Source organism: Fundulus heteroclitus, chromosome 16 (assembly GCF_011125445.2).
Source record: "Fundulus heteroclitus isolate FHET01 chromosome 16, MU-UCD_Fhet_4.1, whole genome shotgun sequence".
In the NCBI taxonomy this organism is placed as follows: Eukaryota; Metazoa; Chordata; class Actinopteri; order Cyprinodontiformes; family Fundulidae; genus Fundulus; species Fundulus heteroclitus.
In genome coordinates, this window is record NC_046376.1 from 3,554,388 (window position 1) to 3,673,318 (window position 118,931).

The window sequence follows — 118,931 nt, forward strand, 5'->3', positions numbered from 1 at the left end:
GGTTTTCTTCTGGCGTCAGAATCATCAGAGAGGAGAATAATCAACCAATCAGAGGAGGATCTGGAGAAACATAAAACCCTTGATTAGATGTTCAGAAAATAATGAGCTCTCTGGATTTTTAAATTACCCGAATAATATGATCAACACTGATAAAACTGACTTGTGGCGCTGTTGAGGATTCACATGAAACAAACTGAGCAGGAAAAACCTAGTCAGGTTGCAGGTTCCTAACATTTTGAAGCTCCGGGGCCTTTTGCTTTGTTTAATTCTGCATTTTTTGTGAGGCTATTTTAAGCGGCCTGCATGAAGCAGGTTAAAGTATGCATTAGTTATGTTTGTGCTTCGCTACATGTGCAGGACGTACTGTAGGCCGCAGAAATGTCTAATCAAGCTGAACTGACCAGCTGACAACACTGTGAGACCCTTTTTAAACATTAAATAACTCAACAGATATTGCTCCAACTTTTCTTCTTAAACTGCTTCTAAATTTCATTCAGGTGAAAAACATGTCTGCCAGGCATAATCAAATCACAAAGGCATCAGGTGTTGAACATCGCTTTCAACCCAATTTAGTCTGCAACCGTCTAATTATTGCTTTTAATTGAATTTCTGTGCAATCATGTCAACAGCATAATATTTTTTTCCAGGATATTATGTTTTTATTAATTCATCCACAGGGGATGAAATTACACTGTTGCGTTGGGGGACTAAACAAAAACAATAAGACACATTTCTAATAAAACCTATTCCACGCCGCGTGAGACCATCCATCATCAAAACAGCAGAAATTAAACGTGACAACTGAAAATTAGGAAGCTTTGAGAGAAACGTGGTCCCGGTTCTGGATTCATAAATAATTTGGTACTCAATTTATTTCTGATTATCTGGGGTGTGGGGGCAGCAGAGTGAGCGCGGTTATAAATTCAGACCTGCTGAGCTGACACCAATCCACACAGTAATTACACCAAACAAGACACGAATCAAACGCAGCTCACCCCATCATGTGAGTAAAGAGGCCTTACTGACAACGCATAAAGTGAGTTCACCAAGCGTGGAGATCTGCTCGCATTCATCCAGAATCACACATGAGAAGGCTTTTGGTTTCATTAGACTGAAATGGTATATTGATTTAAGAGGAGCACCGGTTTCTTCTATGCAAAGCACTCTGCTGCACTTCTAAACCATTAGTTGGAAATCCTCTCAGAGCGAAAAGGCCTCTTTATTGGTATTTAAACCTTACATCTACTTTTTATTTTCAAATACCGCTTTTGAAAATAAAAATAGTAATTTTAGTTTTTGTTCTTCATGGCATTATTCTCTGTATTGCCGGTTGTCCACCTTATGTTTATCTTTCAGCATTGTTCACCGTCTTTGAAAAGTCATTGCTACCAAATGCTTTTCCTCCATCATGTTGAACTCTTTCCCTGGGAAACAACTTCCTCATTTGTTGCTGAACTTAGAAACTGATTATTTTCTGTGGTTTTCTGCTCATACATGATTTGGACTGACTGACTTGACCAACCAGTGCTCCAAATATCAGTTTTCCAGCTCCGCATTTCAAATCCCACGCAGATAAAGTGTCTGTCAGGAGTCAGCCGTGGTTTTCATGAAGGTTCCCTATTCAAGCATTTCTTGTCGCCTAAGAGAAGCATAATCAGACAGTGACATGCAGTAATGATTTGTTTGTTTTTACATATTTGGCACTGCTTCCTGACAGCAGCAGTTATAAACATTTAAACTGACAAATTAAGAAGGAATATATCCAGTGCTACAGCTTGCTGTTTGCAGATATGCACAGCTTCCACCTTAAGACTTTAGATTCCTATCAGTATTATAAGTTTAATGGTTCCTTATTTTTACATAAGGTCAGCTTGATGCAGCTGGACCTGCTGCCACTGCTCAGCAAGCTCTGCACGGGTGGCAACTCAACTCTGTACTGTCAGAAGGAGACGGTCCTGCACCTCGCTGGGCTGACCTGATGTCCTGAGTTCTTCTCACCTACAGCTTAAGCTCTCTGCTTGAAGCACCTCATGATCCAGAAAACTCAGATTCAGGCTGCAGCAATCTCAGCCGCAGCTCCATGCATGTGATCTGATTGTACTGAAAAGTAATGGTGGCTGCATGCTTTTCTTTAAGGTAATGACTGCTAATACACATAGACAATCATCTTTTACAGCAGTCCTTCTGATAATTATATTGATTGAATGATTTTCGCTGGACTCTTTCACAGCTTCATCTGTTTTGATTATGTGATGATACAGAAATGAGGTCTTCTGGTGAGCTTTATGGAAAAATAATCATTATTATCATTATATATATATATTTGAGGGTTGTTTCTCACCCCGCTTTTCTAGGTTAACGTGGGAATTTTAAGCTATTTTCAGCCTTTTACCTCAGTCAAACTTTATCACAGAGTGTAACCACATTAAAAATAAACCATTTTAAACTTTCCCTGTTCCTTCTTTCTGCCAAACCTGTCTGTGCCTCTGTGTCAGTTCGCTTGACTTCTCGCCGTCCGCATGGAAACGGTTAAAGCAAAGTGAAGCTGGTTTTCTGAGCAGCGAGCAGGCAGGGCAGTGAGGAAACGGCTCCCACTCCTTAATGCGTGCCTCAGGCTGTAGGAAGCTCAGTGCTGTGGTGGCTGCAGCATGTGGATACCTGCGCCACACAGGCGTGGCTCGTCCCGGGTCAGCTTTTCTCCTGCACAGCCTAGAAAGTTCATAAACAGCCTGAGTGCAGTCGGCTGCTTAAGGTCAGATGTTGGAACAGGGCAGGGATGTACTTAGCTTTGATTCTGCCTATATATGTGGAGGTTCTCAGATCTCCAGTCAGCTCCTCCCAATCTCAAGGCACTTTCCAAAGTCAGACTCCATCAGATCCTCCAGGTTGGTCAGAAAGTTTCCTCTCTAAGGAAACCCAGCAGGTTGCATCAAGTCTCTCCAAGCAGCATTCACTCCTCCTGAAAGAGCGTAGAGCCACAGTGGACAGTCGTCTGCATTGTTGATGGCTTTGCAGCAATCCCTCATACTGAGCATGCATGAAGCGACAGTGGAGAGGAAAACTCCCCTTTAACAGGGAGGAGAACCTCCAGCAGAACCAGAACCAGGCTCAGTGTGAACGCTCATCTGCCTCGACCCACTGGGGCTTAGAGAAGACAGAGCAGAGACACAGAAAGCACAGAAGCTCACATTGACCCAGGAGTACTTTCTATGTTAGAGAAAGGTAATATTATCATCTTATTTAGAAATAAAAATTTTATTTGTGTAGCAAAACCCAAAAATCTGATTAGAAAATCATGAAAAATTGTGCAAATTACCTCAGTCATTCAACAAATTATGACATAATGTTCATATTTGTAGTCTCAGATGGTCAAACTGTACTTTTACTATTGTTGTCTTTAAACACTTTGGACACAAAACTGTTGAATGTGACAGAAACTGCATAGATTTTCTTTAGCCAAACAAACCCTAATCTAGTTTGGTGAACTAGTTTCACTGCGTTTACATAAGATTTGTTTAATTTCATTTCAAGAAACCAAAAATAAATTAAATCCACAATAATCCATTAGCATTAACAGTTTTAGATCACAGTTTTGAGCATACAGTGTCTTCTAGTGCTTGGCGTTGACCTTTTTATGGGATGCTGACATAAATACATTTCCGCTGTGATTCTTGCTGGAGGCAGTTTTTGTTGAGTCTGGTTAGAGTCGTTGGGCTCGTCAAGCAGATGAGCTGTGATTCACATTCCTCTCAGATCCACAGATGAAAAGTGATGCAAGCAGATCAGTGGATTGTTAGGCCGAAATGTGCCAAAGCAAGCCCCTATTTCCCCGACACACTATTATCACTTCTGTAATGCTTTCACAAATAAGCCGCCGTCTGCTGTGAAGGATTTCTCCCCCGCCCTGAAAGCAACAAAGCGGGCTCTGACTGTCAAAGAAATGACCATGACAACAGGGACGATGAACCCATCTGTTGCTATAACAGTGCATTCGTGTTGCTGTGTTCTTGTGGCCATAAAGGAGGAAGCTTCCCTCCACATTTGCACTCTTTTTATTTCCTCTGCAGTGGAAAGAGGAAAAACAGAATGAGTCCTTATTTTGGCTAATGAATCAAAATTAGCCTCTTTTAGCCTTAAGGAGTGAGGCGGTTTTTGCACTTTGGAAATTTTAAAGGAGCTATAAGTAAGATATTTACTGTAAAATCAATTCTCATTTGTCACCTGGGGTGGAAGTAACCTTTCCCTATAAACAATCGGTTCTCTCCATCATCAATGTCTTAGACCATGTACCTGACCATGCACAGGAAGTTAGATTTCACAAGAAAGGAGATAGCTCATAAACACATGTTCACATATATTCACTATTGGACTCACTGTGGTCCGCTTCTCTCACCGGCTTCCATGTCTGCAGGCTGCTGCTCTTTTGCAAACATAAAATACCAAATGCTGCGCTCTGTTTTGGGAACCCTGGGAACTCTCATATGATTGGCTGAGGAACCAGGAAGTAGTAGAAAAACTCGACTATTTTTTGTTATTAATTAAATTTGTATTTTTTGTGTATAATCTAGTTAAGGTTATTCATTTTACTTTATTGCTTGATATTTGTTTTGAGATTATGTGTTGGTTATTTAGTTTTCTTTGCTTCTGGTTAGTTATGAGCAGTTTGGGTGGATTAAGGTTATTAATAGGCTGTCAACGGTAGGACCAGCATGCATCTGAAGAGATGCATGAGAAGCAGGGAGAAAAATGTTTGTGAATTTCTGTTTGCTTGCTTGCAAAAGAGAAATAAACCACAAACTAAACGACTTTACCTGGGAAATGGATTTATTTTTGCCTGTGTAAATTACTCGACCAAGGTGCATCTGTGGCCCTTGTGGATTTTTGGAGATGTCAAAGCAGGGCCACAACAAAGATATTATTGATGGAGAGGACTGATTGTGTATAGGGAATGTTACTTTCATCCCAGGTGACAAATGAAAATTAAATTTCCTAAATTACCTATTGCTCCTTTAAGTTGTCTGATAGAAAGGTGAAGATGGAGAGGGATTTTTTTTTAGCATTACAATGAGTCCAATGGTGAATATGTAGTAACATATGTTTATGAGCTATCTCTTTTCTTGTGAAATCTAACTTCCTGTGCATTTGTCCTGAAGAAATTATCTCAAGACCGGTACCGGGTACCATTACCGTCTGTCCGAAACAGAAAATCTGAGACTACAAGTCACACAGGCTACCCACATTGAACAGTATCAGACTGAAAAACATTGCCTGGTTCAGTGAGGATGATGGTTCAGACTGGTGGTGGTGGTGTTATGATATGGGGAGATATATTTTGTAGCACACCTCAGTCCCCTTCAGACCAGTTGTGCAACATTTGTATTATATTGTTGCCAACCACAATGACTACAGCGTACCCATCAACTGATCTACTCCAGCAGAATATTAGCCTCGTGAGACCATCCTGATCTCGCGAGCTTTCAAGGTTTCACTCGCAGATCCGTCTGGCTACTCTCCGTTAAAGAAAATTTGGAGCCGTTCACCAAACGAACGTCCAATCAGCGTTGGCTTTGAGGCGGGTTGAGGTGTGACACAACGAGAAGCGCGACAGTTCAGTCTAAAGAACATGGCGGCTTCAGCCGATGAAACTAGCGTTAGCGTGGCTATCGAGCAAGTTTTATCGGAATTACAGAGTATTTCTTCACTGAAAGAAGAGCAAAACACTGCTCTGGAGGCTTTTCTCAGAGGAAAAGATGTTTTTGCTCTTCTCCCGACTGGTTTCGGCAAGAGCTTGTGGTTGTGTTTTTGTCGTCTCTGTTAGTACGTCATATGCTTCATTGATCTGATTGGTTTATTTGGCCCGTCTATCACCAACATAGGCCAATCAGCTAACCAGTATTTTCGCCCCTTCCCAAAATTACTTCAACGGAAGGTTTCCAGATGGATATGCGGAGCAAATCTATCTGGCGGAGTCAAGTTAGCAGAATAATGCACCATGTCACAAAGCTTAAAATAATCTTAAACTAATTTCTGCAACAGGACAAATTACTTCGCTGTTCCCCGGTGGCCTCCACAGCCAACAGAGAGGGGAGGGATCTGCTGAAATGGAGAAGTTGCATTATGGACGTTCATCAAAAGATCTGCAGCAACTGTGTCTCCAACACCTTGTTGAATCGCTAGAGCAGGATGAAGGCCATTATGAAGGATAAAGAGGGTTCTACCCAGTTCTAGCAAGGTCTATCTGATGAATTAGCCAGGGAGTAGTAAACATATCACTGCTAAGTAAATGTGAAATTTGGAAAAAAGCAACAACAGGTTCCGCTGAGAAAGAAATTTTTATTTTCCATCCAGTTATTCAGTCCTGAATGAGCCTTGCAGACAGCGGTGTCTTGGTATTGCTGTCTGTTCCTCATATACCTTCACAGCCCCTCCGGGAACGACCTCCTGCAGCATCAGAAAGGTCAAAAACCCTGCCCACATCTTCCCAGCATGCCTCATTGTTGCTAATGACATGGCTTTTATTGGCCGACACATGGCTCACACTAGAAAACCATTTTTTAAACAGCGGCTTCATTTAGTTTCTTTCCTAACCGCAGCGGCACACTCATTGTCACCTTCTGCTCATTACTACATGAGACGCTGCTGTGGTTAAAATGGATTGTCTAAAAGTGACAGTAGGTCGGAGGTAAATGGAAAAACATATAGTAAGCTAAAATAGCTGCCACCGCATGCTTATTCATTATTAGCTAAGATTCCCCTGACATAGGTTATATAAAGCGTCATACGCAACATTTGCTATCCATCCTTTTTGGAAATAATTGTGCAAACAGATGAGTCAGACATGAGGGATGACATGAGGGTGAAAGCAAAATAAAAAGGTTCCTCTTAATGAGATCCCTGCATAGCGCCCTTTAGTTGTTTAATGGGCTTCAAGGCTGCCCCAATCCCTGGATTGCTTTACAGCCTTTCTGCAAATTAGTAACAAAGCCGGAGAAGATATGAAAGCTACTTCCCAGTAAAGGGAAAATAGTGGAGTTAAAGTGGTCATAACAGACAAAAAAATGTGTATGAAGTGTCTGAAAGCATTGGAATGAGAATTTAAAAAGAAGAGATGAATTTGCTGAAGGTCGTTTGTTGAATCTATGTCTGCATTCAGTCTTTAGAAAGACTCATGCAGAACTGGTCTCTCAGAAAATGCTAAATGCCTGGTTTCCTGTGCTTAGATACACATTCTCACGTCCCCTGATGTTGGCCTAAAACGTGCAGAAGTATGCGTCCGTGTAACGGTGGGCGGTGTAACCTATGGTTCATGGCTGGATCTACTTTAGCTTCTCACGGCTGCTATTATTGAGCATTTTTTATGGCGGAACCTTACGTATACAAGCGCACTCACACACATACAGGTGTTTGGATCCAGGTGATACAGATACACAGATAAACTCTATATTTAGCTTTGGATGCCACTAAATACATCTAGCATTAAATAATATTGTGTTTATTTTTCATTTAGAGAGGCGGGGTACACCTGGAGATAGGTACCAAGCACCCCGTGACCCTGCATGGAAAAGCAGGCAAAGAAAATGGATGGATGGGATTTAACGGCATGGGGCCAGCTTTTATGCACGGTCCACACATGTTGACTATCGCTCAGCTCAGAGATTCCTACAAGCCTACAGTTAACCTCATCTATCCATTCCAGAGCTTTCATTTGTGTTTGATCTAATGTTTGCAAAGCAAAGAAAGCTGGAACAAGATGGAAAATGAAGAAAAGACTCGATGTGCTCCAAATAGGTTTTTAACTCATGTCTCTAAATGGAATAAAGATCAATTCATTCAGCTTTTTTCCAGGTAGAAAACAATAAGACAAGAAAAACACAACCTGTGCAAAGCAAATTTATTATAACAGCATTGAATTACATCTGTTTTCCCCAGAGAAGAATATGAATAAACAAAATAGAACATAGAGCAGATCTTTCTGGATTTTGACAGAAGTCAGAGGAAAAGGACCCCTACTGTGCATTAAATGCACTCGGTTTGAAATATGGTATTTTTGTTTTTGCTACAACCGCCCAGCCTTTCAAATGTTCATGCCTGTTGTGCAGAATGTGATGTGCTCAGATTTGTATATACTAGCCGTAACACAGCTGAAGGTTAACGTTAAAGATCGTAATGTGCAAGAGATGCATCACGTTATTTTTCTAACTTTTATAGGTCCAAGCTGTTTTCAAACTTTCAAACATGTTTAATTGATGATGTGCAGGATAAAACCTTCTGTCTTCTCAGTAAGAACTCAAGCTGCGTCAAAACATGACAATATTACAAAAATAAACTCAGCGAGACTACTAACTATATAAGGACACACATTTCAGTAGAATTGGATTTCTGTATTTAAACTAATTTGGTCTCATGTAATATTCTTATTTTTTAACAGATTCCTGTTTTTATTAGCTGTAAGCAATAATTAATAAGATTAACAGAAATCACAGAGTGTGTATAAAGAATATATGGGAGATGAACCTGTATTTGCATCATATGATTGAAAGCTGAGACGTTGCGTTCATCTTCCAGATCTGCACAGAATAACTTGACTGTGTTACCGTCTTGGTGGAGTAGTTGATGATAAGAGAGGCGAGGCTCAAATCTCCAGAGGCGGAAAGCGTTCAGCGGTCGTCTACAGCGAGCGAGGCTCGGACATCACAAGCTGCCAAAACAACCCAGGAGAACTCTATTTGTAGATATTAGTGATTTAAGAAACTCACAGCAGAAGTTTTATATTCTGAGCACAGACCCGGTTCTTCACAGTAACACAGTCCTGGTTTATAAAAGAAGCAATGGGGTTCAGGCTTTCTCTTCACATTGTTTTTTGTCTTTGACAGCGAAATAAATGTGATATGTGGAAATACTGACAAGCAAGACACTAAACTCCAGGTTTCCTTGATTTATTGATTGCTGTTTGAATATTACTTCAAATAAACTACAGCACTGATCTGACTTTATTTATGTATATTAATTATCCATCCATCCTGTCATGGTCACAGGTGGGTTTGTGCCGATCTCCACAATCACTGGGCGAGAGTCATGGTACGTCAGAGTTAATGTTAAGACAGTTGTGGAGGTACAAAATGTTCTTAGTACATTTTTAGATGCCGTAAACTACAGTTTTGCTCGCGTCCTCACTAAGACTAAGAACGTAGAGAACATGGACCCGGTTCTGAAGTCCTCACTAAGACTAAGAACGTAGAGAACATGGACCCGGTTCTCAAGTCCTTCCACTAAGACTAAGAACGTAGAGAACATGGACCCGGTTCTGAAGTCCTTCCACTAAGACTAAGAACGTAGAGAACATGGACCCGGTTCTGAAGTCCTTCCACTAAGACTAAGAACGTAGAGAACATGGACCCGGTTCTGAAGTCCTTCCACTAAGACTAAGAACGTAGAGAACATGGACCCGGTTCTGAAGTCCTCACTAAGACTAAGAACGTAGAGAACATGGACCCGGTTCTGAAGTCCTTCCACTAAGACTAAGAACGTAGAGAACATGGACCCGGTTCTCAAGTCCTTCCACTAAGACTAAGAACGTAGAGAACATGGACCCGGTTCTGAAGTCCTTCCACTAAGACTAAGAACGTAGAGAACATGGACCCGGTTCTGAAGTCCTTCCACTAAGACTAAGAACGTAGAGAACATGGACCCGGTTCTGAAGTCCTCACTAAGACTAAGAACGTAGAGAACATGGACCCGGTTCTGAAGTCCTTCCACTAAGACTAAGAACGTAGAGAACATGGACCCGGTTCTGAAGTCCTTCCACTAAGACTAAGAACGTAGAGAACATGGACCCGGTTCTGAAGTCCTTCCACTAAGACTAAGAACGTAGAGAACATGGACCCGGTTCTGAAGTCCTTACACTAAGACTAAGAAAGTAGAGAACATGGACCCGGTTCTGAAGTCCTCACTAAGACTAAGAACGTAGAGAACATGGACCCGGTTCTGAAGTCCTTACTAAGACTAAGAACGTAGAGAACATGGACCCGGTTCTGAAGTCCTCACTAAGACTAAGAACGTAGAGAACATGGACCCGGTTCTGAAGTCCTTACTAAGACTAAGAACGTAGAGAACATGGACCCGGTTCTGAAGTCCTCACTAAGACTAAGAACGTAGAGAACATGGACCCGGTTCTGAAGTCCTTCCACTAAGACTAAGAACGTAGAGAACATGGACCCGGTTCTGATGTCCTCACTAAGAATAAGAACGTAGAGAACATGGACCCGGTTCTGAAGTCCTCACTAAGACTAAGAACGTAGAGAACATGGACCCGGTTCTGAAGTCCTCACTAAGACTAAGAACGTAGAGAACATGGACCCGGTTCTGAAGTCCTCACTAAGAATAAGAACGTAGAGAACATGGACCAGGTTCCGAAGTCCTCACTAAGACTAAGAACGTAGAGAACATGGACCCGGTTCTGAAGTCCTCACTAAGACTAAGAACGTAGAGAACATGGACCCGGTTCTGAAGTCCTTCCACTAAGACTAAGAACGTAGAGAACATGGACCAGGTTCTGAAGTCCTCACTAAGACTAAGAACGTAGAGAACATGAACCCGGTTCTGAAGTCCTCACTAAGACTAAGAAGGTAGAGAACATGGACCCGGTTCTGAAGTTCTCACTAAGACTAAGAAGGTAGAGAACATGGACCCGGTTCTGAAGTCCTTCCACTAAGACTAAGAACGTAGAGAACATGGACCCGGTTCTGAAGTCCTTCCACTAAGACTAAGAACGTAGAGAACATGGACCCGGTTCTGAAGTCCTCACTAAGACTAAGAACGTAGAGAACATGGACCTGGTTCTGAAGTCCTTCCACTAAGACTAAGAACGTAGAGAACATGGACCCGGTTCTGAAGTCCTTCCACTAAGACTAAGAACGTAGAGAACATGGACCCGGTTCTGAAGTCCTCACTAAGACTAAGAACGTAGAGAACATGGACCCGGTTCTGAAGTCCTTCCACTAAGACTAAGAACGTAGAGAACATGGACCCGGTTCTGAAGTCCTCACTAAGACTAAGAACGTAGAGAACATGGACCCGGTTCTGAAGTCCTCACTAAGACTAAGAACGTAGAGAACATGGACCTGGTTCTGAAGTCCTTCCACTAAGACTAAGAACGTAGAGAACATGGACCCGGTTCTGAAGTCCTTCCACTAAGACTAAGAACGTAGAGAACATGGACCCGGTTCTGAAGTCCTCACTAAGAATAAGAACGTAGAGAACATGGACCCGGTTCTGAAGTCCTCACTAAGACTAAGAACGTAGAGAACATGGACCCGGTTCTGAAGTCCTCACTAAGACTAAGAACGTAGAGAACATGGACCCGGTTCTGAAGTCCTCACTAAGAATAAGAACGTAGAGAACATGGACCAGGTTCTGAAGTCCTCACTAAGACTAAGAACGTAGAGAACATGGACCCGGTTCTGAAGTCCTCACTAAGACTAAGAACGTAGAGAACATGGACCCGGTTCTGAAGTCCTTCCACTAAGACTAAGAACGTAGAGAACATGGACCCGGTTCTGAAGTCCTTCCACTAAGACTAAGAACGTAGAGAACATGGACCCGGTTCTAAAGTCCTTCCACTAAGACTAAGAACGTAGAGAACATGGACCCGGTTCTGAAGTCCTTCCACTAAGACTAAGAACGTAGAGAACATGGACCCGGTTCTGAAGTCCTCACTAAGACTAAGAACGTAAAGAACATGGACCCGGTTCTGAAGTCCTCACTAAGACTAAGAACGTAGAGAACATGGACCCGGTTCTGAAGTCCTCACTAAGACTAAGAACGTAGAGAACATGGACCCAGTTCTGAAGTCCTTCCACTAAGACTAAGAACGTAGAGAACATGGACCCGGTTCTGAAGTCCTTCCACTAAGACTAAGAACGTAGAGAACATGGACCCGGTTCTGAAGTTCTCACTAAGACTAAGAACGTAGAGAACATGGACCCGGTTCTGAAGTCCTTCCACTAAGACTAAGAACGTAGAGAACATGGACCCGGTTCTGAAGTCCTTCCACTAAGACTAAGAACGTAGAGAACATGGACCCGGTTCTGAAGTCCTCACTAAGACTAAGAACGTAGAGAACATGGACCCGGTTCTGAAGTCCTCACTAAGACTAAGAACGTAGAGAACATGGACCCGGTTCTGAAGTCCTTCCACTAAGACTAAGAACGTAGAGAACATGGACCCGGTTCTGATGTCCTCACTAAGAATAAGAACGTAGAGAACATGGACCCGGTTCTGAAGTCCTCACTAAGACTAAGAACGTAGAGAACATGGACCCGGTTCTGAAGTCCTCACTAAGACTAAGAACGTAGAGAACATGGACCCGGTTCTGAAGTCCTCACTAAGAATAAGAACGTAGAGAACATGGACCAGGTTCCGAAGTCCTCACTAAGACTAAGAACGTAGAGAACATGGACCCGGTTCTGAAGTCCTCACTAAGACTAAGAACGTAGAGAACATGGACCCGGTTCTGAAGTCCTTCCACTAAGACTAAGAACGTAGAGAACATGGACCAGGTTCTGAAGTCCTCACTAAGACTAAGAACGTAGAGAACATGAACCCGGTTCTGAAGTCCTCACTAAGACTAAGAAGGTAGAGAACATGGACCCGGTTCTGAAGTTCTCACTAAGACTAAGAAGGTAGAGAACATGGACCCGGTTCTGAAGTCCTTCCACTAAGACTAAGAACGTAGAGAACATGGACCCGGTTCTGAAGTCCTTCCACTAAGACTAAGAACGTAGAGAACATGGACCCGGTTCTGAAGTCCTCACTAAGACTAAGAACGTAGAGAACATGGACCTGGTTCTGAAGTCCTTCCACTAAGACTAAGAACGTAGAGAACATGGACCCGGTTCTGAAGTCCTTCCACTAAGACTAAGAACGTAGAGAACATGGACCCGGTTCTGAAGTCCTCACTAAGACTAAGAACGTAGAGAACATGGACCCGGTTCTGAAGTCCTTCCACTAAGACTAAGAACGTAGAGAACATGGACCCGGTTCTGAAGTCCTCACTAAGACTAAGAACGTAGAGAACATGGACCCGGTTCTGAAGTCCTTCCACTAAGACTAAGAACGTAGAGAACATGGACCTGGTTCTGAAGTCCTTCCACTAAGACTAAGAACGTAGAGAACATGGACCCGGTTCTGAAGTCCTTCCACTAAGACTAAGAACGTAGAGAACATGGACCCGGTTCTGAAGTCCTCACTAAGAATAAGAACGTAGAGAACATGGACCCGGTTCTGAAGTCCTCACTAAGACTAAGAACGTAGAGAACATGGACCCGGTTCTGAAGTCCTCACTAAGACTAAGAACGTAGAGAACATGGACCCGGTTCTGAAGTCCTCACTAAGAATAAGAACGTAGAGAACATGGACCAGGTTCTGAAGTCCTCACTAAGACTAAGAACGTAGAGAACATGGCCCCGGTTCTGAAGTCCTCACTAAGACTAAGAACGTAGAGAACATGGACCCGGTTCTGAAGTCCTTCCACTAAGACTAAGAACGTAGAGAACATGGACCCGGTTCTGAAGTCCTTCCACTAAGACTAAGAACGTAGAGAACATGGACCCGGTTCTAAAGTCCTTCCACTAAGACTAAGAACGTAGAGAACATGGACCCGGTTCTGAAGTCCTTCCACTAAGACTAAGAACGTAGAGAACATGGACCCGGTTCTGAAGTCCTCACTAAGACTAAGAACGTAAAGAACATGGACCCGGTTCTGAAGTCCTCACTAAGACTAAGAACGTAGAGAACATGGACCCGGTTCTGAAGTCCTCACTAAGACTAAGAACGTAGAGAACATGGACCCAGTTCTGAAGTCCTTCCACTAAGACTAAGAACGTAGAGAACATGGACCCGGTTCTGAAGTCCTTCCACTAAGACTAAGAACGTAGAGAACATGGACCCGGTTCTGAAGTTCTCACTAAGACTAAGAACGTAGAGAACATGGACCCGGTTCTGAAGTCCTTCCACTAAGACTAAGAACGTAGAGAACATGGACCCGGTTCTGAAGTCCTTCCACTAAGACTAAGAACGTAGAGAACATGGACCCGGTTCTGAAGTCCTCACTAAGACTAAGAACGTAGAGAACATGGACCCGGTTCTGAAGTCCTCACTAAGACTAAGAACGTAGAGAACATGGACCCGGTTCTGAAGTCCTTCCATGGCTCCCTGGATCTCAGAGAATAGACTTTAAAATCCTTCTGTTAGTCTATAAATCACTGAATTAGCTCCTAAATCCATCACAGACTTGTTATCAGGGCATCAACCCTCCAGACCACTCAGGTCTTCTGGCTCCAGCCTGCTCTGCAGAACCAGAACCAGAACCAGACATGGAGAAGCAGCATTTAGTTCCTATGCTCCACTGATCTGGATCAAACTTCCAGAAAACTGGAAAAGTGCTGAAAGCCTGAGTTCCTTTAAATCAAGATTAAAAACACATTTGTTTAGGATTACCTTTAAATGTTCTAGTTAACTGAAACACCACTAGTGTGTTTTTATGTTCTATTTTCTATCTACATTTTATTCCTAGTTGCTTTTATTCTGTTTTATTTTTGCTATATTTTAATCATGTAAAGCACGTTGCATCTTTGTACTGAATTGTGATATAAATAAATTTGCCTTGCCATAATGTCCTGCCAATATCCTCTGTGAGCATTTTTCTGTTTGTATGAGAGAATATGCCCGCTGTAAAGAAAACATTTATATTGTGTCAAGCTAAAACAAGCTCATGTGATAAAAACCAAATTGTCTGTGGGGAGAACGCGGGACAATTCCTGGAAAGGTCCGACCAGCGTTATGGTGCGTTCACACCAAACGCGATTTCTGCAAAATGTCCGGCTGCACCGCGCGGTTTTGGTGGCCGTGCATTTCACATGCACACACGGTGACCGCTTCATCACATGAGAGGAGCTTCTACCTGCTTCTCTGTTCAACTCAACAGGACGGACCAGGATTTTACCAAGTCAGTCACGGTGCTGTTTAATGGGAAAAGCCCAACAACGGCCCAGTGGGTCCACCAGATCCTCCTCCCAGTTCAGGGAGTAAAGGAGCTACAGCTGGCGTACAAGAGGAGGAAGGATGATGAATGATTTAACAATCCTTTTAACAGCTAAATAAATTTTTTTTTTCAAAGCCACCCACAAACCTCTAAAGAGCGGTCCTGACTTCATCCCATTTCAACATTTATTTTTCAGTCTCCCATTTTGATTGGACAAAACTTTGGCTCCTCTGCGCTCCTTCAACTACGTCACAACAACAACCAGTCCCTGATTGGTTGCTGCGACGCAATTTGACAGAAAAGTTTGGATTTTTCTTAACCACACGGCTCCTGATTGAATAGGGACAATATGTAAATCCCCCTCTCCAGCCGCCTCGTTGGTATTTGGTGTGAATGCACCATTAAGCCCCCAGAGGTTTTAGAAGTAATTTCTGCCTGAAAATACAAACAAGACTAAAACAAGAATAGCTTCACAGCTAATAGTAAACTTTTGGTATTTGTGTAAAGGTAAGACATGAAAGAACATTTTTCAAGTGGAACCCCTAATGCAGCTTCACCTATACCTGAGTTCAACAAAATATCCATTATTATTTGCCTCAGAAATTCATATTTCTAAACAAATAGTGCAAAATTTATGAAAGTGTTTGTGGAAATCCAGGATCAGATTTTATGAATCCACATTTTGTCAATAGCTGTAGCAAAGTAAGACTCAGTTGAAGTAGATTTGCTCCACAAATGTTTTAGTGCCAGGCAGAGCTGTGATTTTGGCACAAAGTTTCCGAATATACCCCAAATTGTACTAAATATGTTTTTTGAACCTCGTAAAAGGGAATCTGGTCAAATAAAAGTGCTGGTTTCTATTGTAGGACTCATTTTACACATGGCATAGGTTTTGCTGAAGACATTTATTTGTGCAAAATGTACCATTGCTCAAATTATAAAATCAGCAAAATGAAGAGAAAATGATCTGAATTGCATTCTTTTGTCTCCAACTAGAGGAATGTCACTGATAAATTAACTTATCAATGAAAAACAATGTAAACAAATGTGAAAAATGTATTATCAATAAAAAATATCTAAGTGATAACTGTTGAAAACCCAAAACAGTAGCAAAGCAGCCTTGCATCCTCTGAGACATTTGTTTTACAAAACAGCATTTACAACCATAAATAAGTTAGACATTGATGAAATAGCAGACATGTAATGTAAAGTTTATGGAATTAATTGTGTCCCGTAATAAATAAGTAAACCAGAAGTAGGCTGTGTAGTTTACTGTGTACATTTAGTTTGGGGCAAACGAGCACAGCCTTCATAATTCTGCTGCTGCAGCTACAGACAGATCCTACTTTGTCGTGATGAGGTGCTACACAGATAATCTGTTACCTGGTTGGAAAGGTAAGACTCTTTGGTTTCTGACAACACAGTCCTGTCATGATTCAAGGATGTTTGTGTTAATTAGTTAATTTTTCACCTGCATTGAGCATTTTTTCAGTTGATTCCCTGTTGTATCTAAGTTCTGGGTTTTTGTTCCTCCTGGGTTGCGTCGTCTCGGCTATTTTCCTCTGTATCCGGCTGTTTTCGATCCCCGTGCTACGTTGTTTATTTCTTGAGTTGGCTCCATTAAATATTATATTATTACACCCTTTCATAGATTAATGGGTTACAGCAGTTCCTGCTTTAAGGTCCTTGCTGATGTCTCTCCACCCTGACATTGCATTGACACGCACCTGTAAAATGTAAAAGCTTCTGCTTTTGTAGCGCTCGTTACACTTACTGGTGATTTCTTAATCAACTGCATCAGTTTTCAGCACCTGGATCATTTGTTCCAGCCTAAGGGGGATGATTAATTTTTTCATACTCAGCATTTCTAATTTGGCTTCATCTGTGTTTAATAAATACAGAGAGAGGGGAATTATCTGTTTTTATTTTCTGCAGATAAGGATAAATCTAAGTAGTTATGGGCCCTTGTAAAGAATTGATATGTTTATTTATGTTGTTCTGATACATTAAATGCTAGATGTCAACACGGTGTACATTATTTAACACACTAAGGCAGACAGTTGCCATTTCTAAAATAAAAATCTTCTATTTCTTTTAAAGGGCAACAAAGAGTAATTAGCTACATTTACATGGACAAAAGTGATGGGAATAAATCGGAATAAAAAGCATCATGTAAACAAGCCAATTGGAATATGATGGTTGGATTAAGATCAATCAGAATTAAATTGTAATCAAATGAGAGGGCTGGTTTATGCTGATTAATAAACGCTTGTCTGGATCAAGTTATTCTGAATGTGGTAAACTGACCGCATGTGAGCCCGATGTAAACGTGACGTATTTCCACGTTGGTGAGTGACGGAAATACATCAGGAAGCAAAACTGTTGGAGCTCCTGATAAAAAATAAAACAGCTCAAAATTGTTGCTTTATTCAGTAACATTTCAGCCGTAATTAGAACATCCTGGGCGCTCAGGATACAAACAAACTTGTATAAAACTGGTTATACAAAGGTAAAAGCCAGGTGCATAAACACGCACATTATGACCGGATTAATTGATTGTGTGCCCATATAAACGATCTAATCTGATTATTTAATCCGAATACATTTTTATCTGATCGTGAAATTTTGTGCCGGTAAACATAGCTAGTATGTTGCTGTGTGATTCACTTTACCTTGACATTTGTGTAGTTCTTCTCACAACACATAACAACACAACACATGTTTTGTTTTGTTTTGTTTTTTTTTGTTAGCGTTCGAGAGAGATTAAAAAAATAAAAGGATGATTCAAAAGTTTGTGTGAACTAGTTGTCCTTCATGAGTCACACATAACAAATAATGAAGTAAAAAGGTACAACATAATACCAACCTTGGCATTTCTATTGACAATTTAAACACAGGTATCTGGTTGTATCGTGCTTGCAGAGACCGAGATGAAAATACAAAAAATGTGAACTATTTTCACTGTATGGTATAAAAAAATGGAAATTTTCTCGTAACAACAATGAACCAGGTAATTTACTTCAGAGAAACCTGAACAGAGAAGCTCATAATACTTTCTGTAAGGACAAGTTCTTTTAAAAACCTTGGACTGGTTTCACTGTAAAAACTGAACTATAAGTAAGTAAAATTTGCTGGAAATGAGTGTATTTGTCCTTCATTTGAGAGGCAAATAAGATTATCTGCCCATGAAATCAGTATTGACCCCTAAAAAAAGATAATTAGATAACCTGCTCTTGAAATAAGATGATGGAGACGAGTTGTTCCTGTTTTAAGTGCAAAAATTTGCAGATCATCTTATTTATTTGCTCAAATCAAAGGAAATACACTCATTTCATGAAAATTTTAGTTATTTTTTGTTCCGTTTTTGCAGCGTTTCAGTTCTCAGTGCTTCACTGAGGCAACTAAATGTCTATAATGAGCATTTAGTGGCTTTTCTGTTTTTACAAAACTTTTTCATTCAGTGGTTTGTCTTTTTTTGTTTTATGCCATGTGGCTTCGAGGAAATTAAACATATCAGCGCTCTTTTCATGCTTCTTAGGTGTTCAGTGATGCCAGCTCTGCCTTATGAAGCAAAGAGTGGAGATGCTCTGTCTGTGGAACGGCCTCACTCAGCGGCCAGAGAACAGCCTGACCCAGAAGATTATTATTATTTTGGAATTGTGTACATGGTTTGCACTTGTATAGCGCTTTAAAAAGTTCAGAGGACTTTGAAGTGCTTTACGCTAAATTCAGTCAATCACACGCGGACAGTGGTTAACTACAATTTGCAGCCACAGCTGCCCTGGGGCAGACTGACAGAGGTGGTGGTGCCGTATATCGGTGTCACCGGGACCACCGCCAACAGACAAATGGGCGAAGTGTCTTGCCCAAGGGCACAACAACAGAAACAGTCAGAGCGGGGGTCGAACCGGCAACTCGGTTACAGTACAAACTTCCTCGCTCCTGCACCACTATCTCCCCAATATGTGTGAATAACACTACCCTGGGCTAAAGAAACTGCCACATTATTAGCTATTTCTGATTTGAAACCACATTTATATAATTGTTATGGATAATCTAAATTTATTGGAACAAAGATTTTTAATGATTTTTTAAAAAAACAATGGAAGCAGGACGTTTTTAGGAAAGTCAAGCTTAGACAATATATTCAACTTAAGGAGGTGAATCAGACTGAACCATACGTATAATTAAATTTATCTGGCAGTGGAAGTGGGACGGTATAAATGTCTCCCTGAAGAGGAGAGAGTTTGTTCTTTACCGTCCTTTGTACTCTGATTAAAGGTTTTCTTTATTTGAATGTATAAATAGAGGTAATGCAGATGTGTTTTGGTTATCTGAAGACAAAATCTTAAGATTTTTGCATTTGTTGCTTTTATCTGTAAGGCCTGGGGGAAAAAAAGACATCGAATGGTATATCCTGTTTGCGTAGTGAAAAAAACACAATGGTATTTATGTTAATCTGGTATTTACGTTAATCTGGTATTTACGTTAATCTGGTATTTACGTTAATTTGGTATTTCCGTTGAGTTTGTGGTACGTATGCGGCCATCTTGTCCTGTTTTGTTTTGTACATGGAGTATCTTGTATGTCTGTGATGTCTGGGCACCAGTGCAGGAGATAAAGTCACTCAGTCAATCTTCTCACATTTGTTAGAAGAACAGTTCCTTTGTGAAACTGAAAGGATTGTTTTTCTTTTGTCCCAGTTTGTGTTGGATGTCTTTGAATTCAATTCAATTCAATTAAATTTTATTTATATAGCGCCAAATCATGAAACATGTCATCTCAAGGCACTTTACAAAGTCAAGTTCAATTATATTATATAGATTGGTCAAAAACTTCATCTTTCCTTTGCATATTTAATAATCTTTGAGTTGAAACTGGTGGATTTGCAAACTTCTCCCATCTCACTGGGCTGAAAAACTTAATTTTATTTATTTGTTAGTTGGATCTTTCTCTTACAGAAAATATATTTTCTGAGTTAGGATTTTAAAAGTCAACTCCCGATTGGCACTCACCACAAAAAGTACATTTAATTGGGAATTGGAACTGGACAAAAAAAAAAGAAAAGTATATTTTTTTACGTGGCTGTAGTCGGTATATCCAACATTACATCCACCTAGTCTGTGTACCGCTGAACTCTACGGCTGCAGATGCAGATCACACAGGTGCTCCAGGTAAAGTGGTATAAATGCACAGAAAATGCGTTTCCACTATGGGTCGTGTTAAAGATCCCAAAATCAAAGCTCCTTCCTGTGTGTGAGTGTTTTCAGGTGTGGCAGCTGCCCATGCTGAGTGCTTATCACTTGGCTCTGCTAAATGAAAAAGTAGAGCCGTTTGCCATGTTCCTTTTATCGACTCTGACAGCAGCCAGCTGCCACTCTGATTAGATAAGTGCTCTCCTTTCAGGCTGTCACCTTCTACCGCGCTGCGTCTTAATTTCCGTTAATTTCCGCCTTCATCATAATTTCTCTTTGGGCGAGCCCTCTGTTCGTCTGGCAGCTCCAAGGGGCTTCCAAATGTCAAGCTGAAGTTTCACAAAGTAACCTGAGATCAAGGGAACAGCGGTGAGGCAGGATCTGTTAATTACATCTTGGCGTGCGCTATTGATTTTACTCTTTATACGCTCTGAAGGCATTTTCTTTCCATCTTCAAATGCTCTCTTTGGTCAATATTTAGAAACGTGAGTTCCTGATCTCCAACAAGAAGCAGGCGAGCTTCTGGACGCACCGGTGACAGAAAAAACAACCTCTCTCTTAACGTCAGGAGCTGATTGAGGACTTCAGAAAGCAGAAGACGGCGCACACATCTCCATCGAGGCGCCATGTTGGAGAGGTTCAGAGGGTCGTGGTGTCAGTACCTCAGCGAGGTCCATGAACCTCCAGGATCTTTTCACCAGACGTTGTCTGAGGGAAACCAGGTGAATTATAAAGCATCTAAGCCACCGTCTGTTCTCTGAGCTGCTGGTCAGGAGGTCTGGGAGCGTCATGTCCAGATCTGAGACATCTTCTTTCCTCGGCAATCAGGCTGCAGAGCAACGACAGGCAAACTACTCTAAGTTAGAACAGGCTTTCTGCATTCTACGCCTTCAATCTTCCACAAACACGCATCATTAATATCTTGTGTAATACCCTGAAAATTTATGTACTTCTTCTCACAACACATAACGACACAACGCATGTTTTGTTTTGTTTTTTTTAGCGTTCAAGAGAGATTAAAAAAATAATGATTCAATGATTCAAAAAAGATGATTCAAAAGTTTGTGTGAACTAGTTGTCCTTCATGAGTCACACATAAAAAATAATGAAGTAATAAGGTACAACATAATACCAACCTTGGCATTTCTATTGACAATTTAACACAAGTATCTGGTTGTATCGTGCTTGCAGAGACCAAAGATACAAAAAAATTTGAACTATTTTCAATGTATGGTGTAAAAAAAAATTGAGATTTTCTGTTAAGAACAATGAACCAGGTAAATTACATCACAGAGAAACGTGAACAGAGAAGCTCATAATAGTTTCTGTAAGGACCGACAAGTTCTTTTAAAAACCTTGGACTGGTTTCACTGCAAAAACGAAAATAAAAGTAAATAAAATGTTCTTGAAATGAGTGCATTTGTCCTTCATGAGTCACAGATAACAAATAATGAAGTAATAAGGTACAACATAATACCAACCTTGGCATTTCTATTCACAATTTAAACACAGGTATCTGGTTGTATCGTGCTTGCAGAGACCGAACATTCAAAAAAATTTTAACTATTTTCACTGTATGGTGTAAAAAATTGAGATTTTCTCTCAAGAACAATGAACCAGGTAATTTACTTCACAGAGAAACGTGAACAGAGAAGCTCATAATAGTTTCTGTAAGGACCGACAAGTTCTTTTAAAAGCCTTGGACTGGTTTCACTGCAAAAACGAAAATAAAAGTAAATAAAATGTTCTTGAAATGAGTGTATTTGTCCTTCATTTGAGAACAAATAAGTGAAAAATCACCGTACATGTTTAAAACCTGTAATATCATGTATATTAATATTCTGTAGAATGCCAGTATTTTTATGCCGCTACATCCTTTTTTTTAATCTTGTGCTCTTTCCAATTTTCTATATATGTTCATAAATAGTCTCTAATGGCACTGGTTTACTTGTGTTTCTTTTTTTTTATACAGATGTAAAAAACAAACTGTGAGGGATTTGGACCTAAGCTGCTCACTCACCTTTCATGCTCGTGTTTAAGTGACGTTATAATAAAGTGATTTGGTTCAATTATTGGCAGATCAAGCAAATATCCCTGAACTTGTCAAATAAACGCAAACCTTGTTGTAGTAGTCTGGAAATTCCCGTCTGCTAGAAAATGTTTTTTTTATTTTGTTTAAATTTATTTTTACTTCATACAGCCTTATAACCTTGGGGAGTGATGTTGATATTGTGCTGTGTGCTGATATTTCTCAGAACGTGTTTATTTTGCTTTAGTTTTTTTTCTGAGAAATAAGAGAAACTGAAACAGAAGCAACAAGAACTACTAAAGTATTTGAAGAGCTTACACGAAAGAAAAATAATTTTCGGTTGTGAACTAAAACAATTTCTGCTTGATAAAAATCAGAACCAGAACTTCGTTTCTCTTCTTGATCTAAGTAAAATAAAAGGAATGTGCAGGAAAACGCTGAGCCTGGTGTTGGGAATGCTGCAGCCTTTCTGCTTGTGGAATGAAGCGTTCCGGTAAACTCGCTCCAAAAGGGAAATGCTTCCTTTGACATCAATTGATGGAAAACATGAAATTGCTTTTAAATGTATGTATTTTCAACAATTTTCTGCATGAGTCTCATCATGCCAAACCGCCTGCAGTTATCAGAGATATTTGGTTTGATTTTATTATTATTATTATTATTTTGGATTCCCATAATATGTTTTTTCCCCAGCCATCTAAATTATTTCTGAGTCTATGTGTATGCTGGGCACCAAACCAATGGAGGGACAGTTTTGACTGGTTCCTTTATGCTTTACCATGTTTATGAGATGCATTCTACTTCATCCTTTCTGAACATATTCATGCTCTCATACACAGCGGCCGGAGGCATGCACACATGATCAGGATGGAGCTTTTAACAAATAAGCAGAAGAAAACAAAGTTGCAGAACTGCAGAGGACACAGTGGGCAAACTAACAAGCAACTAATCGACGATGCATCAGGTGGATTTTTAAAATACTGCAATTAAGCCAGCAGTATAAGTACAAATAAAAGTGATTAGTGGAACAATGAACAGGTGAGTGACTAACTGCATGAGTGACAGCAGGGGGAGCATGAGCCGAAGTACTGAGGAAGACCATGATGATCCACAAACTATTTATACGAAATTACCAGAAGATGTCCATGTTTAAAATGAAGCAATACGCCAAACAAACATAACCTAAACAGAAGTAATATTTTAAAAAGCCCTGCTCAGTATAACAACACAGAACCGGAGCATTTCATATTATGACACATTATATTTGTCAGTTTGTATCCAGCATATGAAGATTAATTCCCAACATCCACCTTGTCCTTTCCAGTTGGTCTGTAGAGATCATCCGCCGCGTGCGCTTTCAGATCCTTCTGCTGAGAACGCAGAACCAAATGGCTTCTAATGTGCAACAATGATTTCTGAACCTCTTCTGTGCTTTATTTGTTTGTTTATTTGCATTTAAAGCACCTTCAGTGCTTTAAATGCAAATAAAAGTTGTTCAACACCATCATCGACAGAGTATTATGTGGCTGAACAATGAAGTTCTCATATCAAGCATCTCTGGAAGATTGTGGTGCTCCTGCTGCTCCACAGCTGCCACAGTTTTGTATTATATCACTTATTTATAGTCATAACTCTGGTTACAGGTTTGTGTCTATGCTGTGAAATGGATCAGGGGTATATTATTAGTGGGGTGTTTTATCCATCTTTCCATGTTGGGACCTTAGCCTTTATTGTGTCAGTCAGACAGAAAGGAAGACCTGAAATGGGATCAGTACTCACATTTATCTTCTCAACGTAGAATTGTTGAATTTTTATTAGTTTTGGGACAATCCAAAGGTTTTTTAGAGCAGGAACGTACGCATGTCTTGCCTGGAGAGCAAAGGTGCGGCCATGATGCCAGACAAACAGTTTCAATTATCCTCATCCCAGGTGCATTTTCATAAAACTGTATTGTATAGTTTAGTGAGTGTCATGGTTTAAAGTGTGACCCTTTATTCACACAGACTCCATCAGCCAGGAGTTTTCTGCTCCGTCACAAAATAAAAGCCCTTCTGACGGAGAACCCTCCTCCGTTAGAAATATGGATTGAGTCTGTTTTTCAATAAGCAAAACATGTCAAACACCGGAAGTGTAAGGCTGATTTGGGATATTTCAAAATAAAGGGGGGCAGGGCTGTCTGGATGCATGAACAGATCCCACACACATCCACTTTGGATCTCTGCACGGCACATTTTGCAGTGAATGGCAGAGCGTACACAGCATATAGTCAGTTTAAAGCCTCATTCACTCCTTCATCCGTGGAATTACATCACAATTAAAGGCCATTCTAGTCGATGGGACTTTTCCCAGCAGCTCCATGTTGCTACGGCATGACAGAACCCTCCTCCGTTGTCCGTCAGAAATACAGAGTCTTTTTGTGACAGATGATGGAGTGAAATGCGTAAATTTCTAAAAAACAGATTAGCCAGACAGGAGGACAGACATGTGAAGTGGAGCTGGTGTTATTTCAAAATAAAGGAGGGAGGGGGGCAGTCTGCTTGCAAGAAGGGCTCCAGTTTGGATTGCAGCGCGGCACGTTTTGCATTGAAAGGATGGAGCGCATAGGGAACGTAGTCAGCGTGAAGCCGACTTCAGCGAGCGTGCAGAACCTCCACCTGGGGACATGGTCTGTGCAGAGTAACATCTGGATGCAATCATCCAATCCACCTCCAAGGTTATGATTCTGGCCTATCCGCCGTTTGCACCCTGACACACCCCACCCCCACCCCCACCCTGGCTCCATTGTCATCAGTGTCATGCACCTCACCTGCTTCTCTGCAATCAAGTTCATTCTCCACACCTGTTAGCTGCTTACAAACCGACCACAGACAGCTTCACATCATCACAAACCTTTTCCTTTAGCTGGTCGGCATGTCTCTCATGCATTCATGCACCGTGTCTTCCTACAGACTAAAGACCAATCAGTGAAGACATCAGCGAAGCTATTCAAACTGCTTGTCCTGAGCCGTTTTCCTCCAGGAAAGAAGAAATTCTGATCATGACACATGGGAATTAATTACTGCAATTGTATTATAATCTACAATCAAATATAGTTTGATGAATTGATATATGGGCAATATTTCCACAACTTTTTATAGAAATTGTGTCCAGATTGGCACAACTAACCCAACCTACCACATCTCCACCACCCCTGGATCTGCAGCCCTCCCGCTTCACCAGCAGCAATCATAACTCACTTCAGGTTTCTCGCCAATTCCAGACGAATCTCTAAACCTGCTCAAACATTATTCTAATCGTCTCCAAAGATTTTTTTTTCTTGTGCCAAGCGCAATGTTTGCTTTTTACTGAGCTTTTGGTGTGTTCATGCTTTTGGGTACCAGAGCATTTCTTCCACCATGACATTTTTAACTCCTCAGAGAAATAATCAATCTTTCTGCTTCCTTTACTTTACAGTGTTTTGGGAACGCGTAATATAATTAAACCGCTCCGCTCCCGCTGATAGAGATGTTTCAATCAGTAAAATAGACGAAGCCTGGGCTGAACCACAACACTTGCCACCACTTTGATTGGGATAAAACATGCAAAGCAGATTGCCTAGCGCCACTAAGGTCAGAGAATGGTAATTCCACTTTTGCATTGCTAATCAAGTCAGCGCAACAGGAGCATAAATGGAGAAGGTGTCCCTTTGACACTTTGTTCAGTATGACTGACAGTTAGGACGAGAGGTCTGTTTGAAAAGGGAACACATTTAATAATGTTTGCATCCAGTGCAGAGCGGTTTAAAATGAACAGAGGTAACGCACAAACCGGGCTGCAAACACATTCATTACGGCCTGGAAAACAAGAAAATATGTCTACCACCTTCAAAATGTGTTCAGGGTTTTTTATTATGTGGCAAAAACACTTACCACTCGACATTTATTTAATAAAAGCATCTTAGGTCTCAAGGATAAGAGTCCTTGAGACCTAAGATCTCTTCTACACTAGTGTCCTATTAAAGAGCCAAATAAATCTAGACCCATTAAAATATTAGATTATTAATGAAAATTTAGATTATTTTAACACATGTTGAGACTTTTGCTTTGTTTTTTTCCCAATTTAAGTGTTTATTGTACAGCACTTTGTCGCAGCTGCTGTCGTTTTAAAGTGCTTTATAAATAAAGTAGTAGTAATAGTATTTTGGTAACTCAGTCCACTAAGTGAAACACATTATATAAACAGCAATTTAAACACTTTGATTTTGTTAATCATGGTGATTTCCTGCTTACAGATAATGAAAGCACAACATTTAAGATTAGAATGTTACATCAGATCAATAGAAAGACATTTTGATACAGAAATGTGGGCTTTATGAAAAGTGTGTTTATTACCTTCTTAAAAATGTACTTTTAATGTGACAAATAAGCCTCATCAGAAGGCATATTTGCATATTTAGGGTTTAGTATTGCACAAATATTCATAAATAGAGAGCAAATTTTGTAATGAATCCCCCCAGGTAGACCTAACAGGACTGAGACGGTACAACCAGGTATTAAATACATAAACAGGTTCTAAATCTTTAGACCAGGTGGTGATTCAGCTCAGATTAAAGCTTATTTATTCATCTTTTTTACCTGTTAAATTACACCATACCTTTTAACCATGAGGGACTCTTGAATTGTGTCGTAAATCAACTGATTAAACCTGGTGTCTAAAATACCAACATCTGCATTTCCTGTAGACGTAATTCTACGTCTGCCTCTTACCCGACTTTCAGATCCATGAAATAAACTACGGAGCAAATGGGCCTGTTTTCATCACACAGCAATCTAGATTTGTTTCACTGGACCTGCAGAGAATTTATAGTTGAGCATCCTTACAAACAGTGTTCTTGTTTCATTCATGATTTATTCATAAAGCCCAGCATGATTGGCATCACTGGAAGACACGTCTCACATAGAGAGCAAGGGCTGAGAGGGAGCTAGTGCAATCCAAAAAAAAAAGGTTTAAAAATAAATCAACTGGACTTCTGGACTTCTATTGTGAAGCTGAAGACGTTTCTCTTCCCATCCAGGAAGATTTCTCAATTCAAAATGTCTGCAGTAGTGAGAAGTTCCAGCTTTATAGACCTAAAGGCCTCGTTAGAGCTTAGATTCACCTGGAGATTCACTTGGAGCTGATCGCCCCAACAATGGAGAGTCGTTAGGCTCCTCGTTAGGCTCCTTGTTAGGCTCCTCGTTAGGCTCCTCGTTAGGCTCCTCGTTAGCCTGGCTCCCAGGAGGAATGCTGTGCTCACATGCATGGAGGGGTGAAACTTGGCAGGAATCAAACCTGTCGCTGTGTTGTAAGTTTCTGAGAGTTGGAACCTAAGGCCTCCTCCTCTGTTTAAGGTTGTTTTTTCCTCTCTTAACATAGATGGCTTCCTTAATACCCCTTTCAAACCATCTGTCTTTTTTGTCCTTCTTCTCAAAAGAGTGTCCTTTGTCCTTAAGGTGTAGGTGGACAGCAGAGTCTTGGAGGAGGTAGCTCTCCTGTGTTGAGCCATGCGTCTGTGGGAAGTTGTTTGGTTTCTCCACCATAAAGATCAGAACATTCCTCACTGCACTGAACTGCATAAACCACTCCGCTCATCTTAGGTTTGGGGGTTTTGTCCTTGGGATGGACCAGCCTCTGTCTGAGGGTCCTGTTTGGTTTGAAATGTACTGGGATTTTGTGTTTGGAGAGTTTTTCAGAGACTCCAGCAACATATGGGATGACGATGTTTCTGTACTTGCTCTTCTCTACGTTCTGTTCTGCGACGTCTCTTTTGGGTTTCCTTACTGATTTGACAAAAGCCCAGTTATGCTATCCACAGGTTTGGAGGGCATCTGTGATGTTTTTCTGTTCCTTGTTTTTCCCTCCTGTCCTGTTGGGGACATGTTCTGCCCGGTGGTGTCAGGTTCTGATGACAGAAAGTTTGGGTTCCAGTGGACGGTGAATAAAAAGCAGATATTGGTCTGTGGGAGCAGGTTTCCTGTAGACTTCAATGTTGAGGCCTCCATCTATTTCCAAGGCAAGGCATATTTCAGTACAAAGGCAACGCAAAGTGCTTTACAAGAATAAAATATAGGAAAATAAAAACGGAATATAAGCAAGTTGGAATAAAATTTAGAAAAATTTAAACAAAATGAAACATGGGAAAATGGAAACTAGAAGCAAATTTTAAAAACAGTTGGACTACAAACTTTCCAAGGAAACTGGAAAACATTAACAATTAATGCTCTCATCTTCCTTCCTTTTTTGGTCAGATTTTATAAAGTAGCCTATCAATGGCAAAATTATCCAAGGCACAATAATAGATTTATATATCTGTGTCAAATGTATTCATATAACACAGTTAAAGCAACAAGAGTTCACCAAAGTGCTTCACAGTTAAACCAACGCTCACAAAATATCAAATAGAATAAAACTGTAATTTATATATAAATATATGTGTATTTATTCATCCTTAGATGAATAAAACACAGATGAATAAAGATTTCTGAAAAGAATATCAAGCATCTCAAATCAAAGGTCAGGCAAAACAGATGAGTTTACTAGACATTTAATTGAGTCGCACAGCGAATGCTCGAAGATCTCTGCGTTTTAACTTTGATCTCGGGGCGCTGGTTCAGCGCTCTCAAAGGGGTGTAGATGTTTAGGAGGTCATATGGATACAATGGGGCTGGAGTCTAGACAGTTTAAACTTTCAAAGTGAGCAGCAACATTTTAAAATCAATGCGATGATGGATAGGGAGCCAATGAAGAGATTTAAGAACAGCAATTATGTCTTCATGATTCTTTGTACTGGGTAAAAGCTGAAAAGACAATCTGCAGACGTAGCATGACTGATTGAGGCTGACATACTGACATATAAATATTTGTAACAGTCCAGGCGAAAGGTAAAAGCATGAATAACCTTCTTGAGATTCTTAAAAGAGAGATAAGGCTTTGCCTCAGCAATGACCTGATAGCAGTACTTAGTCCAGCTAAGAGAACTGTCTAGAAAACACCCAAGTATTACTGCAATTATAATGCCTTGCAGTAGTTATGCAGTCAAACGTTTGCAGATGAAGGCTAGACTCATCATACCTGTCATGTTTTGAAGTAGAGCAGGAGGGAGCAGACAGAGGACAGGCTGTAATTAACCACCGAGCCAGAAAACCCAAAACAAAACAGGCTATAAAGGAGAAACGTAACACAACTCAAACAGCATGGGCCCAAAGGAGAAAACCAGTAAAAACTGGAAATTAATCAGCATGACAGGTGGAAAATGTAGAAAACAGAAGGATCTGAGGAAAGGCAGTAGGGGGTTGTGAAGCGAATAGTTTAACATAATGAAAATAAGAACCCAATGTACGCGTGAGCTGGCATTAGTTTCTGAGTGACCGTCAGATTCACATCCTCTGTGAGCGCTCCGTTCACGTTCGACGGATGGAGCGACTACCCTGTTATTTTAATTAAGGAGAACGGTTCTCTGTGACCACTGATGTAGAGATAGAGATTGTTAACCACAAATTAAATATATGTATTTTTTATATTCACCATGAAATTAACTGTTTTATTTAAATATCGGATGCAAACCATTCTTTTCACACCATATAAGGAAGCGCATTTGTCTTTTCAACATTTCATTTTTTGTATGTATGTTCCTAACAGAGCACTTCGCTCTCAGACTGCAGGTCTGCTGGTGGTTCCTAGAGTCTCTAAAAGTAGAATGGGAGGCAGATCCTTTAGCTATCAGGCTCCTCTCCTGTGGAACCAACTCCCACTTTTGGTCCGTGAGGCAGACACCCCGTCTACTTTTAAGACTAATCTTAAAACTTTCCTTTGTGACAAAGCTTCTAGTCAGAGTGGCTCATGTTACCCTGAGCTACCTCTATAGTTATGCTGCTATAGGCTTAGGCTGCTGGAGGACATCAGGGTCTATTTCTCTCACTCTGCTGAGTTCTCCTACTGCTCTCCAATCTGCATTGTTTGTTGTTATTTCAGCTTTTAACTTTTTGTTCTCTGTCATTTTTCTCTTCATAGAAGGTACAGCTGGTCTGGCGTTCTGTTAGCTGTGACATCATCAGGGGAGGCAGATCATCCTCTATTACCATCTAACATAGAAAGTACTCCTGGGTCAATGTGAGCTTCTGTGCTTTCTGTGTCTCTGCTCTGTCTTCTCTAAGCCCCAGTGGGTGGAGGCAGATGAGCGTTCACACTGAGCCTGGTTGTGGTTCTGCTGGAGGTTCTCCTCCCTGTTAAAGGGGAGTTTTCCTCTCCACTGTCGCTTCATGCATGCTCAGTATGAGGGATTGCTGCAAAGCCATCAACAATGCAGACGACTGTCCACTGTGGCTCTACGCTCTTTCAGGAGGAGTGAATGCTGCTTGGAGAGACTTGATGCAACCTGCTGGGTTTCCTTAGAGAGGAAACTTTCTCACCAACCTGGAGGATCTGATGGAGTCTGACTTTGGAAAGAGACTTGAGATGACATGTTGTGAATTGGAGCTACATAATCGCTTTTTGCTGCCTTTACAATTGTAAGCATTTTTGGGTGTTTAACAACCCCATTTGCACATCTAGGGGACGTATATTTAGCAAATTCTCTGCAACTGCAGCAGATTCAGATTGGAATGGGTACGTTTGAACAGAGATTTTAAATTCTTGCCACAGAATCTCTCGATTAAGGTCTAACTTGGCTTCATGGCCTTCTTCCAAATGAGGATCTTTAAGCTTATGATTCCACTTGCAGGGATATGTGCAATAAAGTTGGACAACCGATGCTACTTACCGGCCTTGACTTTATTGGGCGAAAGAGAGGAGGATAAGACGGTGAAAGGAAAGAAAATCTCCTGAAACTGCTGTCAGAAAATTACAAAACCATGTTATAGTATTTTAAACACTTTTTATTGTATACAAAGCTTTTGAGAATGTGCGTTAACCTTGACATTGATGCTGGGGTGACATATTTAAACGGTTCACTTCTTCAGAATTCACCAAGTCACTTTTTAAAGTGGATAATTCAGCATTCAGTAATTAACGGGCGTTGAATTGTCCCTTCTACAAATCAGCGTCATGCGTCTTCTGTCAATGCAGGACATGAATAATTATTCTACAATGAGCTCATCAGGCCAGTACTGCACTAAATATATTATTTTTGTCATCTTTCCACACATGTTGACCCTAAAGTCGTTTCATTGTCTTAAATGTGAGCTCTTTCGAGGCTTGTTAGACTAAGTCATCACACTGCCATTGGTGATGGAGGTTATTGTGTGTCTAAAGAAGTCTAATTAACTATTTTGTTCTGCTAACCTTGATTACAGTGTAGTTACATTCACTAAGTCATTATAATGGAATTTTATATAAAAAACTGTATTACCCCTTCGCTAAGACAGTATTCAATAAACCCTTTAGCTCATGAAAGAAATTAATACAGGTAGGTTTATTTCTGATACAGATATAGGACAAAATTAGAATTCATTTAGGGAGATATACAGAGTATTAGTATACAGGGTATAAAAAAAGGAAATATATTTTCTCACTATCTGACATTAAGTAACACTATTTTTTTACTGTTTTAAGGTCAAATTGTCCCTTATCCGGGTCGTGGACACTGTCTTTTATCAGAGCTCTGAGTTATCAGGGGAACAGGATTCCCTCTGTTATAGAAAAGAAACAAGAACAGAAGCACATCAGGAAATCACTTCACGTCTGTGGTTATCTGAACTGGACATTTGTCAAATAAAAATAGCAGAAAAAAACAACAACATTGCTTCTAACACAGAGGAGAAAACAGAGAGACGCAAAAACATTGTCGTTCCACAACGTTCGCAAGTGGAAGTAAATCCAGGGTGTGTTTGCTGGAACGTCAGAACAAAAGAAAAATAGGTATTTGGTTGCTGACTATTAATTATAACGTGCATGGCAGCCACATTTATCATGCTCAAGGATCACAGCCTGTTAGAAAGCATTATATATACAACACATTCTGGGGTCTAAAAATGGTTTAGCTTGTATCATGTGATGCAAATCAGTTGTGTGATGAGGGGAATGCTGGTTTTGTATGTGTGCGTATGTGTGTTGGGTGGTGGTATTTTAAAAAAAATTTATTTAAATTTTTTTTTTTGGATGGTGGTATTGAAAGTATTGCCTGATGGGGCTGACTCTGCGGAGTCCGCTTTCCTCCAGTTCTAGAAAAAAAAAAACTTCCACAGCGGAGAGCATCCCCTGGAGAAAAGTCGCTTTAATTCATCGAGTTATAGTAAGGTGTGGCGTTATATTGTAGGTAATGTAACGACTTTCCCAAAATCAAAAAAGTAATAAGTTAGATTACTGCGTTACTGAAAAAAAAACACATTTACTAACAGTGTTATTTTCTAACGTCTTTACTCCCAACAATGTTCTTTGGTAAAATTACTTTTTAGCCAGAAAATGTTAAACAGATGTGTGGGCAGAACAGCATGTAGTGAGTATTTTTGCTATAGGGATCATCTATGCAGGAACTATGGGTGAGTTCAGTGAAAGCAAACAAGAGGATAAAGTTCCTCTATTAAAAGAAGTTAGTTTCTGCCAGACAGATGAAGCAGGGAGTCAGCAGCCAGACCACTGGGGTGGCTGAGGCCGTAGCTTATGAGCATTATGTTTCTCATGTAAGAATACCTAATTACCTAATTAGCTGTAGTAGCATATTTTCCCCTGTTTCAGTCAAAGGAAAGAGTTAAATTTCAATGATATTTGAACATTTTAGCTTCCCTTGATTAGTTCGAGCTTAAAGTGGGTTTTTGGGGTCTAACAACAAATGGTTGTGAGAAAAGTAGAAATATACAGTGACACAGGCCTTATCCTTTTAAAGATGACTGCTTTAGTGAAGTGTTTACTGCATGAGTAATTATGACGGCTCGTTAGCCTGAAATTTATTTGGAGAAATAGGAGAGCAGACAGTCTTGGTCATCAGAGTTATAACGTTGGACAGAACTTGAACAGAAAATGTTTTGTCTGACCTCCAAGCTGCCAGAATGTTTATGTTTAATTCATAAATCTTGTAACGAGCAGACATTTTGTTATACACAAACCAAGGTCGCCACAGAGCATTTTTAGGTCTGTGCGTACGGGTGCCGGTTTGTTAAGTCCCCATTTCTCCCAACTTCCCTTTTTTCCTTTATGACTCCAATTTGAGCTAAATTAAGCTCGTTATGTTTAGTGGACATCGTGAAACTGCATTTCTGCCCGGGTTCTGAGTTCAGTACATGATGTTTTAAATTACTCTTGGTTTTGGACATTGAAATGAATATAATAAGCCTGACTATATTGAACAGATAAAGCTGTGAATATGATAATGAACGCTGTTAAAAATCACGAGAGGAACTTAGATTTTCTAAAGGAAAATTTAACCAGGCTAAAAAAATTGCTGTAATTTTCTCCCTAGACCACCTACTTAGAAACAGATTTTAACTGCAGTTTGTAAAATATCTCCCACTATGACCTGTTATTAAGAGGCTATATTATTAAGATAAAAAAACTTAGGCTTTACATAAAAGACATCACGATGAAATGCTTTCATTCTCACTCCATTCATTTTAAAAATAACATTTCTGCAAAAAAAATAGGTGCTGTTAGAATTAAAGTATGCAGTTCTGTTTTATATATATTTACTCCTTCTTGACTAATTTATTTCATGTGAGCGCTGACCAACATGAGAGCGCGATGGAACGCATCGGAGCAAAGGTCCTCTGCTCTCACCGCACACCACCCACATTCTGCTGCTGGAAATAGATCCGCGTTCCTCATCTAAAGCGTCTTCTAATCTTAACATTATCGTTATGGATGTAAGGTTACTATGATAACAGGGAGTGGAGAAGTTCTGTGATGTTACCTGAACCTTTACCTGTGGTTGGATGGCCGAAGCCCAAAGACAAATCAAGGCGGTGCGGTTGTTTGTGAGAGCGGAGTGAAACTCTAAATGGCACAAATTGGAGTAGATGGCAGCTCAATAATTACCAATATGAAGGAAGATTTTTGCCTTTCCAATGAATTAATGTGCACGAGCACCTGCAATCCAGGAATAAACGCTTGCCTCTCCTAACTTGTCGAGGCTGTCGGCTGCTGAAGTCTAATTTGGAGGCAATTATGTGCGTTTCAGCTGAAGTAAGGCTCATAGAGACGGGACACGCTTCGGGATCCACTCGACTGTCTCAACCTCTCTATAAAACTCTTACAGGAGGAAAGCTGGTTCACACTGACATAATAGTCGCTTCTGCAGCTGCTTGCCACGGGCAGATGAACTGATGAGTGTCTTTCTGGAAATGTTCACATGTGTATGATCCCATGATAATCATCTGTGCATCTCTTCTTGGTTTCTGCCTCTATGTAATCATGCACCTTAATTGGTGCTTCTGTTTGTTCTCCCTTTGCTTGTTTTTTTTTTTTTAAACACTTCCGGCTCCATTCCAGTGATTTTGTGCCTTCCTTGTCAAATTTGCATTTGTTTGTTGCCTGTTTTTGCGACTGAAGAGCTCTGTGAGATGATTTTGGGTTTGTTTGTGAACATTTACTGCTACTGTGCATATTGATAAGGTGCTTTAGTGTCCGTCCACCCATTGTTTATACCTGCGGGTCACCTGCGGGGGCTGGTGCCTATCTTCTGTCTCCAGCAGTCCTCAGACAGGTCGCCAGTCTTCCACGGGTCTCCATAGACACACAGAGGACAAACAACCACTCACATCTTAGAAGACACCAATTAAACAGGCACGTTTGTAGAATGTGAGGGGAAGAGTATGCAGGCATGCTCAGGGACAACATGCAAACTCCCATCAGCATAAGCCGCCCTTATTTCGGGTCATGTTGTCATTTTTTATGCAGCGAGGGTCAATTTGCATGAGTTTTAAGCCCAGTTTGGGTCGACCTCGAGTTATCCTATCTTTTGTATTTATGTTATTTTTCAAAAGATTGCATGAGACATTTTGTTATTTTTACAAAATACGTTTAATTTCTATGAATGCATTATTCACTGCAACGCATATGGAGTAAGATACAGAGAAGAAATTATTTTAAGCATGATCTTGAGCATATATTTACAACAATCATATTTTGGTAGAACGTACAGAAGTCAGTGCACAGGTAGGTGGGGGCTGCACTGTATTTCAGACAGCTTGGTGACTTTTAATTAAAATAATTATTATTAACCAGAGAATCCACTAAACGTCATGGATCCTGGTTGTGCATCAGTCTTTAAGTGATTTCAGTTTATTTATTTTTTCAAAATTGCACATTTATCTTGTCAACAACAATGAAAAACAATTCTTTTAGTTATGAAAAAGAAAGTCAACAGTAATGCATAACTGAGTATCACAATACAGTGTTTTTTCTATAATAACAGTAATTTTCCTTTTTTGTATTAAGATAAACAGAAACTTATTTTGTCCATTTTATCCTTCTGATTTCTGTATTTATTTATTAAAATGTTCTAAATTCAGTCAGAAAAGTGGAACGCTCATTCAGCCTCAATTCGTTAAGGATTAAATTAAATGGTGAATTGTTTACAAATGAAGGTTGATTTGTGCAAAGGAACCCGAGCAATTTATAAAACTCAATGTGTTGTTCTTGGATTTGTTGCTTTTTTTTTTTTAACTAGTGGAGGCAGCTGGCAAAATTAAAATTCTTTCTGTCAAGACAACTTGAAACGTGGCTCCGTGCTTTTATATCATCCCACCTGGGTTATTATAACAGACTCTATGCTGGAGTGAATCGGTCTTATCTTTCTCGTCTACAGCCGGTTCTAAACGCTGCTGCGCGTCTTTTAACACGTCCTCCAAAAACAGAGCATATTACCTTTATTCTGGCCTCACTGCATCGGCTCCCAGCACACTTTAGAATTCATTTTTAAATTCATGTTTATTGTTTTAAAGTGTTTGAATGACCTCTCATAGCTCATAGCTCATAGCTTCCGTACCTCTCTGAGCTTCTTCATCTCCACTCGTCCTCTCGGTCCCTCAGACCTTTTCTGTTGGTCCTTAATTATGGAATAACGGCCCCTGCACATAAGAGAGGCTCCTTCACTGCCCACCTTTAAAACTCTCCTTAAAATCCACTATTATTCTTTGGCCTTTACCACTAGTGAGACTTAGTTTTCATTTTAAATTGGTGTTATTGTTTCTTTTAAGTGTTTTTCATGCATTATAATTTTTTTAATGAATGTGTTTTAGCTTGTAGTAATGTACAGCACTTTGTTTCAGCTGTTGGCTGTTTTTAAGCACTTTATCTTTGTTATTGTTAAAGCTGGTGGGTCCAGGTGGTTACATGAGTGTGAATTCATCTTTATAAATAAACTTGCCTTAAATTTTTTAGGCAAGGCAAGGCAAGGCAAATTTATTTATATAGCACATTTCAGTACAGAGACAATGCAAAGTGCTTTACATGATTAAAATACAGGAAAAAAACAGAATAAAAGCAAGTAGGAATAAAATGTAGAAACAAAATAGAACATGGAAAAATAGAAACTAAAAGCAAACATTAGAAACAGTTGGACTACAAAGTTGAACTAATATTGTTTCAGTAAACCAATTAACTAGAACAGTCAAAGTTAATCCTGAATAAATGGGGTTTTAATCTTGATTTAAAGGAACTCAGGCTTTCAGCGCTCCAGTTTTCTGGAAGTTTGTTCCAGATCAGTGGAGCAACAAGTAAAATATAAATATATCTAAGAACTATATGTCTAACCCCCACTTACTCATTAAAGTCTGAAAGTAAAGAAAATCATTGCACGATGAAATAATGAAAACAATCAAGTTACAATAATCTAGCGTCAGAATGAAAAGATCAAGGAAGTGAACTGGCACTGAAGCTGCAAGTGAAAAATTTAATTTATTTACTGTTTTGTTCCGGTTAATAAAAACTGACGCTGAAAAGGATTATGCTGAAATATTTCAATAACAACATTCCTACATTTTGGACCCCAGTCGGTCGAGGTAGATGACCGTTCATACTGAGCCCGGTTCTGCTGGAGGTTTACCTTCCCGTTAATGGGGAGTTTTTCTTTCCACTGTTGCTCCATGCTTGCTTAGTATGAGGGATTGCAGCAAAGCCATGTACAATGGAGATGACTCTTCCTGTGGCTCTACGGTTCCCCAGGAGTGAATGCTGCTTGTCGGGACTTTGATGCAATCAACTGGTTTCCTTATATAGGACATTTTTGACCAATCTGTATAATCTGACCCAATCTGTATAATATGATTGAATTTGACTTTGTAAAGTGCCTTGAGATGACATGTTTCATGAATTGGCGCCATATAAATAAAATTGAATTGAATTGAATTGGACTTTTCTATTCAGTCTGACTGCTGCTGTGTGCAAATCCTTTGTTGTTGGTTCTTTGTGATCCAGAACATCTCAGAAAACCTTATTTTAGTTCGTTTTATTTTATTATTCCTTCACGGCACTTTCTGACTTCTCTCCGTCTCTCACAGCTGAGGGGAACTTTCCAGTTTGACGTATTTTTTACTCTGACGTTCAGAACTCGCCCAGTTGACCTGCCGGACCCCCAGGCGTGGGTCTAAAAAGGTAATAAGCTCAGTAATTCATCCCTTATTTTAACAAGCCCGTGTCATCGCTAGCTTGGCTCCTAAATGTGGGACCGTGGGAAGAAATCGTCCCTCATTACGGACAAAGAACACAAAGACAGACACCATTACTGCCGAATCAAAGCGCCGCGGACAGAACAGCTCGCAGCTGGAGCGATTACCGCAGCTTCTAACGAGGAACTGGCAGCTCAGAGGAATGAGGCCTAATCTGATGAAGGTCAACCCTCAACAATCCATCTCAAACAAAAAAACACTGACAGGCACATTTGTGCCAGTTGGCTTGAATATGTCTGGATTTAAATACTGGGTTTTTACTGCTTTATGCTTGAAATTAATATCTGAAACCCTGTTTTTGAACTATTTTAGGTGATTTCCTTTTTATTTTATTTTTTGCAGGACTGGACTATGACCTGTTGTCTTTTTGCTGGGGGCTTTTCTTCTCATTGTAACTGGTTATTTTAGTTTTTCTTACTCTTTGTCAGCTTAAAGCAGCCTGTCCTAGTTTCTATCTTCACCATTCTGACCACATAAAGGAAGTCTGCGAGCTCAGAGAGATGCAAACCTATAATTGCCAGCTGCAGTATCAAATGAAGAGCTGTAGACGCAATCATTGATGTACAGTATTTATTTATTAATGTTTTCTCTCTAGGCTGTGGATATGTTTTGCACCATTCTCCAGTTTGAAACATTTAAACAATAAGATCCAGTGAACTATCTCAGGTTCATCAGATTCACTGCAGTCGACTGTTGTGAACCGGAGATCTGGTTTTATTTTCTATTTCCCCCCCCTAATCAGATTAGCCTTTTATTTAAAAAAAAAAATAAGATAAAGAAATGCAGCTTAATAAATCACAATTCACAATAAATGTATACAATATTGTGCATTGTATGTTTATTTGGCAAAAACGATAGTTTACCAAAGTGTAATGTATAAATACATTAAAAAACAAGTAAAACTATTGAATTCCTTATTTACTAAACTCTGATGCTCTATTGGAAAGAACATGGAAATGTATAAAACAAATTTAAATGTCTCTTTGGTCTTATCAGTGTCCACATTAATGGCTAAACTGTTTCCTAGTCTTGATGCAGCTGCTGGAAAGACCCGATCACCTTTATATTTCAGTCTGGATCTCTGAGGATCTCTGAGGACCTGCCTGGTTGACCCAGGTGCTCCTACAGTGTTGTGAACATTGAGAAGATCTGTAAAATAAGACAAGGCCAGACCATTTCTACAGCTAGTCTGCAGGACTTAAATTATGTGATGCTGTTAAGGCAGTGGTGGTTCTACATGAACTCCATCCTTCTGCCACCCCAGCCTCTGGTACGGTGTGTTATATGGGAAAACATACGGTTAAACATGGCTGAAAGAAAAGCTTCACTCACCAAAGATAATAAAGAAAAAGTTGAGTCACTGTGCAAAAAATAGAGTCAGGAAGTTTAAAGTAGCTCTGACCTTTAGCGTAGCATGCCCATCTTTATTTATAAAGCGATTAAAAACAGCTGAAACAAAGTGCTGTACATTGCTACAACCCGACTCATTATTTAACATCAGTTTAAGGTTTCTTTATCATTAGTCCAAAAGTCCCAACAACCCTCATTTACAGAAGGGGGATACTTTGCAAAAAGTGTTTAGTTTTAATTTTTAAAGTTAAAATAAAGAGGGTTCAAAGTCATTTCCAAAACAAAATTACAGAAGAAAATCAAAGTTTTATGGTGGAACTGAAACAAAACACTCAGCAGAATAGGGGAGCCTGGTCATCCAAACCTACTGAAAGCATAAATAGTTTGTTAGTCTGCTCCGCTGTTGAAATATCAGAAACACATCAGGATGTTTCCGCCTGAATCCTAAATTAGATTAGAGGTTTAGTCAGAGGTGATGTCAGAGGAGGTGTTGATGAGAAAGTCATAAATGAGGCACACATTGTTAGAGACTGACTGTGTGTCATGTGTTGATGGGTAAAAGGTTCTCATGACCTTATTAAAAACTCTGAATCAGGGAGAATACAACAAAACTTCTGTCTCACTTTGACTAAGGAGGGTGAAACCTTCACATCCGGATCCCAGCCACATGAAACATTGTTTTTAAAGGTCTTCTTCTGTTTAAAAATTAGAATAGATCTCCATTTTATCTTTTTTTTTTTTTTTTTACAAATGCCTTACCCATGGATACATCTTTTAGATCAAATCTGGATGGGAAATTGTAGTAGGCCATTGGATTTCAAAGAGAAATTAAGAAAATAAAGAACAGAAGTAAAAGTAATTGACATTTACAAGTGTTTAAAAACACCACTTTTCAGGCTATAGCGAATCACATTAAGAGCCATTATTTGCAAACGTTCATCGCACATTTCCCAAAAAAAGCATCTTGATATGCCTCAAGACGTTTGGGAAAATACTCCATTGACTGTTGGGGCCAAAGTGTAATTGCGCTGAGGATTGGTCTCTACATCTCGTCTAAAAACCAACAGACTTCATACCAACAGAGCACAAATTCTGGCCTTTAGCAGAAAATCCTAAAGCAGAATCTCCGGCATGTAAACTTAAACTTAACCACACATGGGTTATGCAGCAGGACAAAGATCCGAAGCAAAGCAGCAACTCCACCACTGAACGGCTTCAGGGAAAAAATAAAAACAACACAAAGACTTTAGAGTAATCTAAATCCCATCGTGATGCCGTGTTATGACATAAAACAGGGTGTTCAATGCTGGAAGACCATCCAATTTGTCAAAATTAAAATAAATCCACAGATTGTGGGCCAAAGTTCCTCCACAGCGATGTAAAAGACTCAATAGTTTATATAAGTATTTAAAACAGGTCACTCTTAAAATGACAATCTGTTTCATATAAATGAAAGTAAAATAATGCGATTAGTTATTAGGTTTCAGGGATTATCACCTTTAACACAGGTCAAGGGTGGTTTGGATATATATATATATATATATATATATATATATATATATATATATATATATATATATATATATATATATAGTTTTAATCTGCGGAAGTAAATACATAATGGAACAGAATAAATGAACAGGAAAGCAGTAATTAAAGGATACAATTGCAAAAGTTACGCTTTGATCAAGATCTTGAGACCTGGGAATTTGTAACTATGTGCATGTTGTGCTGGTAGTTGTAAGTTGAGTTGTAAGTTTACAGTGCAGTAAAATAAACAGAAGCAAGAGACAAAAGAATTAGAGAAGGAACATTACTTAAAATGGCATTCAAACTCAGACAGGCGGCTCATGATGCTGATAAACAGTTTGGGAGCAAAATTCTTCTGTGTAGAAATATGTCTTTTATTCTACTTTTTTGTCAGACATTCACATTGTTGTAACCTCTAGATGGCGAAGGCAACAAGGTCTTGGCAGGATTGTTGAGCTGCACAAGTCACTTCAGAGGTTGGGGAAGTAAGATGGTTTAAATTTCTCCAACATTCCTGAGACTTCAGAGACAAAAAAGTAAAGTTGTAGACCAAAACCTGTTGGACCTCTGCTAATCTGGAGGATTCAATGCGCTATCCATGTGGACACAGGCAGGTCCTCCACCCAAGTTAAGACTCTTACTGATGCGGACTCCATCCTAATAACCACAAAACAGCAACTGTGAAAGAAAGGATCTAGAACGAAAAGTGTATTCAAAGCTCCCAAGTCTTCTTACGCCACAAACCTGCCAGTTTGGACTTTGCTTAATATAGGTGGTTGAAATTAGGGAAAAGTTTTCAAACAGGATAAAAGATTAATCTTGGCGGCGCTGATGGTTTCCAACCTTACTGGCTCTATAAAGAGATTCCACTGGAGATGTTTTCTGGCCTGATTAGTTCTCCTAAATGCTGACAACCCAGGGTCCAGACCAGGAAGCAGAGCCGTAGTTTAACACACCGCTCTGCAGCTTCTGTACTGTTACCCACCCATTACCCTATTGAGACGGTGTCTTTCCCACGGCCAAAACTTAACAGATCAAAAACTGATCTAAAGGAACAAATCATAAAAATCTAATAATAATCAACATGGCTCAGCTTGAGTCAAAAAATAAAATAAAACAATTAAATGTGGTCTATTAAATATAAGGTCTCTCCCTCCAAAGACTTTGTTAGTTAATGAATTAATTTCTGATAAACAAACTGCAAAGCTATAAAACCTCTTCTGTTTGTTGTTTTGTATCGTCCACCAGGCCCTTACACTCAGTTTTTGGATCAGTTCTCAGACTTCTTATCTGATTTGGTGATAAACACTGACAAGGTTATTATAGCGGGGGATTTCAACATTCATGTTGACGCAGAATGTGATAACCCTAATATCATACATCATCATACAACATCTACCCACGTCTGCCGTCATACTTTGGACCCATATTAGATTAATTATGAAGAAATAACAGCATTTCCTCACAACCCTGTCCAATCTGACCATTTTAATAACCTTAGAGTTTCGCTTAAATGAGCTCTTTGCCCCAGAAAGAACATTTCATTATAATAGATCACTACCAGACAATGCTGTAGCAACCTTTAAAGTAACTTCTCCATATTTAATTTTCTCAGTATCACAAAAAACACAACAGATAGCAGCATTTTTATTTCTTCCCCTTTACAAATTGACACCTTTGTTAAGGGTGTGACTTCGTCATTGCATTCTGCATTAGGCAATGTAGCTCCCTTAAAAAAGAAGCTGATTATTCACAGGAAGCTGCTCCCTGGTTTAATTTAGAGCTGCTTTCTTTGAATCACAATGTTAGGAAATTGGAGAGAAAATTGAGCTCTACACATCCAGACAATAAGTATAATCCAAGGCTTTTTATTAGGACAGTTACCAAACTGAGTCACAAAGGGTCAGAGCACTGTAGAACCATCCAGTTCCTCAATTCTCAGCAGTGATGACTTTATGGGATTCTTTATAAAGAAAATTGATTCCATTGAAAATAAAATCATTGGCATCCTCCTAAACATGATTACCTCATCCTCAGTAAGTGAGGCAGCGTTGGAGGAATCTTTAGAACCTGCGCAGCGTTTGAAGTGTTTAGACCCAGTAGGGCTTTCTGAGCTTTGTAAAATTTTAGTGTCATCTAAAACCTTAAAGCAAAGCAAATTATACAAGGAATTATTCCCTTTGAATCCTATTTTAGATATGATTAATCTATCCTTGGTAAACAAATGTGTACAGCAGGCTTTTAAAGTAGCTGTTATTAAACCTTTACTTAAGAAACCATCTCTTGATCAAGATGAGTTAGTAAATTACAGACCTAATGTTCTTTTCTTATCTAAAATTGTTAAGAAAGTAGTTGCTAATCAACTATGTGAACATAGAGTCATTTTTTAACAAGTAATGACCTACTTGAGGAGTTTCAGTCAGGCTTCAGAGCTCATCATAGCACTGAAACAGCTCTGGTGAAGGTCACTAATGATATTCTCATGGCCTCAGATAATGGACTTGTGTCTGTACTTGTCCTGTTAGATCTCAGTGCTGCATTTGATACAGTTTATCACAATATTCTCCTACAAAGACTTGAGCATACTGTAGGGATTAAGGGGAAAGCATTAGGCTGGTTTAAATCTTATCTGTCGGACAGATTCCAGTTTGTTCATGTTAATAATACATTTTCTTCAGTCTCTAGAGTCACTTGTGGAGTACCACAGGGTTCAGTCCTTGGACCAATTGTTATGCTGATGATACTCAGTTATAGTTATATTTGTCATTTGTTGTCTTTGCCCCCGTCTCCCCAGTGGCTGCATCTTACCTGCCTTTTTGTTCTACTGTATATATTGATAGTGTCTTGCTGAGCTTTTACTGTGTGTACTGACTTTTATGTTCCACACTTCAGTGCCTGCTCAGAGTTTATCTGCTTGACTGAATTCCTCTCCTAGATGAAGCCACTTCAGGAGCTACTATTGTTCACCATCCTTTTTCTTTTCTCTCACATAGAAAGTACTGCAGTGCTTCTTTTTGTATGTCTGCTCTGTCTTCTCAAGCCCCCAGTAAGCCTTGGCAGAAGGTCGTTCACACTGAACCTGCCATAGATCTTATAGGTCACATGGACACGGCCAAAGATAAAACGTCTGTGAGAGTTGACTGAGTCCGCTGTTAGACTCGTGAAAAGGACTTGGGTGCAACCAGAACTGGACCAAAGATGTCAAGAAACCCAAAAGCATAACATGTTACACAGGATTACGGAAAATTGCACAATTTGTCTATGCACTTCCTGCCCACAATGCAAACGTTGAGAGTGTTTTCTCACTGATGCAGCACCAGTGGACCAATGAGAGGAACCAGATTTCTGTCGACTCACTGAAGAGGAGTCTGATCATGCAGTACAACTTTAAAGGCACTTTTTTTTTAAAAGACTTGCTTATTTGGTGAATAACCACATTTTTTTTCCCAGGTTGGTCTTTGTATGACTAGAAACATGAGCTATTTTTGTCACAGGTTACTTTTCTAAGACTTAAGAATCATTATTTCTATCATTTAAGTCTTTTTTGCACTCATTAACTTGTGAAAGCTTATCTAAAATGTGTTTCCCCATTCTTTCTAACCACAAAAAGAAGGAATAATTTAAACATGTTAAAACTAAGTCTTCTTTAAGTAGTCATGTATTTTAGTGTCTTTAAGTGTCTTTAAGTATTTCATGACTCAGCTAAGTGTCCTGATAATGACCATCTAAATGTTTCTGCAAACGAGCGTTCTATTAAATTAATTTGGATCATTTAGGGAACAAATTAAACTGAATTTACTTCCGACATTTCACATCTGCTAAGCTAGCTGCGACATCACATGAACATTTTCAGCTGAAAATATTGAAATTAAAGCACTTCCTGCTCCGTTCATTCAGAGGTTTAACACTCATTTATTTACTTAGTACACAGTGTCTCCTCGATCGTGTTGTAATTTATGTCTTAGATTTGAACATCTTTAATATTTAAACAAGCTAAAAGGAAGAAAATGTTGTAAATGAGGATTTTATTAAATGTTTTCCCTATATTATTAAAACTTCTCCAGCTCAGAATGAGGAGAAGAAAACCCTCCAAACCATATTTAGTGGAATATACAATGCATGTGTGGACAACATGAAGACAGGGATAAACATGTGGTAACTTAGTAATTACAAAGACAAGAAAGCTATTCACCTGATTCATTCAGAAATTCAACATTGACAGGTTTTTTTTTTGTTCTAATATTTCTTTTGAGCGTGGATGCCTGTATTTCTATTGCATTAGATTTAATAAATGTATAAAAAATAAAATAGTAATGCAGTCTTTAGCAGCTTTTCTCATGATGAATTAATTGTGATATGATTGAAAGATAAGTTAAATATTCATTTGGGCCAAAAGAAAAATGGTACAGGTTTAAAATCCTGACCTACAGTGATGTGGTATTTATGATCAGTGGTATTAAAGATCATTGATTTGATGAGAAAATGTTTATTTATTAGTTTACGTGATATTTGAGGCTCGAGACTTGACATGGAATTGAAAAAATTACTTGTGAACATTTTGCATTTAGGAGCTTTATTTCACTGAAACCTGGGTGAAATTCTTTATCGTATCCTGTTTTTGGACACGTGGAATCATTAATTCATTAATTTGGCAATAGAAGCTGTTCAAGTTTATTTATAGAGCTCATTTCAAATGACAGTTGCAGGCTCAACATGCTGAGAAGGACATTAAATGAAAACTACCAACAGGACACATTAAAAGCTCAATTCAAGCAAAAAAAAGCAAGTATGTAGAGATTAAGGCTGCACGCAGAAGTAAGATCGCTTTAAATCAGGAAGTGAACAAAGTTAAAATAGCTAAATAACAAACGGTTAAAAACAAGATGCATGGGGCTGAATGAAAGCTTCAGAGAATAAGTATATTAAAGTAAAAACTGATCTGAGATGTTGTGAAAGACCTCATGAGGAGAGGACCGGGGTGACTGAAAGAAAAAAGCTGATTCTGTAATGTTCTGTTTTGTGTTATTATTTGGTCAGTGTTATTTTCCTGCCTCTTGGGTTATTTGTGTTCTAGGTTCGTGAGTCCTGTTTAGCCGGTTCATTATTTTGTTATCTGTTTTCTGTTTTAGTTCTGCGCTTTGTTCTCATTGTTGTCCTTGGACTCTGGGTTTTTTCCCCCCAGCTCCTGTCAGTTCTGTATTGCTTCCACCTCTGGTTAATTAGGTTCAATTCCGTTCACCTGTTATCCTTCTATTTAAGCCTCACTCCCTCCTCAGTTAGTGTCGGGTCGTCACATTTACATACCCATGCTCTGTTGCTCGTTGTCTGCACTCTGCCTCGGTAAGAGCCCTACACCTTAAGTCTGTTTTTGATTTACCTGTTTCTGTTTATCCTGCCCAGTTTGTTCGCCTGTTCCCGTCAGTTGTTTTTGGATGTCTGCCTTTTTTTGGATCCTTTTTCTGTTCATCATTCCCTCAATAAATCCCTTCAAATGAATTTCTGTTTCGGATGATTATCGGGTTCAGTCCCACACCATTCATTACAGATTATGGGTATAACAAGAAAACACCAGAAGACCTTAAAGGCCAGTAATCTATGAGCTTCTCAGAAACAAGGGGCCAGGCCATTTAAAGCGTTAAAAACAGGATTTTAAAATTATCTATTTAACTGGAAGCCAGTCCAGAGATCTTAAGAGAGGAGTGAAGGTTTTCTCTTCTAAGGATACGCTCATCTAGAGCCTATCTAGAGGTCCAGGCCTCTAGAGACAGAAGCTTGGGACTTTTGATTTTAGGTAAAAGCCTAGCTGCAGGATTTTGGATCAGCTGCAGTTTATTGAGGGACTGTTTTGATGATTCAGCAAGGAGTTCACAACAGAAGTCTAATTTTAGTGTCCCTGATTCAGGTTGTGACAAAAGGGCTATATATATATATATATATATATATATATGTTATACAGATTGGTCAAATGTCCTATATAAGGGAACTAGTTGATTGCCTACAAGCAGCATTCACTCCTGGAGAAGTGTAGAGCTACAGGGACAGTCGTCTGCATTGTTGATGGCTTTGCAGCAATCCCTCATACTGAGCATGCATGAAGCGACAGTGGAGAGGAAAACTCCCCTTTAACAGGGAGGAGAACCTCCAGCAGAACCAGAACCAGGCTCAGTGTGAACGCTCATCTGCCTCGACCCACTGGGGCTTAGAGAAGAGAAGGATATTTACTGAAACTTTTTGAACTTACTGATAAACAGTGAATAAATATATTTATTGTGGGTTTAAAATTAAGTTTAAAAGAGAACTTGTTTAACGCAACCTTCATATGATGATGATAAGTTGTTTTTATTGCGTATGACTCCTTTTTTTTTTTATGCAGCACGTCATCAGAACTGCTGTAAGCGGCGTTTTGTCAGCCGTGTGTCAGAGCAGAGGCGTCTGCCCTCTTTTCCTCTCTGACTTCTGAGTCTGTTTCCTGTAGAGCCGGCAGTCGCTCTGCACAACAACATGGCTATAAGCAGAAAAGACAGCTTCCTCTGGGGCAAAGGTACGCTTATGATTTAAACTTTTAAAAGTTAAGGTCGTTAAAATCTGTTTTCTGAGGTGATTTAGGGAGTTCTTTTTACTTTTTTCTAAGATGTTGTCTGCATCTCATTGATTGTTGTTCTTGCAGATGATGTTTGAGCTGTAGTTAGGGAAAGATATCTGTGAATGTCATTTTAAGTTTATTTTAGCCTTCAGACCTTTTTGAGCACGATAACGGTCGGATCCATCCACAAAGGTGGATGAATGCTGCTCATCCTCTCTGCCTCGTTAAAGGCAGGTTTCTAATTTCAGCCTTTTCCATTGACCGCCTCGCTGGCTGCTGAGCGATAAAGCCGGGTTGCAAACTGGTTTCTGAGAACAGGCGTGGGTGTGAGGAAGGTTGTTGAACATGCACTAAATACTTGATAAATCTGTTGATGTTGTGTGTGGCACCACAGCTCCGCCGCGACCGCTGGCTGAGAGGAGGCAGAGCGACAGGAGCTACAAATCCGAGCTCGTCGATGACATTCAGGTACTGAATCTTCTCCCCCACCAAGGTCTTTCACTGAAATACCTCGTTATCCTCCTGCACACACCCACGGCTCAGAGCACAAGCATAATGAGGAAATAAAATAAGTCATTTTTATTTCTTTGATTGAGATACAAAAAGATCTGAAGGTTATGTTATGAAAGCCTCGGACAAACCGGCCCTGAGTCACAGCCTCTGCAGTGTGAAGTGAAGCGGAGACCAAACCTTTGTCCCTCTGTGAACCTCTCTGTCGCCTCCCTGTTTCTCACAGAAGCTAAAACTGGAGATGCACAACGGCACGCCTGATTGCAGCAACCCTGACCTGAAGCGCCACAGGTGAGGATGAGCACAGTCTCACACCAGCTCCGGCCTCGCTTCGCTTTCAGAACAGGGCTGTCCTTCCAATCATCTCCCTGCGTCACACGATGACGTTGGACTTTTTCTCAAAAATGTGTCGGTTTTAACCAGTTTTTGATTTGCAAACTAAACCAGGCTTTTGAACACTTCCTTTTCTATGCAAAGGGGCAGTTTTTGCTCCCCAGAACAAGAACATTAAAGCATAAAAAGAAGTATTGAATGAAATTAGTAAAAAACAAATACCTTCTGTTTTCAGTCTCTTAATGAAACCGTCCAACGTTTTTAAAGCGAAAGCTCAAGGTTATATTTTAATGTATTAAAACACCTTTGATCTGTCCTCAGTTTAGCCACAGCTGAAGAAACATCTTTTCAGGCTGTTCTCAGGCTAATTGTATTTAGCAGCTTGACCCTATTTTTTTACTTCCTCTTGCTTTTGTTCGTGCATTCAGAGCTGACAGTAAACCCTGCGCAGGCTTCAATGCTGCAGTTAGCGGTCTCACTGCTACGCCTACCACAGTTTCTTATTCCAACCCAACAAAACCCCCCCCCAGCCTTACAAAATAGGCCTCAAATTATTCAGAAAACGAAAGAGTGTGATTGTCCAACCAGCAGGCGAATTTAATTATTTTGACGGCTTATAAATAAGCGCAACATGCCGAACTTAGCATGGTTTAAACAGGGAGTGCATAAGTTTGCATTTTTTAAAACCACATATAATGAACCGATATGTATGTTTTCACATTAATTCACAGAGATGAGAAACTGTAGTTAACATCTATTTTTTTTGATATTCGCAGCTACTAAGATGTTTCGTTAAAACAAATAAATGTTTTTTAACTTGTTCATTAACGTTGTTTCTATCTGTGGTTGCAGCAAAAGTGTGAGGAACAGGAAATTTGTGCGAGGGAAAAAGAAGTTCAACATGGACCCAAAAGTGGTGAGTTTCTGTGTGATTTTCTCTGTGCTTCCATGATTCTGGACGTCCTAACGTGAACAAAGTGTCACATTTCTGTGTTAAAGGTCCTTTTTAAATTGCTATTGAGTAATAATCTAATTTTGGGATGGGAGTCACTCATCAGGGACATAAACCTCAGCCTCCAGTCAGTCTACTAAGCAACAAGGGTGACGCTGAAATGGTCATTCAGGTTGGGGAATTGAACATTCATGAAAGAAAATTGCGTAATCTGGTTTCGTCATGATCAATGCTTCTCACTTCCACGGTTAAAATGAAACAAAAAATGGATTTCCGCTTTTCCCTCCCTTGAATTTGTTCGGATTCGATGGGCTTCCATCAAGTTGAAGGCAGCAGCTCGCGCTCTGGATGCAGGTTGGAGAGAAGTTTGAGCTGAAGTGCAAACAATGCGCGGGCAGAGCGTGAGCAATAACGAGAAAAACCACATCCTGTTCCCTAAAGCGACACAGAGGCGTCGCTTCGAGAGTAAAAACCAGATCCCTCGCTCTGCGACCGCTCTGCGCTCAAGTCTGAGAAGGGGTGGGCGGATGAGAGGCCGAAAGACTTTCTGCACCGAGTGTCATTAAGCGTGGTTAATTTGGAGAACTGAGCGGCGTGAGTTCACTCTCTGGTTTGAGGGTCACGGTCTGAAGCTCTCGTTCCAATAAAGCAATGAGAGAACCAAAGATTCACTTTGCCCTTCTCCTCAAAGGTGCTTCTGACTAATAACAGCAGTGACTCAGAAGGTGAAGAAGGGAACCTTCTGAGGTGTGAGATATGACTGGCAGAGACTTGGCAGGGATGCTAGTGACATGAACAGCAGATCTGGTCAACTTGCATGTAACTTCTGATCTACAGATTCTACTTTTATTTCAAAACAGAGTCAGACTTTAATCATCTATGCATTCTTTGCACTGTTCTTTGCACAAGTCACCATCACTTCACTTGGATCCTCAAGGTGAAGTGAAATGACTATTGTGAGATGGTATTACCTTGTTTGGAATGTTGTAAAAATTATATATATAGCAATGTAACAAAAGTAATTTCCCCCTGGGATCATTAAAGTATGTCTGATTGTGATTCTGATCAGAGGAAAACATGATAATGGTTCTTCTCCTCCGCTCTCTTCCTGCAGGGCGTGCGTTACCTGATTGAACACGGCTTCCTTGAATGGCGAGCAGAGTCGGTGGCAGAGTTTCTCTACAAGGAGGAGGGCCTGAATAAGACCGCCATAGGCATCTTCCTGGGAGAAAGGTAGCCGCTTATGGTCCAAAGAAGGGTTTAAAATTAACATTTTAGTCTGCCTAGAAATGTAGTTTCATCCGGCAAACACTAAATATTTCACTAAATAGAGACGATCATGATGTAGTTGTCAGGTTGGCAACTTAAAGAATGAAAAAGAGTTGTGTTTGGGTGTCAGGGGTCATTTTAACTTATAAGAATAGACCTAAGTAAAATAAATAATGCCTTTTAAATGAAACAAAATTATTAAAATACAAATTAAATAATTTATGAAGGTTAAGTGCATTTTAATAAATAAATTCAATATAAAATTAATTATAAAAATGAGGCAAAGTGTGTAGAAATAAATAAAACAAATTAACAAATAATGAAACAAAATATTAAGTAAAATGAAATAAAAGGAAAATAAATACAAAACCTAAACAAAACAATCAAATAATGTACACAATACACAATATAACTCCTTGTTTATATTTTGAGATTTTGACTCTGCTCCATCATAAACATCACCCAAGTTTGTTTGAATTCATGCTGCAAAACAGAAAATCACATATCTTCAATTTCTTTTATTTATATATATATATAGATAGATAGATAGATAGAGATATATATTATAATATAGAGCAGAAAAGGCTTCTTCGACAAATTGTCCAATGTTAAATACACAGTTATATGAGAATGAGACTTATTAGCATTGTTTATGTTATCCACATCAGGATATTTGATTTCCTATTTAAGTTGGAGGCATTGGCAGCAGCAGATCAGTATCTCATCATTACATTTTTGATATTTTTACTACCCTACCCTAAAGGCACTAATGGGAGGAAGGGAACATTTGGGAGAGAACCACAAAGTGGAGTGACTCTGGTGGCGTTTGGTCTGGAACTATCCTTAAATTTTGGTCCTTTTAGTTTGAAGTACTGTCAGTAATTTATTCCTTAACTTTCATCTGATTATTTTTATTTTTATTAAATCCTAAAATAATGAACATTTGAATGAAATGTTTGTTTTTTGATTAAGGAAAAAGAACAGGTTTGTTCTGCAGAGCCAGTCAATAGGTTTGGGGGCAGAAATCTGTCCTCCCACTTCATCTGGAAGCGTCTCTGCCTTATTCTGTTACGAGTTTGTGTGTTTTCTCTTCTCCCTGTAGTTTATCTGATCTTTTCTTAAATGTCACACAGGGAGGATATGCATCTACAAACTTTGAAAGTCTTTGTGGGCCTGCATGAGTTCTCCGACTTGAATCTAGTCCAGGCGCTGAGGTTTGTGACATTCACGTTGAAATGTTGATACAGTTGCATCTTTATTTTATTGTATTGTAATTCTCTCTTCTTTTTTTTTTACCAGCATTTGCTTTTCTTTAGATGCCTGTTTTTTAATATGTTTTTAAATGTGTTCCCTGGCAGGCAGTTTCTGTGGAGTTTTCGCCTCCCAGGCGAAGCCCAGAAGATTGACAGGATGATGGAGGCATTTGCAACTCGCTACTGTGACTGTAACCCAGGGGTGTTCCAATCCACGGGTAAGAGGCACATTAAATTAAAAACATTCCCTCTTCTTTGATTATTCCATATCTACAAGTAAACTTTACAGCACTATGAAATACAGAGAATAACTCATCGCTCTTTCTCCAAGCGGAGCTAATTGATTCCTTTCCAAAATTGCTTTGGCTCTTGCTGCATTTGCAGAAAGCCATTATTTTTAATGGGCGCGCTCGGCTCTGCAGCTGAGGCAGAGATAACAATCCTCGGATGAGAGAAAGCTAAGCTGTGGTTTTCTGTTACAGACACCTGCTACATCCTGTCTTTTGCCATCATCATGCTCAACACCAGTCTGCACAACCCCAACGTGAAAGACAAGCCGAGCCTGCAGCGGTTCGTCTCCATGAACAGAGGCATCAACAACGGCGAGGACCTGCCCACCGAGCTGCTCACGGTCGGTTTCATCGTTTTTTTTGTTTTTTCTGACTGCATCAGGTTAAACTGTTTGGCTCCGCCTCCTTTTTCAAGTCACAGTGGAATCAACAACAAATTAAAGCAAATAGGAAAAGAGCAAAAACCTTTCTTCTTAATTTGAATCCTCCCTGTAGGGGGTGCTACAGCAGATCTTAATCTTTTGACCTCCTCTACCGCACCAACTTCCTGCACGCCCTCCTCCACTTGCTCTGCGGTCTTTGTACAGATCAGAGTGTCATCTGCAAAGAGTTTTACTGTCATTCTATACAGATACATTCCTGTCCCTGCATTACTCTGACACCCTTAACTAAATTCAGACGCCACCTAATTAGTTACTAGAGTCCACCTGTGTTTAAGTTAACTTCAGTATCAGTCCAGATCTTCTGTTTGTGGCCTCAGAGGTTTGCTAGATTTGAACAGCATCATGAAGACCAAGAACCCAGCGGACACACTGCAAAAACTGAATCTTAAAATAAGTAAAATGTTCTTAAAGTTAGTGTATTTGTCCTTGATTTGAGCAGGTAAATAAGATTATCTGCCAACTGAATCAGTATTTTGACCCCCTAAAATAAGATAATTAGACATCCTGCACTTGAAGTAAGACGATGGAGATGAGTTGTTCCTATTTTAAGTGCAAAAATCTTATTTCATTGGCAAATCATCTTATTTACCTGCTCAAATCAAGGACAAATGCACTAATTTTAAGAAGATTTTACTTATTTTAAGTTCCGTTTTTGCAGTGCAGGTCAGGGGATAAAGTTGCAGAGAAGTTTAAAGGAGGGTTTGGTTATAAAACTAACTCATAAGCTTTCAACATCTCAGAGCACTATCAGGTATCTTAGCTCTCAGATAAGATCAAAACTGAACACTTCTTAATGTTTAAATATGGCTGTGCCGGTATCATGCTGTGACAGGACTGATGTTGGCATTTATTCTCCATCATATCTGACTGAGCATTGAAGTCAGGATGTTTACGGCGTAATACAAAAAGCATCAATTTAAAGACAATACATATGCATCCCACACTTTTCAGATTTTCACTATAACCCATCCTTTATTTCCCCCTTCAGAAACTGTACGCAAGCATCCGCAGCGAGCCTTTCAAAATCCCAGAGGACGACGGGAACGACCTCACTCTCACCTTCTTCAATCCGGACCGAGAGGGCTGGCTCCTGAAAATGGGTGAGACCCCGATGTTAACGGCATGCAGCGAAGGCCGAGCCAATCGTCTTGTTTCAAAGCGCCTCCTCGCTTGACCCTGTTTCAAAGCGTTTTTTTGTTCTTGTTAAAGGCGGCCGAGTCAAAACGTGGAAGAGACGATGGTTCATTCTGACAGATAGCTGCCTGTACTACTTCCAGTACACCACAGTAAGTTTATTCAGCCAAACCTGCGACGTCGAACATCCTCCGTCTTTATCTGACATCTTCCGTTTTTTCCTCCAGGATAAAGACCCGATCGGCATCATCCCTCTGGAGAACCTTTGTGTCAGGAAGCTGCAAGATGCAAGCAAACCGGTAAAGGATCTTTCAGTTTCGCACCTCGACAATCTGCTGCAATACTACTCCAGTGACTCACACAATAGCTGCTAAATTTCTCACACACACACATGCCCCAAACAGTGAGTCACAAGCTGTCAAGTGAACACCAAGACATTTCCACTTTGTAATTGTGCTCCTTGTGTGTGTGTTTTTTTTTAACAGTACTGTCTGGAGTTGTATAACCCCAAAGGACAGAAGATTAAGGCCTGCAAGACGGAGAACAAAGGCAGAGTGGTGCAGGGAAAACACCAGTCGTATAAGCTGAACGCAGCCAGCGTGGAAGAAAGGGACGACTGGATAGACGCCATCAGGTGAGAGAAAGTTTAGCCGTGACGCGTGAAGCAAAGCTTACGCTGTCAGCTTCTCTTAGCTGGACACAGACTAGGGTCAAAATGTAACTGCCCCCCTTACAAAGTTCTTCTCGCTTATTAGTCGTCCTTTAACGTTCCGGATTATTTTAATACTGATGAAAAAACACACGGATTAATTATAAAAGCATTTAGAACAGCATTTAGAAATTAACCTGTGTGGAAAATTGTTGTTAAATCATAAATTAACTGCATCGAATTGAATTTTTTTTTGGTCGAACTTTACAAGCCAAATTTAATTACTGCCCAATTACTGCCGGATCTGTAGCACCAAGAAATCCTCACTGCATTAGGACCTGACTGACATCCTGAAGTAGGCCAAAAGCAACATGTACGGTCCGGATCCAGAGAAACGATGCTTTAGCATTAAGGTCTGTCAGTCTGGGGAGGATTACAAAGCCATTTCTGAGGCTTTGGGACACACATAAAACAACATTTTAGCTCTTAAACACGGTGGTGGCAGTGTGATGGTCTGGGACTGATTTCCTTCATGGCCAGCACCTCGGCAAGATGCAGGAAGTGAAACTCGGTTATGAATCCTTATGCCAATGTCCAGACATCAGGTCCCAACTTGAAGCTCAAGCAAACTTGGGTTATAGAGCAGGAACCAGAGGAATCCACATCTGAATGAGTTGGAATAAATAGAGTGGAATAGTCCAAGTCTGGACTTAGATTAAACAGGCTGTCCATGCTGGAAAAATCCCCACTGTGGCTGAATTAAAACAATTCTGTAAAGTAGAGCAGGCCAACATTTCTGAGGTTTTCACAAACCTTTGAAGGCCAGTTGGTCCCTCTGATGTTTAATAAATATACAGGCTAATCATTATTTCACTAAGGGCCATGTTGGTTTGGAGATTAGACTTTCTCCTCCTTAATAAATGAAATGATCGTTTGAAAATTGCTTCCTGTAATCAAAATGTGTTAAGTGATCTTTAACAAGTTACTAAATACTTCTACACTGCACCTTTCCCTATAACAAAGAAAATGCTGACTGGCAAATTATAACATTGACATTCCTTAAAGCTTTCAACTAATCCACATTTCACTTCCCAGGGCGAGCATCACCAAGGATCCGTTTTACGACCTGGTCTGGATGCGGAAGAGGAAGGTCATCAGCAACACTTCCTCGTAGGAGTGAAACTGCAGACAGCAGAGGATCCTCAAGCATCACAACCACCCAAGGCTGCTCCGACAAGAAAACATGCAAAGTTTCACGGAAATGAGCTAATTTGGACGTCGCACTTGAAGTGGCAAAGAGGAACAGTGAACTATGCGACTTGCAGTGTTAAAGGTTTCATATCGCTTCTGCAAACTGCAAGCATTGCTGCTCTGGCTTCAAAAAATGACGATTCTTGGAAGAAGGGCAGAAGTACAGTTAAGGACTCAACAGCAATTAGTAGTGCTTCATTCAACTTGTTTCACAAAGAGATTAATGATGAAGCAACTGACACAAAGCAAAGACAAGGATATAAAAACAGAGAATGCAGAGCAACCAAAAATAGAAGCTAAATTACCAAAGAGGCATAAAAAGATAAAAGCAGGCATAATAAACTATGTAAAACGTGCAATGGGACCAAAGAAGAGTCAAGAAAGCATGCAGAATTTTCCCTCTAAAAAGAAAGAGATGCACAACGTTTTGCAAAGTTACCTGTGAAGGACACGCAGAATGACCACAAAGGGATTATTGAGGCACATTATCTGCAGAGAAACAGACACAAGAAACCACAAGAAACAGATAGAGAGACAGAGGAGAAAAAAAAGGTGAAATAAAAAGACCACACCGACAAAAAAGATGGCAGACAAATAACTGTTGTGAAGATAGACAATTACAGCAGGATAATTTAAAAACTCAGCATTAACAACAAACAACAACCTATGAAACCGTCTGCAGGAGGATAAAATGTCTAGAAAACAATAGGAAAAAACCCACAGTTACAACAAACAAAGTAGTTCAGGGGGAAAAGCATGAACACAGAAATATAATGACCACGAAGGAAACATCAAAACATCTCAAAGAGCCTCAAAATAACAGGAATATTTGGGCAAAAGGGAGCTCCATTTACTCTGCACATGGCTGCAATGACACAAACACAGAGGGTGTCATTTTGTTCATGGGTGTAAAAAGAAACACGACTGATTTATTCAGCCGTGGAAAAATTATGTAGCATTTTCTCTCTTTTGTGTAAACGTAGGAAAAACAAAAGATTTAATAATAATAACTTTAAAAAGCTGAAAAAGATAGAATTATCTTCTTTAATTTATGGATCTTTCAAACTGTACAGTTTATTTTATTTGTGATATTTTCATGTTAAATATGTAATTTAATGACTTTATAACCACACGATCAATTCTGCAGAATAAAGTTTTGTTTCGCTCAAAGCGTGCGTTGCTCGTTTCGTCCACCAGATGGCGCCACATCACCTCCTCTGTGTGGAACCGGCGCTCAAACGGAAACGTTCACTTCCACGGAAGTTTACCAGATAAGAGGGGTTTTTACCGGAATAATGATCTGAGTGAAGAAGTCGTCAGAGTTTTCTGTAATCTCATCTCGATCAATCGTCAGATTAACCCAACAGCTCGGGTTTGCCCCCCCCCCCCCCCTGCAGTTCCTGTGTGTCACATTGTGATAACTGAGCTGTGGCTTTACTAGGAGAACACACCCAAACAAACACAACCAAAGAAAATATATTTATACTTCAAAGATCAGATATTCGTTTTCTTCAAAAACGTCTCACATCTTTGAGTATTTTCTTCACTTTGAAATGTTGCAGCTCTTTACAGATTCCTTCCCTGACAGATTTAACCAATAAGCTCATCTAGTCTTGCTCATTTCTTCGGAGGCATACACACAAAAAAATATTGCGACATATTTTCTTATCTTGGATAAAGAGGAGATGAACAGGGAGACTGTCTGACCTTTAGAGGGTCGAGAACCCTGCATTTCAAAGAGTTAAAGACACTTTAAAGTTTGACATTGAAACACCTCTTTACCATCACTTATGTTTCAGTTCAACAGCTGTGCAAAATAAAAAAATAAAATAAAACGCCATCAAAACAAGAAAACGTCACCCTGTCCGTGTCAGGTCTTGAAATTAGGTTAACCAAACTTTAATTCATGTCATATTTATTTAACAAATCATTAAAGCAAAATGACAAACTGGGTGTAATGATAGGTCAGAACCACAGTTAGCAGCAAAAACTGTCAGTAATCGTGTTTTTATCAGTCTTTCACAGTGTTGTGGAGAGATTTTAGCAAACTCTTCTTTTTTTTTTAATGCTTGGCTTCGGATCTTTGGCCTTCAGTCTTTACTCGGCTCCCTTAAGGTCCCGACACGTCGTGCCATCCAGGTTCAGGTCTGGACTTTGGTTCTGTTCGTTCTCAGCTCAGATTAATCCCCATTTAACTACAGGCTGGGGGGGGGTCACCTTTCTGCATAGAGACAGGTTAGTTTCTATAGATCTTTTTCCCATGATAAAAGAAACCATCATTTTATTTGTATTATGACCAGAAACATTTATAAGTAAAAAAACAGGTAAACCTTTTAAAGGGGAGAAATACTTTTGCACCTTCTATGTTTAAAACAGATCTGTCATTCATTCCTTGACTCCTGGATCTTTGTCCCAAACATGGAGAAAGATGAAGGTTTGCTGAGCGTCTTGTTATCTGCTGCGAGTCAGTCTTTATATGACGCTTTTAATCAAAGAGTCTTTTTTTTTTTTTTTTTGCTGACGCTTTTGTCTTTTATTTAAGTTCGGTAACAAAGTGCCGGTTGTTGAGGATTCACATCTTTATTTAAATTCTTTTGGACTCCAACTGCGTCTACACAGGCTCTGGTGTATCATTCGCAGAGTGAACAACACGCTGGCCTCGTTACCGAGAGTCCAGAGCTAGACGGGACGAGGGCGGCGTCACACCTGATCACCTTTCCAGTTCCCATGGCAACCAGGTGTGATGTAAGACACCATGTGACGCTCAGGCTCGAGTGAAACGCACAGAAAAAACGTTGAACAGTGGAATAATTTAATACAAAATGTAGAAAAACTGTAAAGCTGGCAGTTAAATCCGCCTCTGACAGCATTTTATGGCTACAAAGCGTCTCCAGCGTTTCTATCAGACCTTCAGTTCGCTGCTGCCGGCGCGGCTTCACCTGCTTACAGTCAGTCGGTGCCGCGACATCGGGGAGAGTCAGTCTTCACGCGACGCTGCTTTTCGTCTCAAGACTGGATGCAGTTCTTCTTCTGATGCCGCCGGCGGCTTTTTAATCCTGATGAAACAAAAAGGAACAAAAAAATAAATAAATAAATCACTCAGCATCTTTATTTAAAGCCTGAACCGTTCCTCTTTTCCAGCTCAGGAGAACGATGCAGTCAAGTTCAGCTCATTATTGAAATTCAGAAAGTTTTCCGACTAAAGTCTAAAGTTATTAAGATGAAAAAGAGCACTTAGTTAGTCACAGTAGAAGCTGCAGCTAATAATTATCTACAGGAGAGAGAAAGGGCCACACGTATCATCTATTAGCCCATATCTGATTTAGTAATATTTAGTAAAAGCAGTTAGTACTTTTAATGGGTATATAAGCAATAACCGCATATTTAGGTATTTTTCTTTATATCTATATCATTATTTTGAGAGCTTTACTCTTTTTGTAAGAAAGAATGCTTTTTAAAGAAACCAATAAGACCAAATAAAACAGAATTTGGTTGATATGTCATCAAATCTTTCGTGGGTAAAGTTCTATTTTTTAATAACTTCTCTGCAGTAATTAGCTGGAATCATGAATGATTCTTATTTTTTTGTAGCTGCTGTTTCATGAAACGTGACAGACGGTAAATAACGGCCAGTTACCGTCTTCGTCTCCGGTGTTGATGGTCTGCAGAGACACGCTCCTCTCCATGTGCTTCGTCGGCTTCCTGATCTTCACTCTCAGCGCTCCGAGCTTCTCGTGGACTTCAGACGAATCCTCCAGCTCGCTCCCCGTGACGCCGTTAGTCTCCGGCACCTTGCAGATGGGGGCGGGGCTCTGAGGAGTGACCACGCCTTCCTCTATCGTCTCTGACGTCTGGTTGGCTCCTCGGCCTTTCAAGAAGTTCCTGAAGGAGCTGCGTGGCTTCTTCACGCCGCTCCCCTCGTTCTTCTTCAGACTCCCCTTTCCTTCCTTATCCTCTTCCTCTGTGGTGGAGGACGGACTTGGAGACGAGACCCGGTCGGCCTTGTGAGGGGAGCCGTTTCTCTGATTCAGCCCACCGACCAGCGAGTCTTTCTGAGTCGACAGGTCCTGCAAGGAGCCGGTCCGGCCCAAACCGTTCCCAAACACCAGGGAGTACTTGGGATTGTGGTACTTATGTGCCGGCACCTTTAGGTCCGTTTGTCTCGAATCCCCGACCGACACCTGAAAGCGAGACATGGAGACGGGCAGAGGCCGCACGTGCTCCACCTTCGGCTTCAGGACGGGCGTAGGGAAGAGGAGGCTTGGTGATGCCGAACTCCTTGTAGAGGTCCACCTGCTCCGACGCCGCGTACAGCTCCCGGAAGTCACCGTCGAAGAAGTCCACGATTTGGCCGGACATCACCGTGATGGTGCTCCTGTCCAGCCGAGACGAGCTCCAACTGAAGCTGGAGGTTAGAAGGAAAGCACCGATTAAACCCTCCGAATAAAAAATAAATAGAACTAGAAAAAGCTGTTCCTGCGTAACAGCGAGTGAGAATGCTAATCTGCAGAATGATTGAGGAGAAGGTGCAGAACATCACTGCAAAAGAGAAAAAGTAGCTGAAAAAAAATGAATTCAGATTTGAAGAATTTTTAAAATTTGAAGAATTTGAAAAAAATAAAGAATTAGAAGAAATGGAAGAATGTGAAGAATTTGAAATATTTGAAGGAATTTGAAAAAACTTGAAGGAATTTGAAAAATTTGAAAAAAATGAAGAATTTGGAAAAAAAATTGGAAAATTTGAAAAGAATTGAAGAATTTGAAAAAAAAATAAAAATTTGAAAAAAATTGAAGAATTTGGAAAAAATTTGGAAAATTTGAAAAGAATTGAAGAATTTTAAATAATTTTGAAAATTTTAAATATTTGAAGAATTAGAACAATTAGAACAATCAGAAGAATTGAAAGTATTGGAAGAATTTGAAGAATGTGAAGAATTTGCATTGATTTCAATGGGAACAGCCAAAAAAAAAAAAAAAATCGCACAAAAAGTTAAATATTTGAAAAAGTGTAAAAGTTAGCATAACCATGAGAAATAGCAGTCATGCCGGGAACGAGCCGAACGTTTTGATACCAAAATTGTTGAAATCGGTTAAAGTATGCGGGAGTAGTTAGACGCCAACGGAAAAAAAGTAATAAAGAAAAACAGGAAATCAATAAGTGAGAATGCTGTATATAATTCTCGCTGATAAAAAATGTCCAGCAACGCTCGAACGGCGGTACTCACCTGTAGGAGCCAAACATCACTTTCTCCCCGTCAACCAGCATGTATTTGGAGCTCAGGGCGCCGGGCAGCTTTCCAAAGGACAGGGCCAGCCCCGCGCCTCTCACCATACGCACACGCAGGTTCTGCAAAGAAACACACGCCTTATTCCACCACGCAGCAGCTCGCCGTTCCTCAGGTGATCCTGAGCAAACAGCCTGATGATTTACACAGACATAAAAGTCGGTCAGGAGCTGATGTGGACAAACTGGGAGGAGGCTTCACTTCCCTGTCAACACCACAGTGGAGGTGACGCATCGAGTTACGCTTCGTGTCTCAGTTCTCAGGAACCACCGACGTTGGTTTGTAAGAAGCGAGAGTAACGGAGGCTCTGAAAGGGCCTTTCACGGCGTAACTGAGACCGATCCGGTCCGACTGCGCTGTAAAGCCCTGCAGGCAGCAGATAAGGCCGGGTATTGTGTCTCAGAGGAGATAGAGTGTCAGAGCGGCTCAGTGAGCTGCAGCTCCTTTCCTCAACGGCACTGTCGTCCTGTGCAACATTTATATTTAACGTTTTAAACTCCAGTTAATGCTCTTTGTGTCTGTTTAAACTGCAACAATTTTGTCTAAATCTAAAAGTCTCTGAGAGGATGAATGAACCTGCTGAGAGAATTTAATATAGGGTAAATATTACATTACATTTTCTCAATAAGTAGAAGCTTTTTTAAAGAATACCGGATGTTCTGTTCATGGCTCAGTCTGACACGGCTGTAAGGAACAGAACTGAAGCTGGAGCTGCCGGCCTTTCCTGGTGGAATAACTGAATCAAGGCGGCATTTATAGCAGCACACAAAGGGATTAAATAGCGTAAATGGAAATCCTTTTATGTGCTATTTCTTTATAAAACAGTTGTTTTAACATTAATAATTAAGATTAATATTTAAGGTGTAAAAATGGAAATCTTACTACCTTCAAATTGACTTTTGAGAGCATCAGCTCTCAAATTTAACTTTTATCTAAGATAGGACATATGAAAGGAAGGGAAGGAAGGATACAAGGAAAGAAAGAAAAGGAGATAGGAACGTAAATTGGAAGAGAGGGGGAAGGAAGGACACAAAGAATGAAGGAAGGAAGGAAGGAAGGACACAAAGAATGAATGAAAGAATGAAGGAAGGAAGGAAGGAAGGAAGGAAGGAAGGAAGGACACAAAGAATGAATGAAAGAAGGAAGGAAGGAAGGAAGGACACAAAGAATGAATGAAAGAAGGAAGGAAGGAAGGAAGGACACAAAGAATGAATGAAAGAAGGAAGGAAGGAAGGACACAAAGAATGAATGAAAGAAGGAAGGAAGGAAGGAAGGACACAAAGAATGAATGAAAGAAGGAAGGAAGGAATGAAGGAAGGAAGGACACAAAGAATGAATGAAAGAAGGAAGGAAGGAAGGAAGGAAGGAAGGACACAAAGAATGAATGAAAGAAGGAAGGAAGGAATGAAGGAAGGAAGGACACAAAGAATGAATGAAAGAAGGAAGGAAGGAAGGAAGGAAGGACACAAAGAATGAATGAAAGAAGGAAGGAAGGACACAAAGAATGAATGAAAGAAGGAAGGCAGGAATGAAGGAAGGAAGGAACGATACAAAGAATGAATGAAAGAAGGAAGGAAGGCAGGAATGAAGGAAGGAAGGAACGATACAAAGAATGAATGAAAGAAGGAAGGAAGGCAGGAATGAAGGAAGGAAGGACACAAAGAATGAATGAAAGAAGGAAGGAAGGAAGGACACAAAGAATGAATGAAAGAAGGAAGGAAGGAAGGAAGGAAGGACACAAAGAATGAATGAAGGAAGAAAGGAAAGAAGGAAGGAAGGAAGGACACAAAGAAAGAATGAATGAATGAATGAATGAATGAATGAATGAATGAATGAATGAATGAAGGAGATAATGGAGGACACAAATAAGGAAGGAAGGAAGAACAGAAAGAAGGAAGGAGAGAATTAAGTAAGGACACACAGAAGGAAGGAAAGAAGGACATGAGATATGAAGGAAGGAAAGAAGGAAGAAAAGTAGGATGTTATGGATTGAGGAAAAAGGACACAAGGAAGTATATAAGGAAGAGATGAAGGACAGAAGGACACAATGACGATGAAAAATGGAATAAAGTCTAGAATTATAAATATTTTTCTATCTCCTCCTTTTCTTTTTCCAGACACATCCAGGCTCAGAAGATTCTGAAGTCAAACTCTGGACTTTTGCAGCCTGAGCAGAACCCTGAGCTTTGTCCTGTCCGTGAATTTCCAGAAGACACCTTTCTTGGAAAAAAGACCAAAGGCACGAGTCGACCTGAACCCTAAACCTGAAACTACCCATGAATCTATGCCACCTTCGCAGCTTTTGTCATTTAAACCGTTAAGATGTCTGGAAAAATACCTCCAGCTATGATGATCAACGCTTCATCTCTGAACTAAGTTACACTCGTCAGGAATTTCCCCAAAACTCCCATGATCTCTGCAATACACGACCAAACGACAGACATTTCCCTCCAAAGCTCTCCGCTGCTCACCCGCAGATGCATCGCGTTGATCTGCAGCCGGGAGCACATTTCCAGGAAGTGGGGAACTCCTGTGGCCTCCAGCACAACGTAAACCGCCACGCCTCGGCGTGACGAGGCGTCCAGGAGGTCCTGGAGGATCAGCAGGTCGGTCAGGAGGTCCATAGCGATGGCCACCACCTGGAGAGCAGAGAGACAGGCGGTGAGGGTGAGACTGGTCTGCAAACTACTTCTGCTTATATGTTTCAATTCGTAATTCGTACCATATTTTCTGGACTACAAGGCACACTTATTTTTAAAATCCTTAAAACTTCTCAAAGATTGATGGTGCTCCTTATCTATGATCACCGTTGTTCTTACTGACTGATTTATGTGGTACAATGCGCTCATAAATCTGTTTAAATGTGTAAATATGACTTTGGTTAGCAACAAAGCCGCTTCGCTCAGTGGATATTAGGAGCATTACGGTACACTGTGTCACTACCTGAGGACCCCTGAGCTGTCTACCAGACTGCCTGACTGTAATGTCTAAACTAGAAGTGCATTCATGTAAGGCAGCCTGGAGTACGCACTAGCAACAATAAACCTAGTAAGTTAATTAAATATAAAAGTTTATTTTGGCCTTATGCTAGAAACAGGGCAGTGTAGTCCAGCTACTCTGTCCTCCTGACAGAGACGGATAAAGGATTGCAAAAAGGAAACTAAAAGTAAGTAAAAATGTCTTGAAATTAGTATCTTTTTCATAGATTTGAGAAGTTAAATAATTTGCCAAAGGAATTAATTTGCCAAAGGAAAAAAAGTATTTTTACCCCCAAAATAAGATAATTAGATATCCTGTTCCTATAGTTCCGATGCTCCACTGATCTGGAGCAAACTCCCAGAAAACTGTAAAAGTGCTGAAAGCCTGAGTTCCTTTAAAGCTAGATTAAAAACACATTTGTTTAGGATTGCCTTTGACTGTTCTAGTTAAACTGTTTTACTGAAACATCATTAGTTTAAGTTTGTAGTCCAACTTTTTTAAATATTTGCTTTTAGTTCCCATTTTCCCATGTTTTATTTTGTTTCATTTTTCTCTACATTTTATTCCAACTTGCTTTTATTCTATTTTTATTTTCCTACGTTTTAATCAGGTAAAGCACTTTGCGTTGTCTTTGTACTGAAATGCTATAGAAATAAATTTCCCTTGCTTTGCACTTGAAATAAGATGATGGACATGAATTACAGATTACAGAGTGTAAAAATCATATTACACTGGCAAATAGTCTTATTTACCTGCTCAAATCAAGGAAAACTACACTAATTTAAAGAAAATTTTACTGTTAATATTGCCGTACACACTTGGGAAGAATATTTAATGCACCTTATAATCCAGTGCGGTTTATGGTCTGATAAATACGGTACAAACTTACAATACTCACTTAGCATATGCTAAAGTCTGAGGTCTGAAGATTGAGGTGACCATGAAGGAAAGTTAAATGTGTCTGTTAACCACATGTTTTAGATCTTTAGCCACTGGCAGACCAAACGAAAACACATTTGCAGTTTTCTGGCAGTGGCCGCCAAATCTTTATTAAAAATATCTTCTGACATTTTAAAGACTCCCTGATGTTAAAGACTGAACATTTCCCAGGGGCCTTTGAGAGAGAATCATGCCCCCAGCATCACAGATCCACCATCGTAGGGCTGGACGATCATTCAATAGCAATATATATCGATCAATAGATGTATATCGATGATAGAATAAACGGTTATAAAAAGTTCAATACAATAACAGTATCGTTCCTTTTGCATTTTAGACATGTAGGTTAAATAGGGCTGGGCAACGATTAACATTTTTAATCGTGATTAATCGCATAATTTGCCCGATTAATCATGATTAGTCGCATTGTATGCGCAAACTCCAAGAATGAATTCAAAAGTAGTGTAAAGAGCACTTTTATTTTAATGTTCTGCTGCCATATGAACAAATATGTTGTAACATTTGTAGCACTTATTTTATACTGGATATTTTCAACCTATCTATTGAATTTAGTAGGGCTGTGCATAAAAATCGATATAAAGATTAATATCGATATTTTTAAAAACGATTTAATATCGATATTCTGGCTTTCAATATCGATATACCTCCCAACCTCTAGGGGGCGTTATTACAGCGCAACCATTACAGTTCACAGCGAAGGAGAGCAAGTGAGACGAATTTGTGGAACGGCCGACAGGATTTTAGAAGCTCCTTTGTCCCTAAAATCAGATGTTTGGGCACATTTTTGGTTTCTGTGACACGTTAAATGCATTGAAGCAAATGCACTTTATTTTCCTGTTAATATGTCTGTGATCAATAAATAGAACATAAACATAATATTTGGCTGATTTTGGTGATTGAATCACTGAGCATTAATTCAAAGTAATAAATATCGATATTGGAATCAAAGCAAGCTGAGCCATGTATCGAGAATCGTATCGTATCGTGAGCTGTGTATCGAGAATCGTATCGAATCGGCTCATCCTAGATGATACCCAGCCCTAGAATTTAGTAACCTGACAACAGCCAGATGCATGTATCGCTCTGGCTGTTGTCAGGTTATGAATTTAGTGCACTAGTTGATCTTTTCTTCATAAGAGAACAGCAAGCACTGCAGCCAAAATATGGCCTTTTTTGACCTGCTGTATATTAGCCAGTCCCTAAGCTTGATGTATCATGAAACTGTTGACCTTTTGGGTTTTGTGGTTTTTATTTTATTATTACAATTAAATAATAATAATAATAATAATAATAATAATAATAATAATAATAATAACAATAATGTTATCTTCAGTGTTTTTTCGCTAATCCACCTCTTTGTCTGTGTTGTGTGCACCTGCCTGTTGCTTTAATCCTATAAATTTCCCCATCCTGGGATAAAAAAAGGATTAGCTAATGTTATCTTATCTTAAATAACACTTTTTAATATATGTACTGGGTTCTTTCAAGGTCTTAATTACATGTTATGTGTGGGCTCCAGTAACATATGATAGATAATATCTACTTTGAAAGTTAACATGAACTGCTGCTGAAGATGACCACTGATCTACCTGGATGTTCCATGGAGGACTGAAACGCCTCAGTCAGAGACGTCTGTGGGTCTGTCGGGGCAATGACAGAAGTTTCGTCTCCTCTCTCCGTTTCTGTGGCTCGACGATTTCTTGCTCATGTTTTTTCACGTGCTTAGATAAATTTGTTGTGTTTCCACTGAAATTAACCGGCTTTTTACAAAACATACAGCTTGATTTCATTTACGGTATTAAAATAAAGCCAAACGGTGCTACTTCCCCTGTTCATGTTTTTCCGCTGCTGCGGTCTCTCTCAGCTGTTTGTGTGTTAAGTTTGTGTGAGAGCTGAGTGGGCGGGCCAGGCTGAGCCTGCGTGCTGATTGGCTGGCGCCGCTGAACCATGTACGAGAGGGGAGGGGGAGCGGGAGAGTGCTGCCGTGACAGCGCGCTGCAGTCAGCGCGCCTGCTGACTGACACTGACTGAAAGCATGTGAGCAACATGCGTTAATGCGCGATAAAATAAATATCGCCGTTAATAGTCTAATGAATTAACGCGAAATTAACGCGTTAACTTGCCCAGCCCTAAGGTTAATATTACATCATTACATCCTCCCAACCAATCAGAACACAGACCCAGGAACCAAGCTCCGCCCCTTTCAAAGGTACAGAGAGTAAGGATCTTCTACCAGAGTATAAAGAGATATATTAGAGATTATTAGAGTATATTAGACATTACAAAACAAAAACAAAATCTTTGTGTAAACCTTAGCAGCTTAGGTAATGGCTGTAATCTTTACAGGTTGAACTGATTGGACAATGACTGGTTAAACTAGTCTATTAAAAGACAGAGAAACAAAGAATGGACGTGGAAACTATTCATGATAACTAATGTTTTTCCTGGTTCCTCGTCTTTAGTTAGTCAACAGTTTAAGACCACAGTAGTAAAAATGTAAAACCTGTCCTCCCAGATTGGGTGGAAAAGATTTATTTGGTTTTAGGTTTAGTCAACAGCAGGTTTTCAGAGCTGTTAGTAAGCAGCATTTAAAGCAATAAATGCTTCAGCACTTCACCCATCTTCATGTCGCTGCAGTGATGCAGCTTTCCTGCAGCGGCTGATTCAATGGAAGAACTCGTTTGCCAAGGTGATTACAGGTGTCACTGAAAACAGCTTGGACCAAATCCAGTGACGGTTATGAGTCGCATGCTTAAGAAATCATTTTAAAGTCAGAATATAAGGTTTTATACCACGTTTCCCAACAACGGGTTGGAGTTATTTTCAATTAAATGAGCTCAGTTACCTTGTGGTGAGCTCAAAATCTGGTGGCTTTTTATGTTGATGAAGTTTTCATTCTTTTTCCACTACCTTATCGGAGCTCATTTGTTTGTGGCGTAACTTGATCCAGCTGACAGTGGAAAAAAAAACATTCATGCAAAGCACAAATTTAAAAAATAATGAGTGACATCCAATAACATCCGGCTGCTAGGAAGCCAAGTACCATTTTCTCCACCCTTATTATTGAAAGGAATAGGACTCATAAGTCTTACATTAAATATATCTGTTATTGCACTACCATAATCTCATATCAAAGATGCAACCTTTAATTTGAGAAATATATGTGAAAAAATATCCACTCATCAGCACTCCAAACAATAGTCTTCAGCTGAAATGGAAAATCAAATTAAACCAAAGCCTATTGTTTCACGACCCTGAGGTGTTTGAGGGTTTCGGGCTTCTGTTTTCCTGTTTTTGCTTTTTCTAGTTGCTCCTGGACTGAGAACACGTCCCACCTGACAAATTAGGCCCAGCGATGGCGAAGCCACGAAACAAATCGGTCTGCTCTCCTCCATTTAGTTGTGCTAATGCGGCTGATATAATAATATTAACACTGGGTAATTATAATCGTCGTACTTTGTCATTGCAACTTTGTATATTCCAATAAAATCTGTCCTCTGCATTTAAACCATTGTTTAAGCAGCAGCGGGATGCCACTGGGACTCAGGTGGCAGTGTGGGATTCAAACAGGGGAACTTGCAGCCTTCTGAGGACAAAGCATCCTAACTGCTAGACCACCAGCCCCAAAAGAAGATTGCCTTCAGGAGAGACTTTGACCGAGACCGCTCAGCAATCCTGATGTAGTGGAAAAAGACTGAAGCTGACAAATAGAGGCCAATTAACCTTGTTAGGGGATGTGTCTTGTATTATAAATTAAATATAAACTCCTCATTTTTATACATGAGTCAATGGTAATTTGTATTGTGCATTGCTTTATTATTTGTGAATTGTTTTATTGTGCACACTTGCCCAGGGACTGAAGATGGAAAGTAGCTTTAGTTAAGTCTGGTTTAAAGCATCTATTCTCATCGTGAGATAAATGTTTTTGTACATTGTCCCTGACAAATAAATAATAAGCTAAACAAAGTGCTGTCCTATTGATAAAAAGGGATTTGGTTAGTATTTACAGGCTGTTAGTTGGTTAGTAATTATTATTATTATTATTATTATTATTATTATTATTATTATTATTATTATTATTATTATTATTATTATTATTATTATAACAATAATAATAATAATAATGTCTGAATTTTTTGCATTTACCACAGTGAATAAACTGTAAATTTTGAGATTTATTTGAGGAATAAACATGCATAAAAAATTAATTTTACAAGATACAAGAACCTGCTCTGACTAAGCTAAACACTTAAAATCAGCATCCATTTTAATGGTCTTAAAGTAAAAATCTACTAATTCATCTCACAGTAAAAAGTAAAGTATTTTAAAACGTGCGCTAACAAATTCCCCATTAAACTTTACTAACATCCATAAAGATGGGTGTATATCTCATAAATAACAGTAATTAAGGACTGTTGATATTTTTCCCAGAAGATCCAATTAACAACATAAAAAGGAGTTTTGGAAGATTACCAAAAATTGGAAAAAAAAAAAACACTCGCAGAAATTAATTTCACACATATTAATAGAGTTTAGTTCTTCGTGAATGTCAGCAAATGTTTCATCTTGGACAAATTTTAGAAAACAGGATTTCTGGAGAAGTTCGATTCACTTACACTCTTTAGATTCCTGAGTTTCAAGAGTTTTCAGGAGATAACCAAGAATCCACGAACTGAAAAAGAAAAGGTTTTATTCTTGCCAATGATCAGAGGAAAGCTGAAACAGCCTCATCGTCAGCCACAGGAAACCCCTGGGACTGCTTCAACTAATGCCGGTTCCTCAAACTATCTGAAGAACTGTTTAAAAGTTCACCTCTTCTGTTTTTTGCCTGCAGTTGGGCGCCTAAAGCTCCGGCAACGACACAAATCTTCTGCTCTGCAAACGTTGCCGCATCAGCTTTTTGAGAACCCATTTCAGATTGTTTTTAGATTATTGTGCAGACTGATGAGAAGGACCAATCCACCCATCTTCTATTGAAGCTTAATCCCTGCAGAGCAACGGGTGGTTGATGGGTATCTCTAGCAGCCGACAGGCCAGAGGTGGAATGAACCCCGGACAGGTTGCCTTGTTCATCACACGGCTGTCAAATGGAGACCAACTCCAGTCAAGGACTTACTTAGCTTATTCTTTGTTAATCTAATGTTTTTTATTTTTTATTTTCCTATGTAATATTTTCCTCTGTAATGTTTTTTCTGTTCATGTCCAGCACTTTGAATCGTCTTGCTACTGAAAAGTGCAAGAATCCAATCAATCGCAACTTTGCTTTGCAAAAACATTTTCCTGATTCTTTGCACAAAATGATGTGAACGAGTCCAGATGAAATCACTCCATCAAACTAATGGCTAGAAATGATGAGCAAATGTGTTTAAAGTCCTTCTTTCCTCGTGTTAGAACAACATGCTGGCTTCCTCACTTTCCACCAAAATGGCTTCGGTGGAGAAAACTTATGCAGCTACGACTACCACGTCTTCTGGATTTCCCTGATGTGCATTGCTCCTGTTGCACTTCTACCAAGCTTTTCATCCCTGGACCCCGACCTCCATCCTGCACCCCCAATGAGCTTTGCCTTTGCTTCTGGATGTTCCCCTGGATTTGATCACGCCTCAGCCATCCTGCCTGCCTGTCACCTCAGCAGTCAGTAAGCTAGCTGTCTTCACTACCAGATCTCCAGCTTGCTCCTGCAAAGGTTTCCTGCCTGCACCAGGGTTCTGGTTAATAAACTTTTTAAACGCAACAATACCTGGCTAGAATTTCAGGTCTCCTGCCTGTCAGGTTTATAACAGAAGAAGGGATTCAGCACATCCAAGAATCTCTGATTCAAAGCTATAGTTGGTAATCCTGTTCAGAAACGCTTTTTGTTATACAGGGCGAAATCGTACTTCAATCCGGATAGTAGTAAATAAACGATGCATTCAGAAAAAGGAGGTTCACAGTGAGTTTTGTTCCTGCTCTCACCCCCTCTGCCCCTTATATTTCGGGGGTATCACCTTATTTATTGGTTCTCCCACATGGCAATCATTCTGACGCCTTTATGTGACGCCAGTGTGTGCTCGTTCCTTAGTTTCCTCTCACTGGCGGCGCTCTTCTAGTGTTTATGTATCCGGTTAGCTTAGCGGCTAGATTAGCGGTTAGCTCAGTGGCTAGGTTAGCGGTTAGCTGAGCGGCTAGGTTAGCAGTTAGCTTAGCGGCTAGGTTAGCAGTTAGCTTGGCGGTTAGCCGTTCATTGTAGCTGTTCTCACCGTAGAGTTTGAACATGGCTGAAAGTCACACAAAGTGAACCGTGTTAATGTTTATGAGAAGAAGAGGAAGGCCTCAGTAGAAAGAAATAAGACCAGAGTGGATTTGGAAGATTTTTTTCATGGAATCCCCCTGAAGAGCGGAAGAGCAAGGTAAGATAGTCGTTAGGGACTTTTGGAGACTTCCGGAAAAATTCCCGACCCTAGCTTTAAAGTTGGTGCATAAAAACAACAACTCAAGGCTCCTAACTAGTGATTGACACGCTCCTCGTAATGTCTTTATTACACTGAGCTATATAATACACTGGAGTGCTAATCACCGTCTGTTTGAACGAGTCGCTTTGAAGCCACCGGCCGCCATATTGGTACTCCCTATTTCCCCCCAGTAACTAGGGAATATTTGCGCTACAGCATCGAATAACGAGGATTTTCTCATGTTCAGGGGGGGCTTAAAACTTTTAAAATGTCAAATCCTATATACTTTTATGTTATGTTCTAAAAATATCAAGTACTGAGAAAGTCATGTGCTGAAATGTTTTGCATTTTATTCATTTAAATATATATGTTTAACATTTATAACTTTATAAATAACAATATACAAAAACATATATTTACATATGTGTATACATATATATACATATATACATATACACATACTTATATAGACATATATATATATTTAATATGAATAACATGTAAAATATTTCAGCACCTAATTTCCTAGTAGTTGATAGTGTTAGTACATCCACTGACTGTAGAATTACCTGTGAAACGTTTTCACTCAGCCAGAAAACTGCTTGTTGTTGCAACCAAATCCTATGGGATTCTGTGAGAGTAGGGAGTAGCAAGATGGCGGCCAGTGACTTCAGTTTTTCGGCAAAATCAGCACTCCAGTGTATAATATAGCTCAGTGCTTTATTAGATCAAATGTGAAGTTTCTTTGTCTGCTCTCTTTTTTACTTCCTCATGTCGACATTTTCTTTGGAAATGGTCCAACAGCGTTTAGTTGCAGAATCTCCTCAGGAAACGCAGTTCATACGCATCGGCTAGTTTTCCATTTGCCAAACAACTAGAACGAAATCTCAATTTAATCAATGTTTTAGTCATTCTGAATGACTTCTTGTTGCAAAAGTGACTCAGTTCAGAAAACCGGTATTTTGCACCTGCAGCCAGAGAACTCCCCAGATCCTAACACCTCTGTGAACGTGTCAAGAACCCAACGCCAAACAAACTGTGATCAACTCCAAGGTCTAAGATCTCATCAACGGGTCACCATCAAGAGTTAGTCTTTCAAACTTAATGATGAGCACCTATTCTTTGCTCTTTTTGCTGAGATGTGATGATGGCTGGTTTTACCCTTAAGCTTTATTTCATTAAATAATATATTAATATGGCTTTTTAAAGTGAGTATAAATGCCTCCACCTTCACTGCAAAAAGGGAACTAAAAGTAAGTAAAACTGAAATGAGTATATTTGTTCTTGATTTGACCGGCTAAATAAGATTATCTGCCAATGTTGTGAGTATTTTGACCCCATAATAAGACAATTTGAAATGCTGCACTTGAAACAAGATGATGGAGTTGTGCTTTTCTTATTTTAAGTGCAAAAAATCTTATTCCATTGTCAGATCATCTTATTTACCTTGTCAAATCAAGGACAAATACATTCATTTCAAAGAAGATTTTACTTACTGTTAGCTCCTTTTTTGCCAGGTTCTGACTGGATAACAAGGTATGAACATGATTTTTTTCCTCCAGCAAAGCTCAGCTTTTCTATGGAAACTGGCACTTTTTTCCTCTCTCCAGGGTGAAACATTTGAGAGAGTTAAAGACGTGAACTTGAATGACAGTTCCTGCAGTTCTGCTTTTTCCCCCAGGGTAATTTCAGCAGTTACAAGGTAATTTTCCACCTACCGACTCATCTTTTAGTGACATAAGTCCTCATTTGACAAAATCGCTCCTATAAAAATCAAGGATTGGCATATGTGGATGTTCGTGTCTGGATGTCTTACTGCAGGTTCAGAGATGTTGGAGCATGAAAAGACGCCTAACAGGCTTAATGGGTGAATGACTTACTCACCTCTAGGGGAGACTTCCCGGCATGTGATTGGATAATAAACCCTTTAAAGGGCGTTAAGTGTGCTTCTGCAGATACACAATGAACTTGATTATTTCAAGAGTTAAATTAGATTTTCTGCATAAGTGGCTTTTAAGAGCTGCTCTGGAGGCGTTTGCTGTCAATCACGTCAGTTATCTCTTTCATCTGCAACTCCAGCTTCTGAAGGTGCTTTCCAAGCAAATCGCAGGTGAGGCGTTTGTGTGCACACCTGGGACTGAAGCCAATCAGGTGCAGCTGTAGAAATGTCTGAGCAGGTGAAGAAGGAAACCTAGAGACCAAAGCTAACCTGAGCTGAAAGATCACGGAGGAGGTTTAATCTCTGCTGCGTGTTGTGATGTGAAAGTCATAGTTAAACCAGCCTTCTGCATCTCCAGTTGACTCAGCTTGTTAAAACTTGCTCATAACTCTCCCGTTTACTCCTACTGCTTCCATTAACCCTTCCCTGTTTTATGTTCCTAGAAACCTCTGCGTGTCTAACTCTGAATCTGTAAGCACAAAGCCGGTTTAACGAGGATTTCAAAACATAACAGTGCAAAAAGAAAATTCCCGATGTACATGGGTGTTTTAAATGGCAACGATGTAGTCATCCTATCAGAAGGAAGCTTTTAAAATGTCATAAACTTGCGTAACCAACAGGAAAATGGCTGCTGCAGCTCATCCAATGTGCTGCTGCCAGAGTCCCAAGCAACACCGCAAAATTTGATCCTACTACTCTGGATCTTAAATAACTGAACTGGTTTCCTATTTTGATTTTAACATTCTTCTGTTGGCCTATAAAGCTGATATAGGGCTGAAATACGAGTAGTTCGTCAGTTATGAACGATATAGTAAGACCAGCTTACCGGGAACACCCAGAACACCCGTTTCTAATTCTGTGATGTTAGAGAATATCCTAGATTCAATCTAATTTTCGTAGGATAATTATTTTAAAAAAATTCTCAAAATGTACAATTTTTTGACATCAGACACCAAATATTTCCTCACAAATATCTGTTTATTTTGTGGAAATGCACTCCTCTGTGGTCAATAACTTATTTTCTTTCATATACAATGCCACTTATTTAATTTTAGTTTATTTTTGGAAATAATAAGAATAAATTCAGAATTTTACCAGAGCAAAGTTGTAATATTAGGAGAATCAATGTGAACGTTTGGACAATCACTTCAAAATCCTGATACTAATAACAATTTGACTTAATTTTAAGAGTTGCATGCTTTCTTTTGCTTATATTCACTGCACATCTGCTTTGGTTCTGCAACAACATGTGGTTTTTTTGAAAGCTCACGTGGGTTCAGTATATCCCCGTCGTCATTCGTGGTTTACAGGTGTCCAAATGCTCCTTTAGCTTGCTCTTGTTGTACATTTATAACACATCTGTTGTGTGAAAGATAAATCCAAGTCTCTTTATTTGTCTTAAATCCAGATTAGTTGGTCCAGGAGGCTGAAGCCTACGGTTAGTTCAGGGGACGCCATAAACAATGTGGTCTAAAAACAGCCTCATGCCTAAAAACATCACAGCAGCGAATGCAAACGCTATTATAAGCACCTTTAAACCGTCATTATGTTTGTATCGGATGGTTATTCACAGAGAAGCTGCTGAACGTACAGGAAATGAAGGTTGGTGGTGGTGTACCATCAATGTGCTTCCTGGGTGAAACACATACACGTGAAGCCTTTCTGGTAAACACCTAATACTAAACTAAAGGTGTAAAAAAAAAAAAAAAGATATTTTATTTTATATCAGGCGAATACTCTGAGAACAGTTTGGATGTTCTGTTCCCATGAAGGCAGATCAATGGACCACATCTGTACCTCTGTTTCCTGCAAATATACATTAAGTTTTAAGTGAATAACCACACAATGCTAATGTAACAATGGGTCAAAAGATAATCAAAAGAATATTTTTAGAAACTGATGACTTTTATTTTTGGTACAACCTCAGGACAAACTAATCTGGATTAATATTGGATGAAGATACCAAGAGATTTAACAATTGCAACTAAGATATTTGTATATTTGACATTAAAGAAAACAGTCTAGATTTATTTTTTTTTATTTCATTATTATTGCCTATTTTTACGTGTAAGTTATCTGTGTATTTTCCATTTGCCTGAGACTCTGCTGCTTAAATTTCCCCTCTTTGGGACAAATAAAGGTTTATCATTTTCTATTCTAATGAATTCTGTTGTATTGTATTTTATTCCATTTACTGTTTATAACATTTTAACAGATCCACACTTGGAAACATAACCTTTAATGGTTAACATTTAAGGCTATAACTAAATAACTGTCATTATAGATTTATTTCCACTTGAAGAAGTCAAATGATGAGCACAGACATGCTGGAGCCTGCCTCCGGTTTTATGTATTTTAATCACCACTGCCTCACAGTAACATGCAACATGCATAAAAACCATTAATATGGTTAACTTTACATCATATCCACTGATCTAAACAGTACAATGTGAAACATAAGGGTATCAAAGTATTGTTATGGCTGTGTGTGTGTGAGACTTCACTTCTTTTAGGACAGGAAGGATTGATAATTCACTGAAGATGTGCTGCATTTGTTTTTAAATGTCGTTGTTTAAATGAATAAATCACAAATTATACCCTCACACAGCATTAATACATAGTTAGTAATCAGTTATTACTAAATAAATCCTTTATCATCTCTTAAATGGTTGCGGTTCTACATACAGGGCTGGCCCAAAGTATTATGAGGCCTTGAGCAGAATTTGATTTGGTGTCCATCTTCCTGTTAAGACCATCACCGCCACTATTAATACAGATGTAGTGAAATCTGGGAGAGTGGTCCAAATTACATTGGCTGATCTAAAAAGCCTTCATGAATAACCGATTATTATTTAATGAGATGGATTGAAAACAAACTGAACTTAAATGGAAAGAAAAGATTAGATCGGAAAAGATTAAGAAAATTTTTTTTTTAATTATCTGTCTAATAATCAATATATGCAATAACTCCAATTACCACCATCTCTACATTCTCCATTAATCAGTTCAACTTAAGACTGTTTACTTATTTTGTATTTTTTTTATTTAATTTTCACTATGTACTGTATGTATTTTTTCTTTTATATGGTCATTTTTGTTAGGTTTAGTTAGTTTTACTATTATTTGTATCCATCTACAAATCATTTTTAAATAACTCTATATTCTGAGGATTTATATTCACACAAAGACAAATATTTACACTGAGCTCGTCTTTTTTGTGCTTAAAAAAGGAATTAAATACCTCGGAAATGATCAGAAATGTTTGCGGATCATTAGTCTGACCTATTATTCACTTAATTAACCTACATTTCAATAATCAGGAGTTCAAACATTGCAAATACAATGACTGTTTCAGCCTTAGAATTGTAGCAACAGTTTAAACGGCTTTGTTGTTTTTGTTTTTCAAACAGAAATGAATCATAGGTAGGACTCATGCAGATTGACAGTAATTGCTCTCACCCTGGGGAGTCGTGTCTGTTGCACAGTCACATGATCACCTCCAGCCAATAAGAAAATCATTTTAGGGTAATTATTTCCACCAGCTACAGGCCAAATAGGACAGGGACATTTCTAAATCGAGGCTCAGGACGAGTTTACACACAAACTAACTTACAGCTCAGACGGTTCAGTAAATCCAGTTATCTCTAAAAGCAGTCTCCGATCTGAAAGCAGCTGTACGAGACATGAAGTTCACGCTGTAGGTCACACAAAGGTGACTAAAAGTTATGTCTTTGAACATGTTAAACTAAAAACCAGGGGTTTTCATGGATTTATGGCAACAGAAACAACAATTTGTGGGTTTTTGGTAAGACAGGGCCGAGCTCTGGACAGGTCGCCATGCACACACAGCTAAGGCCGGCAGAGAAAACAATTAACCTAACAGTCGTGTTTTTGGACTGGGGGAGGAAGCCGGAGTACCCAGAGAGAACCCACGCATGCACAGGGAGAACATGCAAATTCCATGCGGAAGGACCACAGGCTAGGATTTGAACCAAGGACCTTTTTGCTGCAGGGCAACTATGCAAAAAAAAAAATACGGTGACACTGTGCAGCCCAGATAAAAACAAAAAAAACAATAAAATGGTGCAATGCAAAGTTTTTTACTGATGCTTTTTTTTTTTTACATTTCTAGTTATTTATTTCCACAATTTATGTCTAAAAAATAGTTAATGGCAGATAAATTGAAACCTTTATGAAATGGTTCAGGTGCACGGCTGTTTTTTTTTTTTGTTTTTTTTTCTTGGCAGATGAGCCTCAGGTGAGGTTAGTTATAAATTCCTTACGTATGTACAAACTTAAGCCATTATAATTAGTGTTATAATCCCTTTCTCCAAATAATAAACTCTCCAACGGTTGTTTTGAAGATTATACTGAAAAAACAAACAAACATAAAACGTGTAGTTTGTATCGAAGGAACGTTTGTTTGTTTTTATTTGAAGACATCGGGAGGTTTATTTTTTTTTTTTTTGGTCCCCTTTTAACGGTTTTTCTAACAGGAATAAGTTTTACCTTGTGTGCGCCCTGGATGAGCCTCCTCACCACCTCCTTGATGTGCGGGCCGGGCTCCTTGGGCGGGTGGCTGTACGCCTGGACCCGGGTCACCCCCTTGTACACGCCGCTGCAGGCCGGCCAGCCGATGTCCAGGGACGGCACCTCGGTGTCGGACATCTGCGGCCAGTAGGTGGAGTGGACCCCGGAGTCCGCGCTGGAGGCCTCTTTGGGCTTCTCCGGCGCGCCGGACTCCGAGTCGCTGTCCGCGTCGTACTCCTGGAAGCTCTCCCGGATGACTTTGACCTCCCTGGCGCAGAGGAAATCCTTGATGTTGTCCTCCTTGAGGCGCATCTGGAAGGCTGCGTCGCCGTTCCTCAGCAGCTGCTCCAGAGCAGCGCGCTGCTCCTCGCTGTAGTAGAACTCCGGCCTGGACTCCGGCACCTTCTCGTTGACGTGCTCGTTGTCCATGCACACCAGCTGGGACTCCGCCATGGTGGAGAAAAGCTTCCTCACTGCTGGCTGCCGGCGCGCGGCTCTGCACAAGAGCGGTTAGTTGCGCCGACAGGTGTGGGAGGAGCCCAGGTGGGAGCCGGGGGGCGTGGCCAAGAGCCAACAATGAAGAACCCCGCTCTGTTTCAGCTTTCCTTCCGGAAACCTTCAGAATAAAAAGGCCTTGAATTAAATAATTGAATTTCAAGAAGCTTCTCGCCAAATAAAACATTTTGTTCTGTCTCAGTAAAAGCGGCCACACTATAATCTAAATGCTGAATAAATGTATGGCGCTAAACCAGTAGCAGCATTCAGGGATATTCATAATGAGATTTTGCATTGAAAAACTCAACAATGAACAATTAAAATGTCAAACATTGTTAGAAAGTAAAAACTTATGATGGTTTTATGCTGCTGCTTTTTTTTCAACGCTCCTTCAGCTATGACGTCACTACAAGATGGCGCTATTTTGCCGTCGGGGGGCGGGGCTAATTTGAAGGCTCCTTCACGGACCTTCCGTTTTTCCCGGTACTCCTTCTCATCTACCTGCAGTGAACTTGTGGAAAGCTCCAGTCAAGTACCGCTGCTGGACCACAAGAAAGGGTTTTATTTTCATTAATATTATTTTTATTAGCTTATACAGCTAATGACTGTAGGGACATTGTAGCTGAAGGAGCATTGGAAAAAAGCTGCTGCATAAAATTAGAATATCACCATACATTTTTACTTTCTAACAATGTTTGATTTTATAATCCCAAAACTCTTTCTTGATGTCACTGAAAGCTGTCACTGGTTTAGCTCCATATATTTTGTAACTAAATGGTGGAATAACATGTCAGTAAAACTTTATACTTAACTGGGTACACCCAGCCAGTACTGTGTTGGACTGAAGAAGGTGTTGGAGATATTCCTCAGGTTTGGGTCCATGCTGACATGATGGCATTGGTGGATGCAGATTTCTCTCCTGTTGTGAATGATGTAAATCTCCTGTCAGCCCAGCATCCTGAAGGGGTTCTCTTACTGGAGCCCAGTTTCAGATGATTTTGCTCATTATCCTACAAGAAGTAACCATCAAAGAATGGTACCAGCGGCTCATCATTATACAACAAGCACCATATCAAACTGTTAATACAAGGTATGATGGATCCATTGTTTACATCCAAGTCTGAATGTTGAAATCCAGAGTTATTGGCCCAGGCAACATTTTTCTAACTGTTGAGCTTCTGTGAACTGAAACTTTCTGCTCATTCTCCTCTTACCTGATCAGCAAGGCATTTTCTTCAACACAACTCTCACTTATTGGATATTTATACTTTGAACTATCCTCTATAAAACCTTGAAGATGGTTGTGTGTGAAAATCCCAGCAGTTCAAGTCCTCAGACCAGACAGTGCGTCCGCCAACAACAACCATGATAAGGTCTCTTAAATCTTTTTTCTTTCCTATTATCATGCTCACTTTAAATGTCAGCAGGTTTCCTTAAAAACGCCTGGATAGCTAAAAGCACTGAGTTACTGTCGTGTGATTGGCTGATTCACCGCTGGCGTTGGAAAGTAATTGAACACATGTACCTAATAAAGTGGACAGAACGTGGAGAAAAACTGCAGGTGTAATAAAGTTTCCCTAATTTTACTGATTTGGCCTTTTACTCATTTCTAAAAACCCACAAAAGATGTCAAAGATTTATTTTTCTTTAAACTCCAATAAGAACCTGCGTTAACTTAAACCAGTCTAGGTTTAAGGATTTTAAAGGTAAATTTACTAAAGTTAAACTTTGTTTAAAGGTTACATAAAGTTTCATCTTCCCTGAAGTATTTAACTCTCTTGCCGTCTTCATTATACATCCAGGATAAGGAGTCAGGACCAAAGCAGACTTCTACGGTCTAGAATCAATTGAGTTGTGTATATTTCTCCCCTGAATGAATGAAATTATCATTTTAAAACAGAGTTGTCTGATTTTAAAATTAATTTGTAATGTAAAAATGAAAATGGCTCACAGTTCCAAATTCCAATACAAAGATGCAATTATCCCAGTAGAACTTAATAATATATCATAAGAGTTACAGAAAAACAGACCAAATAATGGAAAAAAAGGAAAATTGTTTAATTAAAAATGTGCTCACCCTTCAGGTAAAAGTAGCCATTGTCAGTTTATAAGTTCCTCATGGTGAATATAATACAATAAAACTATGGAGCTTTTCTGGAAAACCTTGATTTGTAAAGAAAAACTTTAATTAAAACATGAAGGCGTGACATCAGAACGCAGCAGAAAGTCTTTTTTCTGTATTTCTTTATTGAAGTGAGGCGATTGTAAACTGTGAAGTAGCACAAGAACAAATGAGTTCAGTAGGAAAGTCTTCAACCTGTGCAGCTTTTATTTTGAACACCAACTATTGCTTTTAATGTTTTTGCTTAACGTTTGCAGCTCGACAAGGCAGAAAAGATGAGGCAGAAGTTCATGCAGAGATATCAGGAGCTGAATGCCACAAACCAACTTGTTTTAATTGAATCTACTGAGTAATTATCTAACATCCAGTTTAAAAACAAGGAGACAAAGAAATACATTTACTTACTTCTACTGTAAAACATGAGCAGACAGACTTGATTGACCAGGCTTTGAGCCAACAAGCATTCATCAAATAAATACCTGCTGCCACATGTGATAATACAAATGGTTAAAACAAACAAAAAAACACATTCCTCGGTGGGATCTGCAGCACTTTCTCTTTAGAAAACATCCTGCGGGTGTGTCTCCCAGCACCGAGGAGTAAAATGTTCAGTGAAACCCGAACAAGCCGCGCTGATTGGCGATGTACCTACAAACTGACAGTCCACTGCGGCGCAGAGCAGAATCCTGCTGGGCGTTCGCCGTCAGGAACGCCCAACGCGCCTGCAGGTGGCGTGCAGCCGCGCCCACACGCGCCGTCTTTCCTCAAATCAACACGGTGTAGTTTGCAGGAAACAAGCCGCTCTGCCCCCGCAGCCTCCCTCTCCACCAGGACTGATCCGAGCGATCCAGCACGTCGATGACGTCGCCGGCACAGAATCCCAGCTCGTCGTCTTCCTCGGCGGTGAAGTCGTACAGCGCCCTCACCTGAACCGCCGACGGTCGCTGTAGGAGGGCAGGAAGACGGTCATTAACGCCTGGAAGACAGCTTAAAAACCTTCAGATATGATCCTAACTCACAGTGAGAGTAGGAGCCGCTGAATAAATGCGCCGTCCTTACAACCAAGAAGGTTCGCTACACATGGATCCCCAGAAAATACTTTTTTTAGCACTTTTTTTTAATTAATTTTGCCAGGAAATTCTCAATTCAATTTAATTCATACAGCGCCAATTCACGATATATGCCATTACAACAGGGGCGGTTCTAAACAGGGGCCAACAGGGGCCGGTGCCCCTATAGAACTGTTCCTGGCCCCTGTATTAAAGACATGATAATAAATTTCTTGATAAATGATAAAAAGATACCGTGACTGACTGGTCATTTGGATCAGTTGTATTTTCTATGGTTTTACCCAATAATAAAATAACAAAATAATTAAAAAATAAATATAAAAAAATAACTATAATTAAAAAATTAAGCTGTTCCACATTAAGCTCCCGCTGTATTGAGAAAAGATCAGGGGTCTGCAACCTGCAGTTCCAGAGCCACAATTGGCTCTTTGGCTTACTTAATATATTAAACGATGATATGTTGACCTGTGTAGGTTTTTATTCCCAATCTTTTGTTCTGTGCCCCTGTGATAAAACACGGGCCCCACCCTGCCCCCCCGCCCTGCTAAATTCAGTCAAGAACCACCACTGCATTACAAAGTAAACTTTTTGAGGAACAAACATGGAGCCATGTCAGATTAACCCAGTTTAAAAGAAACGAAAGAAAAAAAAACCAAATAATTTAATTTGACTTTATTGAACAGTTGCCACTAAGGAGGAGAATGTCTTTTCTGCAGTGTGATCAAAAAGTCGCCATGACCCTGTTTGAAGGACATGTTTTTTATTAATAAAATAGACCAAAATTTATTATTTTCCACCTATAATATAATAATCATCATCCTTATTCTCACTGTAACATACATGCCAGTGAAACGGGTCCTCTGCATTAAGCTTTAGGGAGCAGGAGCCACCACTATGTGAGTAAAGTAAAGGGTCTTGCTCCGGGGCCCAGAGTGGAAATCTCTGGGAGTAGAACCAGGAACCTGGCTCCCTGCTCTCTAACCGCCAGGGGCACCACTGCCCTGGGATAATATACAGGACTGTCTCAGAAAATTAGAATATTGTGATAAAGTTCTTTATTTTCTGTAATGCAATTAAAAAACATGAAATGTCATACATTCTGGATTCATTACAAATCAACTGAAATATCGCAAGCCTTTTATTGTTTTAATATTGCTAATTATGGCTTACAGCTGAAGAAAACTCAAAAATCCTATCTCAAAATATTAGAATATTTCCTCAGACCAAGTAAAAAAAAAAATATAACAGCAAAACAAAATCAAACATTTGAAAATGTCCATTAATGCACTCAGTACTTGGTTGGGAATGCTTTTGCACAGATTAGTGCATCAATGCGGCGTGGCATGGAGGCAATCAGCCTGTGGCATTGCTGAGGTGTTATGGATGCCCAGGATGCTTCAATAGCGGCCTTTAGCTCATTTGCATTGTTGGCTCTGGTGTCTTTCAGCTTCTTCTTCACAATAGCCCACAAATTCTCTATGGCAGGGGTGTCAAACTCATTTTAGTTTAGGGGCCGCATTCAGCTTAATCTGATCTCAAGAGGGCCACACAAGTTAACTCATTGCAAGATTAAATAGAATTAATAAATGTGGACTTGTTGTTGATTTTTATATTAAGTTAATTTCACTTTTACACAATATATTATGAATAACCTCAGCGTTTTTAAGAAAAGTATGTGCAATTTCAACAATACTTTTACTCATTTAAACATTTACTTGTGCATTATGCATAAGAACTGATCACAGTGATTGTACAATGTTGAAAAACATTTATTCACATTTTTTGGAACTTAAAAACACTGTCCTGCATGACAAAATACATCAAACAGATAAAAATTAAGAAATGATTTGAATTTTTCCACACCTGAAGCTTAATCTGCTAATTAAAACGCAGCGCCCCTCGTGGACAATATAGGAACTGCATATTTTCAATTAAACGAAGTACATGTTTTTTTTTTTCAATAATTGTTTTATCATTCTCTTCCTTTTATCTTGTCCACTTGTGAAAGTCAAATCTGATGAGCTCTTTGTGGCATCTTATTGCCACATTGCCAGACAGGACACTGGAAAAAAAAAAAAAAAAATCTTTTTATTTTTTTTATAATGATAATGCATTCAGCCACAGGGCCGGACTAAATTGTTCGGCGGGCCGCATACGGCCCACGGGCCGTATGTTTGACACCCCTGCTCTATGGGGTTCAGGTGAGGGGAATTGGCAGGCCAATCAAGGACAGTAATGCCATGGTCAGTACACCAGTTACTGTGAGAATCTGATGTCGTCTCTTAACCACTACCATACTTGTGATTTAGTTTACTGAACCAAGCTGAGTGTTTTTCAAGGCTCAGGAAACCCTGCAGTGTTTCCAGTTAATTAGACGATTCAAGTGATTAGTTGAATAGCCTACCAGTATACTTTTTCACCATATTCTAATATTTTGAGATAGGATATTTGGGTTTCTTAAGCTGTTAGCCATAATCAGCGATATTAAAACAATAAAAGGCTTGCGATATTTCAGTTGATTTGTAATGAATCCAGAATGTATGACATTTCATGTTTTTTAATTGCATTACAGAAAATAAAGAACTTTATCACAATATTCTAATTTTCTGAGACAGTCCTATAGGGGATATTAAAATAAAATAAACATTTTAGAGGCATAAACAAAATAAACAAATCTTCGCTCATTGCTCTGTCTTTTAGGACAGGAGTTTACCAGCGAGAAACACCTTGACACTAGGGGTGGACGATACGGTCTTTAATTTTATCACAATATATTGTGGTACTATTGTAATAACAAGAAAGGTGACGATAAAAGACTATTTCTGGCTTCTTTTTAGTCCTTTTAGGTGAATTCATGTCGATTATAGCCCCACAAATACAAAAACTGTCCTAAATAAAAACATGTTTCTTTATGTAACACGTATTAAAACAAATTTTAATGTATGCTTCATCAGGACACAAGTTACATGAAGAAATGTGATTTTTAGTCACTAAACTGCACACAGTAGCAGCATTTTAATTAGATTTTAGAATTTATTGACATTTATTGACGCTCTAAACCTTTTTGAAATAGAGCTACTTTATTGGTACGGTTTGATACGAAGGGCTACCTGCACTCACCTTAGAACTAAAGAGTCAGCGCTCACCTTAACTTCATGTAATATGAACATGTTTTAATGCTTTTGAACCTATGTAATGATGTAAAAAGAAGAGAAACTGAATATAATAGCAGCTGAAATGCAGCTTAATGGAGGGTTTTGGGGGCATCACATGTTGGTGACCCCTGCTCTAAAGAAACCAACGGTGGAGAAAACAGCTAAAATAACAATACTGACAACAATGGCAGTTTATGTGGTTTTCAGACATTACTAAATGGAATTTATCGTTGTCAAGATAAACCCAAATTCTTATCACGATAAGACATTTTTTCAGGATAACGATTAAACGATGCGATAAAGACCTGACCCTGTTTGACACGGCGCTATTCGCCCACTTTCCTCTGAAAGAAAACGCCTTTAAATCTTTCAGATTGGGTATTTCCTGGTGAAAGGTCAAAGCTTTGATAATTTCTGGAAATATGCTCCTCCGTTTGATCACATAAACAGATGCCGATGCTCTAAATAACTAACCTGACTCTCACCAGATGGATTTCGCTCCGCCTAGCTCCACTCACATACATCTGGGACCTCTTCCATAGAAAGTGATTTCTCCAACCAATTTTATGGTCCAGCCAATCAGGACACAGGGCTGGAGTTTCATAGATGTGACGTAGTGGAGAAGCGACCGTGACGTGAGACTGTTTTGATAGCAATGGCGGCTCATCGAGGAAGCAAGCGTTAGCATTGATGCTGCTATTTCTTCTGTGTTGTCCAATCTACCTAATATTGTTTCATTAAAAGAACATCAGAGAACGCCTCTGAAGGCTTTTGTTGGTGGAAACCATGTTTTCGCCCTTCTCCCGACCGGATTTGGCAAGTTTTGTTTTCCAGAGCGGTTAGCGGTTAGCGTGAACCATGTCAGGAGGCCTTTAGTCCTCAACGCGGTCGGCCCTGGATCGACTCCGATCCGCGGCGCTTTGCCGCCTGTCTTCCCCCCTCTTCCTGTCAGCTCACTATCAATAAAACACGTGCCACTAGAGCCACAAACACATAAAAAAAAAGTCTTAGTTTTTTCCTGCGTCGTTCTCACAGCATCACGGGTTAGCTTCGGTGTGAGTGGTTGAAATAGCACGTCAATAAAGATGACAGACAAGTGGCTTATCCAATCATATGCAAGGATTTTTGATAAGGCCCAGCCTTCAATAAAGGAAATTCCTATGGAGAGGTCCCAGATGTATGTGAGTGGAGCTAGGCGGAGCGACATACATCTGGCTAGGGTCAGGTTACTAAATAACTGCTTTTCTTTAGAAATCTTCAAAATGTCAAAATGTCAAAATGCAGGACCACATAGGTCTAGTAGAAAATCGCCTTCTTCCACAAAGGTGGCCTCCTCAGGTTTGGGATCCAAATGCTCTTTTCAGCTAAGCGGAGATCAGGTTTGGCCTGATTACCTGTCAATGTAAACCGAAGCTTTTACTTGAATTTGCCTCAAGTCCTCCTCTGATTGGCTAGTCCGACCCTCCAGCTGTCCGCCTCCCTGAAGCGGCAGCTTGCGGGTCAAGATGAAGTTGGACAGAAGCTGAGCGTCCATCAAAACTGTTTTGTACAGCCGAGTCAGAGAGAAGACCGATCAGCCTTTCTGGAGATTTTCAGTCTTTAAGTCACATTTCTTTCACCCTGAGGCAGAAGTGAGAACCCGCGTGCCTCAGAGCGACCTTTGGGTGGGGGGGGGGGGGGGGGGGGGTGGTTGGAACAGTGAGGGGTGTGCAATGTGACTTCTGGACCCGTTTATGCCGCCCTGCACTGGGTGGCAAGCCATGTACCCCACATTAAAATAACATCACAGCTGAGTTCAGTCTACTGCAGGTAAAATGCTACACTGCAAAAAGAGAACTAAAAATAAGTAAAATTTTCTTGAAATCAATGTATTTGTCCTTGATTTGAGCAGGTTAATAAGATTATTTGCCAACGGAATGAGTATTTATACCCCTAGAATAAGATAATTAGATATACTGCACTTGAAATAAGATGACAGAGATGAATTGTTCCTAATTTAAGTGCATAATATCTTATTCCATTGGCAATGGAATAGTCCTATTTACCTGCTCAAATCAAGGAAAAATAGGTTAATTTCAAGAAAAAATATCTTATTTTTAGGTCTATTTTTGCAGTGTAATTGCTGATAAACAGTTGCATAAAAAAGTGAAAAAACAAAAACAGAAAGAGGCTGACCGAAGGTAGCGGCATGGTCTCAGAGGTGCGGCGAGGAGGACAAGCGTTGCTGATGGGGCTGCTTCTGCCTGTGTGTCCAATGGTGTGCGCTCGCTCCTCAAAGCCAGGCTTTTTAACCTAAAACCAGGAGGAAAAACAAAGCAGCATGACTTTTCCCAGCATGTTTAGCCAAGAAGAGAGATCTAATATATGAACTGCTTCCTTGTATGTCAAGATTGAGACGGTGCAACAGAAGAAAAAGTCTCAGGTTTACCACGAAATCTATAAAGAAAGACTCAGGAGTTAAAGGGATTGAAGCACTAATATAAATAGAAACATTATTAGTGCCCTGACTTTATTTACTGTAGTTGAAAGGCAGATAAAGCTCTCACCACCTGTCCCTCGTTTACTCTGCAGTGTGTTTGCAGATTTCTTCAAAGACAAAAGTCACAGAATAAGACAAGCAGCTTAAGCTCTGATAACCTGGCAGTGTCTCCTGTGCATCCACGATCATTACAGCATCAGAATGGAGTTAAAAACTAAATTATGCATCTTTGAAAACCTAAAACCCTCAACTTGCTGCCTTGACTTGTTGCCCATAAGGTTTTTAGCCGTGTCGCTCCTGAAATATTGCAGTTGGTAACAATCACGCCTGATTCAAAGAAACCACACCTAGATGCATTACAGTCCTAAAACCAATCTACCATGTCAGGCAATGATCACCGAAAACATAGTCTACCGATAGTTTTACCCCTTAATAATCTCTTCAGTGCTTTCCAGTGGGGCTTTAGATCACATCACAGCTTTGATACTGCGCTGGTAAAACCTTTTAATAGCACATATTAAAGTAATAATAGGTCTCGAGCTTTTGTGTTGGTATTACTCAATTCCAAATGACAGATTATAAAGGTTGGAGGGTTTGTCTGGTACTGTGCTAAACAGGTTCAGGTTTTATTTGGCAGAAATTGACTTTTTCTTTGTGTCATTTTGGTCATTTATAAATTTGGGTGAACCAAAATGTAAGAAATTGTGGAGTTCCTCAAGGGTCCATTTGTGGACCACCTTTATATAACACCTCTATGATCTATATGATCCCACTTGCTATAAAGCACGACAGCATCTCCTAATAAATAAATAAATAAATATATATATATAAAAGAATATATATATATATATATATATATATATATATATATATATATATATATATATATATATATATATATATATATATATATATATATATATATATATATATATATATATATAGCCACAGAGTCAGTGTGTTCATATAACAAATCAGCAGATGGGTCAAAATCATTGGATTTTATCCTAAAAATGCAGAGGTGGGTAGTAATTAGCCACATTTACTCAGTTACATTTACTTGACTAACTTTTGGAACAAAATGTGCTTTCAGGAGTAGTTTTAGTGCACTGTACTTTTTACTTTTACTTGAGTAATATTGTTGAGTAACTTTACTGAACATACAGTAAACTGTAGATATTATTATTACTTTTCTGTTCTGAGATACTGTATATGTATTTACTGCTGTAAAATATTGTTTTCATGGATGTTATGTTTAAAAAAAATTTCAAAAAAGTATTTCTCCTGTCAGAATTTGTTATATATTTTAGTTTATTTTTCATTTTAGTCTTTAAAATACTAGAATACATACTTTCTTTTTTCACCTGTCCAATTGCATCCCTTTTAAATATTAAATCAGATGTTATGCTTACTTACTCAGTACTTAACTAGCCCTCCTACAGAACACCTTTTTACTCCTAGTCGAGTATTTTATTTATTTTTTACTTTTAATTAAGTAAAGATAAGTTGAAGTAGTGCTACTCTTACTTGAGTACCATTTTTTGAGTATTCTACCCACCTCTGTAAAAATGTGAGGTTTCAGATCGGCGCTGGAATAAAATGATCAGGGCTAAAGATCACAGAGCGGGCAAGAAACCTCAGTCTTGTTTTGGACTAAGATCTAGATTTTTCCAACTTCATTCATTCTGTTACAAAATCATCTCACTATAATCTTAAAAACATAGCCAGAATAAATAATTCCTGTCAAAACAGAGCACAGAAACCTAGTTATTAGGTCAGATTACCTCTACAGTGTCATTATTGATCTCTGTAAAAATAAAAATCAATGTGAGTCCTGACCCACACCAGGAAAACGGATCCCATCACACCAGCTGATAACTCGCTGCACCGGCTCAACTTTTCTTTAAACGGTCCAGTTCTAAAATAAACATCTGAGCTGCTTGTTAGGTATAAAAGTCTTCAAAGACTTCCTGGCTTCAGGTTCCCAGGACCAGAACTACACAAGGTGAGGCAGCTTTTAGTTCTTCCTGAAAACCAATCTGACTAACGAGCTTAATACGACACTAGATAGACATTTAACTTTAAATTTTCATCCAAATCTAGTTTTTAAAGTCCATTGAAATTTGCCTTTCATTATCTGTAATGTAACATGTTTTTTTAGTTTCTTTTTGTGCTTCTTTTGATTTCCTCTAAAGCACTTTTGACTGCTTTGAGTGTAAAAGGCGTTATAAAAATAAACCTGCGTTGCCTTATGAAAAAAAAAACGCTCTTTTAGCTCTAAAAAACTTATTTCAATTATAAGATAAGGATCAATAAAGACTGTGAGAGAAAGAGTTGCTACCATGTGGTTGTAAGGTTGATCTGAGGCCCTGCGAGGCGACGCGGCGACGGCTGCAGCTGCGTTACGATGCTCAGGCAAACTTCCCCTCTTTCCCTGCAGGAAGGAAGCACACAGGAAGTAGATAAGAGCGCATCGTTATGTACATCAAGAGATAAATAAAAGAGAAAACGCCCGTCTCTATTTATACGCTCACGAATAAAATGGGTTTTCATCGCACAGGGAAGAACAGAAGTTGTTCTGAAGCCTTCAGCTCAACCTGGAAGGAGATAACTGGTTCTCCCCTCCTGTGACTGTTAGACTTGTAAATGTAGGTAAAATTATGTTTTATTAAAAAAAAAAGAAAAATCAGCGAAAAACAATCATTCCCTGGCAGGGGCGGTTCTAGACAGGGGCCAACAGGGGCCCATGCCCCTGTAGAAATGGTCCTGGCCCATTATGGCCCCTGTACTGAAGACATGATAATAAATACACTTCTCATAATTATTTCCAATGGTAAAGAAACCATAACTGACTGGTCCCTTTGACCAATATAATTTTTTACCTATGCAGTTTTACACTAAAAAGAATTTAAAACTTAAGATGTTCCATGTTTAGCTTTAGCCGTATTGAGCTGGGGGCAAAGTTTTCAACTGCTAGATCAGGGGTCCGAAACCTGCAGTTCCAGAGCCACCAGTGGTTTACTTAATATTATTACACATTTAAATATTGCCATTTTATTGTTTTTTTTTATTTTTTTGTTCTGTGCCCCTGTGAAAAAACACTGGCCCCACCTTGGCCCCCCTGGTAAATTTGGTCTAGAACCGCCACTGTTCCCTGGCTCTGCTCCGCCGTGAGTTAAACGGCCTTCAGCGCGTCTTCCTTCACGTCGCATTAAGAGATTCAGAGGCTCAGAGTTACCGATGCAAACAGCAGGAGTTTCACACACATTAAAGCCAAACATCCGAGACGTTCTGCGAGATAGGGTTAGATTTCCGAGCCGAGAAGCTCGGTGCTTAGAGCTCATATCATCCGTGGGTTTCTGTCTTCCTGTTTGTTTGCAGATGGATGTCTGCGCTCATGAACTGTTCGCACAAGTCTGAATTCATTCTTTTGGGTTCCTCTGGGCTCCTTAACGCTGCAGCGCGGGTTTATGCATCCCAGAATAACACGGATCGAGCTGAATCCAATCCACTAATCAAGAAACAAGAGGCTGAAGAGACGCAGGCTGAGGCCTTGTAGCTCCTCTAGTTTTCTGGAGGCTTTTAATTTACAAACTGATATTATAAAGTTTGAGACGATCCCTTGAAAGAATGAAGTTACATCTACATCTTGTAATGTAAGAAAGGTAATGGGTTAAATATGTAGGTTAATACTTTCTATAAAAAGTCCTTAAACATACAATTTTTTTTTAGTGTTGCTGCACGTAAAAAAAAAAAAAAAAAAAAAAAAAACGAAGCCCATTTTTTGACTTTAGAGAAAGAAACCAATTACTCATAAACAGACCAAGTCATCATAAGATGTCATAATTAAAAGAAAAGATAACATGATACCGAGAAGTGCTTATAATAGACAATAAAAAACGCTGGGGAAATAAATGTCTTATTCCTCAGAAATATAACTTATAACCACACAGACTGAGTTTTGTTACATTTTATATTCTAATGAACCCAAAAATGTCGACTTTTGGGGAAAATAGTTCATCTTAATAATGTCCCATTTGTTTAAATCAGTGATTTATTAGCTGATGATATTTCCCTGCAGATTTAAAATAAAAAAGGTCTAAAATTAGACTTTTTTTTCTGTTTTACCTCTGTGGTTCAGCCATGATTGCATCACAGACAGCAGAGAGGTCGTTTAGGCGGATATTAAACATACTGGTACCTCTTTACAATCAGGCTCATAGATGGATAATAAATAACTATGTTATTTATGAATCTATAAACAGATCATTACTAATTCATTAAGTGTTTATTAAGCATTAATTAATGGTGAACAAGAGATAAAACTGACCGGATTCTTGCCTAATAGTGAGTCTAACCTGTTCAATTAGCCTATATATTTAACATTTCAGACTAAGTTACTACCTTGTAAGCACAAACCGCTCAGTTTTATTTCTTGTTTGCCCATAATTAATTCTTAATAAACACTTGTTTATAGATTCATTAAAAACATATCCATAAACTATTTATTAGCCAGCTATAAGGGGAGCCTTATTGTAAAATTTAAAAACATTCTGTATTAAAAATGTTGTTTTCATTTGTCTGACGTAATATCACGTTTTCATTAGCTATAAATGGTAAATTTTTATAATTAACAGGAAAATAGGCTTAGAAACGTCGGCCTGTGTGTAATTAACCCATAAAATGTGCCTCAGTGACGGAGTTGTCGTTGGTGATGTCTATCCCAGGAAAAGGATAATTTCTTCCATAAATAAAAATCAACAAAAGTTCTTTCTAAACAAGCAAAATTTAAAAATGTGCGATTTTTATATTCACGCAAAAAAGTGAGTCTTTATAAGCAATAAAACACATTAAATTAGGGTTGTGTTATTATGTGAACGTTACTGGCAACCACTAAGAAAACAGTCTTTTATTATTTCAACCAGTTTAGCCTAAGGGAAAAATTACATTTAGGCAAATAAGGCTTGCTCCATTAGGTATATCATTATGTACAGTTTCTTTTTAACATTAGAGTAATTAAGAACAAAATGGGTAAATATTTAAAACCAAATAGCTCCTTACTTTGAAACAGATTAAAATCCTGGAAAAAACACTTTGAATATTTATGTTTTTGGAACATGAGCTACATAAAGAACACATGAAACGATGGTCGGTTGACAGATCTCATGGTTATTGTATTTCATTGCATGAGTGGTTTCTTTAATAAAAAATAAACAGAATAGCAGAGGGTTATGTCACCTGGGGGCCGGGGGCGTTACGGCTGTCCAGGGTGCCGTCGTTCAGGCAGATCATTCTGGTTTTAGAGATGGAGGTGGTTTTATAGAACTCCACCAGTTTGTTCAGCGAGGTGAACTTCTCCGACCACAGGAAGTACTGGCCCTTATTGTCCCTCATCACTTTGAAGTGCTGGACGTCGTTCTCGTGCCTGAAGACACACACACACAGATAAGCTGCACACACATGCACCACTTCTTTTTCTTCTTTTTCTGCAACGATTAGACTGACAGCAGATCTTCAACAACAGGTAAAATTGCGATTACAGTTTATAAAATTATTCAGTGTCTAGAGGAACAAAACGGGCAATTCAACTTTCTTCCTCAAATCACACCCAACACGTTTATATTTTTAAGGAAATCTCACTAGATGCACTTTCAGGTTCTCCCCTTATCAGTGTGGAATTGGGACATTGCTGTAAATTAATGTGTTTTAATGTGTTTTAACAGGGTTTTGCATTCAAGAGCCAGTTTCTTACAGAGATGTTAGACCCTAGCGGTGTAGCGATACGTCGACCCACATCGATATATTGATTCAGTGATTAACGATACAATTACATCAATGCAAAATGAACATATTGATCCATATCGTAATTTTTAAGATATACGCCTTTATTTTGAAATTCAGGCATGAGACTATAGGTGATTATTTATTATTAATTATTATTATAATTATTATTGTTATTATTATTAATAAATTAGAAGAATGTTTTTTTATTTAAATCACATTAGTTTTTTGTGTGTGTGAGTTGAAATAGATGTAAATAATACACTGTAAAAACAGATCTAAAAATAAGTAAAATGTTCTTAAATGTAGTGCATTTGTCCTTGATTTTAGCTTCTAAAATAAGATAATTAGATATACTGCACTTGAAATAAGATGATTGAGATGAATTGTTCCTGTTTTAAGTGCAAAAATCTAATTCCAGCGGCAAATCATCTTATTTACCTACTCAAATCAAGGACAAATACACTAATTTTAAGAACATTTTATTTATTTTTAGTTCCGTTTTTGCAGTGTAGAGTTAGACAGCAAATAATATCTCATCACATCGATCGGAAATCTTAACAGACTTTGCTATACCGCCAAATATAGTATAATCATCCAAACAAATTGATATAACATCATATTGTGACAAAGCTGGTGATTTAAAGCCCTATTAGAGGCGCATGAAGTCAGAGTTTAACTTTATTAAATCCCTGAATATTATTCCATCAACAAGCTGTTTAAAAACCAGAGTCTGGGTTAGCTTTTAGCACATTTCGATCCATAACACATTATGATGACATATCTTTTAATGGGTAGTATCCATGCAGTGACTAATGGTTGAATAAATCAACCATGTAGCGTCTTTATTCCTGCTAAAGAAACAGCAAGAAGGGCGGGGGGACAAACCAAATGCACAGGTTCACTTACACCCGTTAGTCCAGAAAACAGTAAACATATTAATTCATGCATATTTGCACACAAACACATGCTCACATTCATAGATACTGAAAAAGAAAACCACAGGGTTGCGTGCAAGTGTGACATTTAAATCATTAATAGGAGGCCTGATATGCGCTGTAGGCGTCTCAGACGATTTTATGGTAAGGCCTCATAAACTGTCATAGCTTATTCACGTTAAATGCTTCGTCAAATCTGGGTTTTTAAACTTCAAATCTTTGCCTCTTTCATCCTTTAAGATGAACAGGGTTCCTACACTTCTTCCATTTTATAGTTCCTAACTTTCCCAGATTCAAATTTTAAGCATTTTTTTCAAGAAAACATATTTACCCAGTTGGGTTTCACTGTCTGTGTTCTATAATGCATGAAGCAACAAGATGCAGAGGTGTATGAATATTTGTGAGTTCAGCTCTACTTATAATACATTTTATTTTACTACCTTTAGTTCTCTTAGAAGGTAAACAATTAGGAGTTTCAGCACTTAAACCAGCAGCAGTTTTAAAATCCCACACAGGTTCAGTTTAAAAGTGTCCAGATGCCTGAAAGGATGCAAAATGGTGGCATTTAAACATTTTAAATAAGTGTTTACAGGTCCTAGCCGTAAATAAAACTAGGCCTCACTGACGCACATTTAAAGTTTCAAGGAAGTTTCAAATATTTGCAGTAGGAGGTGGATGTTTTCAGACCTTGGTGCAGCTGTTTAAACTGTTTAAAGTCGGCGTCTCCCTCTGTTGTGGTCCTAAAAAAGTTTTAACGCCGTATAAATAATCTCATCAGTGGCAGAATAGAAGAATCAACATCATTATATTCTATAAACCTGCCAAGTTTTATACAGACAAAAAATGTTTTTCTGTACCAGAACCTATGCCAGAAAAAAAACCCATCTCATGCTGTTATTCTTTTAGAAATAACTTTATGTAACCTAAATATTTCCTTAATATGTTATTTGGAATTTATTTATTTATGTAATGAAAAGGAGAAAATTATCCTGTATGTTTTAATAAATAGATCATCACTGCTTTGTTTGATAAATAAATGGGACGTTTGATGGGCCTAATTCACTTTGTCCAAAACAAAATACTAAATAAATCTTTGTTTTGATGAACAGAATCTGTATTCAGGTGCGGACGTATTAAGGATACATTATTTCAGGTTGTGTACGCTTGTTTAACGATGGTAGAGGTAATGTAATCATCAAATAGAAAATAAAAACGATCTTGCAAGCTTAGTTAAAATTCTACTTCCACTTACGCATTTCTAAATGAAACTGTAAATAATTGAATCATTCTGTCTGTTGGAGAATTTTTCCAGTCTTGATGTACTTTAAAATCAATCAGTTTGGGTCTAATTGGTGAAAGTGGACCAATAACAGCAGCTGAGATTCATTTTAGTTAATTCATTTTAGTTTTTTTTAGTTTAATCAGTGTGAAAATGTTCTGCTCTGGGTTTTTAAACGTCTCTGTGCAGAAACATGGGAGCTGCTGATCCATCCCTGCTGTCTCTCCCTGTTTCCTCAGCTGGATTGTCCTCTGCTGGTCAACGTTCAAAACTGCAGCTTCAACGATTACCGGGAGGTAAAAACCAGCCCAGACAGCATTCCTATGCAGTGTGAAAGCGTATAGAATAGGATTATGTTATTTCTTTTAGATCTAGAACATAAAGAATGAAATAAAATGTTATTTTCCCACTTTATTTGCTGTCCAATTGTTGTCTGACCAAAGGCAAAGGCAAAGGCAAATTTATTTATATAGCACAATTCAGTACAAAGACAATGCAAAGTGCTTTACATGATTAAACTATAGCAAAATAAAACAGAATAAGAGCAAGTAGGAATAAAATATAGATAGAAAATAGAACAAAAAAGTGGTGATTCAGTTAACTAGGACAGTTGAAGGCAATTTTAAACAAATGTGTTTTTAATCTTGATTTAAAAGAACTCAGGCTTTCAGCACCTTTACAGTTTTCTGGGAGTTTGTTCCAGATCAGTGGAGCATAGGAACTAAATGCTGCTTCTCCATGTCTGGTTCTGGTTCTGGTTCTGCAGAGCAGGCTGGAGCCAGAAGACCTGAGTGGTCTGGAGGGTTGATGCCCTGATAACAAGTCTGTGATGGATTTAGGAGCTAAGCCATTCAGGGATTTATAGACTAACAGAAGTATTTTAAAGTCTATTCTCTGAGATACAGGGAGCCATGGAAGGACTTCAGAACTGGGGTGATGTGCTCATCCATCATTATTTCAGATTCAATATCCTAACCAATGTTTTGCGATGGTTCCACAGAATCTGCAGTAAATGTTTTACTTTTGTTCATATATAAACAAATACATGGTGGTGTTAGAGTCAATACCTCCCATGAAAATATATATACATATATACATATACACACACACATATATATACACACACACATATACATACATATATATATATATATATATATATATATACACATACATACATACATATATATATATATATATATATATATATATATATATATATATATATATATATCTATATATATATATATATATATATATATATATATATATATATATATATATATAAAAATGAAAGACTTTCACAAAAAAAAATGATTGAAACCTCTGGAAATGTTTATTTACACGTCAATGCAAACTTTCATTGACACTGATGTGTTTGAACTGTTGACATGAAAAAAAAAAAGATTAATTGTTGCCTCGGTGTTGAATCGGCAAGACTCCTTCGTCACAAATCAAAATATATTAAAAAAACTAATATTTTAGTGTGCAGAACTGCATTGTGTAGGATCAAGTAACTATAGAAGGTAATGGACATTCTTCAGACTGTCCTGCAAAGCTAAACTGAGGGTTTAAATTAATGCTAATTGACCTAAAAGCAGCCAGAGGAGAACCGAGAGTCGCCGCTGGATTATTTTTTCCCAGCTAAGCAGAGACACATTTGCTGAGAGCAGACGCTCGTCTGAGAAAAGCGACTGAACTCTCGGCCTCCGAGTCGTTCAATGTGCAGCCGCCTTCAGCTGGAGATGCCAGCCGTGCACAGTTTGCAGCTCGCAGGGGAAGTTGAAGGGTGAGAAGATGAGTCAGAGCATTTTGTTTGCTACACGAGCAGCAAACAGTAAAAGGGGAAATACTTCTGATGGTAAATCCGACCATTATCAAGAAAAAAAACAACTAATAAGGTCTCAAATTAGACATGATGATGTGTTAAATCTTTTCTACAGTTTGAATGCTGCTCAAACAATTCCTAAATATCTGTTTTTACATTAAAACAGATAAAAGCGCTAACTTGTGGACACATAATGACCACATTAACTTTACGAAGACTGAACATATTCATTGGACTTAACTGTTAAATGAGAAAAATAAAATCTAAACCAAACAAGTTAGAAGGGTGATTTCAAGTTGACAGAAATTTGACCTGATTTAACAGCTTTCTGTCACTTTCGTGTTTTAAGCATCAAAACTCTGAATAACGTCTGCCAGTCATTTTGAAACGTATGTGAAACTTAAAAGCTTAAATCTAACTTTTACACTGTAGTTCACAGCAGTTTCGAACCCCACCTAATTGCTTCAGATCCTCCTCTTTAAGGCATGGTTCACAAAAAAAAACTCTCTTGATGCTTCTTCACTCGTTAACCTTTAAATACCAGAAAGCTAATTGTTCTTTGTGTGTAAAGTGAATAATAAAGACGTTTCATGGAGGATATCTGAAAGTCGCGTCTTCAAGACACTGATGTGAACCAGAATTTGAAAAAAACGTCGTCCTTCATCTGTGGGGATTCACGTCGCTGGTTGTAAAATCCAGGGGCTGCACACTGGAGTGGTTGCCTTGCACCAAGAAGGTCCTGGGTTCAAATCCTGGACTGGGGACTTTCTACATGGAGTACTTTAGCTTCCTCCCACAGTCCAAAAATAACCTGACCCTGAAACGGCCTGGCATTAAAACAAAAGATCTGATCTGTCCCAGAAAGGTGTGAGAAGAAAAGAGCAACAGAGGGCTTGTGAAGTTTAAACAAATGGCTTGTATTTAATAAAAACGTTACCAGTCCCTCAATCCCCACTGGGTTCAGTTTTCATCTGATCAAAAGCGAGCAGTGAGGCATTAGATCTAAATCTGAGACGCACAGCAACAAACATGCAGCAATCAGTGAAAAATCAAAAAGAAATACGACAAAAATAAACAAATACTGATAATATCAGTGGTGAAGCAATGACATGCACAGTGAACACTTCACTAATATGCTAACAAAGAGGCTATCACCTTGAAGGTTGGGGAGCAGTTTGCAAAGTGTTGTAAAAACAACGTCAGGACTCTGTATGGGCTCATGTTCTACAAAAGTCACTTTTATTGAAAGTCTAACGGTTCAAATCCCAACGACCATCTAAACCTACTGCTGTAGATGCAGGAAAATTGTCCCTTTAGGCTAACCTTCCTTCAGATTGATTAAAATCAGGATGAGGATTTTCACATCAAAGTATCCACTTGCTGTATATGTGCAGGACCAAGAGTCAGCACTGCAGCACAGCTGGCTGTTACAGGAAGTTAGAAACCCAGCAGTTGGAAACGTACACAAGTGATAGGATTGTTTATGAAGCATTTTATTTATTTTTAGCCAAGTGGCAGCCATGACAAATAAAAATCTAGGAAGTGGGCAAGAACTTTTATTCTGTCCTCCTTGGTCAGTCGTTTGTTGGACCGCCTCCTTTTTTAGGGATCTACCAGTGTTGGATGTTGTCCTAGATTTTCAATTGGATTGAGGTATGGACTTTGACTAGGCCGTTCCACTGTAAAGATTGCTTTATGCTTGACGCTCGTACGTTCCACGTGGAAATGAGACGCGCAGACACGACGTCTGCAGCATTTATGCTCCGCGTGACTTTTCCTTCGAAGTAGCACTATTCTCCTAGACTCTAGAGGGCAGCGTTGTGCTCCTACACCCAGCGTACTGAACCCCACTGCACATAGAAAAGCAGAAAACACAGTTGTTCCCAACGTTTGTTCCAAGAGTGACAGAGTTAGGGTTAAATCTCTCTAGGAATTGTTAACAATTCGTTTATCAAGGTGATCTTTATGGGCCAAATCATAAAGATTTACAAACCTCCACCAGAGGGAGCGCCTGCTTGTCCGCCATGTTTTTCTGCACATACTTGGGAATTTCCGTAGGTGCGCGAAGCGGAAACTTTTGGCGGCTCAGAGGGGCGTGGTAGCCAGAATTAGGTAATATAAATCCTGAGAAATCTGGATTTAACCATTTCACCTACTTGACAGAGATGGAGAAGTCTCCCGGGGAACTCTGGCATCCTCGGATCACAAAGTCTCCCACCGATTTGTTCCTCAGCAGCTCCTCCGCCTGGCTGCGGCTGGCGTCCTCCTTAAACCAGCTGGAAAGGGAAATATTTATTATTATCCCACACGCTGTGCTCGCACCTGTTTTATTGTGTTGCTTAAAACCACAACCATTTCTAATCCATAGATTGATTCTATCTCCTCTCTTACATATTTCGTTATATTTAAAGGCTTTACAGAGCGGCGGTTTCGTTATGCTGTGGCATCACTCTCTCTTACTCTGGGGTGTGCAGCTCGATGTAGTTTTTGGGTATATATCCTTCCTGTCCATTCATCTCAGCCTTACACCAGTCGTCCTCTTGGTTTATTATCTGAACAGAAACAGCAACAGAGAACGGGGGAAGTTTTGATACAGAGATTAATGAGCACCGAGACAGATCCTTTTTAGCATCACATCCTCCGACCTTCAGTATGTCGCCCTTTTTGAAGCTGAGCTCGTCGTCCGCCGTTGCAGAAAAGTCGTACTTTCCTCTGGCCTCCATTTGCCGTTCCTTAGCCGTCAGTCCGAAAGGGAAGAAGGGGGATAAGATGAAAGCTCAAAACGCGAGGATGAAGGTTCTCTGCAGGGACAAAGAGGAATAGAAGATGTTTTACATGAAAGCACGCAATGATTCAGATTCTAGCAAAGCAGCTCGGTTTGTGGTAATGTGTGTAAACGCTATGATCAGATGAAGAGAGCTGCTGTGGTTTGTCTTAGCAAGTCAGCAGATCGTTAAAATGTGCAGAACTTTATCATGATGTCTCCAACAGTTGGAGATCCGCTTCATTTGTGACTATTCAATGAAATACCTGTATATCTGCGTTTTAATGCTTCTTTTCAGAAATAAACTGCAAACTCCAATCAGGTAAAAGATGTTCAAGCCTTGATAAATTATGTGTGTACTGAGTATCTGTGGACCAAAGCAATGGCTTTCCAAACTGGAAGCAAAGAAATAAGGCAAAAATACCCAGAAAACATAATAAATAAATTAAGGAGCTAAAACTGGTCTACATGGGGGAGAGGAGGCTTGGTGGTTGGACTCCAGGAAGTCTGCAAGAACCCTGCAGCCCCAGATTGCTCTGCTGGCGTTTTAAAAGCTGCACACTGCTCCCTAAGGATGATGGGTCCAATGCAGAAGATAAATTAGACTGAAATTTACTATTACAATGACAAATAAGGATTTATTTATTTAAAAAAGGGGTTCTGCATAAAAATATTAGTGTACTTTACATGTCTTCAATGTCAATTAGGTACACTGATTGGTGTAGAGATAAGGAACCAATCAGCACTGAGAACAAACAGCATGGGGCCAATCAGGTTACCCGTCTTTAGCCTGTCACCGCCGATCAGAGAGAAGCAGAAAAGCTAAATCTGTAGCTTGAAATTCAAATCTTTATATGACGCAGTGTTAAGGAAAACTGCTTTCAAATATAAAATTAAAGCTTGTTATTGGCTGAAGAGCTGTTTTTCTTACACTTCACAGACCAGTCAGTCTGGGGTTTTCTACTAATCTGATTAAATTAAATGTATTTCTGTTTAAAGAGTGAACTTTAACTCCACTGTTTTAGGTTAAGCCAAATATTTATGAGCTGGAAAAAGTTTGTGGGTTAAATAAAACAGACGTAGTCAACGCACAGATTAGCTCCTGATTTCCTAACGAGGCCAGAGGCTCCTCCTCTGTGCCACAGCTTAATTAACCTGTTTATGTGTGAGCTGTGGGATTTCTGCTAAACACGGCGTTTGTCAGTAAAACAGGGACACAGTCCTTTCAATGAGACGCCAGAGAAAATCACCAGACGTTTCTACAGGTGCCACCTGTAACAGCACTGTTTGAAAAGCTAAACGCAGATGACAGGTGAATCGTGAATATTTCAGCCGCTCTGCGATCTCTGTGGTCAGAAGTCACCTACAGATTATCCAGAACCTGCAAACAGACCCAGAACACAGAGTTAGCATCTAAAAATCCCAACGACGCAACGATGGAGACGATCCAGAAACGAAGAACCTTTGAAGCTCCTCTGTTTTTCATCATTAAAGGCACGGGACAATAATTTAACCTGCCAGACATTTTATCTAAATAGGGGGGAGGAAAACGTTCTGTTCCACTTATAACAGTAAGAAAGCCATAAATAAATAGATAAATAGATACATAAATAAATAAAGTGTTGCTTTTTTAATGCATGTTGTGATTAAAAGATATGACAGAACTGTAAAACAGCTAAAAGCTCATCTGTTCAGACCTTTCACTCCTAGCTATGGATACCTTTTGTTTATTTTGTGGTTTTATTTTTCCATATAGCTCTTAAAATTGTTTTTGAATTATACTTTAGTTTTATCCCATCATTTTCCTATACATTTTTATATTTTATTTATTTATAAATACATTTTATTTATTTATTTATGTCTCAGCATCTTTTTGTTTGTATCATAGCTTGTGAAGAACTTTTTTACCACCGTACAGTGAGTTGAAAAGTGCTATATAAATAAACTTTGATTGACTGAGAACTCTAAATGGTGAAAAGTTTGATCTTTTGCAACACTTTAAACAAAAAGCAGTGAGGTTTCAGTCCTTTCTCACGCAGGTTTTGGGTAATGCTGGTCCTACCGACTGAGATGAACGCCTCCGAATGCAAAAACTTGTCCTCACATGAACTCACTGCCAATAACAATGTCTCTGTGTGGTTTTTATGGCATCTAAATGCCAATAAATGCAAAGAGTAACGGCTGTGACCTTGAGTAAATAAGCCTTTATTGCTCCCTGGACATTATTAATTTTTTATCAGCCCGGCTGCTGCTCTCTTTGGGCCTGTGACATTGTGACATTGTGCTTTTCAACAACCAATCCGCTGCGTGAACCGTTTTCTGTCGCTCTGTCACACACAAATGTTTCCAATCATCCAATGAATTTCAGCACCTGGGAAAGAAAACCAGGGTAAAAACAAAATGCAGTTTTCAAAGGATGGTTTTGGTTATTGTAGGAAAAGCTGCCGCTAATCAACCCCTATAACTCTAATTAACCTCTACACTGCAAAAATAGAACTAAAAATAAGAAAAATCTTCTTGAAATCAGAGTATTTTTCCTTGATTTGAACAGGTAAATAAGACTATTTGCCAATGGAATAAGATTTTTGCACTTAAAATAGGGACAATTCATCTCCATCATCTTATTTCAAGTGGTATGTATCTAATTATCTTATTTTAGGGGTAAAATACTCATTCCATTGGCAGATAATCTTATTTACCTGCTCAAATCAAGGGCAAATACATTCATTTCAAGATAATTCTACTTATTTTTAGTTCTCTTTTTGCAGTGTATGGTCCTAAACACTGCTGGTTCCACCCTTAGCAGCAACAACTACAGTCCAGTGTTTGCAATAACTTAACAATCAGCGTAGTTCATCACTGTTGCATGTCTGAGGAGGACAAGCTTACACGCTTTGGTCATCGTGCCGCTTGATAACGCGAGCGCGGCTGAGATTAAAGTCACAAACTGGTGGCCAAACATTCGCCTGCAGGATTTCCTGCTAAAGAGCAGAATTCATGGTTCCATCGATTAAGCCAATTGGTCCGGGCCCAAAGCTGCATTGTGGGGGTGGAATGGGCGGAGTTATTGCTGCCAACGACTTCCTGCTCTCCTTTACACCATGGCTTGGCCCTGTCCTTTAATGCTTCGCCCTGTTTCTGTCCTCGACAGCTATTGGCTGAGATTTTACTACAGCTAGCTCCTTGTGCTCTCTTTCATCCTCTGGACTGGAAATCTTCTCAGCTCTTTCTTCCCTGGATGAACCAACCAATAGAGCTACTACTGCCATCACCCTGTTACTTTTCTCTCACATAGAAAGTACTCCTGGTTCAGAGCTCCTGTGCTCTCTTTGTGTCTAAGCGCTTTGTGGCAGTCAAGGCAGATGAACCAAATTCTGCTTGTCCTGGTAAATGGGAGTTTTCCTCTCTGCTGTTCCTTTTATCCCGTCTAATTTTTCTTTCTAAGGTTTATATATTCGTACTTAATGTCTGTACGCTGTAAGCGATTTGACCCAAAGTCAGATTTCTTGTTTCGTGCTTGGCGTCTGATTCTGATTTTGAAGCTGAACGCTTTGAGCTTGATAACTTGAGCTTTCAACCCTTTTAAACTGCAGGTGTGGCAAAATCTTACTTGATTAAAAAAGTTACTTTTTTTAATAAAGAACCCCAACCTGACACCGTCAGAATACCACAACAGGCTAACCGTTAGCCACCAACTGCGCTGAACTTAGCATCTGCCACGCAGAACTCCACAGATGCATCACTAAAGACGCCATCACAGTTTTTTATGATTCTAGCACAAAAAAAAAAAAAATTATTAGGACTACCTTAAAAGTAGATAGTTTAAAAAATATGTTCTTCATTTAAAAAAAAGGCAAGATGTAGACTAGTCAGACCTCGACTGGAATATTCGACACCTGTTGCAGATTCTTTAAATTATAGTTTGTGATTTATAGAGCCTCTGCTTAACAATTGGTTTTCTTAAAATCTCTTCATTTTGTTACATGAGCCGGATGCATTGTTCAACCTATACGTGCAATCCACTCTCAGTACAGTAGTAGCGTGCATCTACAGTCAAACAAGCACTCAGGTTTTACTTTACATTCATGCAGGGGGAAAAAAATCAAGGTGAAATTAGTTTGAATCAGGGTGAGGAGAATATTTTCTAATAGATTTTCATGAAGAAATGCTAAATATGGTTTTAATTTGGATTGTGGTGGAGAATTTGGGTCAGACGATTAGCAGATTTCCTGCTAAACTTTTGCCCCTATATGCTGAAAACCAGGGGAGGGTATGTTACAGAACATGTAGGAAGAAAATGCATAGAAACATAATTTATTGTGCATTATATAACATGCATAAAGGAATGTAAATCCCTTAAATACCATGGAGACTGGCAACATTTATTAATTGCACATTTTAAAAGAATAATATTAAAACACTGAGACGATCAAGGGGAAGAATTAAATTACCCTTGTTTCATCTGTTGCTCTTACAACCATGTTAAGAGGATAAGTATATTGCATTAACTATATTGACTTATTAAAGCTGCATTTTCTGAACATACCGCTTAATATCGAGGTCCTAATGTGTAATGTATGCATCTTTTAGTACAACTTTGCAGCATTATTTGGAGGGAAAATTAAGTCACCTTTTATTGAGTTTATGCAGAACCTGCTGAAGACATAAAACTCAACTACTGTGATGAATTTAGAGTAATAAATAGAGCAAAGACTATCGACAACCTCCTCATTTTGGAGATTTCAGATCATCGTTATAAGAAAAATGTGCATAAGCTGCAAGATCCTGAAATCTGATGCCAGCAGAGACGTATGGCAGATGAAAAATATTAATGTGCAAAGTTTCCTTTTCACCGTTTGTGCATAAGGGTGTAAAGATTGCACTGAATGCACGCATAGGTATGCATTTATGGTATGTGCATGCAAGCATTATAGTGACCGAATGTTGGCCTCTTAGTAACAGGCTGGAAACCACTGACCTAAAAACAGTTAAAGTCTGCAGCACAAAAGGTTATTTAGTCCCAAATATGATACAAACACCAAGAGTATGAACAGAAACGCAAATTCACAATTCTGTGGCCCACATCCTGATCAGCTGCCAAGCTTTGACATACAACTGAGTTCACAAAAAAAACATGTATTGTCTGCAGAAAATGCTCAATTCTAAGAGCTAAACAGTATTTTAGCATTTTCTTTTTGATTATGAATATAACATTCAGTCATATACAAGCTCTGTGCAAATGGCAACATGACTGTGAAAGGTTAAATCAGCAGAATCCTGACAGACACACCCTTTGGTCATATTTTACAACATCTATGATATAAATGTAGAATATTAATAATTGACTTTTCAAAAGGCCCAATATGGAAAAGTCATATGCTGTGAACTTATCCACATTCTGTTACATTACAGTTTCCTAAAACATCCATGTGTTTTATCGGCATCTTATGTAAAGGACCAGAAAAAATGCAATCCACAATTGTAAAGAGGAAGAAAACTGTTAAATGGTTTTATTTTATTTTATTGAATAAAACTAAAACTGTGCATCTGTATTTAGTCTCCCTGAGTCAGCACTTTGTATAACCTCCTTCTCTGCAGTTCTCTGCATTTTGTCTCCACTAGCATCAAGAGAAAGGGACTGAAACTCCAGCCCTGAGGACCAGTCGCCTTTTCTCCAGTGTTTCTGGCAAAAACAGCTCAAGCTCTGCGAGAACACTTAAGTACTAAAATTTGCACATTTTTATTTGTACAAATAAATAAACCCAGTTGTTGTCCAATCACTAAAGATCTGAACAAAACAGACTCTGGTTTAAAGTCTTTAGGTATTAACACTTAAGCAAGGTGCCATAATTGACTAATGATATCTTAGTTCCTGACAACTGCACATTGTGTAGTCATGTGTAACTGCGTGAACGCTCGGCCGTGAATTAATTAAAAGGAACTGAAACAAATCACGTGTATTTATGGACTGCTTAAAGACGCGCGGGTTCCTTCTTTCGATGCCATTTACCAACACACAGAAAGGATCATCAGGGGATAATAATGCCATCAGAGAAAATGCTCTGCAGCATCAAAAAAAAAAAAAAAAAAAACACGTGGGAGATAACGGAGCTGATTCCCAGGACTGCAGTTACAGTTTTATGGCCGCTCCGTTTTCCCACAGACCTGAACACACGTTTCTCTCAGTTTGCGGTAACAAAGTGAAGGATGTGGTAAGTTTACTGTAAAAAAAAAAAAAAAAAACAGGTTCCTGCCTTTGATGCAGCTGTGGAGCGTTTTGCAGGCTTACGCTTGTATTTAAGCTCCTCGACTAAAAATATCTCTAAACTAAATGGTTATGTACATGTTAATCCACGCCGAACACTCTTCAACCAAAAGTATAACTTAGTTTGAACTTTTTTACGAGGAAACAGGACTCTGTGGTCTAAGTTATCTGGATCGACAAACCAGAATGTAATTTTAGCTTCTTTTTTTTTTTTTTTACTTTGACCTAGGGCTGAACGATTTTGGAAAATAATCTAATTGCGATTTTTTTTCCTTAATAATGCGATTTTTTTCCCCAGTTTAATTTATCATGTCTTTTTAAACATATACAAACAAAAAATCATTTTGTTTCCTCGCTGTGCAGATTAGTTGCTAAAAGACCCACAGCATCTAAACTCAGAGCAGTAATGATCGCGTTCTGCCTACAATATATTTCAATCAAAATTGTAATTTTGACATTTTTCTGCGTTAACCACAAGCAACAAAAATGGCGTCTAAATAAAGACGTTTGTAAACAAGGACTATTCAAAACAAGAACTTTTAATGTTTCTATTGATCAGAATATTGTTCAAGAGAACAGCTTTTAATTTAATTATACATCAATCCTTGTTGAACATAAAGTGCAACCAACAAACAAGTCTATGTATTAAACTGATTGACCTGTACTTAATGCTATGTATGATTATATAAACTCTAAAACAAGTAATAAAGTTAGATTATCTCACTGCTGCAACTGTCTTCCCTTCCATGTGGAGGCAAACCCACTTTAAACATTTTACCAACACCTAATGGACGTGTCTAATTCCCTGATTGTTACATAGCCAAAAATTGCAGACTCTGCGATTTGGATTTGCGTTTTTTTAAATCGCGATTATATTGAAAATGCGATTAATTGTTCAGCCCTACTTTGACCCAAATGCACGCAGAACCAAAGACAGAGAGGTGAAGAGTTTTTAAACAAATAAAAAAAGAGAAAGACTTACAAAGTTGTCAGTATCGCTGTGAACCCAGCGATGAACACTGACAAACAAGGAGCTTAAATACTCTGAGGAGCGGTGAAAAATAGACGAAGGAACCAGAAGAGCTAATCTGAGGAAATGTGGAGCAGCTGTGGTTGGCTGAAAGCAGTGAAGCTGAGGGAGGGAGACTAATTAACCCGCCCAGAGCTGAACTGGAGATCCAAAGAAACTGGGGTAGCAGATCTAGCAGAAATATTTCCAAATGTAAACAAAGAACAGAACAAAAAATAAACTAAGGAGTTAAACACAAAATAATTAATTAAATTAAATTAAAAAGGTAACAGGGCCCCATTTTGACCCGGAGGACCACATGTGGCGTCCAGGCCTAAAAAAGCACAATCCACCAGTGAGCTGCATCTAAAACCTTATTTTATTCCGTTATGCTTCCTGTTTATTCACAACTGCATTTATATTGATCTAAAAATGACAAAATCTATAACAAAGCATGAAAAATATGTTGTATTGTAGATACATTTAAGATGAACTCTGACTCTTCTAGTTCAATAGAACTAGGAAGCAATGAAGTAGTTCTCAGTTTCAAAAAGGTTCGTGACCCTGATCTAAAGCATATAAACAACAGGAAAATATAGAAAAGAGAGACACATGAGAAACAAAAAAAAAAGCACACACCATGGAGAACGTGACAGAATGTGAGCTCAATGAAAATCAGATAAAATGCAAACAAACATGGTCAAAATGATCCTCCAATTGTCAGGAGGAAACTAACTTCTCTTCAAATTAAATGCAACTGATCCAAACTTTAGATCAGCGATGAAGCGGGCGCTTTTCTTTTTGCTGATTTGTGGGGAGATAGAGGAGAAACTAAATCAGGCCAGGAAACCTTCCCTCTGGGCATCAGACTCTGGACATTTCCAAAGTTCTGGAGCAGCATAAGGAAGAGCAAAAACTGGAACAAGAAAGTTTAAAATCCTTCTGTAATTAGCATGTTTAATGTTTGTGACTAGAGGAAGTGGGATTTTTCTATTCTAAAAAAAAAAAAGGTTTCATAAAGCGCAGTGAAGAAATAAAAATTGAAGGGCAGTAACAACGGACAATGCGGGCAGACAGAGCTGCGGTTCTGTAAATAAAAACATGCAAAGAGACTTATAATACCCTGGTTTGAATTGCAAATCGCCTCATAGCGCCGAACTAGCTGAATGGCTTTACGATGAAGAAACAGCTAAAATGTGCCGAGCCAGTGGAGAGCGTGGCAAATTCAAACCTGGAGCTCAAACGGTTTAATGTGGTTTTTAAAGGTGTGTTTGCAGACAAAGTTAAAGAAGCACAGGCGGGGCGTTGCAAACGTGTTTTCCATCTCTTTGAAAAGACTTCAATCATCTTTTAAAGCGATTTGAATCAATATGAAGTTTTTCTTTGAGCCTTTGCAGCTTCTGATCTCCTCTCCAGTCCAGTACCCAGCCCTTCTCAGCTGCATCCGTCGGTTCAGCCAATCAACGTTGACCCAAAACTCATCCAGACATTTAAAAAAGCCGCTAAACTCCAGGGATGAGCCAGTGTTGGAATGAAAGGATAATAAAAAAGAGACTATTTCAAAACTGGATCTTTAGGCGCAGTTTGTTTCCAATTCTTTAGGGAAAAACAAAAACCAGAAACACAGTTTGACAGACAGAAAAATAGGATTTTTGTGGGAATAAAATGTTTTCTGAACAGCTATCGGCTGAAAACATGTCGCGCATCGGCATCTAGGATGATGAAGAGCTCAGTTAGTGGAGGAACAAAATTTTTTTGGTTTAAATACAAAATAATCTGATGCTCCCTGACTTCTACAATGAGAAAGTATGATGTCAAAGTTAAAGGTCTGAGAGTCGTCCTCATGAGTGCAAATGTAAAGATAAATGTTTTTCAGGGTTGATCAAATGAGCTAAACAAGCCTAACTTTCAACATCCCATATTCTAGGCATTATTTAGACAGGATGTATGGCTAAAAGTCACTTTTTAACTCCATTTGTGGTCTATAAAGACTACACAAAGGGTTATTTACGGCCAAAAAGCTTTCACTTCCCACCATTAACTTATTTAGAAAGCCCAAAGAATCATTTCTAAGATATCAAAGTTTGGCTCCACGGATAAAAACAAAAACAATCACATAACTGGTCCAGTTTGGAGAAGAGAGCAGCTTTACGCTCGCGTTAATTACCTAACATAAACGCTCCAAACACAACCATTCTGGGCTTTTTTCCCGCTGTGAACTTACTGCAGTTCCTGTTAAATCAGACGAATACGCTGCAGGTGTCCGCTGTCAGGAGGAACAGAAAGCGTTCCTCGTCAGTGCAGCCCCGTTTCCTGAAAGAGCTCCTTTAGCTTAAATTGATTTTTTAGTGTTTACACTGAACATGCGGTTTAGGAAACACTGACTCCTCTGTTGTTTCTGCACTGACTCAAAGAAATGATTTACGCTCAACACGATAGACAATGTGTTTTTCCTCTGAATCGGTGTGCAGCTCTACTTTTATTTTAACAAAGCGATTGTTCATCTTCCTGCTTGGCGCACGGCCACGACCGCAAAACGTAATGCATCAAGTACGTCACACACCTAATGTTATTAGCTGTACCAAAAATACCGGCCTACAGGGTTTAATATTAACATGATACTGAAATTAAAGCATATTAGACGTGAGTAATACTCCAATTACTCACGTCTCCAGAATACTTCTCCAGCCTCACGGATCTTTGACAATACAGTCAATGCAAAAAACAATGTTTGTTTGTTTTTTTCTTTCCATTTAGTAAAAAATGTTTTTTGAGCTCAAAAAATGTGTTTTATTAGAACTGAAGTGTGTAAAAACCACAACAGCTGAAAAGGACCTTACAGGACCTTCTTGCTGTAAGTCACCGCTGCTACAATCTCTGCCAGTCATGAGATAAAAAGCTGCACTTTTTCTACTCTTCTTGTTGTGGACGTTAAGATCTAACATGCTAACTGAGGCCTGTAGACTCTTGTCTGAATTTAGAGTCAGTTTTCTGGGAAGATTGGTGACCAATTCTGGTGCTTCCCTCTTTTGAATCAGCGTTTTCTCTGCTGAATGATAGATTTCAAGTTATTTAAAACTGACCTTATAATCCTCCCCAGAATAAAAGGACAACGGATTCTTTAAGCTCATTGCTGTTTCCTTCGCCGCTTGGCATCACGTTGACGCAGGCCTTTGTGCGCCAGAGCAGAACGCTGACGATATTTGAAAGACGTTGTCACACAGATGAGGATCAGTTATTCCAGAGTGTTTGATTAGCAGCACCTGATTGTGACTTGGTCTGAGGTTTGTCTGGACTTTAATTAAAAGCATCTCCTTTCTGCAGCTGCATACCAAACTCCTCCTCTTCCTCCTGGTCTAAAATAAAGGTTGGATATAAATAATTTTAGAAGTTCACTTTATAATACCTTTTCTTACTCACGTCCATATCCCTAGCATTGAAAGTAACTTTATTTTTTCCCCGAATATCAAAAAGAAACATTTGATATAGCAGCACAAGGTCGCAACCAATAACCTAATAAATCACCTTGTAGCCTTACAATCATCTTCCTTAGCATCTCTAAATAAAGGGCACAACATTTTACTACAATGTTTAGTATCTCGCATCAAGTTGCACTGACCGCCTCCTGCCTTTGGTGTAGCTGTGAGAAAAGCCACCAGCACACAGCTAACCTCATGCTTTTAGCTGCAAAGCCAGACATCACATTGGTTTGTATGTCACTAGAAACGAAGATGACTCCCAAATTTGTCGGATTTGCTGTGAAAATGTGAAAGGTAAATGAAAAAAAAAAAAAAATCGGACCAATTATAAGCAACATTAGGAGAACATTACTGTTTCCAGGTTTACATTATGATTCACCCACATGGCAGCGCTCCCTTTTCAGTGCAGTGCTCGATTTAGGGCCATAAAGGTGCTTCCTGTTTTGTGCACGGGTTATTTGCATTTCAGGATGAATTTAAGAATGTAATCAACCACATAATCTGTGATTAAGTGTCTCACTCACATAGATAACCCTCAGAAAACGTCTGTAAGGGACATCAGGAATCGTAGAGTTCCAGTAGTAATCCTAGTGTTTTATGGGAAATTTACTTGAACGACTTTAATCCAAAATTATAACTCAAGCAGGAGACAGGACAACAAAAATGAACGAATAAAACTGACTCATCCCTCTCCGTCATTGCTTCGCTTTGACAGTCCAAAGTGCCCCGTCCCTGTATCTGTGTTTAAAGCCTCTTCTCCCAGCCGTGCATGCAGACTTCCTACTTCTAGCAGCAGCATTAGCAGCTGCTACCCACCACTCCACTCCACTCCACTCCACCTTCAAGTGCATCTAAAACTCTCCTCTCAGCCCTCCTGCCTCCAATGCTCCCTCCCTCAGCACTCATCATGGTGGCCGCTGGCGCATGTCAGCTTTGGCTAAAGAGTCCTAACTCTATAAGCATTCAGGAGCCGATATCTGCCTGAAGCTGCACCTTAAACTCCACCTCCCTGCAACTCTATGAGAAGCTCCTCCCCCTCCATTTAGCATCCGTCAGTGATTCTCCTCCTCCTGCTGGTGAAGAGTCATCCAGGTCATTGTCACTCCAAAAAAGTTAAAAAACAAAACAACTGGTATAAAGCTTGGAGCTCCACACTACTCCAGACATTTTAAATTGTGAAAGCTTTCCGGATGGGAAGTGAAACGTCATCAAACTTCGGCAAAAAAAAGTCCAGTTGTTTCGTTTTTTAACTTTTTTGGAATTCTCCTCCTTCTCAGCTGCATCCCAGACTCCTCTTTTGTTCAACTGCATTGTAAGATCCTCCTCATTTTTGCAGCAAACCCCCCGCTGCATCCCAAATTCCTAAACTTTTTTTTAACTCACTTCCAGCAACAGCTACATCATAGGGCTGGACGATATAGAAAAAAAACACATCGATAAAATAAAAATCATATTGATCGATATCGATAGTTATCAACAAATTCAAAACATGTATTTTAAATACAGCCATGGCCATTTTATGCTGTTGCTTAGCAACCTATTTTTTAGATAAACACACAAACACAGAATTCAAACTCAACCCTTTATTCAACCAACTTTTACCAAAACTATAAGTTTTAAAAAAAGAAGTAAGAACGTGTGCTCTCTGAACTCTATGAAGGGGGCGGAGCTTGGTTCCTGGGTCTGCTTTGTGATTGGTTGGGAGGATGTAATATTAATCTACATGGCTAGAATCCAAAAGGAAGGAAAAGTGTTATTCTACTGAACTTTTATGTATGTTTTATAGTCATACACCTGTACGCAGATTGGTAGGCAACTTGGGGTTAAGTGCCTTGCCCAGGTGCACATAGACAAATGGGGAAAGGAAACCTGGACTCCAACCCACAACTTTCAGATTGCTAGATAACTACTCTCCCCAACAAGCCATTAAATATTCTTTAATCATTAATGTTCTTGCTCAAAATCAAGAAACACCCCAAGCCTTAACGTCAACAATATAGTTGCAAAAACTGGTTTTTCTTAACTGATATTTGATGCCGTTATTATCCCTTTATGCGTCCACATGATCCTTTTGCCTTTCCACTTGTGCGTTTAACGCCACCTCTGGCAGCTCAGCCATCATATTTCAGTTCAACTTCATTCGAGCGTCAGCACCAAACTCAGATTTAAAAAGTGGAGAAAACCACTCTGAACTGCTTCAGGAAGTTGGTGCAGAAACTGTTCCTGAATTTGCATAAGCTTGTCTTTTACTAGTTCTTTTTTTCAGTGGTGGTAAGATCAAGGTGTGTTCTGCAGTTTCAGCAACAAGTGTTGCTTGCAGCTTTGCACGAAGTTTCATTGCAGTCAGCTTTTCTCTCTAGCGCCTCATCCATGGACATTATTGGCTGAATTAACTGCAGATGCATCGGCGGTCATTATTTAGAAACATGCAGCGAGGTCAACCTGAAGTGACCAGTTTCCTCTTGAGGGTTCGATTAAGGAAGGAAAAAGCTTCCCTAATCAATTAAGTTAAATACATTTCTTATTTTTTGAAAACTGAACAGCATTTAGATTGTAAACGGGATTTTTGTTGGAAATGTGGACGCCTAAAATTAGACATTTGAGTAATCAGCTCGGCTGTAAGGAATCCTAATAGGAACAACCAATCGAGCGCGAGCCACCAGCATTGACAAAGAACTGAATGAAAATCAATTTGCCTCCGACTTAAGCCTGTTTGCTGTTACAATCATTGGTCTATAAGTAGTTATAAGTAGCTTAACCAACAACTTAAAGGTGCATAGCCATAGGATTTGACTTTTTAAATGTATACGTCAGTAGCTACCTCTGGTTGCATACAAAGTCTTTATGAAAGATTATCACATCCTGCTGGTGTATTAGATGTTATTGTGGTGTTTTACAATTTGTTTTTGTTAGTAAAGAAAGCCTTTCATTTTTATTTTTAATAAAATGAAGGAAGTACACTGCGCATGTGCAGCAGGGGTTAAACAAGGAAGTGGCTAACGGCTATTAGCATCTCCCCGGAAAACAATGCAGAAAGGTCCAAGATCCAGTGAAAAAATAAACGCAAAAAAAAAAGATTCCAGGAGGGAAAAGCCTGGAATGTCTCTGGGTATCCAGTCTGATCGTTGGTGTTCAGTAAAGCGGACACTAAACCTGCCAAGGCTCAGATGTGACGCAGCGTTGACTGATGTTAGTAAATTTTCTGTTATGAGGCTCTAAAAGTTGCTGTAGATCGGTTTATCTAATTAATAACGGCTGATCTTCATCACGTCGAGCTGCAGCTTTACTGTGAGGCATTGCAGAGGGTCAGGCTCAATCTGGCATTATTTAATACTGATTTATTAATTAAGCAAACTGGCATTATGATAGTTCTGTGATACTGTCACTAGATGGCGCCACGTCGTTTTAGATCTGCTAATCACGCCAGTGCTGGGGCTATTTATCCACAAAAAGGACCATCAAAACATTATCAACATGGGGGCTAGGTGAATATAACCTTATTTTATCATGATAAAATGGTTTTTGGTTTTCATTAATGTGGCCTTTACATTGTTCTTATCAAAACAACCAAATATTTGCAGGTTTAAGCCTTCTAGATCCATGTCTTTTTGTCCGAACGATACAGAAGTACTGCAGAATTTTCTAAAAAAGTAGAGCTACACAATACATCAAATTAAAATTGCTGTAATAAATATTTGAGCAATATTGCGATTGCAAAGGACCGTATGGATAAGCGTTTACAGTTCATTCCCTGCCAATCACAGCCCTAGATGCCCTCACTTTATACAGATGCTGATGACCAAGATACTTAAGCTCAACTGGTGAAGGCATTGTGACGATAAGAACATTATGTAGCTCTGGTTTAAAGTAAAATACCTTTTCTATATACTTTTGTACAGCATATTGGCACAAGTTGGTGTCTGGTATTAATGTCTTACGAGGTTTAAAAACGTTTGAGCTTTAAATTGGCTGAAAAGTTGCCAGAGAAAAAGCTGGAGTCTTTTCTGGGTCTGTGTAAGGCTGTGCTGATGCACCTTCCCTTTGTCCTGCTGCACACTGCTGGTCAGCTGGCTGAAAAAAAGCTCCAACTAATTCTCATCCATCAACAAGAAAAGACAAATTTGTCTGTAAACACAGGCAGTAAATTGATGGAAACTAAAGAGGCGACACTCTGGATAAAATAAGCCTGAAAATTACAGTCAGCAAACTACGAGCAACGTGTCTGTTAGGAAACTAACTGCAGGCTGGATATCGGAGCAGATAGTCTTACTAATTTCCAATTTCTACACCATAAAGAGCAGAACAGGAAAAATATACATTATTTCCAATAAACCCTAAAGAAACTGCAATTAAAATAGTCAATTCCATATTTTATATTAAACATGTTATTTATAATATCATTAGAATTGCTATAATAGTATACATTATGTTATAGTCACAGCTTGGGTAACATCTGGTTTACTGTTTTAAATAAAAGCAAAAAAATAAAGTTAAACATTTTTGTTTTTAATTTTTTATATCTAAATCTTTTTTTATCTCATACCAGCCCACACCGCTTTGTCAATAATAGCAAAGTAATTAGGCGCTAAAAGCATTTTTACGCTATGTGGAGCTTCTGCTTTGCAAACCGAGGCAGCAAAGTCGAAGGCGCCTCTGATTCTGTAAAGACGAAACATAATAAATGAATTAGGTCTTTTCAAGTGAAACTTAGAGAAAGAAGGAAATTATCTGGAGACGGTAAATGATCAGGTAAACTCACAATCATAAACCTCAACTGGCATAAAAACCAACACAGGAAGATGCTCCAAGAAATTATTATTGATCGAACCGGCAGCGCCTTCCAGGTTGCTAAGATTTTCTATGTGAATTTAAATTCCTGCAACAACAAAAAAAGGGAACTTTTCCTTGTCTTTGGGTCGCTTTATGGCACCTCGCTGGCCTCGTTAAAAAAGAAAGTGTCCAAGAACTGAAGCAAGACTGCCTAGTCTTTACAGAGACAGGTAACAGATCCTTAGCCAATAAAAACCTTAATAAAAAACTTTAAAAAGCTGACAAGTCGAGGCCAATCAGCATCAGAGGTTCCAATTTATGGGTTTCCAGCCCGATAAGTAAGGCCAGCTCTCAGAGAACTTTTGAGTTGTGGCTAAAACGTGGAAGAAAGTGAGGAGAAAATAACAGAAAATTAGTCATTTGTGTTTGCAACATAATTTGGGCAACTGGAGCATTCAGGACATTTTATGCAAACATGCAAGTTCCCTTTTTTTCCAACCATGTGTGCCAACTACCTGACCCTCTTCTGGGTTAAGTTAACGCCTTAAAAAAAAACAACACACAATCTAATTATAAAATGAAAAGACCCGAGCTGCATAGCGTGGATTCTGTCAGACAGCTGAATGTTAGAGGAGAACAGCCTGAATCTAAGCGATGGATTGTCGCTCGGCGCGTCCTCCGCCTCCACAGGCTGCAGAGAAAACCGACCTCCGCGCAGCTGCTTCAACCAGGAGCCTCTCAGTAAACTCCTTAAAACGTTGTGTTTGCTTTCTTATCTATTTTATCCCCCTCATCAGTGAAGGTTTCCAAAGCACTTCCCCAAAGTCGGGGGCATGCCAGGCAGCCTAGAACAAACAAGGCCGCGCAGAGCGCAGGAGGGAACATGTGGGGCAGAATGAAGATTTCAGGTTTAGAGAGTTGGGGGGGGCAATATGTTGAAGATCAACGTGAATCCTGGTGGAACTATAGTTTTTAAGAGCAAATACGAACTGATTGATGTGGCAATTTTAAACATTTAAGGAATCAAGAATGCTCTAAAGGTGTTTAACCGATAAGAAACGCGTCACTCTGAAATAGTTTGATTCTGTTCAGATAAGAGACGCAGGAGTGAGATACAGAAAGAAAAAGAGGAAGAGTGGTCACCTGACATTAAAAAAAGAAGACGTTTGCGGTGTATTTCTTAGGTCAGTTTTTTTTTTTAGATGTCTGAACAGCAGCTCGGCTCACCTTGCTCTCCCCGACGCTGAAGATCTGCGCGTCTCCGGCCGGGTTTATTCTAAGCGCAGCAGCTTCTCCCTCCACAGCGACGGCGCGGCTGCATCATTGAGGGCGCACAGACGAACTAAACGATCGCTTGTTGATCCAGAGTCCCCAGGAGGAAAAAAAACACTAAACGGGGAGGATAATATCCCGAGTGGATGGAGTCAGGAGGAGATGGTGGAGGATGAAGGAGCGGCGCGGTTCCGAAGCAGAGCTGGCTGCGCGAAGAGAGGCGCAAAATAAGTTAACTTCCGTCTGAAATGAAAATATAGATAAAAAAAAAAACGAGCTGCTGGCTTACAGTGCAATACAGCGCCCCTACAGGATGCCCACATAAATGCTGCCCATTATTATTAATATCATTTTATAGTAATGCTCAAATAAGGGTTAGCAATCGTAGAGCAGCACACAGAACACCGGTTATAGGCATTTAATTATATATCAATTTACCAGACATATACTCCTCATACTACACTCAATATAACCAGGAGCTGTTTCCATCAGGCATCTAGTTTGGCAGCTTTTTTTGTGAAACATTGCAACAGGAAAAAAAAAAAGCACCCGGACTTTTTAATAAAGGATCTTCAACCAACTTTCCGTCCATATCTATACCAGGAGTTCCCAAACTTTTCAGCCAGCGACGCCCAAAATAACACAGCCACTGACTGGTGACCCCCTTTTGGAGCCTGATTTTTGTTTTCTTCTTCTTTGGGGGGGAAATTATAAGAATAAGGTTATAATATTTTTGAAAGTACACCAATAAAATTATAAATAACGTAGTATTTTCTATAAAAACTCTTACAAAAAAGTGTAGCCTTCCTCCTGCGTTAAAATGAGACTTGTTGAGCATCTTGTAAAGTTATTCTTTGGGACCAGTTTCACAAATGAAGTAATACAAAATATTTTTGGCACATCAACATCAGATTACCTCACGACTCCCAAGAGGTGTCAGACGACCCCTTGGGGGGTTCCAGGGAGTCGTGGGTTCTTCCCGGGAAGAACCCATGTGTGCATAGGGAGACACTCCATGCAGAAAGACTCCATGCTTGGCTATAAACCAAAAACTCTTTCATTGCAAGGCAACCGTGCAACCGATTTAGAAAACATCCACACCTCTTAGCCATTAATTTAAACCCCACTTAAGAAAAAGCGAAATGACGCATTGCAGAAGTGTTCACTGTGATGATGGGCAAACAAAAGTGGAACATAATAGGGAAGTGAAATGAAAATCAAAGATAGTTTTTGTCGTTTTTACAACAAAAAATCTTTATGGTGCAGCATGCATTTTTATTCAGCCCTCAGTGAATATGTTGTAGAACCCCTTTTAGCTGCAATTACAGCTGCAGTTCTTTTGAGGTTTTACACCTGTAAAGACTGAATTTAGTTTTTACCTCTTAGAGGAAAATAAAATAGAAAGAAGGGACTTTGTTGTCACTGTGGATTGTAAAATAATATTGCAGACATACATGTTAAGGTGCACCGACATGCATGCATGGCTGCCTGAATATGGTATTAAACTGAAGAGCAAAGAGCAATTCAAAATACAAAAAATTAGCATTTAGCAATTTTTTGACAGATTTATTTTAGTTTGTGAGGTTAAAAAAGTCCCTGCGATGGACTGGCGACCTGTCCAGGGTGAACCCCGCCTCTCGCCCATTAAATGCTGGAGGTAGGCACCAGCACTCCTCACGACCCCATGAGGGATAAGCGTGTTGGAAAATTGATGAATGGAGGTTAAAAAAGTAATAATAAGAATTAGCAGAGACTTTAGGCCATTGTTCAGGCCCCTCTGCTAGCAATACAAAAGCACAGTGAAGGTAAATAAAAATCATGTGTAGCTACATGTCTAAAGGGAGCTAGATGCAGTCAGGACAGAGAATCCTGCCCCTAACACAGTGTAATAGTCCAGATATATTGCTTTTCTTAGTCTTATTTTGCATATCTTCCACCTGAGCTGAGAAGCTCTGCAAACCTACAATGGGAATGTTGGCTGCTTAATTAATGCTCTTTTCCTGACCACCTCACAGTTACACACTTCCGTATGCTCTTCTTGTGTTGATGGCATATTTTCCCACATACTCTCCATTTAGGTGTGTGGTTGTAACATGATAAAATGTGAGAAAGGTCAAGAGGTATGACTATATTTCCAAGGAGCTCCAAAATTAATAAGGCCCTTAATTCATCCTGCTTTATGAAGTAATTTCAAGCACAGGCTAAGATTTTGCTGTAGATGCACCTTAACAACATGAATCTGGTTCTAACCTTAAATCTAAATATATCAGAAATTTGCCTATGCTGCTCAGCTCTGGAGTCAACATCATGGGCATTATTTTAATCATGCATTACTGAAACTGAGCCTAAATGGTCTAAACTTCCAGTTCTGGGATCTCACTTCTCCTTTCCAAACAGACACGTTGAACGAGTCCTCATACTAGATTAAATATTTGGTTGAGTTTTAGAAAAAAAAATACTTCAAAAAAAGCTGCTGTTTCCCATTTTCTCTCGTTTCGTTTTAAATTGCTAAAAATGGTTGTGGAAAACCCCAAGACTATCATTATACGCTTTATTGTGGCCATAAATGGTAAATATAACGCTTTTCCAGTCATACTGACTGATATGCAGATCAGTAGGCAACTTGGGGTTGACAGGCGTAAGCTGGAATCAAACCCACAACCCTTCCAATTGGAA

At 39.2% G+C, this 118,931-nt stretch overlaps 3 protein-coding genes across 4 annotated transcripts; 1 reads left to right on the plus strand and 2 right to left on the minus strand.

The window, feature by feature from the left end:
- Positions 1 to 46,076: 46,076 nt before the first annotated feature.
- LOC105938896 (cytohesin-4) lies at positions 46,077 to 56,734 on the plus strand. The gene is made up of 14 exons (XM_036148720.1): positions 46,077 to 46,098; positions 47,132 to 47,299; positions 47,736 to 47,809; positions 48,078 to 48,142; positions 49,037 to 49,100; positions 50,251 to 50,369; positions 51,539 to 51,619; positions 51,764 to 51,876; positions 52,141 to 52,289; positions 53,380 to 53,491; positions 53,601 to 53,677; positions 53,753 to 53,824; positions 54,011 to 54,159; positions 55,270 to 56,734. Exons 2-14 carry the CDS (start codon positions 47,260 to 47,262, stop codon positions 55,346 to 55,348), a joined length of 1,194 nt encoding a protein of 397 aa, XP_036004613.1. The 5' UTR covers positions 46,077 to 46,098; positions 47,132 to 47,259; the 3' UTR covers positions 55,349 to 56,734.
- Positions 56,735 to 57,295: 561 nt separating this feature from the next.
- On the minus strand, positions 57,296 to 78,084 carry fam83fa (family with sequence similarity 83 member Fa). The gene is given in 6 exon segments (XM_012880793.3): positions 57,296 to 58,481; positions 59,063 to 59,679; positions 59,681 to 59,830; positions 60,651 to 60,772; positions 63,182 to 63,349; positions 77,529 to 78,084. Coding segments are annotated over 6 exon segments (1,581 nt in total). The 5' UTR covers positions 78,003 to 78,084; the 3' UTR covers positions 57,296 to 58,431.
- Positions 78,085 to 80,271: 2,187 nt separating this feature from the next.
- grap2a (GRB2 related adaptor protein 2a) lies at positions 80,272 to 116,501 on the minus strand. Of its 2 annotated transcripts, none has more exons than XM_036148680.1 (8): positions 116,211 to 116,501; positions 99,342 to 99,497; positions 99,157 to 99,248; positions 98,853 to 98,972; positions 92,109 to 92,295; positions 89,212 to 89,304; positions 86,567 to 86,683; positions 80,272 to 81,110 (listed from the first exon to the last, which is right to left on the minus strand). In XM_036148680.1, the coding sequence occupies exons 2-8, from the start codon at positions 99,417 to 99,419 to the stop codon at positions 80,931 to 80,933; spliced, it is 867 nt and encodes a 288-aa protein (XP_036004573.1). In that variant the 5' UTR covers positions 99,420 to 99,497; positions 116,211 to 116,501; the 3' UTR covers positions 80,272 to 80,930. The 2 variants fall into 2 exon arrangements, with proteins under 2 accessions (XP_036004573.1, XP_036004574.1); XM_036148681.1 differs by lacking the exon at positions 116,211 to 116,501 and adding an exon at positions 106,708 to 106,724.
- Positions 116,502 to 118,931: the final 2,430 nt, after the last annotated feature.

Coding starts and splice junctions, on each gene's coding strand:
- grap2a (XM_036148680.1), bottom strand. CDS start 99,419: ATGGAGGCCAGAGGAAAGTACGACTTTTCTGCAACGGCGGACGACGAG. Junction 92,296..98,852: donor GACTTCTCCATCTCTGTCAA/GTAGGTGAAATG, acceptor GTGTGTCTTCAG/GCACGAGAACGACGTCCAGC. Junction 86,684..89,211: donor ATCAACCTTACAACCACATG/GTAGCAACTCTT, acceptor TCCTGGTTTTAG/GTTAAAAAGCCTGGCTTTGA.
- LOC105938896 (XM_036148720.1), top strand. CDS start 47,260: ATGGCTATAAGCAGAAAAGACAGCTTCCTCTGGGGCAAAG. Junction 48,143..49,036: donor CCTGACCTGAAGCGCCACAG/GTGAGGATGAGC, acceptor CTGTGGTTGCAG/CAAAAGTGTGAGGAACAGGA. Junction 49,101..50,250: donor TCAACATGGACCCAAAAGTG/GTGAGTTTCTGT, acceptor CTCTTCCTGCAG/GGCGTGCGTTACCTGATTGA.